Source organism: Gymnoscopelus microlampas (genome assembly GCF_963454915.1).
Source record: "Gymnoscopelus microlampas genome assembly, chromosome: 6".
Lineage (NCBI taxonomy): Eukaryota > Metazoa > Chordata > Actinopteri > Myctophiformes > Myctophidae > Gymnoscopelus > Gymnoscopelus microlampas.
This window is the reverse complement of record NC_139943.1, coordinates 46,971,453-47,115,631: the sequence shown is the minus strand read 5'-3', so window position 1 is coordinate 47,115,631 and position 144,179 is coordinate 46,971,453. Positions and strand designations below refer to the sequence as shown.

The 144,179-nt window shown below is 42.0% G+C and overlaps 1 protein-coding gene across 1 annotated transcript; it reads right to left on the bottom strand.

Annotated features, from left to right (window-relative positions):
• Positions 1–50,175: 50,175 nt before the first annotated feature.
• LOC311047020 (uncharacterized protein) lies at positions 50,176–131,565 on the bottom strand (the record flags this gene model as incomplete). The annotated part of the gene is made up of 4 exons (XM_084059603.1): positions 50,176–50,241; positions 89,850–89,952; positions 131,139–131,244; positions 131,471–131,565. The coding sequence occupies 4 exons, from the start codon at positions 131,563–131,565 to the stop codon at positions 50,210–50,212; spliced, it is 336 nt and encodes a 111-aa protein (XP_083915729.1). The 3' UTR covers positions 50,176–50,209.
• Between the last annotated feature and the right edge of the window lie 12,614 nt (positions 131,566–144,179).

Genomic DNA, 144,179 nt, shown 5'->3' with positions numbered 1-144,179 from the left:
TGTTGCCAGTTTTTTTTTTATAATAAATTTGCACCAAGAATTTTATTTGAAAATAGCAGTCTACAAGCTCACAACGAGTTGCATCACGAGTATAGCTTGTATAGCTTGTATATCTGCCATCTTCAAATAGCCGATGTATACAGTAGCCTAGGTAGGTTTAAAGTGCTCATGTGAGTCATGTGACCCATAATCGCTTCTATTGGGCTTGTTTTTCTAGACCTGCTTGCTTGTTTCTCTCACAGAATCTGGCAACCCTAGCCACAGCACGGGGGCGTGTATTAGCCAAGGCACCAAGTTGGCTTTACAGGATAGCAGTTTGTTGTTAGAGAACTCTGCTTGGAAACTATTAACTGCATGATGAATTTGTTTAATTTGTGAGTAAAATGGCAACAAACACGAAAAGAGATTTATTTTATGCATCGGGTGCTGCTTCGAGTCCTCGCAGACGCCAGCCTTCGACTCAGAGAAGAACAGAATTATTAGGTGGTCCTCTTAGCTGGTCGAGAGCAACGCTGCTCGGGATGATGCTTTGTCTACGCTGCTGCCTCTGCCTGCACCAAAGAGCAAATAATATCAACCTTGCGGTAAGTGAAATTATGTCTGACTATATAGGCCCTGTGTCTACTATCTAGAAAATTCTTTGTATGAGTTGCTTGTAGAAAAATAAGTGTAACTAATGTTCTGGTGGGCAACCGGAAGGCTCACCCCAAAACACGATCGCCACCATTTTAGGGGGAATACCAGGTAGAGATTTTATCGGATATGTGCCGGAGTGGGGGGAGGTAGGCCTGTGGATTGAGTTCCTGTCCTGGTGAAATGTTTTAACTGATAAAAAAAATTGCCCATGACTAAAAACTAACACGGTTCTTCTCTTCCAACAGGGTAAATTCTCCACATAATATTGATGTTGCAGCTCATCTTTTAGGAGAACTAAGCATTAGTTTCTGTAATGTTGATCCTGTTTTTATAAAAGGTAAGCGCACATGCATAATACACTCACAGTATTCACATAAGCTATTTGCATCTTAATAGAGTGGGCTAGACCTGCAGAAAACAGCAAACCTGTATTTCTTATTGTAGCCTACTTACAGGGCATTGTTTTGTCTTTTTGTATTCAAAGATCCCTGTGTTATAATTGAAAAGAAATAATTGTAATTCTTTTTTTCTTCTTCTGTTTTTCTTCAAGGCTTCAAGGACTGCCATTTTGGATCTTCAGCCCTCCAGCAGTCCAAAGTTCAGGAGATCATCTCCAAAACCTCATACCAAACGCTGCATTCTCCAGGACCCAATGCTTGAGGACACAGCGCAACTCCAAAGATGGACTTCCATTTTGGATCTTCAGCCCTCCAGCAGGAAGAAGTTCACAAGATCATCTCCAGGACCTTGTACCAAACGCTGTGTTCTCCAGGACCCAATGCTTGACGACAAAGAGCTTGAGGACTATGTTTTTAGTGCAAACATTTTAACTCAAATCTTTGCTTCTGGGTCCCTGGAACAAAATATATTTCTTTATTTTCTGTATTTCTTCCTGTGGATTATACCAGGGACACATGACTTGGATTTAGCTCTTCCTTGGACCCACCCGTGGATTACATGAGTAGCCTACAAGTGACTTTGTTTTCCTTTTCCCGCTATTTTTCTTTGCTCTTCCTCATGGCACTACTTGCTGACTATATGTCAGTCTATGTGGATTATGCGGTCGACACACACTGACATTTTGCACCGTAATCCTGTGTATAACGCACTGACTTTTGACTTTTTTTTCCCAAGCACCTTAACTAACGTCCATAAGTATATCATGCACAGTATACATTGCTGCTATGTTCATGCACATACCTTATCTCAGGTAGCCTACTAGTGTGAGTATATAGACACACATTTCACCCACTTTTTTTAATTAAACCTGTGATGTGACAATAAACCTGATTCTGATTCAGAATATTTGAATATATATATTTTTAGAGTGAACATTTTTAACTCAAATCTTTGCTTCTGGGGTCCCTGGAACAAAATACTTTTCTTTGAAACAGTTTACCTTATCTGTGTGCTCCTGTTCCATTGTTTTGTATAAATGTATTTTTCTTGATCAATAAACATAATTACATGAGTTCTGCCTATGTGTTTTTCTATATTGTTTGTGTGTGTGGATATATATATATATATATATATATATATATATATATATATATATATATATATATATATATATATATATATATATAAATAAATTAGTGCAGGTAGTGGGGGGGGACTATAAACCACCCCTCCCACTGGGGGTGGGGGGGGGGACAAGCCACAGCCCCTGGGAGGGGGGGGGGGGGGTATAAACTAGGGGGTTTATACAAGAATTAGCATGCAGAATGTGGGGTGGGTGGGTGGGGTTATAAGCCACAGCTTCCAATCAAATGTAGTTTTCTGCACATGCTCAGAAGTGGTTGGGGTGGAAGGGTGAGAGGGGTGGGAGGGGTGGGTGTGTGAGGTCCTTGCTGGCCAGACACCACAGGGGGTAAATGCAAATGAAGGTCTCAGAAATGGTACATACACCTGAATATGTGGGAGGTATGTGGGAGGTGGTACATTAATGAATGAGGGCAGCATACACACACATACTCCCTTAAGTATCAGGGGTATGCCTGAGGGATACCCTCCCAAAATCATTGCTTTTCACCCAGTGTAATGTATACAGTCACTACATCGGTGATGGCGACAGTGGTGAGTGACACAAGTACGTATCCATATAGAATCCCGTGTGCATCCCTGCGGTGCGGTTGGTGTGGATCTAAACATAGGATGATATAATCAATGCGGTTGGATGGCGGATGGATAATGAACGAGTACATGCGGATTCAGGTGCAAAAAAGCCCATCCGCACATCTCTAGTACATCTGCTACATATTATAAGATTACTAATAATTGTACTACCACCGTTACTACTACTACTCGCAATACTAGTTACTGCTATTAATAATAACAAGAAAAAAGGAAAACAATGTGGATGTTAACTCATTGAGTGCCAGAATTGCCAGAATTATTTCAGAATGATGTTGTCCCAGTGCCAGTTTTTTTTCAAAGTAAAAAAAAAGTGCTTAGGAAGCGAGATACAGCCTTTTTCATTTCTAAGTTAAACAAGGAGTGGATGGAGCTGCAAATCTTCAGATGATGATATCTTGGGTTCTGAACATGCTTTAAAAAAAAAAAAAAAAAAAAAAAATCTATTTTTTCAAAAACACGTCAAACACGCCATTGGCACGTTGAGCCATAGCGGTAAAAACACGTGAAACACGTTAATGGCACTCAATGAGTTAATATGAAAATGGTCTATTCATGCCCTTGCTTCTCTTGACGTCCTTCAGGAGCTTTAAAGTGGTAACGAGGGCTTTAAGCCAACTGATCTGGTATGATAACAAAAGCAGTGCTCATTCCCACCACTATCACGGTCGCTGGGAAAGAGTAGAAGGAGGACCATTTTCTAAAGCCCGAAAAACTGCAGAACCAAACATGTGTCTGACATCAGACTAACGACACTCTGAGACGGTGCAGCGACAATGCAAGATGCAGCTCCTCACCCTGCAGGTTCCTCACAGAAAGCCGTGTCAACTTCCCAACTCAAATCCCTAAAGGATGCACATGGGAAAAGGTACTTCAGCTGGAGGAGCACTCGGGGAAGGCATGGGAGGGAAAGGAGAGGTGGACGCGGGGGGGGGAGGTAGGGAGGATGGAAAAGCTCCTGCCTTGCCTGCACACCTCTCTCCGAAGGAAAAAGATAATTGTCTCCTCCTTACGTCGGAGCGATGGGTGTATTTCTGTGACCTATACCAGGTACTCCTCCTCTCTTCGCGGTGGCAGCCGGAGATGTCAAAGCGGTTTGCCATAATTACTTTTGCTGATAGAGGTGAGGGAGGACATTTGCATGGGACGAGACGAGCCTGGTAGTTGGGTCTCGCAGGCAGCGCGCCTGGCGCAGCTTTTTAATGTCACTGTAATCTCTAAAGGTTAGCTCTGGCAGAGCCACTGTATATCTCTGCAACACGCTGAATCAGTACTTTGAAAATAGGTTTGACATTGAGTTCGAAACACACACACGCACACGCACACACACACACACACACACACACACACACACACACACACACACACACACAAAAGCAACAACTCTGAAGAGAGATGTTGTGCGTCTCCATTCAATGGAGATGTTATTTTTTGCCGTGCTGTCTCTTTCTTTTCTCTGCAGCATGACTACAGACTATAGGGACCAGGTTGGGCAAACGCTCTCTCAATGCACATGCAATGTTATGTATGCCCCCCCTTTGGAAAACAGCTTGGGAAAAACAGAGAGGGAAACAATGAAGAGCCAATCTACGATGGCGGGGATAATATTATGATTATTTAACCCATTAAGACCCGGAACGCATCTGTGTCATTTTTTGATTTGAGCTAAAAATGCATTATTTTACACTTTGGCTATTCAAAAATAGCAGATATACAAGCTCATAGCGCGGCACCGAGTGCCGCGCTATGAGCTTGTAGATCTGCTATTTTAGAAAAATTGTGAAAATTTGTGCAAATATGCGAATATCTATTCTTTTGCTTCTGGGGGTCCCTGCAACCAAATATTTTTTTTGGACAAATAATTTGGGGGTCCTTGACAATTATGAAAAAGTTTGAGAACCACTGATATAGCAACATACGTTTTTTTAGAAAACTGTTGGGATTTAGAAGACATTTGTAGAATCGGCCACAGGTCTTAATGGGTTAAAAGGCTCTACCCAGAACAATGCACTGGGTTTTAATTTATTCATTTGTTTTCATTAGATTTGCAGTTGAGTCACTGCTTGTGGTGATAATAATGGGTTAAAACAGGCGCGCGCACACACACGCGGTCAGTGCAGAGGGAAATGTGCGATGTGGGGATGGACAGAGTGACTGTAGTAACCGCATTGTATTTTGGTCTCAGCGTCCACACACACAGTCATACAACCTGAAGTGTGCGTGTGTCTCATCCTGCCTCCCGTGCCCCGGGCGTGATTCTTGGAGATTGGAGCGTGCATTTATGGGACATTGAGCTGCGTACGTCCCTGAACCCACTTAGCAGTCGTACATATTGCAGAGGCATACAGGAGCCGAGGCAGCCTCTCCCTCTCTCCCTCTCTCCCTCTCTATCTCGTTTCCATTCCCTCCTATCTCCCACTCGAAAGAACACGATTCTGCTTCCCATAGTCAGTCTCCAAATCCCACATCTCCCACAGCATACGCGTCTGTTCATCACACTACTTCCCTCCATTCTGTGTTGTTTTTTTCCCCCTCGTCTCTGGGATTCTGGTGACATTTTTCAAAGTGCCAGATTCCTGCCTTGAGTCATCGTGTGCGTGTGCATGCGTGTGTGTGTGTGTGTTAGTGATGTGCCGTTCATGATCGATTCGTTCAAAATAACTAGTTAATTTGCCGCGAACGTGAACGAGCTCGTTCACTTTCTTAAACTGTTACGTTCACGCGCGACGTAAAAAAAAACGAAGCTCCCGCGATGTTTTTTTACACACATTGTTAAACATACATTAACCACTTTAGCCCTATTTTATATCCAGGCTATTTGAAAATAGCAGATCTACAAGCTCACAACGCGTCGCGGCGCGTTGTGAGCTTGTAGATCGGCTATTTTCAAATATGTTAGAACTTTTACTTTTGGTACTTTAAGTATATTTTGATGCCAATACTTTTGTACTTTTACTCGAGTAAAGTTTGGACGCTAGAAAATAGCGCTACTGAACTAGAGCGTGAACGAATCATATGAACGAATCATTGCCGTGAACGTGAACGAAATCGTTCGTTCACTGAAATGAACTTTTTTTCCCACCACTAGTGTGTGTGTGTGCGTGTGTGCGTGCGTGCGTGCGTGCACACATGCACAAGGCCAGGCACCCCAGCGGCTCGTCTACCTCAGAGAAAAGCCGCTGGCTTGGCATGGAGGAGGAGAGAGGGCAGAGGAGGCTCCTGGTAGATTGTGTGTGCTCCTCCTGCCAGGGCTGCTCTTTTGATCAGGGGCCAGGTGATGACAGATCTACATTAATCCTGTAGCCCACCACCTACCACCCCTCTCCCTCTCTCACACTACTACATCTGTGCAGCTCCTCGCCTCTTAGCTATCACCGGTTGGGTGGGTTTGTGGGTGTGTGAGTGTGTGAGTGTGTGTGAGTGTGAGTGTGAGTGTGAGTGTGAGTGAGTGTGTGTGTGTGTGTGTGTGTGTGTGTGTGTGTGTGTGTGTGTGTGTGTGTGTGTGTGTGTGCGCGCGTGTGTGTGTGTACACGTTGAGAAGGCTCCAGCATACTTTCAACATCTGTATAAAATCATTGCTAACGAGCTGCAGACACTCACAGTCATGGACTCAGACCTGAATTTCAACATCCACATTAAGACAATTACAAAGTCAGTAAACACCTTAAAGATGCAGTGCAATGACATTTTCGGTCATTTTATTTTGAAGGTTCAGTCTGAAACGTCGTCTCAACCGACTCTAAACCAATCAGAAGGTCCCATCCCTTCAGGCTATGGGATGTTGGACTCGCAATCACTTCAGCCGTGCACAACACGGCTAGTGTTTGTTTACAAGTGAGTGAGAGATGGCCAGTGAAGCACGTTTGCTACTACCTGGCTTATTTCTAACCTATAAGGTTTTCAGATACAATTTTTAGTGCGCAGATTAAGTTTAAAATGAGTAATACACCGTCTGGATGTCACCTTCAATGAGATTCAAAACGGAGTAGCTCTGTAATTAAAATCAGCTGTGTTTGAAGAACGTGCAGCTATGGGAATAAAACAGGTGCATGCAATCAAGATTCATTTATATTCATGAAGGCTGCGTTATGTCATCACGCAGCACGTTTTCTTTCAATTTTTTTGGCATCTATTGTTAGGTATGCCCACAAGATGACCACGGATATGCTCTAAACGTGTGAAAAACATATTTTTCATTTCACTACACCTTTAAGAATATATGTCTAGGATTAAATGACTTATGTCTCAGCAGGGTTTGGGAAAACCTGTCCATGCATTTATCTTCCGTTAGGCTGCCCTAGCGTATCTGAGGCGGGTTCAAAATCTCGGGAGAAAGAAATCTCGAGATCCCATTGGTTCACCGATCTGTCCGTCAGCCCCCGCCCCGCCCTATGCCCCTCCTCCTCCCCTAATGTGCAGCATTTGAGAGCTCTGACGTTACAACATTTGGAGCGACGCCCACTGCACTCTGGTTGGTCGGGGAAATTAAACACTTCCTATTCCATGAACGTCAACAGGCTGGTCCAAGCTCTTATTTTTTAGCAAAAATAAAAAAATAAAAGCCTGGAGATCGAGGCTAATCTTCCGTAGACTCGACTACTCTTACAGCGTCTTTACAGGCCTCCTAAAAATCGATCAGACAGCTGCAGTTGATTCAAAACTTTGCGGCTCAAGTCCATACTTATACTGTATCATGAAGGTGGCTCAAATCCCTCCAGTTCTAAGATATTTACACTGGCTATACCTCTCACCGAATTGATTTAAAAATACTGCTGCTCTATGAAGCACTGAATGGTTTAGAGCCTAAAATACATTCTGATGTATAGTGCTACATCATGAACCATCCAGACCTCTCAGGTCATCTGGGACAGGTTGGCTTTATGTCCAAACTAAATGTGGAGAAGCAGCGTTCAGTTTGTATGCACCACATATCTGAAACTCACAAACTGAAAAATGCAGGTCTGCTGCTAACACCTCTCAGCTCTTTTAAATCCAAGGTTTTTGTTTCTTGCTGCACTGTGATGTTATCGTCTTACTTTTCTGTTTTATTTAAACTCTTGAAGAGCTATCTTTAATTGTATTCAAATGTCCTTTCATAATGTGTCTTAATGCACTTAATGTTTTGTGTAAAGCACTTTGAATTGACTTGTTTTTGAAATAAAATAATAAATAAACAAATAAACGCTCCTGGCCTTGAATCTTGTGCAAGTCTTAGTATATTCAAAAGATATTTTGTTTGTTTTTTCTCCTTTTTTGCCATGATTAGAGCTCTCTTTTTAATTTAGAGTAGCCACTTGTTTTGTTTACTTCTTTTCTCTCCCAATTTAGCCGTTCAGCATTGTTATGCTGTGTGTGGCTCACGGGTACATTTGGGGCAAAAGTACTGCCTTATCCAATATAAACACAACCAGTCCCAGCTTACATGGATAGTGGCATCAGAATGTTTGTTGGAATCTGAATCTGATCTGTTCGCTTGGTTGCGCAATGGTGCCACATCCCAAAAATAGGAGATCGACAAGGTCTACATACACACATGCATTGTGAGCTTGTAGATCTGATATTTCCGGCACGCAACTAAATATAAATGATGGGGTAGGATAACCATGAGCATAATGCATTGTAAAATTCACCATTTTTTTCTTACAATAAGATTTGGATATTAGAACATTATATTAAGCATTTCCAAAAGGCTTTTATTGATCTTATACTGTAGATGTGCTCAGTTTAGGCCGTTTTCTGAGTGTTCCCTTAACTTTAGACTTTGTTTAGTCGGTTAAAACATCCTCATTAATGGAAATTATTCGCTGCGCACATCACTGTCCTGAACACCGCCAGTTGTGTTCGTATAGACGCTCGGCAACTCGGGTGAACCACGGTGGATTAAAAAAGAGATTAACTCTTCTTGAGACAAAGCTGCCAAGCAATAGCATTCTAAAGTTTAATGTGTCCTGCTGATACCGGTCCAAACTAATTAGCAAACAATGATGGCAGTGAAGACAAGGTTGATTCGTTTTTTTTTGCTGTTTTTTTTTTTTTGTTAAAAAGGAGACTCTTGTATCTTTCTGCTGGTGGATTCTTTGAAAGTGCTGAAAGTGCTCTTGCGGCTCCATCGTGTTTATATGAAGGCCATTCACTGGCCTGACAATGAAACGGCAAAACAATAAAATTGATGAATTCTTCTGACTGTGTGTTCGGACCAACAGCGTCCAAGATGCCAAATTAATTTGTGCCAGCCAACTTCTGCAAACAATCTGGAAGTGGCGTGGTATTTGCAGTATTAGTTAGCAGCATGTTGGGGGGGTAGACAATACGTGATCCGCTTGCATGCCTGGCACTGGACAGAATATCAGCCGTGGCCAACTGTTTCAAACCAACCAACCGACCACATATCCTAGCGGTCACAGAATGCAGTATGAGCAGACTTGTGCCAACCCGGCTTTCTAAAGTTGTTTGCAGAGCTGATGCGCCAGTAATTGTCCTCTATTAGACTAATTTTTCTGCCACGGAGCATTCCAAAAACATTTATCCCACTGATAACGGCTGATTAGTAGGGGGAAAAAGGTCTATCACAGCAGAGAGAGAGAGAGAGAGAACGACAGAGAGACAGAGTGGGAGGACAAAAAGAAAACAAGAGAGGGATGGGAGAGACAAAGACAGACGAGAGAGAGAGAGAGAGAGAGCGCGAGAGAGAGAGAGAGAGAGAGCGAGAGCGAGAGCGAGAGAGAGAGAGAGGGGGGGTTGTTACATAGGATGCATGTATACATCCCAGGTAATGGATGCAGCTGCTGGTGAACGAGGAGTGACATGCTATGATGGGGCCTCTCCTCCATTAGAGAAACACAACCAGCTGTTCATTCCAAGGGGAATCATCTACTTATTACCCCAAACCCTCCATATACAGCGCTGTCCAGTCCACCAGGCTGCTGATGGAGAGGTTTTGTGGAAAAAAACAACATATTTCCTGCCCAGGGGTCACCACCATGCTGGCTTGTGGTGGACATTTTTGTCAAAATTCTATTTTTGCCACGGACATGCAAAATTAGTGGACAAAAATATGACCAGAAACGCAGAGAACTAGCCCTGACTGACCATAGCAGGTCTGTAACTCTGAGAGTGTTCAAATGGAACCAAATGGACCCTTACGGGTCCATTTGGTTCCATTTGAACACTCTCAGAGTTAAGGAGGTCCTTGCAAATAAAACATTTGAGAACCACTAGCACTAGTGGACTCCTATGTACCATAGTCGTAGTAAATCCCTATTTTGAAGAAAACCTGAAGACTAATATTCAGTAATTAGGTCTTGTGATCAAAATAAGAACGTTATAATGTTATGTAAAAGAACAGAAAATCTTAAAATTTGCCACGGACAAGGACAAGTCTTTGCCACGGACACATTATGTCCATGTACGGACATATTGATGACCCCCCTGTTCCTGCCCCCCCAGTTTTCGCCACGTTCCTTCGCAGACAAGGCATCAGACGTTCCAGACATTGTGAAAGTCATTCAAGAAAAGAGACAGAGACAGAGACAGAGAGAGGGGGGGGGGGGGGCAAAACAGTGTGGAGAAAGGCGTCGGAGCAGCTGGCCATATTGTTTGTGTGTGTTTGTCATTAGATCTCGGGTAGTAGCCGTCCTTTGATTTGGCGAGGCAGTGCATTTTTTTGTCGCCCCGGCCTGTAAATTGGCAATCAGACTGTCACATTACCATTCAAATGGAGGCCGTAATGCTACTGTGAGAGGTTGCAGGAGACCCCCCCGTCCCCCATCCCCCTTCCCCTCCACACATACAACAAGGAGAAAGCTATTATGTTGCTCTCTTAACCCATTACATCCGGGAAGGCATACTGTGTCATTTTAGATTTTTTTTTAGCTTTAACCATTATTTTATACTTTGGGCTGTACAAAAATAGCAGATCTGCATTTTCTTTTTTTATCTTTGCAAATCTTTGAATATATGTGTTTTAAACACATATATTCAGCAACATTTTTAACTCAACTCTTTGCTTCTGGGGATTCTACAAATGTCTTCTAAATCCTAAGAGTTTTTTTTTTTAAACTTATGTTGCTATAATGTCAGTGGTTCTACAAACTTTTTTCATGTCAAGGACCCCCAAAAGTATATGTATTTGTCCACGGACCTCCCCCTCATCTCAAAATATTTTGTTCCAGGGACCCCCAGAAGCGAAGATTTTAGTTAAAAATGTATACACATATTCAAAGTTTTGCACACATTTTCACGATTTTCTCTCAAAAATAATTTCTCCCTAAAATGACACAGATGCGTTCCCACTTCCCGCTCTTAATGGATTAAAAGATCATCTACAGTACTCTTTGTACGACTGGAAGAAAATAGAGCACCCATCCCCACCACCACCATCTCCACTACCATCACCACCACCCGCCCACCCTGTTTCCAGCAGGCCCCAGTCGGTGCAATGACCGACCCCATTCCAATGCAACATCGATCTGGACATTTAATCAAGCTCCCTTTTACACCTGCGTGTCAGTCTCTCCTGGATGCTAAAGCGGGGCGAACGGGGAGAACAGTCTATCAGGATGCATCAGGAGGGCCGGGGATAGAGAGAGAGAGGGGCGAGAGTCTATCAGGATGCATGAGGAGGGCCGGGGATAGAGAGAGAGAGAGCGAGGGGGGCGAGAGTTTATCAGGATACATGAAGCTCTGGAAGAGATAGAGAGAGGGGGGTGACAGTGTATTAGACTGCATGGGGGAGAGAGAGAGAGAGAGAGAGAGAGAGAGATAGGGGTGACTGTGTATTAGACTGCATGGGGAGAGAGAGAGAGAGAGAGAGAGAGAGAGAGAGAGAGAGAGAGAGAGAGAGAGAGAGAGAGAGAGAGAGAGAGAGAGAAAGAGAAATAGAGAGAAAGAGAAAGAAAAAGAGAAAGAGAAAGAGAAAGAGAAAGAGAAAGAGAAAGAGATAGAGACAGAGAGAGAATGAGAAAGAGAAATAGAGAGAAAGAGAAAGAAAAAGAGAAAGCGAAAGAGATAGAGACAGAGAGAGAGACAGAGAGAGAGCAGGCAGGTGCAATTGGAGGAATAAACAAGGCGAGTCAAAATGCACACAGTGTGTAAGAGAGAGAAAGGAAGAGAGAATGATAGTACCTACTTGCCCGCCTTGAATAAGGACCCGTAACCTTCTGCACATAACTCAACCCCTGCGTTTCATAAGGCAATAAGGCTGTCGCCGAATTGGCACACGCGTTATCATCACATATATCACGTCGTGTCCCAGCCGTGTCAACTTTGATGCGCGCACGCATTTCTTTCAAATTAAACCAACACACAGGCGATGATTACAGGCCCTTCATAATTCAACAGTCAATCTTATTATGCAAATGCATGAGGGGGGAGTTTGTCGGATGCAATAAAATGATCCTTTGCCTGTGAGTTCCGCTGAAAACCGTCTCTCTCTCTGTCTGTGTGTGTGTGTGTGTGTGTGTGTGTGTGTGTGTGTGTGTGTGTGTGTGTGTGTGTGTGTGTGTGTGTGTGTGTGTGTGTGTGTGTGTGTGTGTGTGTGTGTGTGTGTGTGTGTGTGTGTGTGCGCGTGCATGCGTTGGTGTTGATTTTGACAGAAAAGTTTGATTCCGTTTTAGTCATAGGCTTTTGAATCAAATTCCATTTAGTTTTAGTCATACTTTAGTCATCTGAAATGTTTTACTGTTAGTCTAGTTTTAGTCGACTAAATATCATAAGATTATAGTCGATTAAATCTACAGTTAATTTAGTCGACTAAAAGGTATGTTGGCAGTGCCTTGATGGCGTCGTAATGGCCGATTTAACACTTGGTTGCGTGCTGAAATAGCCGATCTACAAGCTCACAACGCGTCGCAGCGCGACGCGTTGTGAGCTTGTAGATCTGCTATTTTCAGAACGCAACCAAACATCAAATGTCTTTTAGTTCTACTGGATCTCTTTTTCACTAGTCCCTCACTAACATTTTAGTCTAGTTTTTATTTGTTGAAGAAATTGTCAATATATTTAGTCTTAGTTTTAGTCATTGTAGTGTAGTTTTTATTTCGTTTTTATTTCGTTTTCATCAGTGAAAAAAGGAAGTCGACGAACATTTTTCGTCATAGTTTTAGTCGACAAAATCAACACTTCTGTCTGTCTGTCTGTCTGTCTGTCTGTCTGTCTGTCTGTCTGTCTGTCTGTCTGTCTGTCTGTCTGTCCGTCTGTCCGTCTGTCTGTCTGTGCGTGCGGCCCTGTGGACATACAGTATGTGCTAAAAATATGTACGCATGGATAAAAACCATTCACCCAATGTCATATGGTATAAGTTCTGGTTAGCTGGATGCATAACCTATCCCATTGCATCCAATGCATCAGAAACACTTACTGTAGAAAGGGCAGTAATAGCTGGTTGAATCAGTTAGATTGCACATATGGTGCTTGGCAGCATGTGAGAAACCTGATATAAAGTAGTTGTGACAGTGCTGGTGAAACAGCGGTCACTAGTTGACGAACCCTCATATTACCATGCTCAGTCTGGATGGCACATGGGTTATGCTGCGTTCTCACTGGCAGCAATAAGGCTAACAGGCTAATATACATTTTCAATGAAAGCCAGCGACATGAAGAGTATAAAGCAATCCAAGTTGAAGCAGCTTCAACTGCATTTACAAACACGGTTGCCAGATCTGCTTATAATTATAATTTCCCCGCAAGATTTAATTTGAAAATAGCCGATCTACAAGCTCACAACGTGTCGCGATGAGACGCGTTGTGAGCTTGTAGATCTGCTATTTTCAAATAGCTGACGTATATGTTAAAGTGCTCATGTGACCCATTGTCGCTTCTTTTGGGCTGGTTTTCCTAGACCTGGTTGCTTGTTTCTCTCGCAGAATCTGGCAACACTGACTACAAAGTGTGTTTTTTTTAACATTCCCACTCACATTCTGTCTTCACACAATTCCGGCTTTACAAATTATGTCCATGTTCTTTTTATCCTCAGGCTTTATATTTTCTTCTATAGTTTTATCGCTCATCGGACGCATGCTTGACATTAACGAGCATGTTGATCGACACTTGACACTTCAACAGTGACCCCGCGACAGATGTTCTGTGTCACTTTGTAGCACTGTGTCTTTTTAGCTGCCGGTGTGAACACAGCGTAGGGTTTGTCAATGTGAGCTAATTTTGAAGATTTTATGGGAGCAATTTATTCAAAAGCCTTTACACAAACATGAGAAATGTGACACACTTAGGTGATGTGTGTTGTACACTAAGCTATACTTGCTTTTGCATTTAATTGTTGCGTTATATCTCTTTCCTTCCATTACATTATTTTGTGCCCCTAAAAACATTTTTTGACCCGAACCTCTAACTTTGCAGTGTTCCACTTGTGATTTACATTTCACATTACATTCACATTTCTAATATGCATAATGATATTCACACCTACAGTACATTTACATTTAGCTGCTATTCTTTACAACAAATGTAGCAGCAGAATAACTTTGAATTGCTAGTCCACCAAAATTATAAGCAGCCGTACTGCACTGTTTGCTTATAATGCTACACTTGCAAGTACAGTATCTGTGAAAGGTCAGAGCTAAAACAATGACCCTGATTCTGGGATATCAGATACTGTAATTTTGTTAGTTTTGTTGTGGGGGGGGGGGGGGGGGTCTGGCTGATTTAACGTTTTTCCTGATTTGGAAAACGAAGCACACAGCCTTTCTCGCCATCCAGGAGAAGCAACAGCTGTTTGCATGAATCTTTAAAGAGAAATGGGCTCGATTCAATAAGCTGTTTGCGCCCATATTTTGAACGTACCGGCATTCACGGAAATTCCAACGTTAGGTGTCTGATTCATTCATCTATTTTTGTCTGTGATTTTTTTCGGTGAAAGTTTGCGTATATGTCATTACGTCATGCAAAATCAAATAAAATATGTATGTTGGCAACATTTGTCAACACACATAAAAAAGAAAGAAAACATATGTCAAACGATATGTACGATATGTATGCATATTATAGACATGATGCAAAATTGCAAATTCAACCGATTTTCTTTTCTTTTCAGTTGACGCATTTAGAGCTGAATTATTAGGCGTGTTTGACGTTTTTGCAAGTGTGGCCACAGTTTCGCCAACTCCATATCTCACGCTATTAATTTATAATATTGACCACATCATCACATGAAGCAGTCTTACCGTGACAGTATGGATGAAATCTCGATGTGTCCATTACTCCATTTCCAATTCTGATGTAGTGGAGAGTTCGTCCAAAGGACAGTTATTCCCCCCAGTAATCAATAACGCTCTGATAAGAAATGATCAGATATTCCAGCAGCATCATCATTTTACCTCGGCTAAGGTGAGTGAACATTGTTCAGTAGAAAGGGCTTATATAATATCCATTCCACATTCGATTAGCCTTTGGTCGTGAGGTTTAACTTTGTAAACAAACTTCTTATTTTCATTACATGTGAGAGTCGGCTGAGCCACTGGGGGCGACAGTGGCTCAGGGGTAGAGTGGCCGGGTAGAGTGAACTGGAAACCGCAAGGTTCACAGTTCGATCCCGGGCTGGGGCGCTCCCCCAGAGTTAGTGTCGAAGTGTCCTTGAGCAAGACGCTGAATTATGGCATTAATGGCAGCACTTTACTGTTCATTGTCCGTATTCCAGTGATTTACTGGGTTTATTGGGAAACTATCGTGAACAGACAATAATACTCTTAAAACAAGAGCTTAATTAACTCACTGAGTGCCAGAATTATTTCTGGCTATTTCTGGCCAGTGCGATTTCTTTTTTTTTTTTTTCAAAGTAAAAAAAACGTGCTTAGGAAGCGAGATACAGCATTTTTCAGTTATAAGTTAAACAAGGAGTGGATAGAGCTGCAAATCTTCAGATAATGATATCTTGGGTTCTGAAAATGTTTTCGCCAATTTTTTTTCTTTTTTTTACCAATTTTTCAAAAACATGTGAAACACGTGATTGGCACGTTGCACCATAGCGGTGCATAGCTCATTGAGTGGCATTCACGTGTGGCACTCAATGAGTTAAAACTACCCTGACATATAATGTATAATCTATCATCACAACACAATGCAAGTACAAAGTATACTAAATAAACTGAGTTCACCTTGCTTTGTGTTGCTGCACTCTTGCAGGTACACTTTGTAGAAACTAGCAAGCAAATGACATACGTCATGTTTTGAGTGACCGAAAATAGGGGATATACGTGGAAGGACATGTAACACAGACAGATCTCCAGCTGCAATCGAACCAAGGACTTTGCAATTATGTGGTCTACTCACTGTGACCACGTGACCAAAATAAAACATATTTTGGCAAATCATTATTTCTCAGGAGGGGAAATGCACTGGTGAAGAATTGAACTGTGCTGTGAATTCTCTTGACTAACGGCCAGAAAAGCTGTCAGAGCGACTCGAATGCAATAGTTACATTAATGTGCAAAGACTCAGCTTGAGCTGGTTATGGCCCCATATGGACAGGGAACCATCAATATGTCAGCGGGTTTACAATTGTTTTGCTTGTCAACGACCGCCTGCATCACAGACGTGTGAAAAGCAATAACACCACCATAATGCAACTACTGTATTTAGCTGTCAATATTTTCCTTCCTGATAAAGCCTGTGGGCAGCAGAGCTGACTGCACCCAGCCAGCTCAAACAGCTTTGTGGTTTCACGCTGACACAGTCTACGGGATGAAGCCGGAGACACAGAGACAGAAAGACAAACACTCACAGTTACGCTGTTGGGCAATGCAGTATACAGAGATGTCCAGTGTGATAAGATGTATTTCAATAAACAACATAAGGCCGGAGAGCAGTTGTAAGAAAAAAGTCCAGTCATTCTGTTGCAGGGTGATATAACGTTCTCCAGTCACAGTGCCAGACATTGTTAAAAAATATTCTAATTTGCAATGTATTATGCGGTTGACACGCACTGATATTTTGCACCTTAATCCCATGTATAACACACTGACTTTCTTTGTCTTTTATTGTGCTTTTCTTGTTTTTTTCTCTAAGCACCTTAACCAACGTCCATAAGTATATCATGCACAGTATACATTGCTGCTATGCTCAGGCACATTCGTCATATTTTTCTTAATCTCAGGTACTAGTGTAAATATGTAGATAACTTGTTTGGCTTTTTTGCTGTTCTCTTGTTTGATCTCCCTTCCCACTCCCCCCCCCCCCCCCCCCTCTTCCACCCCCTCTTCTTTTTATGGAAATAACGTTGTGATGGGAACGATGTACAAGAGCAAATTTCACCCACTTGTTTAGCTTGTAAACCTGTGATGTGACAATAAACCTCATTCTGATTCTGATGTATCTCAAGTAGCCAAATTCATCTGTCTGTCACTTTTGCTTCCATCTTAACCTTGACCCTGGCCACAACAACCCTTCAGAATGTAATGATTTATTTAAATGTGTGCATGCCATTTCATATTTTCTAAGAATTGTAGTGTAAGTGAATTGTTCAAATTTTGCACATAACGTGGACGAACACTGTGGAACTCAGGAGGCTTGAGACAATATTGAGACAATTACCATAGCATACCAACCGTTTGAGTCTTATCCGGCAACACTATTCAGTTTCACCCAGGAATCATAAAGATCCCAACTAGACAGTTGAGATTAAATTTCCATTCCTCATCAACGTCAATGGAGCAAAATTAGGAAAGACAAAAATAGCTCCTTCGTAAATTCTAATTAGCCATCATAGCCGCCGCAGCTATTACCATCTGATTATGTTCACCTTTTGTAATGTCACAGTACTGTGAGAGGCCTCGCTTCGTCAACGGCACAAAGTACCAGCAGTGGGAGGGGGTCCCTGATGAGAAATATGCAGCTTGAGCCTGAATTCAAGAAATAACATTCAACAAACTAGAAAAATGTGCTCCTCTGAGCACAAACCTCCGCCAGGCCAGGTAGGTTATGGTGGGCCAGCACTGTACAGTATGAATTTATTTTGCGGGAGTGGTAGCAAGAAAGCTTGACAGTGTAATGTAAATAAAATGTATTATTATTATCATTGGTACAGGTGGCCACAATACATACTATACTGTATACGTGTGACCGAACACAATAACTAAACTTATATGGTCATCAAATACCTTTACATTGGCCTAAAAGCGTGAGAAATCTCACTTCAAATTTTGGGGAAATCATTTCTGAATTGAATTGATACAGCTGATTTAGTTACCCAACAAAATAAATAATGGTGGATTTGCTCTACAAACATTTAATTAGTCATCAATCATAAAAAATATGAAATGATGTTCTTACAACTTGGATCCTATTGTTCAGTTTATATCAAAAATCTAATAAAAGACAGTTGAAAAATAAAGAGATGTGAAACAATATAAAAACATAAAACACGTCAGCTCTGATGTGGGGGTTAATTTTAACTTTTGAATTTGTGTTAAATTCATCCCCAGAAAATCCTTGACCAGTCTGAAACGTTAAAACATGAACAACTGCTCTCCCTATTGGTTTAAAACAAGAATAGTTAGAATATCAAATAACAAACGTGTTTGTCCTCACTAATCTCTCGCCAGACCCCTATCCCAGAATGCTTTGCATGTAATACCTGGAGGGTAGGGCTGGGCGATATGACTTCAAATCAATATCATGATTATTTCAAACTTTTCCCTCAATAACGATTAATTATTAGTAGGGTTGTCCGATATTGGCTTTTTTACCGATAACCGATATACCGATATTGTCCAACTCTTAATTACCGATACCAATATCAACCGATACCGATATATGCGGGGATTATTGTGATTAGGGTAAGCTCAAATTTCATATCACACACACCATATACAGTAAGAACTCCTGTAACTTATTTATAAAGCAAAAAAAAAAAAAAAAATTATGCTAATATCGGGAGGCCGATAATATCGGACATCCCTAATTATTAGAATGCTTTATTCTTCATGCAAAATCTAAAAATATGTATGCGCCCAATATTTGTCAACACAGTACAATATAGGCTACAAAAAGATGTCAATAGCAGATGTACAAGCTCATCACTCGGCTCTATTTAAATTTCACCATATATAGATGTGAGAGACGTCTATGACAAAAATATAGTAGGTTGAATTTCATACACACCTAGACATAACCTTTGTCTGTGACTTTTTTCTTTTGTACTTTGTCTTTGACCACGGGTCACAGACAAAATCAGAGAGAGAAGGATGAGGCTGGCAGGGCACTGTGTCAGGCACCCGGCACTCGTGGCAAGCAAACTGACACTGTGGGAGCCAACCCAGGGTATATCCAGTCCATATCTGGGCATATCTATGTGCCGACCACACCACAGACAGACCCGCAGACAATGCCCGTCTGCCATAACTTGAACTTTATCGTATAAAGAGACAAACGTAAAACAAACATTTTACCTTGTTGAAGTCAGAAGCTTTTGCAGGAGAGTGCCTGACGTTTGACATGGACGGGGTTCAGAGGCAGATCTTCTACAGTTGTACCTGAAGATACATACAGACACAGAGGCTTTTATCAGAAAAAAACTTTTTGCACATGAAGAATTTGACCTGGTGTTTGCTCGTGTCATATGTAAACCCAATGGGTCTCATTCACTAAGCTCGGGTCCGCACATATTTTGTACTTAAACAATAAGAGTCTGATTCATCAGTCTTTTTTTGTACGTGAATTTTGCAAACGTACACTCAGACTCACGTCTGCTCGGGAGCAGACTTACCTTTAATGAGATATACCTGTGATCCGCACACATCAAGACTCTGCACCCCCTTTCATGAACCTCATTTCAGAATTGACGTATGCAATACACAAAATGTATGACCAGGTTATACACAACATTTACGACAAGGTTAGTGAACGAGGCCTTATGAGATTATAACATTGGTAAAGATTCACACCAAATAAATCAACCTGAGTGGTTAGGGAGCGTACCACATGGTCTCTAATGCCTGACAGAGAGTCCCGGGTTCAATTCTCGGCCAACCAAACCATTTGCTGCATGTCACTCCCAATGTCACATTTATCATTGTTTCCCATCTCTTTAAATCTTTTTAAAAGTCCCCACAAATAACTAAGTCAGGAATATATATGACAGCGGCTCCCATATCTGTCCAAATTGACAAAGAAAATAACACAGTAGAAAGCATGCAGCCAAAATCGGCTGATTGACATGTGTTTTGCTGTCGATATAGCAGTGAACTGCACAGGCTTATGGAATAATCTCATGGTATTGACAGCATTTGCAGTTTTGTACTCTATGGGAGGAAACTGAGGACAAGATAAAAAAAAAGTAATGTCTAAGTTACAGGATTTCTTTTTTTATTATCAACCTAACTTGTGTGTGGACTTTACTTGACTGTGCTTGAACTGTCAAAAGGGGTTACAATTAACCCATTAAGACCTGAGGTGATTCTTAAAAATGTTTTGTAAATCCTAACAGTTTTTTTAAGAAAAAAAAAAGATTTTACAAAAATAGCAGATCTACAAGCTCGTAGCGCGGCACTCGGTGCCGCGCTATGAGCTTGTATATCTGCTATTTTTGAATAGCCTAAAGAAATCAAAAAATGACACAGATGCTTTCCTGGTCTTAATGGGTTAAATGTAAGCTATCTGACTAAAGTGCACAATGCACAGACTAACATAACCCTATAGTGCCATAGGCAATAACATCTTTCAACTTTCATTTTATGCCTGTGAGCCTTTTTGTGGTGAAATTATGTTTGATATCATGAACCAAGCTCATCTCGTACTGTCAACAAAGCGACACCTGGACAGCTAGTGCCAGTGTTACACTGTTGACCTGTAGACACATTTGTCACAACCCAGTGGCTGCTGTTTAAATTGTGAAGATTGATCCGATCCAGTGGCCGTTAAAATTCAGTTCAGCCAAGATACGTGAAACAATAAATGTTCGTGGAATTTCATGCAGCCTCTGCAGAAACTTTGTTAGGTCACCAATTCTGCCTTAACAGCAACCAACACAAACTTTCTTTCCTTTTCTTTCATTTAACTTTATTGTACAAGGCAGTAAGTCAAGATCAATGATCTCCCTGGCAACATTTAACCCATTAAGACCTGGAACTGTGTCATTTTTAGATTTGAGCTAAAAAGCATTATTTTACACTTTGGGCTATTCAAAAATAGCAGATATACAAGCTCATAGCGCGGCACCGAGTGCCGCGCTACAAGCTTGTAGATCTGCTATTTTTGAAAATTCGAGAAAATGTGTGCAAATCTTTGAATATATATATATTTTAAAGCAAACATTTTTAACTCAAATATTTGCTTCTGGGGGGTCCCTGGAACAAAATATTTTGATGGGGGTCCACGGCCAAACACATATCATTTTGGGGGTCCTTGACATGAAAAAGATTGAGCACCACTGATATAGAAACATACGTTTTTCAGAATACTGTTGAGATTTAGGAGACATGTAGAATCGGCTTCAGGTCTCAATGGGTTAAAATACAAACATACAAGGCACAAAAAAGACAAGAACATAAAAGGCAAATGATTGGGACTAGGCGGGGAATTCGAGGGTGGGATTGGCTTCCGGGGAGAGGTCGTCACGATAATGAAAATAATGAAAATAAAACAGATATAACACTACTTTAAAATTAAACATTGACATTCCCCCATCGCATCCTTTAGCATGCCTATAACTTGAGCTTTAAAATCAGATAAGGTAATAAAAGCCTGCCGTTTCAGACCGCAGGGCTAAAGTGCCTGGTCCACCACAATATGCCACAAGATGTTTGCATCAGATGCTATCAACCTGGGAGTAAGAGGCACACGGTCACTTTATAGCTTCTGACATGCCTGTGCATGCTTGTGCATATAATATTGTTTACATTAGACGTCACATTAAAATGTTATATTAGATGCCACGCAATAATATTGTTTACGTATTACGTTTACCTTCTTACACGTCGACAACCTAGGAGAAAGAACTCTTAAGGCACAGCACCGTTCCTCCCAGCTGCTGAAGATGTTGTGCGTGTACATAATTATACATTATACGTTGATTTATTTTATTCTCTTATTAGTATTAGTGTTTTTGCTCTATTTTTCCTTTGATTAATATTATTACCTACGCTGCTGCAATTGAAGGAAGCTGAACAAAAATACATTTTACTCTTATGCACCTGTATGCAAGATGTAACAATAAGATGTTTTGTTTCTGAAATAGAATCCCAACCTCACATTTAGTTTCTTAACTACACATTCAATGTGTGGTTAAAAGAAAAGCTGTCATCAAGTAAAAAAAAAAAAAAAAAAAAAAACCTAGGTATTTAAAAGTCGATAATTGGAATATCTTGCAATGTGGCAGGACTACACACTATTGTTTTGGACACGTTTTCTCTGGATTTAAAACAAGCTTTAGTTGCTGAATTTGGTATTGTGTTTCCTTAAAAGTATTTTGCCAATTTTTCACAGCCTTTGCCAAAGTAGAAGCACAACAGTTCTCTCTAACTTACGACAGCTTGGACTGAGTTAAATGTTCACAGACATTAAGACGCTTAATTTGAGGGTTTCGTGCTCTCTCTCTCTGTCACTTACTATATATGGTGGACGGATAGCTTGCACATGATCGGCTAGTTACGGTCAACAGACTCAAAGGACACATATCCCATAGCCTGGAGGGATGACTGTTCTGCATTTATTCATTCACAAAAATGATATACATACAGTAGTTGTCACTGACCAATTTGAAAAATATGAAAGTAACGTTTTTGCTAAGTTTTGCTCAGAAACAGGGGTGGGGTTTTCTTGGACCAATCACAGTGTCAGCCGACGGTCCCGTTCCCTCCGGGCTATGAGGGAGAGAGGGGAGCAATTCTAGCTGCACTTTTATGCGTTGCGCTGCTTATTTCTCACCTCCAAATGTTTTAAGATACATATTTCAATGTACCGTTCAAAAGTTTAAAACGAGAAATGCACCTCCTGGCCGTCATCTTGAGTTACAAACATAACGTAGCAGGCCAAGAGTTTCTCCCTAATTAAAATCAGCCAGTGCGAGTGGAGGAACGTGAGCTATGGGAATCAAACAGGTGAATGAAATCAAGATTCATTTATATTCATAAAGGTCCATCTATGTCAACACACAGTACGTTTGCGTTTACAGGAAGTAATTAAAATGAGACATTTATGGACTTTTGACATAAGAATACACAATTGTATTATTAAAAAAAAAAATGGGGATCTAATGATAGACAGTATATCATTTCACCACGTCTTCAAGGTCCTTGGACTACTGGCAGCATGCCAGTGAAATATGACACTAATTGGCAAAGTACTTTGCAAGATTAGCTGCAGACAGACAGACAGACAGACAGACAGACAGACAGACAGACAGACAGACAGACACCGTCAGCCTGCCTGGTGGAGATAAATAGAGAATAGATAAACTATATAACACATGCATTGTCTCTGTATGAAGATGACGCACGATGTGTATGGAACTGGAAAACTATTTAAAGGAATACATACTGCATACGGGTTAGGAGAGATTTTACAGTCTCTTCGGGGGTTTATATATGGACTGATATGTAATGCATCAGATTATCATCAGTGTGCATTTGTGTGTGTGTGTGTGTGTGTGTTCACGCATCAATGTATTGAACTGGGAGCAATCACACACATCAGTTACTGTATATCAGGGCGCTCACACACACACATGTTCCCGCTGATGTTTACTTACGAATACCCATCACACACGCTGCACTGATACTGCGTTTTAACCCATTAAGACCGGGGACGCATCTGCGTCTCATTTTAAGATTTCTTTGGGCTATTCAAAAATAGCAGATCTACAAGCTCGTAGCGCGGCACCGAGTGCCGCGCTACGAGCTTGTAGATCTGCTATTTTTGAAAAATCTTGAAAAAATATTTTCCAGATTTTTTTCCAAAAACTGTTGAGATTTAGATTTTTTTAAAGAATCGCCTCAGGTCTTAATGGGTTAATATGCTTCCAGAAGCTTGCGCAACACACATGCACACACAAGCATGCACTCACACACACACGCAAGCAAGCAAGCACACGCACGCACGCACGCACACGCACAGTAAACAAGTCACCAGCTTCAAACTCCCCAAGCAGCCATAGACTGGGGGGGCGAGCAGTCTTCCCTACCCAGTGGCTTACTTTAGAAGACACAATTCTCCAGAGCCCAAAGGAAATGCACTGCCTTTTGCAGCGAAGTACAGGAGCACTGACTACTGTGTCACAATCTCTCTCTCTCTCTCTCTCCCTCTCTCCCTCTCTCTCCCCCTCCCCCCTTCTGTCTCTGTGTTCAGAGAAACACTGACTTGACAGCGGTGGGTTAGGTTTGGGGGGGGGGGGGGGGGGGAGGGGGGGTTAGGCGCTCTCCCTCATACAGGCAGGGTAATTGGCAAGAGATGATGGACCATAAACATATATCAGAGAGGCGGCGAAGCGCCAAGCAGACAGCTAGCTAACTATGCTAACTCATGCACTTTTCTGGATGTGCGCGTCGCACGTGGTGTGCATGTGCACACAGTCCCACAGAAAGAGTGTGTGTGTGTGTATATATATATACTCTGTATGTATGTGTATGTATATATATATATATATATATATATATATATATATATATATATATACACACACATACAGTATATATAGTGTACTCACGCACGCACGCACACACACACACACACACACACACACACACACACACACACACACACACACACACACACACACACACACACACACACACACACACACACACACACACACACACACACACACACACACACACACACACACACACACACAGCCAGTTGCTGCATTCTATCCATTACAATTACACTGCCATGATACACTGAGGGCCAGTGTTGCCAGATTCTGTGAGAGAAAAAAGCAACCAGGTCTAGGAAAACCAGCCCAAAACAAGCGACTATGGGCCACATGCGCACTTTAACATATACTGTACATCAGCCATTTGAAAATAGCAGATCTACAAGCTCACAACGTGAGCTTGTAGATCGGCTATTTTCAAATAAAATCTCGCTGGGAAATTATAATAAGCAGATCTGGCAACCCTGCTGAGGACAGGCCTCCTCTCTTCACTTCCATGGTCACCTCCATCTAAGTTATGTGAAGTCCACAAGATGGTCACATATTTCGGCAGCCCCCATGTTGGAGGACAGAGGACGGAGGAAGCGGGGAGGCGGAAATTTGAATATTGGAATTTGGCTACTGTCTCTCTCTCTGATCATAGCTATCCAGGGGACAGGGGTGTGTCCATTCAAAATGCATCATTAGCATAACCCACTCTCCCTCTCTCTCTCTTTCTTTCTTTCTCTTTGTCTCTCTCCCTCTCCACAACTATCCAGCAGTGTGTGTGTGTGTGTGTGTGTGTGTCTGTGTGTGTGTGTGTGTGTGTGTGTGTGTGTGTGTGTGTGTGTGTGTGTGTGTGTGTGTGTGTGTGTGTGTGTGTGTGTGTGTGTGTGTGTGTGTGTGTGCGCGCGTTCAACTCTGAGAGTGTGCACAAATGCCCAAATGGGTCATTTACTAACACTCTCACACTCTCAGAGTCAAGATTTCACTGTGCATCCTGACCATAATGGATTAGATGTCCTCTCTCTCTCTCACCATTACCTCCGCCACACACCATGGTGGATAATAGGCTATCCGTGGCCGGTGCCGGGCGCTATCGCCATGGTGCAGGCTTTTTCCCTGCCATTACCATAACACTTATGTCATAATAAGGCAGGAGAGCCTTCTCTTCTCCAGGCACGAGGTCAGTCATGTCAGACGGTTGGCTCACACGCCGGTAATTGGGAGAAATAAGGCCAGGGCCAAGGAAAAATAGTGCCTGGGCGTGCACTCCTTCTCTCGCTCTCCCCTCTCTCTCTCTCTCCCCCCTCAGCTTTCTTTCTTCTCTGTTGGTTCTTCAGCTGCGCAAAAGCGACATTCCCCACGTTCTCTCTGTGCTTCAGAGTGGAGCTGTTTGAAGTGTAGTACGAGGCAAGGCGAGGGGGAAAAGATAATAAGAGATCCAGGGGAGCAGTGCGAGGCTTGCCAGTTAATTTGGCTCCTACAGTGCATCGCGGTGGTTTGCATCAGCTATAGCGATGTGGCGGCTTGTCTGCGGTACAATTGTTTATTCACTCGCTGCTCGGATAGGACCGCCTTTTCCGGTGCCAGCAGCCAGCGCCACACGAAGCGAAGAAGCTCACACATCGTTTAGCTAATCCTCCTCATCTCTCCCGGAATCTTCCGGAAAAGATTCCAGCCTGACAAGTCTCGCATGACCGGCCGCAATTTGTTATGTGTGCCGACATAAAGACCACCCTGCCTAGTGCCTACCCCCCCACCCACTTTCCTCTTTCACTCTTCCTTGCCACACTGGAACTTCAAGGAGGGGGTGAAGAGCAGAGTCGATTGGGGTGGGGGTGGATCCAGGCAATGGTCTCATTATTCAGAGAGACACTCGAGGCCACAGGAAATAGCACACTTCATTTTTCTTGTCAAACTCCGACTGGCTTAATGGCGTGTTCACAGACAAAGGGACGGCATGGCCGTGCCTTTGTCGTTGGGGGGGGGGGGGGGGGGGGTATCAACCGGGCGCTGTTCCCGACAGTTACTTTTTTTGTCTCACAGTATTCACAGTTTATGGTAGACCACCTGTGTTATTAAAGCATTGTCGCCTGGTGGCGGGCCGGATATACAACATGGTCGGTTCGGAAAACAAATATTTCTTTTGTTTCGTTTTTTTTGTTCCCCGAGCTGCAGACAGAATAATAAAATACGGAGTGGCTAGCTTTCAAAGTGGGGAAATGAAATATGGTCTCATTTAAACACCGGCTGTGGAGTGGGCACAGATGTTTCTATTGTTCTGCCTATTCCACCTCGTCCCTAAAAACCTTCTCTCATTATTGCCTTCATTACGGCGGTGCCATCGATATGCCGGGGCCAATGCCAAGATGAACCTGGATGTATCCTATACAAGTCATCATCCAAACAACAATTAATCATCCCCCCCGCTGCAATTACGCGACATACCTTCTCCATTGATTCACGAAAACCCAGCAAGGGGCCATTTCGCCTCATTTATCCAACAAGGAGGGCTTCCTATAACCCATTAAGACCTGGAACTGTGTCATTTTTAGATTTGGGCTAAAAAGCATTATTTTACACTTTGGCTATTCAAAAATAGCAGATATACAAGCTCATAGCGCGGCACCGAGTGCCGCGCTACGAGCTTGTAGATCTGCTATTTTTGAAAATTCGTGAAAATGTGTGCAAATCTTTGAATATATATATTTTCAAAGCGAACATTTTTAACTCAAATCTTTGTTTCTGGGGGGTCCCTGGAACAACATATTTTGATGGGGGTCCACGGCCAAATACATATAGTTTTGGGGGTCCTTGACATGAAAAAGATTGAGCACCACTGACATAGAAACATACGTTTTTCAGAAAACAGTTGAGATTTAGGAGACATGTAGAACCGGCTTCAGGTCTCAACGGGATAATGGAAATCTGGCTGGTCACGGGGGCACACATAACACCAAAACAATCTTCCTTCTCCTGCTCCCCGTACATCCCCTGGACTGGAGCTGCATTTTGATTCGGGGGGACATTGGGGAGGGGGGGGACGGGGGGGACGGGGACGACTCTCATGTAACAGGCCATGAGAGTGGCCCGCGGTGTCAGACGGCGCTCTTTTGTTCGACTCGTAATTGGAGTAATTTATTGTCCTAACAGGCACAGCAGCTGTGGTTTTTTACAGCGTAGCGCCAATTAAATCCAGATGCTGGAATGAAAAGATGGGATGGGGGGGGGGGGGGATTGGACGTGACTCGGTGGAACCAATCGCCGACGTTTGCTCAGATCTCCGGGAGATGTACTGTATGTGACAGGTCATAATGAGATATCTCCGCGTGTGTGGTTGTGTGCGTGAGATTTGTCCACACAATGCTTATTCTACTAATGATAACGAAGGGGGATTGGTGGAAACAGTTGCAACAAAATCTGGGAGCACAGAGTAGACACAACATATTCCTAATAATGTCTCGTAATTATCTGCCAAATTAAACTGATTGAACTGAAATTAAAGTAGACACCTGCCAGCAGCCGGTTGTCCAGGATTGTGTTTAGAATCCAAAACCACAAAACGGGGCTAGTGGAATCTGAAGGCACGTGTATCACGGTTAACCCTCTTCTGGTAGAGCCTGTGCTGTTGAAATAAGTTCCTTTTCAATATTTCAGTTGAAAAGGATCCGTTAATTATAATATCGAGGGGCACGGTGGCGCAGTCGGTAGCGCTGTCGCCTCACAGCTAGGTGAGAAAGTTCTAAACATTTCGAAAATCTTCCCAAAAATAAAAATAAAAACTATCGATTTTCTTTTTTTATTAGCATATCTACAAGCTTACAATGTGACAAGATGCGCTGTGAGCTTTTGGATAGGCTACTTTCATAAGTATATTTGAGATCACATCACAGTGTAGGATTCAATCCCAGGCTGTAGCAAACTGCCAGTGGGTGCAAGGCCCTCCTCGATGGTTACACATGAACGATTTAGCTCCGCAGCATAACGTCAAAGAGGATAGAACGTTCCTTTTTTTTTTTCCTCCATCCCGAACCCTCAAAATGTCTTTGACAAAGATCAGGTAACAACCTTTTGCGAGTAATATATGGGACAGAACTGAACCGGGAAACCAGGTCACTGTGAAAGATTCCTCCGGGGGTTAGGGCTCACCCCGACATACTGCGGTTGGCCCGCCTGCCTCCCCAGCCTGGGCTCTTTAGCCCATTAAGACCGGGGACGCATCTGTGTCATTTTTAGATTTCTTTGGCTATTCAAAAAAATAGCAGATCTACAAGCTCATAGCGCGGCACTCGGTGCCGCGCTATGAGCTTGTAGATCTGCTAATTTTTTTTTTATCGTGAAAGTGTGTGCAAATCTTTTTAATATATATATATATATATATATAGGTTTTTTTAAGCAAACATTTGTAACTCAAATATTTGCTTCTGGGGATTCTATGGCTTCTATTAAAAAAAAAAAAAGGTATGTTTCTATATCAGTGGTTCTTCTTTTTCATGTCAAGGACCCCCAAAATGATATGTATTTGGCCGCGGACCCCCATCTCAAAGTATGTTGTTCCAGGGACCCCCAGAAGCAAAGATTGGAGTTGCTTTAAAATATATATATTCAAAGATTTGCAAAACCTTTCACGATTTTTAAAAAAATAGCAGATCCACAAGCTTGTAGCGCGGCACTCGGTGCCGCGCTACAAGCTTGTAGATCTGCTATTTTTGAATATGGCCCAAAGAAAGACACAGATGCATTTCCCGGTCTTAAAGGGTTAGACGAGGAGCCCTGGGGACGGACAGCAAAATGTGACTAACGCTGAGGATGGAGGCGGAGACGAGGTCACCGCACAGCAGCTCAGCTCCGCTCGACGGTGCATCTGCCAACGACACAACCGCTGCATCTCTATTTGGCTTCAGAAAGGAAGGAAGAAGGAGGGAGGAGGGAGGGAGGGGAGGCAGGGAAGGAAGGAAGAAAGCGAAGTAGAAAGAAGCAAACGCAGAGACAACGGACGGAAGGAGGCAAGGAAGGAAGAACGAAAGAAAGAAAGAAAGAGAGAAAGAAAGAAAGAGAGAAAGAAGCAGCATGGGGGATAGTGTTCTGCTCATTCATCTTCCCTATGAAGTATTAATGAAGTGTTTGCCCACAATTCTATGTGGGCCATTTAGTTGGAATGGAAGGTGTTTGTTAACCCTTTATGAACGGGAACGTATCGGTGTGTCAAAAAATAGCAGATCTACAAGCTCATAGCGCGGATTTTACACAAATCTTTGCTTCTGGGGAATTCTACAAATGTCTTCTAAAACAGTTTTTTTTTTTAAATTATGTTGCTACAGTATAATCAGTGGGTTCTCAAACTTCTTCATGTCAAGGACCCCCAAAATGATATGTATTTGGCCGCGGACCCCCATAGAAAGACCCTCAAAGATTTGAGTAAAAATGTTTCGCTTTAAAAAAATATATATATGCAAAGATTTGCACACATTTTCACAAATGTTCTAAAATAGCAGATCTACAAGCTCATAGCGCGGCACTCTGTGCCTTAAAATGACACAGTATGCGTTCCCGGTCTTAATGGGTTAATGTACTGTGAGGAGGACCTGACAAATTGAACATCCTGACACCTCAGTCTTTTTGCCAGTTATTTTCCCATACTGTGGCACGCTACGCTGCATTTAAGTGCTACTTTCATTTTAATTCAGCACATGCCCATGTAGCGAAAGTAAACGTGTCACAATTGAAATACTAGTAGCTGGGAATACTAAAGAGAGAAGTGTGTGTGTGTGTATGCTTTTGGTTGAGTCGAGGCACAGGTGGGCAGAGAGCAATAGCTGTGCAAGACATAGAGGTAAGACATGCTGTAGTGAGTAGGGCTTAGAATAGGTCAGTCAAAACAATAGACCCCAAAAGGTCTCTATTTTGAATGTATTCCATAGATTAGTATGAAATGAAACTAAAACCTATATGAAATGAAAATAAAAATATATAGTTTTGACTTTTTGACTGTTTGGTCCTTTCTTTGGATTTTGAAACATGACATTTATTGTCGGTATGTGTATGCACTAGTTATGTGCCATTTGCCATTATTACTATCTGAAAAACATAAGTTGTATACAAAGCCAGTTAATGGCAACAGAGCGGTGCCAAACATACTGCAAAGAATAAAACAGTGTTGTGTAGCTGCATAGTTATCATCACCTTAAAATAACGTGTTTAAGGAAACTGATATTATTTGTATTATCCGTGTACATTTTAAAGAACTGTGCCAACCTCTAAGACACCACAGTATAAGCATTTATATTAGAAGGACAGTACAGTAGCTAGCCTGAGCAACATGCACTCTTTTCTGTTAGTTTGTTTACAAACACAGAATTTAGCATTACATCAATTATTTTCTCAATGCCAGTAACAGGCTCAGTTATCTTTGTGATTGGTGTGTAGTAGAGATAATACAGTACTGTACATGTAGCTGTATAGCTGCTACTGTGCTCATTCAGCATCTTGCACTGTTTTTAAAACTAATAATGAATTCCTTGCTAAGAGACAATCACCACCATCAGTGAGATGCCAAACTAATTATTAAAATGTGCTTTTGATCTATTGTCGGTTAAGGGTCAATATCATAGTGGAACATTAAATATGCTTTATCTAATGTAAATGGCCCTACAGTTACTCTAGAAAAGTACACAGCTTAAATTCATACAGTAACATAAATTGTAGTAGTCAGTTTAGCGTCACCCCTTGTAGTGCCGTTGTCACACAGCTGAAAAGGGAATGCTACATGGTCCTAATGCCTGAGGACATTCTGGAACGCAACAACACGCCGTCAGAAACGCTATTTATTAACTGTAAAATACATAAATAAATACATTTCTGGTCCCTGCATCATTCGATGCGAGTGTTTGGGGCCAACACGCACAAATATAAATAATGTTTCATGTATAGAGAAATTGTCCAAAAAAACACATTTATCTGGCATGGTTATTGTGAAAGGTACCAGTGAAAAAATAGCTTTTGTTTAATTGAAAAAGTTACTTAGTTTGACTAACCACCGCATCCCTATTCTTATCTGGGGTGAACATTCTGCAAAAAATAGCAGATTTACAAGCTCACAGCTCATCATGTTTGTGAGCTTGATTGTCTATTTTTGATGAAGAGATTTGGTGTTGACTGTTGAGGGATAATACTGTATAATGGATGTACAGTAGTATAGAGCCCTGGGGGTCCCTGGTCAGTGAAGTATATTTAGTGTTTAAGAAGTCAACTTTAAAGCCTAATTCTTAACCATTTATTAAAAGCAGCTCAAACAACCATTTGTTGTGGACGTACTGCAGCTCTACTGGGTTCCAGCCACCATGTGAGCCAAGGACACATGGGCCTTCAAAGTGTTCACAAAAGATGAAAGAGAGCCTATGCTGACAGCTTGACGTTTAAGCCATTCAATCCAGGAACGCATCTGCGTCCTTTTAGATTTCTTTGGCTATTCAAAAATAGCAGATATACAAGCTCATAGCGTGGCACCGAGTGAGCTTGTAGATCTGCTATTTTTGAAAAATCGTGAAAAGTTGTGCAAATCTTTGAGTATATATATATATATATATTTTTTTTTAAAGCGAACATTTGTAACTCAAATCTTTACTTCTGGGCGTTCCTGGAACAAAAAATATTTTACAAATATTCGCTTTAAAAAAGTATGGATATTCAAAGATTTGCAACAAAAAAAAATCACATTTAAAAAAAAATAGCAGATCTACAAGCTCATAGCGCGGCACTCGGTGCCGCGCTATGAGCTTGTATATCTGCTATTTTTTGAATAGCCAAAGAAATCTTAAAATGACACACAAATGCATTCCCGGTTTCAGAGGGTTAAGCATGGTCGAAATCTACCTGCGCACAAAGCCCGGCTACCAGGATCCTAAGCCCCTTCTCCAGATGAAGGAGATGGAAGTGGTTGGCATGCTCGTTCAGCTCTGTAGCTTCATTACACCGCTATAGCCTTCCCTCTCCATCATGTACTGAATCCCATTATCTGGCTCCCATCCTGAAAAAAAAAACAACAACTAAAGAACCTGTCTTTTTCGTACCCTTGACTAGCATGACTCACTCTTCTCAAAACCCCCCCTCTCTCCTGTCTGTCTTTCTCTCTTTCTTTTTGTTTCAGAAGAAGAAGCCGGGGACTTTATTTGAGAGTCGCCTGGTTATTGGACGATGGGGAACCAATGCGTTTTATGAGAACAAAGTTCTCCGACCCCATTAGCCGTCTTTGTTAACCCATTAAAACCTGAGGCGATTCTTAAAAATGTTTTCTAAATTCTAACAGTTTTTTGAAAAAAAAAATGAAAAAAAAGTCAAGATTTTTCAAAAATAGCAGATCTACAAGTTCATAGCGCGGCACTCGGTGCCGCGCTATGAGCTTGTATATCTGTTATTTTTGAATAGCCTAAAGAAATCTAAAAGTGACACAGATGCGTTCCCGGTCTTAATGGGTTAAATAAAACACACACCCCCCTCCCACCCCTGCTTGTGTTTCTACAGTACAAAGTGATTTCAGATTTAATTAGCTGAGGACCTTGCTTCGGGGAGACTCCTAAATCCATATTGATATTTCTGCAGAGTGGAGATAAAGACCTGATCCGGCTGATGATGACTTGGGAGGTGGGGAAAACGGGCAGAAAAACTAGCAATGAGACGATGATTTGCAACTTTCACCTGTTTCCTGTTTACTTTTCCCTCCCTTGAGGCTAATCGTTCTGCTGCAGAATGACACAGAGATTCATGCAGAGAGCGATCAATGCAGTAACGGCCAGGGCTCCCAGATTTAACCCATTCAAAAGCATCCGTGTCATTTTCGATTTTAGCTATAAATATGAGTGTGTCACGATTAAAAAACAAATCTTGACACTTTCAAATCTTAACACATTGCGTGCCAATCGCATGGTTCTACGCGAACCTAAATAATTGCACAGCGTGCCAGTCGCGTAGTTCTACGCGAAGTGGTCTTTTTTTTTTTTTTTTTGCAGTGACATTTCATTGTAGCACTCTCTCGCAGTGACACATTTCATTGTAGCACTCTCTCGCAGTGACACATTTCATTGTAGCACACCGGAAACGGAAATGAATGTCAATCGAAGATTTTCGTTCCCATCCGCCGCAGTTATATCCGGTGTTGTTTTTGTGGCCCCTAAGGGATTATAAACACAAAATACTACCCCCCCCCCCCATTTAAAACAGACAGACTTATACAGATTTATTAAATGCCAGCAGCAGCACTAAAAACTGTTTTGTGCCTGTGACAGTAAAAGGACAGCAGGGGGCGCAGTGAGGTTTAATGAGCAGCCTAATCTCCCTGCTCTTACGTGAAACAGGAAATGCTATTCAGATCAGTCTAGTCAAGATCCAGTAAAAGACTACTGAATGTAAACAGACAAGTATACTGATGTGTATTTCAACTGTGTTTCACAGGTAAGAGCTGCTATAAGGGCAAGATAGTATAAAAGAGTCATGTGCATAAATGGGGATCTGAAGGAAGTGGGCAGAGATGTGTATGAGTGTGTTGTTATGATGAGTGAGTTTGTTTAGCATTAGCACTTAGCAAGCTAACACTACAACACAGAGACAGCCACTGTGATTAAGTGAGGATGTGAAATGTCTATACTATCACCAACATAATCTGTGCAGTTTGCTAATACAGAGTTGGTGTGTTTTGGAGGATATAAGAATATCTGGAGTTTGAAAATATGAATGTTTATGTTACATTTGCATTTAAAGCTATGTTTGTTCCTGCTGTGTTTCTCAGCTAATGACTATAAGAAACAGGGGCAATTAGGCTGTTGGTTTATTGAATATTATTAAGTTGAATGATCATTGCACTGAGAAGGTGTTTATTGAAAATATGTTGTGCAATGTTATTTCTGTGTCAAGGGGCATTTGTACAGGGAAAGAGTATATTGCTGTGAGCAGCTATAAGGGATTGCATATGTACTGTTACTGTATTAGACGTGAAACAGGAAATGCTATTCAGATCAGTCTAGTCAAGATCCCGTAAAAGACTACTGAATGTAAACAGACAAGTATACTGATGTGTATTTCAACTGTGTTTCACAGATACCCCCCTACCCTGAAAACTAAATAAATGTGTTGCACCGGATTGAGGAACCTTCTTCTTTACATATGTGTAACATATTTTGGCGAACCAGCCCAAGACGAGACACCAGAGGTCTCATAAATAGCCGAGCCTTCATCAACCTTCTGTAAGATGGATAACAGCCAGCTCCTGCGTGATCGAGTGAGCGCAGCCCTGTGGCAGCTGAGGGAGGAGTTTCTCATGGATGTCTGCAGGCACATGAAATGTGATGGCCTGGACAGTGAAGACCCCCGCAGTAAGTCCAGAAGGGCACTCATCAAGATGGCAGAGAACGTGATGGACCAGATTGAGAAAGATGAAGAGGAGGATGTGATTTGTCAGTATTTAACTGATATACTCAAATATATGGAGAAAGAAAAAAAAGAATGCCTTCAGCCAGAAAAAGAGCAAACCCCAGAGGAGCCTGCTCCAACGAAAGGACGTGAGGAGAAATACTTCTGGCCAAACAAACCTCCCCAGAAGACCACAGCCTCTCCACTCAAGAGCCGACAAGAGCCAACATATACACTGCCCGAAGTAACATTGAGGAGGGAGTTTAAAATCTGTGGGCAAATTGGAGAAAGTGGACAGAAGGAGAAATTATCCTATCTCAGCTTAGTCCGCCAGATTGAGATGGGGATAGACAAAGGACACACAGAGACTGAGATTGTGGAAGCTGTGATCAGGGCTGTCAGTGCAGGCCTTCCCCTGAGAGACATGTTGGAGATAAAGCGTGGGCTGACCCTCACATCACTACTCACCATCCTGAAGGGTCACTACAAGGTTGACAGCTCCACTGACCTCTACCACCAGCTTATAAACATCTCTCAGGATCCTCGAGAGACCCCCCTGAACTTTATATTCCGGGCGATTGAGCTAAAGGAGAAGCTGTTGTGGAAAGCGGAAAATGAGGAAAATGATGAACAGTACAGCAGAATCACCATTCAGCGCAAGTTTCTCCGCTCAATTGAAACTGGGCTATTGATTGACTCTGTGAAATTCCATATCCTACCCCTTCTCAGAGATGTGAGCACAACGGATGAAGAACTAATACAGAGAGTAAATGAAGCTGCCAAGGTTGAAAATGAGAGGCAGGAGAAACGGAAACGGGTCAATGCTTTTAAGAATCCCAAAGTACAGGAGCTACAGTCTGAAATCCAGACAGACTCCACACCAGCTCCAAGCCCCCCTTCACCAAAGGAGTCCAGTGTAGCAGTGGCGGTCAAAACCGTGAAAGGAAAAGAGACTAAAACTGACAGCATTAATACACAGCAGCTCATGGATGAGCTTCGCACAGAAATGAAGCAGATGTTCCTCACAGTAATGGAGACAAGCCGCCGCCCTCCCGGACTGAGGCAGCGAGAGAAAGGCTGCCAAAAGTGCAGAGAAGAGGGGGTGGGTGAAGATTGTTCACACTGCTTCAAATGTGGGCAAGAGGGCCACCTATCGCGTGGATGTAGAGTACAGAGACCATCGTCGGGAAACGGCCAAGGACTACTGAGGCGGGACTACCGGTAGTTCAGAATAAGGCATCCCAAAGCAAACAGTTTTCAGCCAGCCCGACAACTCTGGCCATGACAGCGCCTAGAGAAATGGCAGCAGAGAACTCATCAGCGGTAAATGCAGTTCAGTATCTACCCCCCAAGCAACAGTCACGATTAGTGGGTCTTGTAGGAAACAGATGTATGGTGAACTGTTTTATGGACAACCATCCGTTTAAAGTATTGTGGGACACAGGGGCACAGTCCAGCCTAGTAAATGAGCCCTGGCGACAGATCCACCTACCCCACACAGTGATCCGCCCTATTTCAGAGCTCTTGGAGGGGGAGACCCTGACAGTCCTCGCTGCCAATGACACCCCCATTCCCTATATTGGCTGGATTGAGGTCAGCTTCCGGCTGGACAGCAATTCCCACATGACAAGCAACCTACAAGTGCCAATGCTTGTGTCAAGCGATCCTGCAGTGGCCAGTGAGCCCATCATAGGCTATAATGTCATCGAGGCCATCATCAACAGACATGAGGGGAAGACTAAAGATGAAAGAAAGCAGCTAACACACAAAGTGAGTAAAGCATTTGCCATAACAGCGAAAACTGCTCAGAATGTGGTGAAGCTCATGCAGAACCGTGTTCCAGACCCAGAGACTGGCGTGGTGCGCACAGGTGGAAAAGTGGTGTTCTTGCCAGCCAATCAAGTCACGACTGTCTACATCCGAGCACATGTGAGTTTACAAGCTAGAGGCCAAGACATGCATTTTTCACCTGACATACTTAACCCCACACCAGAGGGCGTGGTCCTCAATGATGTGCTGGTGCAGGTCCCGGAAAAGAAAGTACCGTATGTACCAATACCCATGACAAACACCACTAACCACATAATCTGCCTGGACCGTCACCAAGTTGTTGGACACTTAGAATCTGTCAAAACAGTGTACTCAGCAGCCATTCAGACCAAAGATCAGCAGCTGTCACCTGAACAGACAAATAGTACAAAGTCCAAGTCCAATGGGGCAACAGACATGTCACACCCTGCACCACAGTCCGGTAACAGGCAAGAGGAGAGACCAGTGACATGGGACCCCCCTGTGGAACTCAACCACCTTCCAGAGGGTCAGCAGAGAGCAGCAAAGACAATGTTGAGAGAGGAGTGTCAGGCCTTTGCATTCAACAGCGACGATGTAGGCTACATACCTTCCCTTCGGATGCACATCACCCTCAACGACACCAGTCCAGTACAAAAGACCTACATGTCGGTCCCAAAGCCTCTCCACAATGAAGTAAAAGAATACCTGCAGGATCTGCTGAACAAGGGGTGGATCACTCCATCACGGTCACCATATTCATCGCCTGTGGTATGCGTTCGAAAGAAAGATGGAAGCCTGCGCCTCTGTTGTGACTTCAGAGAACTAAACCGCAAGTCAGTGCCAGACCGGCATCCCATACCGAGGATCCAAGACATGCTGGATGCACTGGGGGGAAGTTCAATGTTTTCAGTGTTAGACCAGGGAAAGGCTTACCACCAGGGCTCCCTTGATGAAGCGAGCCGTCCACTGACAGCCTTCATCACGCCCTGGGGGCTCTATGAATGGGTCCGCATACCGTTTGGCCTGAGCTCCGCCCCTGCAGAATTCCAGCGAAGCATGGAACATTGCATGGCTGGCCTGAGAGACACGGTCTGCCTCCCGTACCTAGATGACAACCTAGTACACAGCAGCAGCTTTGAAGAACACCTGGAGCATGTCCGTTTAGTCCTCCAACGCTGCAAGGAGCATGGTGTTAAGTTAACTCCGAAGAAGTGTGAGCTGTTTAAACCCAGTGTGCGATTTCTGGGCAGGCGGGTGACCGGAGAAGGTTACACCATGGACCCCACGGAGATGGCGCCTGTGATGAATCTGAAGGGAAGAACAATTGCCACTGTCGGTGATCTACGCCAGGTGCTAGGGTTCCTATCTTACTATAGGCCTTATATCCCCAACTTCTCCCGCGTGGCCCTTCCACTGTACAGCCTACTAGCCATCCCAAACCCTGAAGAGCACACCCCTGACCCACAAGCAGAAAGACACAAGAAAACAGTGAAGAAAAATAAAGGTCATTTACCATCACGCTCACCCATACAGTGGACCAACTCTCACCAGGAAGTGTTGAACCAGCTGATTGATGCCCTCACAAAGCCCCCTATCCTTGGATATCCTGACTTCACTCAGCCCTTCGTGTTACATTGTGACGCATCCCAGGTTGGTTTGGGTGCTGTATTGTATCAGCGTCAGCAAGGGAAGATGAGAGTGATAGCGTATGGCTCCCGCACCCTGAGTCCATCCGAGAAGAGGTACCATCTGCATTCCGGGAAGTTGGAGTTTTTAGCGTTGAAGTGGGCCATTTGTGAACGCTTCCGTGACTACTTGTTCCATGCTTCATCGTTTGTTGTTTACACAGACAACAATCCATTGACATATGTGCTCACTACTGCGAAACTCAATGCAACGGGGCACAGATGGGTGGCGGAGTTAGCAGATTACAACTTCATCATACGCTATCGCCCTGGGAAAAACAACGCAGATGCTGATGGGCTGTCTCGGATGCCATTGGACATAGAGGACTACATAAGAAGCTGTACAGCAGAGGCAAGTCAAGAGGCAATCAGTGCGTCCATGGAAAGCGTGATGGTGGAAAGGAGCACCCCGTGTCAAGGCATTGGAGTGGTTCACATTGACGCCTTGAGCCTTGTGAAAGACTGTGATACTGGCCAGCCTCTCACCTCAGCACAAATACGCAAAGCTCAGGAAGAGGATGACATCATATCCAGAGTCCTTTGGTATAAGTCACAGAATAGGAGACCAAGTAGAACTGAGATGAGGACAGAACACCCTGCTGTAGCCACACTACTAAAACAATGGCTAAAGATCCAGGTAGATGAAGATGGTGTCCTGCGCCGCAGAACCTCTCACAGAGAACAGCTGGTGATTCCCAAAGCCTACTGCCCACTGGTTTTCAAAGAACTGCACCAAGACATGGGCCACCTAGGGGTGGAGAGAACACTTGACCTCATCCGAGAAAGGTTCTACTGGCCACAGATGCACAAAGAGGTAGAATATTTTGTTACCAGTGTGTGCGATTGTCTTAAAAGGAAGAAACCGAGTAAGCAGACCCGTGCACCTTTGAGACCTATCCATACCACCTATCCATTTGAGCTAGTCTCAATAGACTTTCTCCATTTGGACAAATGCAAGCATGGCTATGAGTACATCTTGGTGGTCATGGACCATTTTACGAGGTTTGCACAAGCCTACGCTACAAGAAACAAGTCAGCAAAAACGGTGGCAGAAAAGCTCTTCAACGACTTTGCACTTAAGTTTGGTTTTGCGAATCGTTTACATCACGACATGGGCAAGGAGTTTGAGAACAACCTGATGACCAGACTGAAGGACCTCTCAGGCGTTCAGGGCTCCCACACGACACCTTACCACCCACAGGGAAACGGGCAGGTTGAACGATTTAACCGTACCCTATTGTCAATGTTGCGGACCCTAGAAGACAAAGAGAAAGAAGATTGGAAAGAGTCCTTGGCTAAAGTTGTCCATGCATACAACTGTACAAAGAGTGAGGCAACTGGCTATACACCCTACTACCTCCTCTTTGGAAGGTCTCCTCGTCTTCCAATCGATCTTCTGTTCAATCTCACAGCTGATGAGGCCCAGGGCACCTACAAGGACTATGTGAGTCGATGGCAGAAGAGAATGCAAGAAGCATACCAGATAGCTGCCAGTACTGCAGACAAGGGGGCAGCTCGTGGAAAAGCTCACTATGACAAAAAGGTGCAGGGGAGAGACCTCGAGCCAGGCGACCGAGTCCTCATCCGTAACCTGACCCCAAGAGGTGGGCCTGGGAAAATCCGGTCGTATTGGGAAAGCCAGGTATACAGAGTGAAAGAAAGGAAAGGTGACAACAGCAGCCCAGTCTATCATGTCATCCCAGAAAATGGCAAAGGGAGGGACAGAGTGGTCCACAGAAACCTCTTGCTGCCGTGCGACCACCTACCCCTAGAGCAGCCACCAAGCAAGACTTCTCAGTCACAACGAGACCCCCAGAGCCCCACAAAGAGGAAGAGACCACAACGCAGAGGGCTACAGCGTCCAGAGCCCGACAGTGACTTCGATGACGACTACGATGAGGACTACGGTGCTACCTACAAGTGGCGTCTCAGATCCAGCAGCAGAAACCAGCCAAGTCAACAGTTGCTGAATCCTCAGGCAGAAGCTTTCCAGTCACACCAGGGTCCCCAGCACTTGCACCTTGAAGAGGAGGTGCCACTACAAAGCGAAGAGGATGTGCCACTACAGAGCGAAGAGGATGTGCCACTACAGCCTCAGAGACCTGAACCGGACCTGGCCAGTCATGTGGGTGGTGAGTTAGAAGCAGAACAGTCACAACCGATAAGACAACACCCACAAAGACAAAGGCACCGGCCGGTGGTACTAAGTTATGACACATTGGGTCAGCCTTCTTTAATCGCCAGACATTGTGACATTAGAGACACTCAGAATAGTGAATGGAAACCCTTATGGCGACCATGGATTGTTGAGGGACTGTGTTGACTTGAACATTCCAGGAAATGTCAGGAGACATTTAATTTTGTGGGGGAGAGTGTGGCCCCTAAGGGATTATAAACACAAAATACTACCCCCCCCCCCATTTAAAACAGACAGACTTATACAGATTTATTAAATGCCAGCAGCAGCACTAAAAACTGTTTTGTGCCTGTGACAGTAAAAGGACAGCAGGGGGCGCAGTGAGGTTTAATGAGCAGCCTAATCTCCCTGCTCTTACGTGAAACAGGAAATGCTATTCAGATCAGTCTAGTCAAGATCCAGTAAAAGACTACTGAATGTAAACAGACAAGTATACTGATGTGTATTTCAACTGTGTTTCACAGGTAAGAGCTGCTATAAGGGCAAGATAGTATAAAAGAGTCATGTGCATAAATGGGGATCTGAAGGAAGTGGGCAGAGATGTGTATGAGTGTGTTGTTATGATGAGTGAGTTTGTTTAGCATTAGCACTTAGCAAGCTAACACTACAACACAGAGACAGCCACTGTGATTAAGTGAGGATGTGAAATGTCTATACTATCACCAACATAATCTGTGCAGTTTGCTAATACAGAGTTGGTGTGTTTTGGAGGATATAAGAATATCTGGAGTTTGAAAATATGAATGTTTATGTTACATTTGCATTTAAAGCTATGTTTGTTCCTGCTGTGTTTCTCAGCTAATGACTATAAGAAACAGGGGCAATTAGGCTGTTGGTTTATTGAATATTATTAAGTTGAATGATCATTGCACTGAGAAGGTGTTTATTGAAAATATGTTGTGCAATGTTATTTCTGTGTCAAGGGGCATTTGTACAGGGAAAGAGTATATTGCTGTGAGCAGCTATAAGGGATTGCATATGTACTGTTACTGTATTAGACGTGAAACAGGAAATGCTATTCAGATCAGTCTAGTCAAGATCCCGTAAAAGACTACTGAATGTAAACAGACAAGTATACTGATGTGTATTTCAACTGTGTTTCACAGATACCCCCCTACCCTGAAAACTAAATAAATGTGTTGCACCGGATTGAGGAACCTTCTTCTTTACATATGTGTAACATTTTTCTCCGCGCTGAACGCTGTTTAATAGAAACTGCGACGACTGCAAAATGGACAATCGCCGATTGAAAATGTCTTCTCTGGGCCACTCACACAGCTACCCTGTGTGTCTACAAACAGTTTAACGCGCGATCATAAGGTATTTAGCGAGGTCTGTGGCGAGGTGAAAAAAACAAAAAAAATAAAATAAATCGCTGGCACTGGTGAGTACATTATGATATTAAACTCTGGCATGGAATGTGTTAAAGCAACTCAACTTTTTAACTCAAATCTTTGCTTCTGGGGGTCCCTGGAACAACATATTTTGAGAATACATATCATTTTTGGGTCCTTGCCATGAATGGTATCAAAATGTACTTAAAGTACCAAAAGTAAAAGTACTAAAATGTTTGAAAATAACAGATCTACAAGTTCACAACGCATCGCAACGCGACGCGTTGTGAACTTGTAGATCTGTTATTTTCAAATAGCCAAGGTAAAAATAGGGCTAAAGTGGTTAATGTACGTTTAATAATGTAATAATTCATATCTGCAAAGTAACTAGTAACTAAAGTTTTCAAATAATTGTAACGGAGTGAAAGTACAATATTTGCCTCTGAGATGTAGTGGAGTACGGACAATTGGAAATACTCCAGTACAGTAAAAGTACCTCAATATTGTACTTAAGTACTGTACTTGAGTAGATGTACTTAGTTACTTTACACCACTGCACTGATATAGCAACATTTTTCAGAAAACAGTTTTTGTAGAATCGGCCTCAGGTCTTAACTCATTGAGTGCCCAAATTATCATTATCTATTTCTGGCCATTATGATTTTTTTTTTTTTAAAGTAAAAAAAAAGTGCTTAGGAAGCAAGATACTGTACAGCCTTTTTAAGTTATAAGTTAAACAAGGAGTGGATGGAGCTGCAAATCTTCAGATAATGATATCTTGGGTTAAAAACAAAAACAAAAAAAAACACGTTAATGGCACGTTGCACCTTAGCGGTAAAACACGTGAAACACGTTAATGGCACTCAATGAGTTAATGGGTTAAAGAGGCCCCAACATTCAAGACACAGGGATTTCTGTGGAGTTTTTTTTACGTTTGAGAAATGTTCAAACTGCTAATCTACTGAAAGTGTTTTGGAGACCTGGTCAGAAACCATTTTTAAAAAGCACCATACAGAGATGCGGAGGGAATGGAAAAATAATTGGTCATCCTTAGAGCTGCAACTATCGATTGTCGTCTTTTTTGAGTAATCAAATAATCAAGAAGTGCGTCAAATAATGAATCAACACAAATTCGAATTGATGTCTTATAAATTACTAAATTGATTAGTCTGATTACAAACCAATTAAGTCCTATGTTATGCTTCGTACAATTGGTGTCGCACAAAAATTGTGCGACACCACTTTTATAAAAATCAATATTTTTTTCGATTAACTGTTTCACCCCTATAGTCATCCTCAACCTTTGTTCAAAGTAGCAGCTTTTATTGAGAGGTACATTTCTGGGGCTTGTCGGCCAGTGCTAGCCGATTTGAATCCCCATGTGGTGTACCAAGCATTTCCGTTCCATCTCAATTATAATTGCCCAATCTGCATTTCAAAATGCCGCCCTTGTTGTGGCAGAACTATGAGCACTAATCTAATAGCCTACTTTAATGCCCATGTTAACTCATTAAGACCGGGAATCTGTGTAATTCTTTGTTTTCTTTGGCTATTCAACGAGTAGCTTGTATATCTGCTATTTTTGGAAAAAAAACGTTAAAATGTGTGTAAATCTTTGAATATATGTATTTTTAAAGCGAACATTTGTAACTCAAATCTTTGCTTCTGGGGGATTCTCCAAATGTCTTCTAAATCCAGTTAAAAACAGTTTTGAAAATGTATTTGGCCGTGGACCCCCATTTCAAAATATTTGGTTCCAGCGACCCCCAGAAGTTGTAACAGAGCTAAAAATGTTCGCTTAAAAAAAAATATATATATTCAAAGATTTGCAAAAAAAAATCACTATCACTATCAAAAATAGCAGATCTACAAGCTCATAGCGCGGCACTCGGTGCCGCGCTATGAGCTTGTATATCTGCTATTTTTGAATAGCCAAAGAAATCAAAAAAATTACACAGATGCGTTCCCGGTCTTAAAGGGTTAAAGCAGAAGTGTTTTACAGCTCCAATCTTCAGTGGGTCTGATGAGATTCTTTTTCTGAAGGCCATGCTGTAGCATATGCCTAGACGCGTCAGGCTAAGTTCTGCTGGTGCGATGGACTGTAAACGCAGTCGATTTGAATTTCAAAAGAGGGCGAGCGCCGCGGTTTCCTTTCATCACGACTGCGATAAACACATGGTGCGCCGAGCGCCGCGCCGCAAAAAAAAGCCGTCCGCGGTGTGTGAGGGAACTTGGGGGTGATGATGCAGTGAGCCGGTGAAAAAATGTAAATGAGGGAGAGAGAGAGAGAGAGAGAGAGGGAGGATGGGGGGGGTATGGCGGTGTCAAGGCGGCTCATCAAACTCCCTGCACACATGAATATTTCACCACCGAAACACAGACAGCAGCCTTCCTTCCGCTCCTCCACTGCAAACCCCGGCTCAGAGACAGAGAGATAGGAAGAGACAGAGAGAGACAATGAAAGAGAGGGAGAAAGGGAGAGGGGGACAGACACAGGTGAAAATGTAGAGTAGACAGACAGACAGACAGACAGACAGACAGACAGACAGACAGACAGACAGACAGAAGTGAATGAGTGAAAAAGAAATAGCGTGAGAAGTGAAAAGAACGAGGGAGAGGAAGAGAAAGAGAAAAAAGAAAGAAACCAGTCAGATGAGCACCTGAAAGGTATAGAGAGAGAGAGACAGGGGGTTGTAGACACCCGGGGAGAGACAGGGATGAACGCCCCCCCCCCCTCCCCGACGGACAGCCGTCTCCAGGCTACGCTTCAACTAGCGGCCCCCAAATGTGTGCAGGCAGGGTTGACAGGAGGAGCTCTAGCGATCCTGTGCTGCTGACAGCGCTGCCTTCCAGTAGCAACACCGAGCTGTCTGAGAGAGCTCAGCGCCAGGTAACAACACCCATCACGCACGCACACACACACACACACACGCGCGCGCACACACACACGCACACACAGACACACACGCACAGTACACACATGCTGCTTAACCCTTTAAGACCGGGAACGCATCTGTGTAACCACTTTAACCGTTATTTTTTGCTTTGGCTATTCAAAAATAGCAGATCTACAAGCTCATAGCGCGGCACTCGGTGCCGCGCTATGAGCTTGATCTAGATCTGCTATTTATGCTAGATCTGGAACAAAATATTTTGAGATGGGTGGCCAAATACATATACATTTTGGGGGTCCTTGACATGAAACAGTGGGAGAACCACTGAGTAATAGCAACAAGTTTTTAAAAAAAAAACTGTTAGGATTTAGAAGACATTTTGTAGAATCCCCACAAGCAAAGATTTGAGTTAAAAATGTTGATTGAAAAAGCTTTGAAAAATATATATTCAAAGATTTGCACAAAATTTCACGAAAAAAATAAATAATTCATGCACACATTTTCACTGTTTTTCACTAATAGCAGATCTACAAGCTAGCTTGTATATCTGCTATTTTGAATAGCCAAAGTGTAAAATAATGCTTTTTATAGCTAAAAAAAAAAATTTGACACACCACACAGATGCGTTCCCGGTCTTAATGGGTTAATAAACACCAGTGCAGAAGGGTGCACGAACACACACACTGCTGCAACCACGCACAACGTGCACCAATGCACAGAAGGGTGCCATCGTGCATGAACGGGTCTCTGCAGACCTTTGTGTGACACGGCTGTATGTTCTCCAAATCATTTATCAGAAACTTTTACTGATTGTCCAGCCAACTGCAATTTACATGAAAGAACCAGAGAGAAATTGATGCTCTAATAATGGCCAGAATGGCTTTTAAAGGAAATAAGGTACAGCTCTCTCTCGCTCTCAGACGCATGCACACACACGCACACACACACACAGCATAGCGTGGATGAAAACGTGGTTGAGTTGGCATATTCACTGGGAGGGAGGTGACAGCCAAGGAATGATTGAAAATGTATCCCTGCTTCGTCCTCTTCCCCCGTTTTACAGTACAAACATCTCCCTAGCATCATCGCCTAAAGATGTATGATGTGTCCTTTGTTTTCGGAAGACATGTTAATTATCTAGATTCACAGCCCCCTGTTGTTGTCACTCATCCATCAACGTGATGTACTGTACTGTACAATCCTCAGTGTTCATTTAACTCTCTTTGCACACTGTCTGAGTTTAATGAACGCTGAGGAATTAGCTGTGCCCGTTCCGCTCAACCTGTTGGTGACCTCTAAGGTCTCTGCTCATGTCGCTGTGTGAGTCTGTACCCCAAAACAAACTCCAAGCAAAATCCCCAGTGTTAATTTAACTCTGAGGGACCCATCTTCCGCGGTGCCTTCTCCTATTAGGCATAAGGCTGCTCCCGTTGCCCTTAAACCATTGGTTCTCAAAGTGGGGGCCGGGGACCCCCAGGGGTACTTGAGGGGGTTCCAGGGGGTCCCCAGCTAAATGATGGATAGGAACCAAATGGACCCTTATGGGTCCATCTGAGAGTGGGTGAATTAGGGTCCCAGAGATACAAATGCCATTAAATGGGGGTCCGTAGCCTAATGCATGTCAAACTGTGGGCGTGGTGTTGTGGAGGCGTGTTTTATGGGCGTGGTGTTGTGGAGGCGTGTTTTATGGGCGTGGTGTTGTGGAGGCGTGTTTTATGGGCGTGGTGTTATGGAGGCGTGTTTTATGGGCGTGGTGTTGTGGAGGCGTGTTTTATGGGCGTGGTGTTGTGGAGGCGTGTTTTATGGGCGTGGTGTTGCGCTATCCGCAAACATGCTATCGACAAGAGCACACCTCGGCAGGCACTGTGACACGTTGAGAGCTTGTAGATCAGATATTTTCGGAGCAGCTCTAGCAGATAGGAAATGCAGATATAGGAACAATCCGTGCGCACGTGTATTTTGGAGAGCTTTGGAAAATCTCTTCATGGATCTGATAAATATTCAAGCCAACAGTGATGCTACAGTAAAGATATTACTGGACATTTTGCAGACACAACATTTAAAAGTCTTCCTCACACCTAACTCTAAACAAATATCTGTGATGAAAATGTTCCTGTAATAAGCAGACGTGAGTGTGTCAATTCTTTATGTCAATCTTGTTGATATAAGTGTTAAGTCTATTCAAAGACAATGATTTGTGCTGCACGGTGGCGTTCGCTCCAAACCCCACCACTTCAGTTTCATCCCATATTAAAATTGGCTTAAAGGAGAATTCCGGTCATTTTAAGTGTTATGTTTGATGTGTGTCAAATCACTTACCAACGTAGAAATGAAAATCGCGTTACTCCACTGATCCCCCTATCAACCCCCACCGTTGGCATTATAGGAGGATATAGGATAGCCCAAATTCGCCTATTTTAACCAATGCAAAGTCTGTTTTTTTGCTTCTAGTACTCATTGTTGAGTCCCATGATAATGTAACAGGCGCTAAAACTCCCGACAAGCTAACGGCTAATAACAGAACGAGCTAATGCTGGTTGCTGGTTTCTCTCCCGACCTGGCAACCTGGGGCTGCCATGCAGAGAGATAAGCAGCCCCAGCGTTAGCTCGTTTGTTATTAGCCGTTAGCTTGTCGGGAGTTTTAGCGCCTGTTACATTATCATGGGACTCAACAATGAGTACTAGAAGCAAAAAAACAGACTTTGCATTGGTTAAAATAGGCGAATTTGGGCTATCCTATATCCTCCTATAATGCCAACGGTGGGGGTTGATAGGGGGATCAGTGGAGTAACGCGATTTTCATTTCTACGTTGGTAAGTGATTTGACACACATCAAACATAACACTTAAAATGACCGGAATTCTCCTTTAAGGGAGAACCGGCCGGCCGGCCAGGAAGGTGGGCAGGCAGACGACGTTGTCACGCTCATGTCGCTATAGGGGCAGCAGTGGCTCAGGGGGGGGGAAGAGTTAGCCTGATTATCAGACTGAAGCTGCGTGGAGCTTCAGTCTGACATTGGCTCCAGTGTAGGCGATTACAAGGGGGAGGTGATTAGAATTTCCCTAAACCAATCACAAAGGATCCCCATCACACCTCTGACTCTCATTGGAGGGTACTTTTTGTACCGAATAAATCCTAGGCTCACACCAGACCAAGAGGGGCAGTCCACTCAGAGAGTGAGCGGGGTCCATGGTCTGGAACCAGGCTAGGGAAGAGTGGCTGGTAGAGCGGCCGGATGGGAACCGTGAGGTTCCCAGTGCGATCCCGGACTCCCCCAGAATTAGTGTGGAAGTGTACTTGAGCAAAACGCTGAACCCCTGATTTCTCCCAATGACCAGGTTGGTGCCTTGCATGGTTTCCTCTGTCATCGATGTGTGAATGTTTGTGTGAATGGGTGAATGTAATGCACAGTCTATGTAAAGCGCTATATAAATGCACCATTTACTATGACTATGCCATAACCATATAAGGAGTTCCCAGTGTGTTGTGTAACCTCAATATGTCATCATGGCATCAGGGGCAAACAAATCAGTCAGCTCCATATATGGGCACGAAAGGGGGCATGCCCATATATGGGCATATACTGATGACAACAGGGATCTCCATTTATGGGCATTAAAGGGACATGGACTGACAGATAAAGAGATCTCCATATATGGGCATATCAGTCAGATATGCAGAGCGACATAGGTGTGAGAACTCTAGATGTGACGCGTAGCGTCCCGAACCTCTAGTTAAATAAAGAACGGGTTGCTATAATATAAAGTTCTCTATAACCAGCAATGTGTGGGTGATAATTCTGTGAATCAAATATCATTTAATTCCAAGGCAATCAAATGCTACAGCTCGGAATGTAAATGTGGGACTAGCTCTCTTCCTTGGGCAGAGAGGGAGAGAGTGTTGGATCACACTGGGGACGACGCATCCATGCTCTTAAAGGCAATGGCACCTGGCACTCTGATTGGTTTTATTAATGTAACGTCCAAACCACACCTATATGCATAACGCATCTCTCTGAGAAAATAGGGCCCTGAGAGTGTAAGAAATGGGCCTGTATAGGTCCCATACAGGTCCATTACTTAACATTCTCAGATTTACATTAACAATAATGTGTCCCCCCCAAAAGAATAAGCAATATGTACTTTGCAAGAGAGAGAGGTAAACTAGAACAGAGTGTCTCAGTTCATAACTCGTCACTTAAAGAAAAGCACTTTGAAGCCAAACTCAACGCGTCGGCCCCCAGGATCTACAGTATGGCTGCCTCTCTGCTGTAAATGTGATGGAATGGAGAGCCTCACACCACAGTACAACGGGTAATTTCCAGCTTCAAACAGAGCCCCTTGGAATCCAATTTTCCCCTTGGGGGAATTTTATTAATTCAGTATTAAAGCAATATAATAGACCATAACCCCCCCCACACATACACCCCCACACACCCGACAGTGCTTTTTTTCTCTCACATTTCAGACGTTAGAGAGCCTCCCAAAGATGACACACTGTGGTTTGAAATGAGCACACACACACACACACACACACACACACAACTTTACAGGCCAACACCATCTTAGGAGGAAGTGTGCAGTCATTCTTTTTTTAAGGGTTGTATGCTTTGAACCTGGAAGTACTGTGTAATCGAACCGCGATCGAACCCGTGACCTTTCAGTTAAAGGACTCTCTCTCCCTCTCTCTCTCTCCCCCACCCCCCCCCCAACGTTAGCGCTTTACAATATAGATGGTTTCATCTTGGTTGTTCCATGTTAACCCTTTAAGACCGGGAACGCATCTGTGTGTCATTTTTTGATTTACAAGCTCATAGCGCAGGCACCGAGTGCCGCGCTATGAGCTTGTAGATGCTATTTTTAGAATAATCATGAATATTTGTGCAAATCTTCGAATATATATTCTAACTAAAATCTTTGCTTCTGGGGGTCCCTGGAACAAAATATTGGGGGGGGGGGGGGTTCCGCGGACAAATAGATATCATTTTGGGGGTCCTTGACATGAAAAATGTTTGAGAACCATTAATATATGGCAACATAAGTAAAACAAAATATTTTAAAAAAATTGTTATGATTTAGAAGACATTTGTAGAATCCCCAGAAGAAAAGATTTGAATAAAAAATGTTCGCTTTGAAAAATATATATATATATATTCAAAGATTTGCGCACAATTTCACAATTTTTCTAAAAAAAATAGCAGATCTACAAGCTCATAGCGCGGCACTCGGTGCCGTGCTATGAGCTTGTAGGTCTGCTATTTTTGAATAGCCCAAAGAAATCTTAAAATGACACACACAGATGCGTTCCCGGTCTTAACAGGTTAAGAGCCATGCTGTGATTTAAAGATGGCCACATCGCTCTGATCGATACATGAAGGAAGGTGGAAAAACACACTGTGGCATCAAATGAGCTGAGGTTTAAAGGGGAGCCTGGCGTGTGGGAGGGGTGTGTGTGTGTGTGTGTGTGTGTGTGTGTGTGTGGTGCTGAGGACGGTAAATCTACCCCCAGAGGCACTTACTTCCATGGCTTATCCTATGGTCCATTATCGGCGGGTGAGCTCACACATCAAGACTGGCAGGGGTCTTCCAGGCTAAAAAAAAAATAAAGACAATGCAGGAGCCCGTTAAATCACAGTTTGAGAGTCCCACACACACACACACACACACACAGCCACACAGGTACAGTACACAAACACACACAGACAGTTAAATTGGACAGCACAGGGTCTGTGAAAAGTTTAGGACCTGATGGGGAAAGGGAGAAACGAAAGCATGAGAGAGAGAAGCAGGAGGAGAGACGAAGGAGAGAGGCAGAGAGTGAGAGAGAGAGAGGGAGGGAGGGAGGACATTGATTTTCCCTCCTACCGAAGTGCCAGTTCATCATTCTGTGAGACACACTCTATCGATCCCCCGCCTTTAGTTTGTTTGTAATTTTGGGGGCCTCAAAGCCGCTCGCTAAGATAGATCCTCCTATGTGCCACTCGGCACCGCCAGATGAAGAATGGAGGGGGATCAAAGGATGTGTGTGAGATGACCTCATTTTGCGCGGGCGCTCCTCACTCGGTTGGTTTTTGTGGCCTTGTTTAACCCGTTAAGACCCGGGGAAAGCATCTATGTGTCATTTTTTTGTATTTCTTTGGCTATTCAAAAATAGCAGATATACAAGCTCATAGTGCGGCACCAAGTGCCGCGCTATGAGCTTGTAGATCAGCTATTTATTTATCTTTTATCTTGAAAATGTTTATATTTGAATATTTATTTTTTATTTTTTCAAGCAAACATTTGAAACTCAAATCTTTGCTTCTGGGGGTCCCTGGAACAACATATTTTCAGATGGGGGGTCCGCGGCTAAATACAATTTGGGGGTCCTTGACATGGAAATGTTTGAGCACCACTGATATTAAAGCAACATACGTTTAAAAAAAAAACTACAAATGTTTGCCTTAAAAAATATATCTTCAAACATTTGCACAAATATTCAAGATTTTTCAAAAATAGCAGATCTACAAGCTTGTGAGTGCTGCGCTACAAGCAACTAAAATACATGTTAAAAGCCAGAACACAATAAAATGATCTTAACAGTCATGCTTTCAATAAACCAAAAATCTTTTTTTTTAAAAACCATTGCGAGGCTATAGCAATATTTCATATAGCTACGAGAGTTTGTCTATCTGCTATTTTTAAATAGCCAAAGTCATCTTAAAATGACACAGATGCGTTCCCGGTCTTAATGGGTTAAAGAGGGGACTTCAACAGCGTGTGGGGGACATGGGGTGGGGGTGTGGGCGGGCGTCACATCACAGGGGCGTGTTTGTGGCAACAAGAAAGTAAACATTCACAACGAGCCAAATGTTTGTTAATGCTTGGCTAAAGTTTGTTGTCTACTTTACCTCGTCTCTTTCCACTACAGTTACAGTATCAGCTGGAGGCGTTTATTTTTATTTGAAAAGCAAAACCAAGGTAGTCGGAGAAACCGTTAAAGTGGTCATAGAAAAAAAGAGCTGGGACTGGAGGCAACAGCTACTCGGGTCTATTGATGAAAACATATTTGTTTCCTGCCATGATGTCAAGAAGACTAACCCAAGTTTAATATACATTTGCATCGATTGGTAAGAGATGGCATAAATACTATACAAGGGTTTACCTGGTTCATTATTAAAATACAGTGAAAATAAATAAATACAAACTTGCTTCACACTAAAAACCGAGCATCGTAGAAACGCTAGAAGAAAGCCTTCATTTATATTAAGCGGAACAGACGGCGGATTGTGCAGTGGATCCCACAGGGTCCACTGATGCGGACAATGTTCTTCTAAGTTTTGCCGAGGGGCCTACGGAACACATATATATATGAGCGGGAGATGATATAACACATCTTCCTGCAAACACGCTCCAACAGGGAGAGCCCCATCCATTCCAACTGCAAACTCTGCTGCTTCCTTCACACAGAGCAGCTGGAACGCTCTCAGTCTCAGAAGGCACGCCGCCCACGTACTGTACAACCTTACCTTAACGCCCCCATGTCTTCCATATAAAGCCCCCCCCCTCCCCCCCCACCATCCACATTATACCCCTTCCCTCCCGCGTTCATATCTGGAGAAAAGGAGCGCTAGAGGCCTGCATTGTTGACTAGACAATACTCGGATTGTTGGATACCAAGACAATAAACCAAGGTCAACACACTGTATGCCAGAGTGAGCAGTCCATGGATTCCAGAACACACACACATACACACATACACACACACACACACACACACACACACACACACACACACACACACACACACACACACACACACACGCACACGCACACACGCACCAAGCTTTTGAAAATCTACTTCGGTCAAAAACATTTTTCTGTGGATATTCCTTTAAGTTGTTGACGAGTCTTTAACCCATTCAATCCGGGGACGCATCTCTGTCATTTTCTTTGGGCTGTTCAAAAATAGCAGATCTACAAGTCCATAGCACGGCACCCGAGCGCCGCGCTATGAACTTGTAGATCTGCTATTTTTGAAAAATCGTTAAAATCGTTTGAAAAACATTTGTAACTCAAATCTTTGCTTCTGGGGGGTCACTGGAACAACATATTTTGCAAACGTTTGCTTAAAAATATATAATATTAAAAGATTTGCACACATTTTCATTCAAAGATTGCAGATCTACAAGCTCATAGCGCGGCACTCGGTGCCGCGCTATGAGCTTGTAGATCTTGCTATTTTTTGAATAGCCCAAAGAAATCTAAAAATGACACAGATTCTTTCCCGGGCTAAACGAGTTAAAAGCTTTCCTCAGCATTTGCTGTGGATGTACACAGTATTATCACCAACAACAGAGTTTAGCTCACGTCCTGTCACTACTGTATGTGTGGCCATATCACCCACAGCCCTCTCTCTCTGCTGCTCTTATTTTTCTATTTGCATATATTATACTCGGTATCTAACGCATGGCTGTTCTAATACACTGCCGGCCAGTCACCATCCTTCTCTTACAGCTGACAACAACACTGTTCTCCATATACTGCCAGAGGCACAGAGTAATAGAATGCTGCATTTTTATGTAGATGGGTGCTCAGTAAAACCCTCGGCGTTCATTTCTCTCAAAGTGTAAACATTTGGCCAAATGGGCCCATGAGGGTCCTTTTTACAGTCTCAGACTTAAGTGAACACTGATATATATATTTAGAGATGTGGAGATGAATGGATTCTAAGATGCATCGCGATGCAGATGTGTATGATTCTGCATCAATTTGCGGTACAGAATCTATTATAGCCTGCTTTACGTTTATTGTTGATTTTTCCAATTCCTTCCGAAGCCATCGCATTGGTCTACATACTTCAACCGGCGTCCGAACTTGCTCAGACAGGGTAGGAAATAACTACAAAATGACATTATTCAGAACTTCATGCAATGCTTCTCAGAAGACATTTTGGACATTCTTGCACTTCCGAGATGTTCTGACTAGCCGAAGAAAGTTTGGACAAAAAAAGCATGTGTGAATCGTCAAGACTGCAACTTCTAATATAATAATTAGAAGTCTAATAATACTTCTAAAATACCGCCTCCCCCATGACAGCCGGGGCGCCTAATGGAGGGGAAGGGAAAAGGTTGGAATAACGTGTTCCTTCCACGCGCTACGTCCTACCGGGGAAAACTCCCCCCTGTCAGGTGACAAGAAGGTCAGTTGGCTCTCATGCACTGAAGGAAGCATGAGCTCGACCCTGGCCTCCCCAGGCTGTGGTGGACTGGTGTAGGGCTGGTGTAGGGCTGGTGTAGGGCTGGTGTAGCGCCCAAGATCACTTAGGAAATTGGCACCGGATGAAAAAAAAGACGGTTACGAAAATCGCGGGACAAAAATTTAGATTAAAAAAAAGACTGCAACTTCTACATGAGTACAGAATGTGTGTACTTTGGGCAATCTCTGAAAACCGACAAAAGCATGACACCACAGTTACTAAAGTACGGATAAACATCATTGTCATATTCTTTCATAAGCCGCCTACGGATTCTACAATCATGCGGCTGCCCACGTTGAAGTGGGGAAACAGCTGTACGATGTGAACCTAATGAGGATTCCTCTCCGGTGCTCCCTTGCAGGGAAGTAAGTGATTGACAGCCTCCGGACCGCAGGTGGAGGTCATCGAAAGTGAGACGAGTCGGGCTTGTTTTGCGAGCGCCACGCCTCTAACCAGATGTTCGCGCCATACTCGCTGCCTACGGGAGGTCTAGAAGGGGCTGCCTACATCTTCCCTCGCCGCTCTCTCCAGGTTCTCTTAAAATGACGTTTTTGTCTAATGGCCGTGCTCATTAGCGCGCATCTGAAAAACACACTCCGGTCATTACCAGACACATTTGCAGGCAGGGCTTCGTGCCGAAACCGCTCGTTTGAGTCATCCGTCACAGCCAGCCCCCCGTTCCTTGGCAGTTTGGCGTGGCAAATGACGCGAACGCACAAATCTTCTAATTATCTGTGACTATCTTTATCTGCTTACACTTGCCAGCCACCGTGTTTTGACAAGGCTTGCTTTATCGGCGTAGCAAGAAACCCTCTCTGAAAGAACATCCATCATGTCGAGACTGCCGAGGCCACTTGAGGGAGACCACATACACTAGTATGCAGCGATGTGCTAAGGATTGCACTTCACTTTTACCTTGGCGAAGGGGCCTCCGGTGCACGGGGCGAAGTAGGAGAGAGAGAGTCGATGATAGGAGGGGTTTGTGCTGAGAGACGGTGGTGATGGAGACAATAGCACTCAGTTCTCATTCATTATTTACTTTGTACCACTGTCAGGACAAATGTTATGGGGAAAACTTTGCTACGCCACGAGAGGCTTTGTCCAAAGAAACCCCCTACAGATGCTGGGAGATCTAAAGTTCATTTAAAAACAAAACCCCAGAGCTCCGTTTCCGTTTGCTGCTTGAAAAGCCTATTTGAGATGTAACGGGGAGCAGAGCTCACTGTCTAAATGTGAAATAAACAACTGCTTTTGAATCGGAGCAGTACACTTTTCTCTTTTTTTTTCTTTTTTTGAGATTGTGAATATTCCTTTAACCCTCTAAGACCGGGAACGCATCTGTGTCATTTTAAGATTTATTTTGGCTATACAAAAAAATAGCAGATATACAAGCTCATAGCGTGGCACCGAGTGCCGCGCTATGAGCTTGTAGATCTGCTATTTTTATCGTGAAAATGTGTGCAAATCTTTGAATATATATATTTTTCAAAGCAAACATTTGTAACTCAAATCTTTGTTTCTGGGGATTCTACAAATGTCTTCTAAATCCTAACAGTTTTTTGAAAAGAACTTAACTAAGAACTAACTTTTTCATGTCAAGGACCCCCAAAATGATATGAATTTTGGCCGCGGACCCCCATCTCAAAAATATTTTGTTCCAGGGACCCCCCAGAAGTTGTGATAGAGTTAAAAATGTTCGCTATTGAAAACTAGATATTCAAAGATTTGCACACATTTTCACGATTTTTAAAAAAAATAGCAGATATACAAGCTTGTAGCGCGGCACTCGGTGCCGCGCTACAAGCTTGTATATCTGCTATTTTTGAATAGCCAAAGAAATCTTAAAATGACACACAGATAAGTTCCCGGTCTTAATGGATTAAAAGAAGAGTGGTGTGTGTGTGTGTGTGGGTGTGCAACAGCCCGTCCAAGTAAGAAATAGAGTGTGTGTGGGTGGGGGAGCACGCTGGCTATCCTTTGTCAACTGCTCAGTGCCATTTAATGGCCTGTAAACCCCTTTGCTGGAAAAAGAACAGGCAATTAGCATACTGAGTGGATTACAAGATTGCTCTGACTCCTGGATTAATGTGTGCACTTAATCTTCTCATTGCTAAGCGATTCTTGGATATAGCTATTCAAGGGGAACATTTTTTTTTCTTCTTCCCCCTCCATAAACCCAGGCTGAACATGGAAAAGGGATTTCTTTCACGATGGTGCCAACAAAACACAGCTATACGTGTGTACTGTGCTTTTTAGTTGTTATTTTTTCCCCCCGAGGCAGAGCTTTCCAAGTGCTGTTGTTGTTGCCGACCGTTTCTTCAATAGAGGGGTGCTTTCTGTGCAGCATTTTGCCGGGGCCAAGCTCGGTTGATTAAGTGTCATTAATGCCTCTATGTACTGTAGGCTTGGAAATTAACCATATTAACCCCTTGGCGTCTCACATTTTGTTTTATAATGCAATTTGAATGGGTCATGGGTGTCCTGGTCGACTTGGAAGGATTAAACCAGGTGTCCTAATTTTGGGAAAAAAAGATTAAGAAGATTTATTTTTTTCCATAAATAACATAAATAGCTGATCTACAGGCTTACAACACACAGCTTGTAGATCAGCTCTTTTCACTATTTGCACTCGGAACAATGTACATTAGGGCTTAACCCATTGAGGCCTGAGGGTTCCGATTCTACAAATGTCTTCTAAATCCTAACAGTTTTCTGAAAAACGCAAGTTTCTATATCAGTGGTGCTCAATCTTTTTCATGTCAAGGACCCCCAAAATGATATGAATTTGGCCGCCGACACCCATCTGAAAATATGTTGTTCCAGGGACCCCCCAGAAGCAAAGATTTGAGTTAAAAATGTTTGCTTTGAAAGAAAATATATATTCAAAGATTTACACAAATGTTCTCGATTTCTCAAAAATAGCAAAAGTGTAAAATAATGCTTTTTTTGCTCAAATCAAAAAGTGACACAGATGCGTTCCAGGTCTTAATGGGCTTAAGTGGACTAAAGCCAACTACGCCACCTACTTCACCGTCATCTTGACCGCCCCCCCAATCCTCAGTATACTCCATGATACACCCGGGCGTCAACCCTCACCCCTATACATGCAGGAGGAACCTGAGCTCCATCTGTAATAATCTGTGGCATCGCGGCTGAACCGCTGTACGGGGGGGACCTTCTGATACGATCTTTAATCCATGGCTCCCCCCGCCGCCTCACCCCTGAATGAATCTTTCACCTAGAGAGAGTGTCAGCCCAGAAATGAAAAGAGCTGATAACTTTGTGGAAGCTATCGCTCAGCGCAGAGGTGTACTCTCTCAACCTGGCAACCTCGCCTTGGAGTGCGCACACACATTTAATGTTCACGCACACACGCACGCACACACGCACACACACACGCACAGGAAGGAAAACATCCCCGTAAATTGTCTCTTTAGAAATGTTGTCGGTGAAAACTCTGACACTAGACTTCTAATATCGTGCAGTTGGCGCCCATAAACCAATGAGCTGTCTAGTTTGCAGGCAATTTGGCGGAAAAGTTCAGGAAGGCTCGTTTACCTGGCTGCATTTTGTGAGGAAAATGGGCCTCCAAAGCAATAACAGAACGCATCGCTCCATTCCTCTAAATATCAGCCGAGATTACCATCTCCACACAGCCAGCGCTTTCACTCCGAAGGCATTCAAGATGCAATCCTTCTTCTTCTTCTTCTTACAACCGCCCTCCTGCCTTAACCCTTTAAGACCGGGAACGCATCTGTGTGTCATTTTTAAGAATTGCTTTGGGCTATTCAAAAATAGCAGATCGACAAGCTCATAGCGCGGCACCGAGTGCCGCGCTATGAGCTTGTAGATCTGCTATTTTTGAAAAATCGTGAAAATCCGTTACAACTTCTGGGGGGGCCCTGGAACAAAATATTTTGAAATGGGGGTCCGTGGCCAAAATTCATATCATTTTGGGGGTCCTTGACATGAAAAGGTTTGAGAACCACTGATTATAGCAAGATTTTTTTTGTTTAGAAGACATTTGTAGAATCCCCCAGAATCAAAGATTTGAATGAAAAATGTTCGCTTTAAAAAACAATATATTCAAAGATTTGCACACATTTTCACCATTTTTCAAAAATAGCCCAAAGATGCATTCCCGGTCTCAAAGGGTTAAAAAAAAAGACGATAAGTTGCTGATTCACTGTGTTGTGTCAAAGAGAGAGAGAGAGAACAGATGGTGGAGCCATACCTCCCCTGCCCACTGCCATGTGAATTCACTGGTCCAGCAAGTCCACCCCGGTGGTGGTGCCGCCCTGCTGGCCACGTTGTGCCTTCACACTGTTAGTCCAAGGCTTTTCTCCTGATTTTGGTGGCTAACAGATGTGGAGACAGAGGGGAAGAGTCTGTGTGTGCGTGTGTGTGTGTGTGTGTGTGTGTGTGTGTGTGTGTGTGTGCGCGCGAGGGTGTTAAGAGCAAGAGAGAGGGAGAGAAAGAGAGCCTAGTTCCCTGGACGCATTAAGAATGCGTTTTCTCCTTAGAAATCAATAATGTCTCAGTGCTGTGAGGATCGCCTGAAATGCCATCACTTTCAATTCATTCATTCATTGTTCCCAATGAACAGACTCTCTCTCTCTCTCCATCTCACGCACGCACACACGCACGCACACACGCACGCACACACGCACGCACGGCTAATCCAGTACATAGCCCAAGTACACAGTAAAATCCTCAGTGTTAATTTATCCATAAGTAACTGTGTCACAGTCTGTGTCTCTGTGTGGGCGTAGGCTTGTGCCTCCCAGCTGCCAGCTAATTGGCACACCTGTCTCTATGGTCACCTCATGTCCCTCAGTTGCACCAAATTCGGATGCGTATCAATGCTTTGAATGGGACATTATCACGTTTTATCAGACCATTGAATGGGCCAAGTATAGGCGACATACTTACTGACCTACCCACGATTTATCAGACCATTCATTGTGTGTTATCAGGACATACTGATCTACCGACGGAGATGACTTATATAAAGTTAAAGACGGGGTGACGTGATTTTCAGCGATTTTTCCCCCCCTAAAACATAATCATCAGGTATTATGGTTATACTAGGAGGAAGATTTTTTTCAAAAAAAGTGTACAGAAATTGTTAAAATTATGTTTTTATGTGGACACGCCTCCAGTTCATTAAGTATACCTGGTTCTCACCTTAGCACCTCCTCCACCACCTTAGCACCACCCACCTGTCCTAGTCCCTCCTCCTCCTCATGCCCACACCTGTTGTGTTATGATAATGAGGGGGAGGGTATATTTTTGTCACTAAAGGGCTGTTTTTCTATTGGCACGTTTGACCCTCAAGGTTTCAGCCTCCAGGTAGAAACTCAAAATAGTCAGAGAACCACTGATATAGAAACATACGTTTTTTCAGAAAACTGTTTCTGTTGCTTCTGAACCCAGCTCACCTGTTCCACTGCCTGCTCGTTACCCGCCTGCCCGCTGTCTGCCCTGACTGGTAACCTCAGCCTCACACACTGGCCTCGTTTCCACAACACCTCCCCCGTTCTCCCATTCACTTACAGTATTGTGACTAAAATAACCTTGGGCTGTTTGGCTCGGCTTTTGGGTTCACCAATTTGCAAATGGTGACACTCTATGAGTGTACATGTGGAACCAAATGGACACTTACAGGTCCATTTGGTTCCATTTATACACTGTCAAGAGTTAAATTAATGCTTTTACTGTGTACTGTACTTGTTAAGATGTTCTTAACAAGAGGTTTTCAACAGCGATGCTTCCCTGCAAACAAGTGGACAAAGTCTGTGATGACACTCTGGCTCAGAATCATGGCCGTGTACGTGCGTGTATATATTGTTCACATTGGGCCTCAACCTCAATGTCGACGTCGGCGGTGCTGTGCAATATTTGTCTCCGCCAGGCCGAAGGCATGGTGAGAGAGTAGGTTTTACCCTCCGTCCGTGTGTGTGTCCGTGTGTCCGTGTGGCCGTCCGTCCGTCCGTCCTGTCCGTGTGTTACCACCTAATCTCCGGCACCGTTGGCCCGGTCGCTGCGAAACTGTGCACACACACTCCCTGGATGCCAATTCAGAACCTCTGCCTCACATTTTTCACATGGGCCTGTTATAGCGCCACCAGGAGGCCGATTTGTGCAAAACCCATTTTTTCACATTACTCCTACAGTTTTTAACCAAAGGTCATGCAAATCGGTACACAGTATCTCTATAGTCATGTGATCAACCCTGATCTGTCCGATTTCCCTTATTCCATCCTCATTGGTTAAGGTTGCCATCCAAAGTTTGCAGGATTGGTCCGTTTTGAACAAACTGCCTCAAACCATGAACGCAGTTTGCGATTTCCGTGAAATTTCACACGCACATTCCCACTAGGCCGAGTAAGAAATGCCACCCTTTTCACATTGGCCTGTTATAGCGCCACCAGCAGGTCTAATTTAGCAAAACACATTTTTGGAGCAAAATGCCTCAAATCATGAATGCAGTGTCCGATTGAAGAATAAATGGCACCCTTTTCACATTGGCCTATTATAGCGCCACCAGGAGGCCACAATAACGTACCTGACCTGGCGGAGACCTGTGCTCCGAGGAGCACTTTCTCTAGTTTGCCATGCGCCTACTGAAGGTGTGAAAGTGATCTTATCACACAAGGGGACATGCATGTGCCCATACACACCCCATTTAAAGCACAGATGTACTACAACGTGCATACACTAGCAAACACACTGACACACACTTCTGTAACTCTTCCAACTGTGAGAAAAGCACACACTCAGGCGGTGAAAAATATTTTCACCTTCACCACGCACACCCACTCATCCCTCCCTCCCTCCTCTGGTGAGTATACCACATAGTGTGTAGGTGCTTCTTGGAACACTACCAGCCAGGCTCAATCTGCTGCATAGAATAATATCAGCATGCATAACCCCCCCCGCCACGCATGTACGCACACACACACACATCTAGTGCACAGCAGCGGCTAAATATGCTTCATTCTTTGGCCTTAATTATCATTAGCCACAGACTAGAAAGCATGTCAGCTTTGCGTGTTACAAACAGCTGACACCCCCCTCCACACGCACACACACAAAATCATCCACATCCTTACACACACACACACACACACACACACACACACACACACACACACACACACACACACACACACACACACACACACACACACACACACACACACACACACACACACACACACACACACACGAAATCATCCACATCCTTTTGACTCTAAGGAGTTGGGTGGAGGACATGAAGGCTCCTTGTGCATAGCTACATCCCCACTCCCCCCTACTGAGGGGTAAGCAGTCGGAAGAATTACCAACTGCAACCCTATAAGCCCTCGGGAGTGGATGGGGTTCGTTGCCAGATGTGGTTTTCCTAGACAAGGCTGTAGCAATATTTCTGCCTTGCCTTGTCTGTTAAAGAGAACGAGGAACTTGCACTGGTTCCTCCGGATGAGCCGTCGCCAAAGTTTATCCACACTTACAAAGTTAGTGGAAGAGTCAACGGTCAAGGACTCTTCTATAAACATGTGTATATCTAGGTATGTTCAACATGTTTTGCTTGTCTTTCTTGTTCCTTTATGTTTGGCCTCGTGCAGATTAGATTCTGCACAAAGCCAGCTTAATTGGGTCATTGTATTGACATCTGCATGTGATGTGATGTGCTGACGCACAGAGTTTACATGTGTATATGCGAGAGAGAGAGAGTGCATGTATGCTGGCTTGCAATCAGTTAGCCTCAAGCAGCATGCACGTACAGTGGGGATACACTGTGTGTGTGAGTGGGTGTGTGGGTGTGTGTGTGTGTGGGTGGGTGGGTGGGTGGGTGTGTGTGTCGCAATGGAATCACTTCTGCTGAGCGTAACAATAAAACATAGCTCAATGTGAAGCCCTCACTCAGCAACTTTAGTGCTGGCGCCGCGAACAAAGGGGTCAGAGCTTACAGTAATTTTCATTTTACCCCACATCAGTATATGATGCCTCACCACAGGCAATGAGAACCTGTCCAGAGTTATAAAAGTGATCTGTTTTGCACAGAGCCTCGCAAATGCACTCTGTTGCACATTAGACACCTTACGACCTCTCCGCTCCCCCCCCCCCCCCCCCCCCCCCCTGCCCACCACAATATGAGCGGGGAAGTGCGAGGCCTTTTAACCCATTAAGGCACCCTGAGGTTCCGATTCTGCAAAATGTCTTCTAAATCCTAACGGTTTTCTGAAAAACGTATGTTTCTATATCAGTGGTGCTCAAACTTTTTCATGTCAAGGACCCCCAAAATGATATGTATTTGGCCGCCGACCCCCATCTCAAAATGTTTTGTTCCAGGGACCCCCAGAAGCAAAGAATATAGTTAAAAATGTTCGCTTTAAAACAATATATATTCCAAGATTTGCACACATTTTCACGATTTTTCAAAAATAGCAGATCTACAAGCTCATAGCGCGGCACTCGGTGCCGCGCTATGAGCTTGTATATCTGCTATTTTTGAATAGCCAAAGTGTAAAATAATGCTTTTTTAGCTGAAATCAAAAAGTGACACAGATGCGTTCCAGTTCTTAATGGGTTAACAGCTCTCTTCCGTATTCCCGCTCGAATACCACTGAAGTCAGCTCTGGTTTATTACAGCTAATGCGCCATCTGTTTCCCAGGGCGAGTCCTCATTAAATATGGAGGAGATAAATAACATATCTCACGTCTGCATGCGGGGCCGAACCAAAACGTGACCGGCCAGGAACTCGCTGGCTGCTGTAGTAGCGGTGGTGGGCCGGGGTGGAAGCTCCACAGAAATGGGAGAGATGGTGTGAGCAGCACCCACTGATGAGTACAAAATAAATACAATTAAGCCATTAAGACCGGGAACGCATCTGTGTCACTTTTTGATTTGAGCTAAAAAAGCATTATTTTACACTTTGGGCTATTCAAAAATAGCAGATATACAAGCTCGTAGCGCGGCACCGAGTGCCGCACTACGAGCTTGTAGATCTGCTATTTTTGAAAAATCGTGAAAATGTGTGCAAATCTTTGAATATATTGTTTTAAAGCGAACATTTTTAACTCTATTCTTTGCTTCTGGGGGGACCCTGGAACAAAATATTTTGAGATGGGGGTCCGCAGCCAAATACATATCATTTTGGGGGTCCTTGATATGAAAAAGATTGAGAACCACTGATCTAGAAACATACGTTTTTTTCAGAATACTGTTGGGATTTAGAAGACATTAAATGTCTACAAATTTTGTAGAATCGGCTTCCGGTCTTAATGGGTTAAATTAAAAAGGCAGATGGGCGATGGTTGGCGCTCTGTAAAGGATTGTGGCATCAACCGGTCTTGACAAAAAAATAAGTTGTGTTGCATTAAAAACAGCTGGCAGGTGTACAGTGGCACAGTCGGTAGTGCTGTCGCCTCACAGCTAGAAGGTCCTGGGTTTGTTTCCCGCCGGGGACGCTGTGGGCGCTGGGGGGAGTGTGTTCTCTCCTCCACGTCATCAGTGCCCATACCCTATAGGTGGGGTTGGTGAAAGGGCCTTTCTGTGTGGAGTTTGCATGTTCTCCCCGTGTTCCCTAGGGTAGGTACCCTCACAAAAACATGCAGTAATCCTACTCTCCATACTACCTCCCCCTGGTCAGCTGGGGCGCCTGATGGAGGGGAAGGGAACTGGTTGGAATAACGTGTTCCTTCCACGCGCTACGTCCTACCGGGGAAACTCCCCCCTGTCAGGTGATAAGAAGCGGCCAGCTCACTCCTCATGCATTGAAGGAAGCATGAGTTCAGTTCGGGGCTCTCCCCAGGCTGGCAGAGAGAGAGTAACACCCAGGATTACTGGCATGCATTGGGTGAAAAGATGTTACAAAAAACATGAAAAAATAAATTAAAAAACTGCTGGCGGAGAGAGGGGGCCTGACTGATGTTACCAAGTAAGACCTGATCAGTCAAGGCATGAGTGCCACCTACCACCTCCGATCAATACTTTGTCCGTGGCAGTTTTATGAGCTTGAAGGACAAACAGCATCGACTAAATCGTCCACACTCTTGCCGGCTCTTTCGAATGATGAAATCAAATCCCTGCGGTGATGGGAATAATATAACAATGCATTTGGGGTTTAGGTTTTTAAAACAGCTACAGGGAATGACATGAGTAGGGGAAGGTTTAGTCAATAATAGGCTTTGACTGTATGGTGTTTCATCATAAAATGGTCCGTGTACCATCTGGGAATTACTGAAGATCACAAGTTCAGGGAGCCTCGTGGCTCGAGGGTTCTGCTGAGAGAAAATATATTTACCACCTTTATGAACTCGGGCAGTAATTTGCCATAATCTCTTTTGTTTACCTATTTCCCCAGTCAATTAATTCTAGATTGCTGCTGCTGCAATTACAAGGACATATGTGCATGGGTGTGCGAGTGAACGAGAATGTGATAACACAATAAATAGATACTCCCCCGATGCCTGTTAATTTGAGAGAGAGGCGCTCAGGAAATCTGTTACGAACGCTTTTATACGAGTGCCTACTTGCCATCTAGCGCTCCGTATCGAGATGCGAAGATGAGTGGCGAGACTTCCTTTGCCCTCGTTTAATTTTACAAATAAGCAAACAGCTGTGGCAAATTGCAAAAGCTCATCCACATCTCAGCAGAACGCTGAAGTGTAAATATTGCGTAGGCCTATATTTAAAAATGAGCTGTGCTGGAAAATGTCAATATTCTTTGTAAAAGTTCTGTTTTGTCATATAAACACAATTCCCGCCATGGACGCATAAAGCCGTTCTATTAAATAGCGCACTTGCCCGCCAAGACGCATAAATGCGTTCTAAATTAGGCACGCTGTTTTAGGCACCGTCACACAGCTCTGGGATGATCCATCGTCACTCAGAGAAGAAGTATGTGGATGTGACATCATTCCAAAAAACGTCACTTCCATCCGCCCTGACTATGGGATTTTCAGAAAAACAGCTGTAACTCAGTTGCTGTTTTTTTGCATCGAAAACCACCGTTTTCAGCGGGCCAAAGCCCCCAAATGGCGGATCGTGGTTGGAATGTTGTGGTTCCTCTGAATACACAGATCCCTCCGCTTACCCACGGGGACAATTTTTTTAACGTTTTTTTGGAACACAATGTCGCTTCCACAGCGTTTCAAACATCATCGGATGAAGGTAATTACGCTGGCAAGGGGATAACAAACGCTTTAAGACCTGAAGCCGATTCTACATGTCTCCTAAATCCCAACAGTTTTCTGAAAAACGTATGTTTCTATATCAGTGGTTCTCAAACTTTTTCATGTCAAGGACCCCCAAAATCATATGTATTTGGCCGCGGACCCCCATCAAAATATTTTGTTCCAGGGACCCCCCAGAAGCAAAGATTTGAGTTAAAACTATTCGCTTTAAAAATATATATATATTCAAAGATTTGCACACATTTTCACGATTTAAAAAAAATAGCAGATCTAAAAGCTCGTAGCGCGGCACTCGGTGCCGCGCTATGAGCTTGTAGATCTGCTATTTTTGAATAGCCCAAAGTGTAAAATAATGCTTTTTAGCTCAAATCTAAAAATGAGACAGTTCCAGGTCTCAATGGGTTAATATGGGTGATGTGTTAACAAGACAAATAAACAACATTTCTGTTTTGAATTCCAACGTATCATACTGTAGCTATATCAAGTCTCTCGGGTGTACAGAGAGCATCAGGGTCTTGGACGGATCTACGTTTTGCGAGAGCAAGGAGAAACCAATTCCACTTTACTGGTGGAGAAAGCTGTCGGGTTAAATTGGCTCAGGCTTGTCACTCTGGAAGCGTACGCGCGCGGTGCATATAGGCAGGCCCTCGCAAACACAACGGTGACATCTGTTTCCCCCCGGCTCACCAAAAGGTTACAACATGACCGAGACATCTTCGTTTGTCCAATCACTCAAAGTCATCAGAGGTCCTACGGGGGGAACAAATGACTGTATCCCTGTAGCTGAGAAACTGTCAACAACCACGTCACATCAATGTGCCGCGGGGGCCCAGACAGAGGCCCTCTAGCCCATTAAGACCGGCAACGCATCTGTGTCATTTTAGATTTGAGCTATTATATTATTTTATACTTTGGCTATTTTTGAAAAATCTTGAAAATGTGTGCAAATCTTTGAATATCAATTTTTTTTTAAAGCGAACATTTTTAACTGTCAAATGTCTCAACAAATGTCTTAATTTTTCGGAAAAACTTCCGTTGCTATATCAGTGGTTCTCAAACTTTTTCCATGTCAAGGACCCCCAAAATTATATGTATTTGGCTGCGGACCCCCCATCTCAAAATATGCTGTTTCAGGGACCCCCCGCAGATGCAAAGATTTGAGTTAAAAATGTTCGCTTTAAAAAAGTATATATTCAATGATTTCCACATATTTTCATGATTTAAAAAAAAAATAGCAGATCTACAAGCTCATAGCGCGGCACTCGGTGCCGCGCTATGAGCTTGTAGATCTGCTATTTTTGAATAGCCCCAAAGAAATCTTAAAATGACACACTTCCCGGTCTTAATGGGCTAGGGGAGGAAGCTACACATGACATTGCGAGACAGGAATATCTGTAAAAGGTGCGTGACAAGAGAGTGATGGCTGTAGTCGAGAGATTAGAACAGGCAGCTTGTGATGGTGAAGATTGCCATGTTCTACTCCACAGACCAGTAATGGATGTTTGCGGCTGGGAGTGAAAAGTGGTGAGTTGTTGCGAGTAAGTAATGCAGCTCTCTCCCCCATAATCACTGCTCAACGCAAGACAATTGGAACCACAAAACTGCTCTAGCCCATTAAGACCTGGAACGCATCTGTGTCATTTTCAGATTTGAGCTAAAAAAGCCATATTTTACATTTTTGGCTATTCAAAAATAGCAGATATACAAGCTCATAGCGCGGCACCGAGTGCCGCGCTATGAGCTTGTAGATCTGCTATTTTTGAAAAGTCGTGAAAATGTATGCAAATCTTTGAATATATATATTCTTAAAGTGAACATTTTTAACTAAAATCTTTGCTTCTGCGGGTCCCTGGAACAAAATATTTTTAGATGGGGGTCCACGGCCAAATACATATAATTTTGGGGGTCCTTGACATGAAAAGGATTGAGCACCACTGATATAGAAACATACGTTTTTCAGAATACTGTTGGGATTGAGGAGACATGTAGAATCGGCTTCGGGTCTTAATGGGCTAGTGGAGCTGCTCTGTGGCCAATAATGACTACGGCTATGGTAGTATAGCTCCTGTGTAGTGTAGGTGTGTGTGTGTGTGTGTGTGTGTGTGTGTGTGTGTGTGTGTGTGTGTGTGTGTGTGTGTGTGTGTGTGTGTGTGTGTGTGTGTGTGTGTGTGTAAAAGCTTGTAGATCTGCCATTTTTTCAATAAAAATCCTCCTATAATTTGACAATGCTCTGTGGTCATGGTGTCATGGTGAGGCCTAAAGGGTATGGACTAGTATATATAATTAGAGTAAAAGTGGTTAAGTGTGTCTGGGTTATTATATAAATATTAGGCTGCACCAACGCTCCTGTTTTCGGGTATAGAGGGGCGGGTGTATAGAGGCGCGGAGAGATTGCGCCTGATCCCATTGGTTCACCGATCTGTCCGTCAACCCCCGCCCCGTTAACACAACATTATGAGCGACGCCCACTGCGCTCTGGTTGGTTGGGGAAATGAAACACTTCCCATACCGGGTACACCGACGCGCTCCTCAAGGCTTTTATTTTTTAGCAAAACTAAACAATAAAAGCCTGGAGTTCGAGGCTATATAAATATTGAACCAATGAAAAGTATTAACAAGTAAACTTAATAATAAATACCACTAGGTTCTTTTTTTTCCATTTCCTGAAAAGCAACCGTTTTGGACATACAAGGCTTCCACCCAAGCCCCCAGAACCACGGTAGAACAGTGAAAAAGTGGCCAAGCCTGGTGGTCAAACCTGAGAATGCACTTAAAATGCTTCTGCGCGTGCATCTCCCGTTTGTGCGCAGGCTCACGACGCGTCACGACCCATGGAACCAATGGAATGGACCCATGGAACCAATATGGAACCAATATGTCTTACTTCCGGGTGCTTCCGCCCTCTAGTTATATTATACCTCTATGCTTCCACCCAACAACTATGATAATGTCTGTCTATCCCCTCAAAAATAGACCAATCACAGCTCACAGCTTCATAACATCACAAATACAAGCACCTCCAGCCATGAAATGCCCCCCGCCCCCCCCAAAAAAAGCTAACTTATCACAAGTATTAAAATTTGGTTATAGTTGAAGAAATATATAATTTTAACCCATTAAGACCTGGAACGCATCTGTGTCACACTTAAAATTTCTTTGGCTATTCAAAAATAGCAGATATACAAGCAACATGCAATCAAGCAGCCAGCTTGTATGTAGCCTGTATGTCATTGCAAGTGGACCCTGTGATTTGTGCAGTTTTTCATTCACAACCTGTACAACATGACATACTATTGATGGTTCAAGTCTGGACAGAGAAGCCACACTTTTTATTAGACTTTACACCTTGTTTTATTATCAATAATTTGATTCGATACGCTTTGATTCATGACACGTTTTAATCTTCTAAGGAAATTAATATAGCTCCAGCAATAAAAATGTGTCATAACATTATCACTGTGAATGTAACATGATCGTGCCAGCAGGGGCTCAAGATGATCTCATATCTGTTGGTCCCTGAATCCAATTGAAATGTTGCTAATTTTGCAATATAACACTAATGATCAAATAATCAATTTCTGAAGAATCTATTACGGTATTGTACTGTATCGTGAGGAAGCTTGTGATTTACACCACTAAAACTCTCTGTATGCACCCCTTCATTAGTCTTTAACTTCCCCCTGGGCCTGCAAGGGAAATCACTGAACCCCATGAAGACCTGAGGCCCATTCTACAAAATGTCTTCTAAATCCTAACAGTGTCAATCTCAAGGACCCCCAAAATGATATGTATTTTGCCGTATTTTGAGAGATCTTCAGTAGCTGCTCTGTTGATTAAAAATGTATATTCCGAAAAACAGCATCCTCATTGACTTAATGTATATTATACTCCATTTGGATATGGATCAGAAACTTCAAATAGTAAAAATCTACAGGAAGTTGACATTTTGCCCCAGTAGTTGACAAATATCTGAACAGAAGCAAAATAATGCAGAAGCATGCAACCAGCAGGGACCACTAGACTCAGCATTTGGACTGTGTGTGTTTTTTTAGTGTGTGACATCTTGTTCCGTCACTCAGAGAGCCCAGCTCAGGACACCTCCACAAAGAACATCATTGCCTGCTGCCGCTGCTGAGCAACTTTCCCCCAAACTTTCCTCACTTTCCACTCTGTGAAGCGTGAGGCAATTGTCTATACTTTTACTTCTACTCCACTACATCTCAAGAGGCAAATATTGTACTTTTTACTCCACTGCAATTATTTGAAAACTTGAGTTACTTTGGAGATATAAAACATACATTAACAAAACATACATTATAAAACATACATTAACAACTTTAGGCCTATTTTATACCTAGGCTATTTGAAAATAGCCGATCTACAAGCTCACAACGCGTCGCATGTTAGCTTGTAGATCGGCTATTTTCAAACATTTTAGTACTTTTACTTTTGGTACTTTAAGTACATTTTGATGCCAATACTTTTGTACTTTTACTCAAGTACATTTTGAATTCCAGACTTTTACTTGTAACGGAGTACTTCGGCATTGCAGTATCGATACTTTTACTTAAACATTGAAGTACTTTTTCCACCCCTGACAAAGAAGCATACTGTACAAGTCGTGGGGGCTTCACAGAGAAGCAGGAAAGGCTGCTGAAGTCAGCTCCTGGCATGATGAGACAAAGCTGACAACTCGTTATACATCGGGCCTTTCACTGCCCCTGCACTGTCACTATCCCTCTATTCTCCCTTGTCTTTTCTCCCTCCACCTCCCTGTTCCCTGCCACACCCGATGGACCCACACACACACACACACACACACACACACACACACACACACACACACACACACACACACACACACACACACACACACACACACACACACACACACACACACACACACACACTTTAATTTCTCCGGGTTACAGTGCATGGAATACTGTAGTTTGTAACCCATGGCTTGACACCAGTGGTTCTCAACCAGTGGTCCGGGGACCACCAGTGGTCCTTAGGTGGGATACCAGGGGGTCCCCAGCAAAAATTTGTTAATAAAGCGTCACAGAAATTTCAACCCCTTTATCAATATTTCATACTTTGGCTATTCAAAAATAGCAGATCTACAAGCTCATAGTGCGGCACCGAGTGCCGCACTATGAGCTTGTATATCTGCTATTTTTGAAAAATCTTGAAAATGTGTGCAAACAAAAAAATATATAAATATTTAAAAGGCGAACATTTTTAACACAAATCTTTGCTTCTGGGGGTCCCTGGCACAACATATTTTCAGGTGGGGGTCCGCGGCCACATACATATCAATGTGGGGGTCCTTGGCACGACAAAGTTTGAGAACTACTGGCTTACACGATAGGCCTAATGCCTTATGCTAAGAATCACCTACATTTAATGACAAAGGCAATGATTTCTTTAGTTTTGTAAGGCCGAAACTATTGATTATTTTCTTAGCAATAAATCTATTGATTAGTACTGTATTAGACCGGTGGCAACAACCTACTCGGGAAGTTGGGAGCGATGCCAGTTGGGAAAAGCGTACCCCTCCCAATTTGAAATACCTGTTGTACTCATTGTACCTGCTGTCAAGCGTACCAGTCTGTTTGTGTCCCTTCTATGCCCATATATGGAGTTGCGTGTCAGCCATGCCCAAATATGGAGTCCTGGCCAGTCTATGACATCAGTACTATTTATTTTTCTTTTTTTAAGACAAATGACTTGGAAAAAAGTGTACCATCCTTCATTAAAAGGACATTTCTGACAGGAAAAGCAAACATTGGCATAGTACTGCACGTTGTGCAGATCGGTTATTTACATTATCGTTTTTAAACAACTTCAGTATACAATTAAATATGGCCTATTTTGGCCGTAGTACAATTTTATTTATTGTTACCAGTCATTGTAAGGCAGACAGAAATGTATTATTTATGTTCCAAATGTCAATAACACAATTAACTCATATACTGCCTAGAACGACTAAAACGACTTCTGTCCATAAGCCATGCCTGCCAAGAACGACTAAAACGACTTTTTAAAAAAAAATAAAAAATTAAAAATATTTTTTTTTTTTTTTTTTTTTTTTTTAGATTTTTTTTTTTTTTTTTGACCCAAAGACCAAGGAGATATGATTTTTCGAAGATATAGACTCCCATCCACTTCCTTGTTAACTTAAAACTTAAAAATTCTGTATCTCGGCTCCTGAGTACTTTTTTTTTTCAATGAAAAATCTTGGCGGTGTTCAAACAGGCCAGAAATAATTCTGGCAGTGAATGAGTTAAGCGCAGTTATTTGAATAGCAAATAATGGTCAAGTACAGGTTCATGATCGTGACAGCCCTGCTGATGACGTGCACTGCTATTGATGCACAGAGTACGCCATTAATGCATGTTTGTCACTATCCCCCGATTTAGACCCGACCTTCAAAAAGCACTGTGTTACCGTGACGACCCCCGCCAGCCCTCGCGCGTCTCCAGAGTTTGATGACCCTAATTACGCCGCCAGCTTGCCCTCACCTCCCTCCCCAAAATGTAAAAAAAAGAAAAAAACATCTCATTGGAAGCCTGCCACAACATTGGCGACCCCTGTATGCAACCTGATCCCAATGGAAAGCAATTTAACGCTTGGCTGCACAAAGAACCAAATGTATTCAGTGCAAGAAATCCCCTCAGATAAATGAGTGATCAAGCAGACCCCCCCGAAAGACTCTCATCTGACGCCTGATGATGATGATGAGGCATGTGTCGTGTGCCGCTTTAAAGGTGACATGGAGCTACGACATGGCGGGGAGCCATTGAATCTGTCACTGAGCTAGGGGTGCAGAATATCCTGTGGTGCGGGGGAGACTGCTGGGAGACGGAGAGAAACAGCATGCAGGCCTCCTTCAGTTGTGTTCCGGTGGTCTTGAAAAGCACGGGGGTATTTAACAAGAGACCGAGAGCCAAATAAAGCACCGCATGCGCCACACAGTGAAGTTATAGCATGCTGCACTTCACCACCTCTACTTTGGTTTTCTTTAATCCATTAAAACCGGGAAAGCATCGGTGTCATTATATACTGTACTTTGGCTATTCAAAAATAGCAGATTATGCAAGCTCTTTGAGCATCTTTTTGAAGTTTCACTGACTACATTGCCAGGTATTAATTAATTAATTAATTAATTAATTAATTAATCTGCCACTGCCAGCGGTTTTACCTTATTTTTAGTGTTTTTGACAATCCACAGAAAAAGAAAATTCAACCCGGATGTACACAAAAGATGTCTCGAGTCGCTCATCTTTCCACCAAAAAAAAACGCGTTCTGTAGTTATCGGCAGTTTGAATATAGCTGGTTTTCACCAAAAACGCAATCTGGGAAAAGAAATCAGAGATAAAAGTATTTTTATAAATCTGATAACATTGCAGTGGACGGGGTGAAAATGTTTTAGATGACGTCATTTCCTGGTGGATCCAATTCTCTCCAAGTAAAGGCATCATTCATAGGTTGGCGAAGAGCGCCCTCTAGCGTAATCACTAAAAACACCATGACGACGTAATATTACGTCTTTGGCAGTGAAGCGTTGGCTTTGAGATGGTGATATCACGTCCTTGGCAGTCAGTGTGTGTTAACATTGATAAAGCTGCAGGAGTTCACCAGGGAATTGGGCAAGTAAACAAATAAATAAATACATGAATAAATAAAGTAAAACATGTGGTAGCTGTCGTTTCGTTCTGTATGGAACGGAGAGAAGAAAACCTGACTGAGCTGAGCTCCAGCTAGGACCACGATGACCTCCTGATTGAAACAATGTCCTGGGGAGTCGAGGCCATTAAATACAGCAACCGCGCTGGCGAAGGGAGTGAGCCTCAGTCAAGGCGTTGAGAATCCATCTCCTTAGATTAGCCCACAGCTAACGGGCCGCCGACTGCTGCCTGCCACGGCGGAGTGATGTCTGCGATGGCTGGAAGCGTCCTCGGCGGTGTAATCCCATTTGCCCTCCAAAGAGTGGCGTTGCGCCTGCCTGCATACAAAGCCCCCCCACTTCGCTTTTTATACCCCGAGACACAGAGGGATGTGTGTGACACACACACACACACACGCACGCACACACACTTTTAGATTTCTTTGGCTATTCAAAAATAGCAGATCTACAAGCTCATAGCGCGGCACCGAGTGCCGCGCTATGAGCTTGTATATCTGCTATTTTTAGAAAAGAATCGTGAAAATGTGTGCAAATCTTTGAATACTATACATTGTTAACTAAAATCTTTGATTCTGGAGGGGTCCCTGGCTGGAACAACATATTTTGAGATGGGGGTCCGCGGCCAAATACATATAATTTCGGGGTTCCTTGACATGAAAAAAGTTTGAGAAACACTGATTATAGCAACATAGGTTTTTTCAAAAAACTGTTTATTTAGAAGACATTTGTAGAATCCCCAGAAGCAAAGATTTGAGTTAAAAATGTTGCCTTTAAAAATATATATATTCAAAGACTTTCACGATTTTTCAAAAAGAAATAGCAGATCTACAAGCTCATAGCGCGGCACTCGGTGCCGCGCTATGAGCTTGTATATCTGCTATTTTTTAACACATTGGGTGCCAGGTTTTTTTAAAAACAGAGTACACTGAGTGCCAGGATTTTTAACCATTTTTTAGGAGGCGAGATACAGGCTTTTGAAGTCATAAGTTAACCAGAAAGTGGATTGGAGTCAAAATCTTCAGAAAATGATATCTCCTAGTGCTTAGAACAGGGGTCGGCAATAGGCGGCCCGCGGGCCGAAATTGGCCCCCCAGAAATAATATCTGGCCCGTGAGATAATTTTGAAAAAAAAAAAAATATATATATATTTTTTGATTTTTTTTGGGGGGGGAGGGATTTTATTTTTATACAGTATCAGACCGATATCTATTATATCCAAATACAGAAAGATACAGTATGAATGATTTACTGAAAAGTGTTATAAAAAAAGTATTAAAAATTAATGTTAAAATAATTATAAATACTTATTTCATAGAACCTGAACCCACTTTTGAAATCATGCACTCATAAACGCGCATGCATTTTAAAGGATTTATAACATTTTATAGCTATTAGAGGAAAATGAAGAAGAAAAAAAAATCACCAGAAAAATCGCCTGTGCTGATATTTAAACCGGAAAAAATGTTGATTTATATTGGTCAAACAGAACCGAATTAGACCCAAATTAGACCCGAATTAGACCGAGTTAGACCCGAAAAATTTTGCGCCCGCGCGCTTTGTGCACGCACATGCACGCGCGCTGCGCGCGCGTGCATGTTCGCGGGGAGGCCCGGCCCGCGATGGAATGTCTGGGAGTGATATTGGCCCTAGGCTTATCTCAATTGCCTACCCCTGGCTTAGAAGGTAAAAAAAAAAAAAAAATTGAATTTTTTTTTTCTTTTTTCAAAAAACGTATATATACGGTTTTGGCACTCCGTGTAAGTATTGCAAAAACCGTATATATACGGTTTTGGCACCCAATGTGTTAATAGCCAAAAGAAATTAAAAATGACACGTGCATGACAGGTGCGTTCCCGGTCTGAATGGGTTAAATAAACAACAGGCACACAGAGACACACAGAGACACACACGGATAGTATTTTCACCATTGAATTGGACATGGACAGGAAATAGGGGAAGGAAGATCCGAACCAACAATTACGTAGCAAAGCCATTTTCTTTTCGTGTGCTGAAGTGATCTCTGACCAATCGTTTTGCGGCTGTTGGCTTGAAACAAGATCGAGACACTTTTCAGTTTTCACAGTGTTAGCTATATAGTTTCTTATCTTTTCTTACCCAGTAAAGGACCAATATCATGACATTTCTCTTTTTTTTTGTTGTCATTTTTGGGTTCAGTGATGTCCCTTCAATCTATTTTTGTTCTGGGCATTTCTAAAAATGTGCACTGAAATGGACCGTTTGATTTACTATGTGTTTCATAGTATTGTATCGTCTTATTACCACTTTTTTATACATTCTTATTTATTGTTATGCCTTTTTATTCCTTCTATTTGGTGTTATTTGAGGTTTACTTTATCTTTTTATTTTTACTTTGACTGTATCACTTCCTGTAATATTTATTTTGTTTTTGTAAATCACATTGTAACAAAAAGCACTATAGAAATGTTTAGAAAAGTTTATTATTATTATTATTAATATTATTATCTTACTTTCACGTGGATATAGGCTCTATGCACAGCAGCCATTTTGGAGAAAAACTCTTCTTACTTCCTTCACAGGTGTTACCAATGATACTAATGAAGGCTCTGTTCCATTCTGGTCAAACAGAGTCAGGGTGCTGATATTGTGCATGTTGGCTTACTAGAAATACTAGTCAACTAGTGGGTCTCAAAGTGTGGTCCATTTGGTTCCTTGAGAGGGTGTAACTCTGAGAGTTATGGGGGTCCTTGAAATTAAAACGTTTGAGAACCACTGTGCTGCACTAAATGGAACAGAGCCTTCATTAGTGTCATTGGTAACACCTGTGAAGGAAGCAAGGAAGGGGCCCAATTTCTGTCCAATATGGCTGCTGTGCATAGAGCCTATTGTGTCAGTACTCAGACTACACGTGTCTGTATTTGTTGTTGTCGCATGTTCAGGACTCAGGGTTTTTGTCTGTAAGTGCCCAGAGTAGTTACCCTCTTTCCGGGGCTATGCTTTGTTGCGTTCCTGTGAAACGTGGTAGAATTCAATTACATGGAGGCTGGGGCCCCTGACAAGGGCTCACTCTTGTTTCAATCACCTCACAGCTGGACGCTGGGCAAACATGGAAGTGGCGCTCCAGTCACCTCGCTGTGGGCCACCAGAGGGCAATGAGCCATACAGTGGCACACAAAAGGTTGGTACGCAGTGGCACAGAAAGACCTGCTGCCGCCAAACATCTTGGCGGTCAAAGAATAAATACATGGGCCTGTAGAAGGACTTGATCTCTGGTCCTCTAAATAGACCCAAGGTGAATGGAGACTGACTGCGCCTGCTGTAGTTGATGGCAGGGGTGGGAAGTAAATAAGTACATGTACTCAAGTACTGTACTTAAGGAAAATGTTGAAGTATCTTTGCCAGACCCAGAGGGTCGGCCTACATGAGGCTTTGTCTGTCCCTCTTTTGTCCCTCTTTCCCTCTGAGGCTTTGTCTGTCCCTCTTTCGTCCCTCTTTTGTCCCTCTTTTCCTCTTTTCCTCTGCACACACGTCATGCGAAGTCCGGCCATTCAGATTTCAACCACTAGGGGTCTGGCAGTCCCAGGTCTCCTGCTTCTAGTTTTACTTCTACTTACATCTCAGAGACAAACATTGTACTTTTTACTCCATTACAATTATTTGACAATTTTAGTTACTAGTTGCTATTTGAACACATTTTATGCATTTGAAAACATTTACTTTTATACTTTTACGCAAGCACATTTTCAATACGAAACTTTTACTTGTAACAGAGTATTTCTAAAGTGCGGTAATGATACTTTTACTTAAGTAAAACATGTGAGTACTTGGTTGATGGCACACACAGTGACTTCAGAACGCATAGGCGCTTAGGGCTTATCCAGAGCAACATAACAATGTATCATTTGACACAGTAAGTAGATTGGCGAGTTGCTCATGGACACCTCTGCTGTTACAGGGATGAAAACCCAATGGCTTTTTGGTGATGCGACTCTTATATCACTGTAAATGCAAGGCCACTGTGCCAAGACTGTTAACCCATTAAGACCTGGAATTTTTGTCATTTTTAGATTTTAGCTAAAAAAGCATTATTTACACTTTGGGCTATTCAAAAATAGCAGATATACAAGCTCATAGCGCGGCACCGAGTGCCGCGCTATGAGCTTGTATATCTGCTATTTTTGAAGAATCTTGAAAATGTGTGCAAATCTTTGAATATATATATTTTTAAAGCGAACATTTTTAACTCAAATCTTTGTTTCTGGGGGGTCCCTGGAACAAAATATTTTGATGGGGGTCCGCGGCCAAATACATATAATTTTGGGGGTCCTTGACATGAAAAAGATTGAGCACCACTGATATAGAAACATACGTTTTTCAGAAAACTGTTGAGATTTAGGAGACATGTAGAATCGGCTTCAGGTCTCAATGGGTTAAGAGAATTTCCACTGAAGTCAGTGGGGTCTGTAAAAAGACAGCCCAAGGTGAAGTGGAGTAACTGTACATGATGTAGCTGATGGCTCGTGGAGTTCAATCTCATTTTAGGCACTTATCCAGAGACTTGTTTCAATGATTGAGCAGGTAGCAGTCCAATGACTTGGCTCACATGGCTTTTACAGTAGATGTTGTGCCCGGGGATCAATGCTGTGACCTTTCATTTATGTGAATGTCTCTCTAATGACTAATGACTGTGCCACTCTGAAAAAGTCATGAACTATAATCAATGAGAATCTAACTTTTTAGACTGTGTGTGCGTGTTTGGCATTCTTTACATCATTAAAACATTGACCTAATTCATTTTAAGTGTTTATTGTTCGGTAAGGAAAACGTGTGCAAACACGATTTTCATTAACTCTTAACTAACTTAACAATTAAACATACTAGTCCCTACCCGGTGTCGGTGAAGTGTGCAGGCGAAAGTAGTTGCAAACGTGGGGTTATGCCGCGTCCCGTCACGTCCCCATTCCGCCCCCCCCCCCCCCCCCGGGTCCCGTCGTGAAGACACACACACAGACACACAAACACACACACACACACACACACACACACACACACACACACACACACACACACACACACACACACACACACTGTCTTTGTGTGCTTTGGCAGACGCGCAGTTCGATCATTCGTCCCATGCCTCGCGGGGCCATCCCACAGCTGGCCAGCCGTAACCATGGCAACATTCTTTGACATAAAAACGCTAATAAAGAGCTGCCAGTTGGGGAAAGCGAAAAACGGGCTTCGCTGCAATTGCTCCAGCCAGTGAGGAGAACCGGGCACATTTTGGTCTCACCGCAAAGAGGTTTGTAGAATTATAGGTGGATAAATGTTTGCAGCAACACTGTGAGAAAAGAAATAATGAAGCATACTTCTCTTGACCATTTAAAACATACTGTATATACTTTGTTGTATATGTCGAATAGCGAAAGTAGACGATCTGCAAGCTCACAATGCGTCACGATGCGTTGTGAACTTGTACATGTCACCACACGTTGAGCTTGTAGATCAGCTACCTTTGTAGCTGAATATTTTGACATGCCCAGAATAGGGGGATTGCTAGGGATCATGTGGTTAGAAGATATTCCATCCCAAGCGGTTATTTCTCTTATTAACCCTTTAAGACCGGGAACACATCTCTGTCATTGTAAGATTTCTTTGGCTATTCAAAAATAGCAGATATACAAGCTCATAGCGCGGCACGAGTGCCGCGCTATGAGCTTGTATATCTGCTATTTTTATTTTTATCGTGAAAATGTGTGCAAATCTTACAACTTCTGGGGGTCCCTGAAACAAAATATTTTGAGATGGGGGTCCACGCACGGCCATATCATTTTTGAGAACATAGCAATAGTGATAGTATAGCAAATATGTTTTTTCAAAAAACTTTTAGGATTTAGAAGACATTTGTAGAATCCCCAGAAGCAAAGATTTGAGTTAAAACTGTTCGCTTTAAAAGCACAACTATTAAGATTTGCAAAAATAATTCACGTTTTTAAAAACAATAGCAGATATACAAGCTCATAGCGCGGCACTCGGTGCCGCGCTATGAGCTTGTATATCTGCTATTTTTGAATAGCCAAAGAAATAAAAAAATTACACAGATGCGTTCCCGGTCTTAAAGGGTTAAGAGTTCCAAACACTATAAACTTCCCATCATGGAGCTGTGTGCCTGTCACCGCGGTGCCCCCGTCTCTGTGACAGGGGGGCCCCCGCCAGCATCCAGCACAGATGAAGAGACTCCTATAAAACAAACACCATCCATCATCGTGATTGTCACGCTTTTTCATTGGGTTCATAATTTCCCTGTGAAAATGGCCATGGTCCACGGCGGTGGAAACCGTTTAAGGCATTAAGACCGGGAACGAATCTGTGTCATTTTTGGATTTCTTTAGCTATTCAAAAATAGCAGATATACAAGCTCATAGCGCGGCACAGAGTGCCGCGCTATGAGCTTGTAGATCTTCTATTTTTGAAAAAAAAACGTTAAAATGTGTGTAAATCTTTGAATGTATATATTTTTAAACCGAAAATGTGTAACTCAAATCTTTGCTTCTGGGGATTCTCCAAATGTCTTCTAAATCCTAACAGTTTTTTTTTTATGTATTTGGCCAAGGACCCCTATCTCAAAGTATTTTGTTCCAGGGACCCCCAGAAGTTGTAACAGAGTTAAAAATGTTTGCTTTAAAAAAAAAAAAGTGGAAACATTTTCACTATTTTTCAAAAATAGCAGATCTACAAGCTCATAGTGCGGCACTCAGTGCAGTGCTATGAGCTTGTAGATCTACCATTTTTGAATAACCAAAGAAATCAATCAATGACACAGATGCGTTCCCGCTCTTAAAGGGTTAAGGCAGTAATCAGCCATGTTATGACTCCACCTTGATAATTAATGGGTGACGGAGCGGATTGGAGGAATATGTAGGGTGTAGGGTGGTTGTGGGGGGGGGGGGGGCTTATTTGTCAAGTGCCCCGTGTATTTTGCCCCCCAGTCCTCTCGACGGCGCAATATATATTTCCGTATTCCTCCGGGGCTCTGGGTTGTCGTGGAGTGATTGAGCGCCGGCTTGTCCTAGGGGAGGCCACATCATTTAACTTCTATTCTCCTGAGTTCCCTCTGGGAACTCACATTTTTATGTGTCCTGTCTGCCTCATATAGTATATGGGCTTTCATTTCCAACCATAATTCAGATTTATTGGAAAAACTGTGTAGGATGTTGTGATGAAAACACAAACACGATTCCACACACGAGTTGCAGGACGTTAACTTGTGACTGTAGTATATATGGCAAGGAATTACAGTGGGTGTAAGTGTTAAATCTCTATATTCTGATATAATAATAATTGCTATAGTGTTTGTTCAGTAACAATGGTCTCCCCATCTCTTTAATAAACGGAAAAATACATTTTCAGGCCAGGACACCAATTTGATCCAATCAGGAGAGAGAAAACAATTATTAGGTTCAATTGTATAGTGTTCCAGTTCCAAATTCAGGTCCTGCATTGTGTGCCCTGTCTGTGGGAATAGCACATACCGTATTTTAATTGGTTCCCGCAAATCTAGCACTCATATTGAAGGAGATTCCCACACAGATTTAGAGCAATGTTATCCTACTATCCTACTACACATTTTACAAACCTCTGTCGGTCAGTCAGTCAGTCTGTCTAATCTGCATTATTATCACTCAATGAGTTGAGCAATTGATCTGAACTTGCACATGGGCATTGACCATTAGCATATGCAGACAGTGACATAGTCCGTTTTTTTTTTCACTTTTCCCACATTGAAGCCGTTTATTAACGCTTTAGTCATCTCTGTGTAACTCTACGCAGCAGAGTTTCAGCGTTACCACACATGTGCGGCAACGGACTGCGGCCTCTGTTGCCACGGTTACGGTCTGCGTCCGCGCAGGCAATGGGATCATCATAGCCGTTTCGGTGTTACTGCAGACACGTACTGCTGGCCCGGCGGTAAAGTTATACAGGACTTTGATTGGAGCTGTGTCCACAGAAGGCGTTATGGGCGGTGGAGCACTGGAGGAGCACTGGATATCATGTCCATAGCGTGCACACTGACCGTTTATTCACAAGCGCAACCTCGATTGAACGTTGCGTTATTAACACAAATAGCGTAGCTGAAACAATGTAAACATGGACTTCTCTCATCAGGTAAATGACCGGATTGTTAGACACAGTCATGCTCAAATGAGCAGCCTGTTTACAAAACTTAATCATACATACTGTACACATAAGGATCCTTAACCCATTAAGACCTGGAACTGTGTAATTTTTAGGTTTGAGCTAAAAAGCATTATTTTACACTTTGGGCTATTCAAAAATAGCAGATATACAAGCTCGTAGCGCGGCACTCGGTGCCGCGCTACGAGCTTGTAGATCTGCTATTTTTGAAAATTCGTGAAAATGTGTGCAAATCTTTGAATATATATATTTTTAAAGCAAACATTTTTAACTCAAATCTTTGCTTCTGGGGGGTCCCTGGAAAAAAAATATTTTGATTGGGGTCCGCGGCCAAATACATATAATTTCGGGGGTCCTTGACATGAAAGAGATTGAGCACCACTGATATAGAAACATACGTTTTTCAGAAAACTGTTGGGATTTAGGAGACATGTAGAATCAGCTTCAGGTCTCAATGGGTAAAGGGTCCGTGACAACCTACCTCACGAAAATGATTTTATTTTATAATGTGCCCCTCTGTTATGACTGCCTCTGCATTGGGAATATGCAATCAGAGGTCAGAGGATTCAAATCAGGTAACACTTTGGTCTATTCACAATTAATGACGGTTGTTAACAAGCCATCAACGCACTGTGAGTGTGAAAAATTGACAACGTGAGTAAAATGTGTCCGTTTCATTTCAAAGGAGCGTCAGAGAGAGAGAGAGAACGTGTAGTTTTGTTTGTCAGTGAATAAATGCTGTGTCCTTCACCAGTACTTCTCTTGCAAAGCTTACCAATTGTGTTTGTGATATCTATGGGCTCTGCTCTCTACAATGTCACAGAGTTAACAAGCTAATGAAATGAGCTAACCTGGCCTAAAGATGGACTGACTTAAAGTAGACCACTAATTCTAGACAGAGCTAATGTGACACCAAGTCATAACCCCTGTCTCATCAAAGTCTCAACGATATTACTCATACGAATATCAATTACAGTATCTCCATTATGCAACTAAAAAGTGAAACGTTATATACATTGTTGGTTAATAATGGATAAATTGTTCATTGTTACTTCAACATTGAAGACCACATTTGAATTACATTGTAGGTGGTTGGTAATGAATAAGGTATTGAAAATATAAGAAGGGGTCTTTGGGGCCAAAAAGGTTAGGGACTACTGCTGTACAGCACTGCCAGGATTGCCAGAATTATTTCAGAATTCATTCTGAAAAGTGCCAGAGTTTTTTTTCACAGAAAACAAAAAGTGCTTAGGAAGCGAGATACAGCCTTTTTCAGTTCTAAGTTAAACAAGGAGTGGATGGAACTGCACATCTTCAGATAATGATATCTTGATGGTTGATGGATAATGATATGTTTTTGTTTTTTTTTAAACACGTCATTGGCACCCAGCGCCATAGCGGTAAAAACATGTGAAACACGTTAATGGCACTCAATGAGTTAACCCAAGGTCTGCAAATATTCTGAGAGCACACATCCCCAGGTATACAGACTAGTTAATATTATCTGCCAACATGAATGTGGGTCCTTCCTGGACCAATGATGACAATAAAAACATTGTTAATCCTCCAGATTCTGAAGCTTGATTCATACTTCGGCACAACAGAGCATAAATTAGGTTTCAGGCAGATGAAAACTAAACTGAACTAACTTCCAGATCTTAACCATTAAGACCTGGAACGCATCTGTGTCACTTTTTCATTTGAGCTAAAAAGCATTATTTTACACTTTGGCTATTCAAAAATAGCAGATATACAAGCTCATAGCGCGTGCCGCGCTATGAGCTTGTATATCTGCTATTTTTGAAAAATCGTGAAAATATGTGCAAATCTTTGAATATATATTATTTTAAAGCGAACATTTTTAACTCTTTGCTTCTGGGGGTCCCTGGAATAAAATATTTTGAGATGGGGGTCCGCGGCCAAATACATATCGTTTTGGGGGTCCTTGACATGAAAAGGTTTGAAAACCACTGATTTTTCAGAAAACCGTTAGGATTTAGAAGACATTTTGCATAATCGGAACCTCGGGGCCTCAATGGGTTAAGACAAATGACAACAACGTGACTAAGGTGAAGCAGCAGCCAAAATACAAGTTTTACCCTAACTTTTTATTTGATTTAAATAGCATCAAGTGGGAAGACATGAAGCGGAGAGGAGGAGACGGCACAGCAATGTTTATAGTTAATAAAACTGCCAAGTGAGCAAAGACCGTTGTCATGTGAGCAGTTTGATTATTATTCTTTTGCTCCTAAAATTAATGTTCTGGAGCATTATCCAGTGCACTGACTCTATTACCATTTGTGTTTGAACACAGTTGTTACAAAGTAGAAAGACATGAAGCAGAGAAGACAGAGTATAAGAACAGAGCATGGAGACGAGAGACAAGAGGGTGCACGCCCATCAGAATAAAGACTAAAGGACAGAGCAGAAGGAGAAAGAGATAGACAACTACAGCATAGACAGAATCCCTTAAATTGGAGTGACAACATGTAATCTGAGGTAAGAATAAGACTGAGATCCACAATGGGACAGTACAGGCTAAATAGTCTGACTCTAATGTCATTCGAGAGTGACGTCCTCCGCAAATTGGATTTTACTGACCTGATTAAGGACTTTTCTGCCAAGAAATCCAGAAAACACAACATCTAAAATGTAAGCATCATACAGAATACAGTTCATATTTCACAGATGTCATGTTCATCATGTATTGTAGACTGTTTCTGTATATTGCCTTTGTATGGGATATTATAGCTTGTGATGGTTTGTGTGTTGTGTCCTGTATGCAAACAGAAAAAAAAGAATATACTGGATCACTACTTGTTAGGGTTGAACACACAGCTTGCTTAAGCTTATACTGTATGGTGGATCACTAATTATTGTGTATGTAACGCAGCTTGCTTTTGCATCTGGATCACTAACTGTTATTGTGTTCTTGATAATAAGAAGCATAAATAAAGCTTTCACGTTGCACAGTGCATACTCTTTCTTTATTGCTCATCTCTGTTACAGTGATTTTTTTTTATCAGAGCACATTGTGAAAAAAAGGTATTTTGCTGTAAAACACCAAGTGGCTGGCTGCATTCAGCACCATGGACAGCGACTCTATGTGTCTGTCTCCGACGAGCCATTCCAGCATTTCGGGTGGAAAACGGAACGCTGAATGGAGAGTCGCGAATCGCGCGATGCGAAACAAAAGAAGAGTAGACCCTTCCCTTCACAGCTAATAGAGAATTTTTTATTTTAAGAATCGGTTCAGAATTGAATGAGTATGTATGTATGGCTATAGTTAAATGTAAAGCTCTTTCTGCTATAAATATGCATAGTTAAATGTGAAGCTCTTTCTGCTATAAATATGCATCCATATACTACTCCACTTTGGACCGAAATAACCGAATTAAACCCGAAATTAAAATAAAAATAACCCGAATAACCCGAAAATTTTTGCAAGCGCGCCAGTGGGGCCTCGAAAATTACTCTAGCCCACGGGCCTCAACTCCTATAAATCCGGCACTGATAAGGCATAAGACGTCATCAGAAAATGCTGCAATTTAACACTTCAAGTCAAGATTGCATTCAGTTTTATGAGGCAATTTTGTATTTGATCTAGCACTGGACCATATACTGCATTTAACCTTGTATTCCAGATTTGATCTAGCAATAGACCATGCGCCACATTTAACCATGTATTTCTAGCTTTGATCTACTGGACCATGTACTGCATTTAACCTTGTATTTCTAGCTTTGATCTACTGTAGCACTGTACCACATACTGCATTTAACCTTGTATTTCCAGCTTTGATCTAGCAATGGACCACGTACTGCATTTAGCCATGTATTAAGGATAAGGATAATTCCTTTTAACAGGTCAGTTCATGAAAGTCCTTGCGGTCTTGTTTCCAATGAGAACCTGTGAGCAATTAGGGGTTAAGAGTCTTGCTCAGGGACAAATTTCATTTCATCGACACATATGCTGGCCTGGCCTGGCCTCGAACCCGGGGCAACCAGGGCCTCTGGCTCCCTCGGCGGGCTCACTAACCACTCAGCTGTGGCCGCCCAGCCACTCATCAACAGGCAGGAAAAAAAGGGGATTTGATCACCATATTTTCCTATGTTTTAGACCCTTATCCCTCACAGCAATAAGCGGACCCTCTGCGATAGAGCTTTCAGCGTAGCAGCCCCTGTCCTCTGGAACTCTCTCCCCATACCATGGAGATTCGCCAGACGCCAACATTGGACTCTTTCAAGTCCGCACTGAAGAGACACTTGTTTACTCAGGCTTTTGGCAAATAGTTTGTTTACTTTTTTTTTGTGTTGTAAAGCGTCCTTGGGTTTTTGAAAGGCGCTATATACATTCTAGTTATTATTATTATCAAGTGACACTGATAATGAGAGTGTGGTAAGTATTTAACCCATTGAGACCTGAAGCCGATTCTACATGTCTCCTAAATCCGAACAGTTTTCTGAAAAACGTATGTTTCTGTATCAGTGGTGCTCAAACTTTTTCATGTCAAGGACCCCCAAAATTATATGTATTTGGCCGCGGACCCCCATCAAAATATTTTGTTCCAGGGACCCCCAGAAGCAAAGATTTGAGTTAAAAATGTTCGCTTTAAAAATATATATATTCAAAGATGTGCACACATTTTCACAAGTTTTCAAAAATAGCAGATCTACAAGCTCATAGCGCGGCACTCGGTGCCGCGCTATGAGCTTGTATATCTGCTATTTTTGAATAGCCCAAAGTGTAAAATAATGCTTTTTAGCTCAAATCTAAAAATGACACAGTTCCAGGTCTTAATGGGTTAAAGATCGTCTTCCTCAAAGAGAGCCTGAGAAGACATTCTGTACTGTTGGTGGATACACTGGCTGTTGCAAGGATCAATCCTGTGACTGTTGGGTTTGGTGACAATCTCACTGATGTTCAACCAAAAATAAATTCCGAGCGAGGTTATGTTGCATCCTCATTGGGTTATGTAACTGACGAGTCACTAGCAGCTGACCAATTTGGTGGTCTATTTATTCCATTGTTGTTCTTCTTGCTGTCACATACCATTGCAGTTGTTGGAATGTGTTTTTTTTGCTGTCGTGCTGCTGCCAGGCTGCTCTGCCTGTCGATAAGACAAGCTTTACCGGATAATTGTTGTCACCTCTAACGAATTCTGTGTACCAGGAGGATTCTGACTTCCTGCTCCACAGCAGTTCATGTCTCATGGGTTAGCATGCACCAAATAGTCTCATGTGGTCAGAGTTAGACCTGTCACAATTATTACATAATAGTCTAATCGCAATTATTTTATACACTGTATAGTCGCAATTTGTTTTTGCATAATCGTCATAATCAGATCCATGCAAAAATATATTTTCAAAAAATGACAAAAATAGTGTAAATAGCAGATCTATAAGCTCAAAACGCGTCGCGATGCGACGCGTTTTGAGCTTATAGATCGGCTATTTCCACTATTAATGTTTATGTTTAAGTATAAAGTAATTAAATATGTGCTATTTGTCATATCTGACCTGTGCAACTTTTGTTTACGAAAGCTAAAAGCCAAACAGAAATGTCATTTTTATTCATAATGTTCCATTCATTTTCAACGACAGAAACACAACGAATCGCAATTATTTGAGTGATAATTAATCGTCAACTTAAATTTGCAATCGTGACAGCCCTAGTTATAGTCTTATGTCATCAATTATGCGTGTCCGAATTACAGGTTTTGTCCGAAAAAAAGACAGAGAATTAAGCCTCTGATTTGCGGTAATGGAAGTCTGTGGTTGGTCAAAGATGTGATCCAGGGTTGGTCACTTCATACTGTGCAAGGTCCTGCATTTATTTTTGTCTTAGGGCCGGTGGTCTAAGTTCATAGGACGTAGGTCTTAGGTTGCAGTTGCGCAACAAGACGTTAGATAAGTAATCATCTGGCTACTGCGAGACTAACATGCACACAGGTTTGTCTACAATGTGCTCTGGGCTGAGCCATGAAGAAACCTTTGCATTGTGCAGTATTTAGACTAGGGCTGTCACGGTTTAGATATTTTATGTGACGATTAATTGTCACACAAACAAATTGTGATTGATTTTTGACGTTGAACACCGGAGCATATGAATAAAAAAATTACATTTCTGTTTGTTTTTTAGGCTTTGAAGTTACACAGGGCAGATATGACAAATTACCTAAATATACAAAGAAATTCAAGATTCAGGATTGCTTTATTTGTCATTTGTCGTTTATTTTCTAGTAGGGAGATTGGAGTTCAAAAGTCTGACTGCCTGGGGAAAGAAACTGTTTCACATCCTTTCCATCCTGGCACTGATGCTCCTGTATCGTTTGAAACTATATGAAAATTGTTCATCATTGAAACGATTATGACGATGACGATTATGCAAAATAATAGCGATTATCTCAAATAATTGCAATTAGAAAATATAATAATTGTGACAGGCCTAATTTAGACCATAACTGTCACAACAGGCAACAGAGATCACGGCCCAAATGGGAATAAGACGAAAACTGCGCCAAGATTTCCAAACATGCCAAATTCTATTTCCTAACACATTGCTGTCCACAGCACAATGTCTAGCGCCAATGAAGACGAGAATTGGAGTGAAGCCTCTCATTGAATTGTGGCGTGTGGTCAATAGCAGCACAATTGCAAAATCCCTGTTGGATTTAAATAAGCAATTCTATGATGCGAGGTCAATAGCGGGTGCTTCGTGTCTGAGTTTTAAAGTCACATGTCACCTGCTGTCTGTTCTGCTTTGCTGCTATTCCTCAATTGTGACATAATTGACCTGCAAAATCTGAATTCAGCGAATCTGAATCATAAGTGTGGTTTTAGTCCAGCCTGCCTAGTAGCCTACTGTCCTCCTGCGTTGCTCCTTGCACGCACGCACGCACGCACACACACACACACACACACACACACACACACACACACACACACACACACACACACACACACACACACACACACACACACACACACACACACACACACACACACACACACACACACACACACACACACACACACACACACACACACACACACACACACACACACACACACACACACCTGAGATATTCTTCAATTCCTTTGTAATGGTATATATTACAAAGGATACCAGAGCAGCTACAATGAAGGATACAGAGAGCCAAGCCATCATCTTCTGATAGGCTACTCATATCACAGCTCAACATGTACACAACACGTCACAAAATGACATCATTCATCAATTCATTGCAATGAGCGAGTTGCTACTATCTTGTGGTCTGCCCGCCGTCGATCCAGTTTTCCAGAACCGCCGGTCCAACCAATATGTCCATATACATGTATGGGCATTCTAATATATGGGCATATACAGTATTGATGACGTCGGGGATCTCCATATATGGGCATAAAAGGGACAAGGACTGACAGACAGAAACGACGTGGATATAATACTGTGTGAGCACAGTGGCTGTCAATGAAATGGAGAAAGAGTTTTGGAGCAAAGTGATGGAAGAACAGGCATGTAACTATGGCCTCATGAAACCGTTAACATGACAGTAACAAAAAGAAAGCCAAGTATGTACTGTACAGTAGGCTACATAAACAACCGTTCATACATTTGTTCAGGCTTTAGTTGAATGAGGCTGTGATGCATTCATTACCCAACACATTGCTCAGCCTAGTTGGTTACTTCATACACTGTGACTGTAATATTACAACACAAGATGTGGTGTAGCCTGTAGATTTATTGATAGCTCGTAGATCACTCATCCGTCCCGTCTACTTTCTGTTCTTTTTGGCAAGCGACAAACCTCTGCAGGGAGTGGATAAATGATGCTTTAGGAAACTATGGATAATCACAGGAACAGTACAATCTATGGTATGTTTAAGTGGTTGAAAGCAGCGCCGTGTTAGAAGTGTAGCGATCAGTTGGGTAGTGCACATGCGACATGCACGTATCTGCACATGCCCGTGGCGTGTATTACATTATGGCAGATTCATTTACATCTAGCCGGAGAAATAGAATCTTGTCGGCCATGTTGGCTCGTACAGCTATCCTTTTGTTAGCTAAGTGAGCGGGAAGGGTTGAAGGGTTGGAACATGCCTTGAAGGTATGGGGGTGCCATGCTTTTGGTTGCCTTGTAGGTCAACATCTGTGTTTTGTACTTGGTGCGGGCAGCAGCCGAGAGCCAATGAAAGGAGCGGAAAAGAGGGGAGACGAGGAAATGAAAGGAACGAGAGACCTCCGCAATGTGTCCGCTGAAGGAGCGCTGACCCACCCAGGCTTTTGGCAGTTGGGACTTGGAACAGAAACCACTAGGGAGTTGTCTATGGCTGTGTTGATTTTGACAGCACATTTTGATTTAGTTTTAGTCATAGTCTTTTGAATACAATTCCATTTAATTTTAGTCAAATGAAATGTTTTAGTTTTAGTCTAGTTTTAGTCGACTAAATATCATAAGATTATAGTCAACTAAAGCTACAGTTGATTTAGTCGACTATGTATTTTGGCGGTGCCTTGATGGCGTCGTAACGGCTGATTTTACACTTGGTTGCATGCTGAAAATAGCAGATCTACAAGCTCACAACGCGTCGCGCTGCGACGCGTTGTGAGCTTGTAGATCTGCTATTTTCAGAGCACAACACCCGAGCGCAATCAAACATAAAATGACGTGTCTTTTAGTTCCACTGGATCTCTTCTCCACTAGTCCCCTCACTAACATTTTAGTCTAGTTTTTAATTGTTGACGAAATTGTGACTACATTTAATCTTAGTTTTTAGTCATCGCAGCTTAGTTTTTATTTAGTTTTCGTCAGTGAAAAAAAGGTAGTCGACGAACATTTTTCGTCATAGTTTTAGTCGACGAAATGCTCTATGGAAACAGTGAGTTCCTGCTTACCTGGGAAGAAGAGAAGCTCAGTCTCATCTACGTTGAGCTTGAGGTGGAGGGAAGACATCCACTGTGAGATGTCAGCCACACATGCAGCGATGCACTCTTCAACCTGAGTGGCAGAGGGGGAGGGAGGAAGAAAAAACTGTTGAGTGTCATCAGTGTGTATAACCGTGATAGGAGAGCTTGTGAGCCAAGAGATTTGGTGTTGAGGGAGAAAAGGAGCGGGCCATGTACTGTACAGACCCCCATGGGGGACCCCGATCAGGAGGGTATACGGTCTACGGGGGGATAAAATAAAACCTTTCCAAGAAAACTGGTACGTTTCTGACTAGGCAGGTGGGAGGAGAACGACTGTCCCAGTGCTGTCCCAGTGATGCCAAGGTCAGCCAGGGTGTCATTATGCGTAATGAGCAATCTGAATGAATTGACTTTTATTCTAGCCCATCTGCAAAACGTCTTCTAAAAAGGGTTTTCTGAAAAACGTATGTTTCTATACAAGTAAGACGCGCGAACGCTGGAAGCGAACGCAGCTCGAAAATATTGTGTACTGTATTTACGGACTTATTTGCGCGCCTCCTTCCGCAATCAGTGGATTTCAAACTTTTCCATGTCAAGGACCCCCAAAATGATATGTATTTGGCCGCGGACCCCCATCTCAAAATATTTAGTTCCAGGGACCCCCAGAAGCAAAGATTTGAGTTAATGTTTGCTTTAAAAGACTAAATATATATTCAAAGATTTGCACACATTTTTCAAAAATAGCAGATATACAACCGCGCTTTTTAGCTCAAATGAAAAAGTGACACAGATACGTTTCAGGTCTTAATGGGCTAGAGTAGCCAAATTTTTTTTTTTACACCAATTTAGTCGTTATGCTAATTCATCCTCCATACACATGTCTGTGTTGCCACTCCTATCGTACACACACTGCTGGCTCACCTGCCACTGCGGAGCTCTCTCCATGAGGATGTAGCACCTCTATCCAACTCGATAGTTGTTCAACAACCCCCGCTGTCTCCCTCCCTGCACTGCTTCCCTCCCCTGAATACAGCCACGGAACGCGGTTCATAACACTATATACACTGCGGTGGATTCGAACCGGTAGACTCTGCAGTATAGTACTTATGTACTTTACCCCCTGCGACAAGCCAGTAGTTTCTTGGAAACGAGCCAGTAGTTTCTAAGACTTATGAAATCGAATAAACTCTAAATGTGTTTTTTTTTACGAAAGCCGCAGCCTGGCGCTTCTATTCTTTGGTTAGGTTAATATAGAAACAGCGAGACCGTTCCATTTATCCCTATTCAGTGGAAACGCTGCTCAAAATTCCTATGCTATGTTATTCCAGTGGCCTACGACGTTCAATCAATATTTGTGAACACACAACACAGGCTAGTACTCGTGTCCCTGGGCTCCCTAACCAGAGAACTAATATGTGATGTCATCAAAAGGCACAGCCTGAATCTGCTCCGCCGAACGTGGATCGAAACGACAGCCTTTTATGGATGCAGAGCCTTTGTTTGAGATTTTACTCCCAAATGAGCAGCATTTTATTTTTCAATATAGCAGCAGCGCTGAAGGTTATATACAAGGAAAATTGTATCCGTATTTCCAGAAAAGTCTCCCGGGGTGCTCTAAGGGAGGCGTTTCATACTGCAAACCCCTGCAAGTTCCAGGGCTTTAGCTAGTGGTTGCAAGATACCTCATAATTATTGCTACGCTACAATAGAGCACCCATACCAAGTGCTGAGTGAAGTTGAAGTGGTAAAGTTGAGACCACATTTCTCAAAACACACATGGGGCTTGTTGTCTACACTCCTAAACTATATGAAATTGTGGAAATGTGCACTACCTCCGCCACTTTGGCTTGTCACTGTGACTGCGAGACTCAGAATTGCTTGTTTAGCTCAGCCTGTTGCTTCAAAATGAAGTAGTAATACCTGGGAGTTGTGGAGGATGAGTTTCATTTTGTTTTCCACTATCCACTGTAAAATGATATGAGAAATTATTTATTTGAAAGAAATCCAGGATAAGAATGAGAGTGTCTTGTAAGCCTGTGCGGGCTGGGCATCTTGTGGTGCAGGACACTATAATAAAAAATCTATCTACTAGTACATTGAATGTCACATCAAAGCATCAGGGACAACACTGCCCTCAAACAACCCAACACTATCTAGTGGGACAGCCATGAATGCTGACCCGATTCTGCACATGTGTTCTAAAATTCATCTGCAGCCTATAATTGAAATGATTGAATTGATTACAATGGATTAGAAGTATGCTTATAAAACATTATAGACATGGGGCCCTATCTGGTGCGCAATGCTATGCCTTGGCACTACCCGCTATCCGTTAATTACGCACAAACTAAACGCTATCGTACGGCGGCGCTACCCCGCACAACATTATGCCGACTATCTTTTATGTGCTGTGCAATGCCATTCGCTCCAAAACACACACTTCAATTTGATTAATCCATTGCACAGGAAATAAAGAACGGATTGCAATAACATATCGTTCACTATAATCAGTAACATGTGGGTGATACTTAAGTGTAACAAATATGTTTTTGTTCAAAGGCAATCAAAGGCTAGAGCTTATTTAACGTAGGGATGTGTCCGACGTTAAATGTGGTAACCGGAACGTTCGCCCCAAAACACACTCGCCACCATTGTCTTTATTTATTTTCGTTAAGGTTAGGAATACCTTTAGGGTTAGGTATAGTTTTACTGAGGTTAAGTTTAGGAATAAGGTTAGGTTTAGGTATAGTTTTACTGAGGTTAAGTTTAGGAATAAGGTTAGGTTTAGGTATAGTTTTACTGAGGTTAAGTTTAGGAATAAGGTTAGGTTTAGGTATAGTTTTACTGAGGTTAAGTTTAGGAATAAGGTTAGGTTTAGGTATAGTTTTACTGAGGTTAAGTTTAGGAATAAGGTTAGGTTTAGGCATAGTTTTACTGAGGTTAGGTTTAGGAATAAGGTTAGGTTTAGGTATACTGTAGTTTCACTGAGGTTAAGTTTAGGAATAAGGTTTTAGGTATAGTTTTACTGAGGTTAGGTTTAGGAATAAGGTTAGGTTTAGGTATAGTTTCACTGAGGTTAAGTTTAGGAATACCGGGTGGCGATTGTTCCGAGGTCACCGAATTTGACCCGGGGCGAAAGTGTTTGGGTAATTCTGTGTATCAAGTATTATTTTATTCCAAGGCAATCAATGTCGGACTGCCTCTTCCATGGGCAGAGAGAGGGTACGATAGCACTGGGCATGAGGCATAGCGCAGCCGGATCTTAGGCAATGGCACCTGCCACACTGATTGGTTTTATTAAAGGAGACACACCATGAATTTCACTTTTTTTTATTTTTTTGGTATTTTTTGGGCTCCTCAGTGTCTCTTGTACCCCAAAAAATATTTTTTCTAAACATTCAGTCATTCATTCTCATTTCAGAGATTTTAAGAATGGGCGTGTCTGAACAGGCCATCTCAGAATGGCAAGTTTGCTTACATCACGAAACTTTCTGCCCATGTATTTTGACAGACAGAATTGCTCAGTACCGCAGTACAGCACCCCTCTGCCCAACAGGACGTTTTGGTATTGCAGCTGAAAGTGCTTTATAAGCCTGAGAGAATTGACTTGGGATGAGTATATCTGAGTGTTGATTTAGGCTCAAACCTTTTGAAAATGGTTTGAGGGACATACACCATATGATATTAAATATCAAATATTTGTTTTAAATTCATGGTGTGTCTCCTTTAATGTAAGGGGTAGCCCAGGTGTTTTAGGGATAAGGCTGGTGGCGGAAGATTGCAACTCGGCCACGGGAACGCCCCTTGCCCCCAATGCTAAATCCCCGAATCGTGGGTAGCGCGACTCGGGCGCAAAATAGGGCCAATGGGATGCATAGTAACTGTCACCACTTAGTGTAATAATTATAACTCCCTTCAGCACTTCCATTTACACTAGCCTTATTCATGCGTAACAGTCTGTGCCTTCATGAAAACCTTCCTTACACAATGTAAATAGGTACAGTATTTCACTGCACTGGTAGATAGATATTATATTGCTACTGTGCACCATTTTGACTTTGAATAACGTCAACATAACTTTTTTATATTAACCCATTAAGACCTGGAACTGTGTCATTTTTAGATTTGAGCTAAAAAGCATTATTTTACACTTTGGGCTATTCAAAAATCGTGAAAATGTGTGCAAATCTTTGAATATATATATTTTTAAAGCGAACATTTTTAACTCAAATCTTTGCTTCTGGGGGTCTCTGGAACAAAATATTTTGATGGGGGTCCGTGGCCAAAAACATACCATTTTGGGGGTCCTTGACATGAAAAAGATTGAGCACCACTGATATAGAAACATACGTTTTTCAGAAAACTGTTGAGATTTAGGAGACGTGTAGAAGCGGCTTCAGGTCTCAATGGGTTAATAGTGGATGCAATTGAATTTCGGATACAATAACTGTCATTACAATACCATGGCTGTTTGTACAGTGTCATGGACAGACTATATGGAATACACTCCATCTCCCTCTCCTTCCCCCCCAGCCATCTCCCTTTCCTCCTCTCTCTCTCTCTCTCTGTCCATTCATCTATCAGCGTTTTGGCACAGGCCACTGGATATCAGGTCTGGGCGCAGGCTAATCTCGCGTCCCACAGGCTCAGCAGGGCTCCAGCAATCTGAGGGCAACACATTACCCCAGACATACTGTGGGCTGGCACAGGCAGCCTGAATGCCATGTCCACAGAGAAAGAGGGAGGGAGAGAGAGAGAGAGAGAGAGAGGGGGAGAGCCTCTCTACTGGCACCGGGCCTGTCCTTTCTGCATGGGTCTCAGTCAGTGGTGGGAAAAGTACTCACATTGTTTACTTAAAGTATCAATACTGCATAATGTAGAAATACTCTGTTACAAGTAAAAGTCCGGAATAAAAAAGAATTACTTGGGGAAAAATTCCAAAAGTATTGGTATCAAAATGTACTTAAAGTACCAAAAGTAGAAAGTACTCATTCTGCAGAATTAAGTTTTCAGATGTATAAATATCTTTTGGGAAAAAAAATAGCAGATCTACATTGCGACGCGTTGTGAACTTGTAGATCGGCTATTTTCAAATAGCCAAAGTATACACAGTATGGGGCTGCGGTGGTTAATGTATGTTTTGTAATAATAATCAAAACCTACAAAGTAACTAGTCTAAAGTTTTCAAACGATTGTAGTGAAGTAAAAGTATAATATTTGCCTCTGAGATAAAAGTACTGAAAATTGGAAATACTCCAGTAAAGTGAAAATACCTCAAGTAAAGTAAAGTAAAAAATACCATATATATATTATGTTATATTTACTACCTCAGTAAATGTACTTAGTTACTTTACACCACTGGTCTCAGTGTCTGCGAGATGACTTCCAACTTGGAATGCTGTCCGTTCACGTGCCTTGTTCCTGTCCAAGACCACGCTCCCTATGGATGGACTGAGCGAGCGTTCTGGCAGGATGGGCTGGGTGAAGAAGAGCTTTGTTTAACCCATTAAAACCCGGAAAGCATCTACTGTATGTCCCGTTTAGATTTTAAGCCATTAAGACCTGAGGCGATTCTTTAAAAAAATCTACAGTTTTTTGGAAAAAAATCCTAAAAAAAAGTTTTCAAGATTTTTCAAAAATAGCAGATCTACAAGCTCATAGCGCGGCACTCGGTGCCGCGCTATGAGCTTGTAGATCTGCTATTTTTGAATAGCCAAAGACATCTAAAGTGACACAGATGCGTTCCGGGTATCAATGGGTTAAGCCAACGGTATGTACCGTATATAGCAACATAAGTTTTTTTCTGAAAACTATAGGATTTAGAACAGTGCTTTAGAACAGTGGTTCTCAAAAATCGCCGATATACAAGCTTGCACGCGTGTATATCGGCGACACGAAGTGACGGGCTGCAAGCTTCTTTATCGGCGATTTTTGAACATTTTTGAATAAGTTTACATTTTTTTAACACAAAACTTCTCTTCTGGGGGTCCCTGTTAGAAAACATTTTAAGATGAGGGGGGGTGTGCGGCTAAATACATATCAATGTGGGGGCCTTGGCATGAAAAAGTTTGAGAACGATTTATTTTGAAGTTTGTAGAATCGGCCTCAGGTCTTCATGGGTTAAGAACTTGCTTCCTGCTGTTATATATACTAGACCATACCCGGTGAAGTGTGCAGGCGAAAGTAGTTGCAATCGGGGTTATTGCATGTCCTGTCGCGTGAGCAGTGTGCTTCCCCAACTCGTTTCACTCAACTCGCCTGTCTCTCCCCGCACCCGCCCCGCCCCTCGCTACTGAGACCGGGGGTAAAAAGTCCGCGCTGTAGACACACACAGGCGCGACGCGACGCATGCGCAGTTTGATCAAGAGTCCGCCGTTGTTTGACACATAAACGCTAATAAGAAGCTGAGATTTGATGAAAGTGAAAAACGGGCTTCACAGTTAAGTTGAGATGGTAATGGTCAATGGCTGTGTGTAAAATCAGAGCAATTGCTCCAGCCACTGAGGAGAACCGGGTAGCTTCACTCACTCACCACTACAGACAGACTGACCCTTACTAGAATTATAGTAGGATAGTAGGATATTTTTTTTTCTTTATTTTTTTTTTGTGAGGTGACACCTGCTCTTATGAAATGATTGATAGCTCAACATTTAAGCTCTTTCTGGAGGAGAGCGAGCCCTTGGATCATAAAATAAAAACATGTTTTGTAATATTGAAGGATGAACATGAGCAAATATTTTTTGGGGGTTAATTCCTTTATCCAAACTACATGTACTGTATAAACATAATTATTCTAACTAAATTCTTCACCTTGGGAATTAAACTCTCTTTTGGAGAGCATTACAAACTGAATGTTTATTATAAAAAAGGCAGACACCTACTCTATGAAATGGTTGACAGCACAATATTTAAAATACTTTAGAGGAGGGAAAGTCCTTCATTAATTAAATAACTATTTGACAAGATGGTTATTTCAGCAATTACGTGCATGCGTGCGTGTGTGTGTGTGTGTGTGTGTGTGTGTGTGTGTGTGTGTGTGTGTGTGTGTGTGTGTGTGTGTGTGTGTGTGTGTGTGTGTGTGTGTGTGTGTGTGTGTGTGTGTGTGTTTTTGGAATACAATATACACACACACACAGTCTGGCTCACTGACACTGTAGAATCTGCATCCACGTTTCTTTTGGATAGTGTAAGGGAGTCTCTCTGCGGACGAATCATATATAAATAGCCTCTCTGCAAAAATATGTGCAGTACAGTAAGTACAATATTTCCCCCCTGAGTTGATGGCAAAGATAGCTTTATTCCGGTTCTCACTGCAACTACTGAGGAGTCTCAGATACAGCTTTCAGTTTGGACGTGTCTTTTGCTCTAAAAACGCAGACATGTAAACGCATGAAAGTTTGATGAAGGAGGTCATGAAATATGAACACGTTAATAAAGTGGATGTTAATAAATAAGTTGCCTATATGGAGATTATGGACCCTGCCTGCAAGCTCTCCTGAGAGCAGTGTGTGTGTGTGTGTGTGTGTGTGTGTGTGTGTGTGTGTGTGTGTGTGTGTGTGTGTGTGTGTGTGTGTGTGTGTGTGTGTGTGTGTGTGTGTGTGTGTGTGTGTGTGTGTGTGTGTGTGTGTGTGTTTGTGTGTGTGTGTGTGTGTGTGTGTGTCTGCCCATGAAAGGAAGCAACCTTTAATCTGTGCAAATTCCACAGATGCATTTGTAGCACATTTGCACAGGTCCATTACCCTAAAAGAGATTTTTCTTTCGTTCATTAACATTTCATTTTCAATAGAGTTTGCACTGTTGAATAAAAGAAGCATGGGCCCAATGGGCCTACATGAAAGATGTACAATACAGAAGTATCATCACTGCGTTCATTGAGTTTAACTGTAGTTACCTAATTTATTTCTCATTTCCCGTACAGAGGGAAAAGAATGAGAAATAAATGATTGATTGACTTTTAAGACCTTTTTAATACCAAAAAAGAAAAAGACCATTACTGCGTCAAAAGTAATCAACAAACTATACTATAAAAACTTGTCAAACATTGGCCAAATTGTCAAATAATATAAGAAAGTGGCAAAAATTCTGAAAGCTCACGTTGCGAGGCGTTGTTTGTCTGACTAAATTCTCAAACTAAATTGAATGCGGGGGGGGGGGGGGGGGGGGGTCCCTACTTCAAATATGATTATTTTGGGGGTCACAGTCTGAAAAGGTTGAGAACCACTGCTCTATACTATGGCTGATACAGTATCTCTTTTTGGAATAAAACAAATAATTATTTTTCAAATAAAATGGGCATATGGTGCATTCAATGCATGCTCTATCCATGGTAGAAGTTTCAGTCTGAAACGGCCTCTGCACAATTCAGAAAGTTCCATCCCTTCAGCTACAGTATATGGCACGGTGGGATCTCACTCACTTGGTGGGCAGTGTTATTGTTTGTAGGGTTGCCAAGGCTTGCCAAGGGAGAGAGACACGGCCACTGTGCAGAATGTTTGTTACCAAGTTGCTTATTTCTAAACTAAAATGTTTTCAGATACATATTTCAGTGTGCTGATTGAGTTTTCAATGAGTAATACACCGTCTGGATGTCATCTTGAAATGAGATTCAAAACGGAGCAGCTCTGTAATCAAAATCAGCTGTGTTTGGAGGAACGGGCAGCTATGGGAATCACACAGGTGAACAAAATCAAGATTCATTTATATTCATGAAAGTGTAATTAGATTAGTAATTAAGATTGGCTTTTTAGGGACTTTTGATGTAAAAATACACAAAAATGGATGACCACGGAAATGCTCTAAAAGTGTGAAAAACATATTTTTTTTCACTAGACCTTCATTGAGACCTGGAACGCATCTGTGACACTTTAGAATTCTTTGGCTATTCAAAAATAGCAGATATACAAGCTCATGAGCTTGTAGATCTGCTATTTTAGAAAAATCTTGAAACATTTTTTTTTTTTTTTTTTTTTCAAAAAACTGTTAGGATTTTTTTTTTAATTAAGAATTGCCTCAGGTCTTAATGGGTTTAACATTGCCTCTCAGAAAGCGATTTACACTGAAATCCAGCGGGAAGTCAACACCTGCCACTTACTGAATTGGCCGTGGCGGTTACGTGTAAGCCTGATTACTGGCAGCTGGCAGGTAGCCAATCATCAGTCTCAAATCTAATTGGCTAGTAAAAATGACAGAAATGGCTCATGGATCTTGGGATTTATTTAAATCACCACCGTGTGAACTGTAGGTAAATAAAAGAAAAAATCCTGCCCTGGCCTGTACTGAATCTCCGATCTGTGTCAGGGACATCATCAAGGATGGTTGAATAGGTTCAGATGGACATTTTTATCTTGGCTATGCTCAAAGGAATGGGAGGATGACCGGGTCAGGGTGAGTCCGAGGCGGGCTCACACTGGGGTGACCTTGTCTCTGTGGGTGGTTCTAAATGCCCATGTCCAACTCTCCATAACTGTGTCACAGAAACTGGCAAGCTGGAAAGCTGACCATCGTCATACAACTTACTATGAGTATTACAAAACAAGTTAAAGTGATAGTTCACGGTCACCTCCAAAATGACTTTATTTCTATCGATTAGTCACCCCATGGAGACTTGAATTCATGGACATTCATGACAGAAATGGTCTTTGTGTCTCCTACCGGAACCACTGCCGGTCATCAAATTATTGGCTTAGGAAAGTGACAAAAACAAAAAGTCTCCATGAGGTGACTAATCGATAGAAAGTCATTTTGGGGGTGAACTATCCCTTTAACATATAACCTAAGACCACGCATAGTGTGGAGCAAGCATTACGTAAATCTGCGTTTCTCAACCAGTAAGTTTGGGACATAAAGTGTGTATGTACTGTGTTCTGACAGGGCCACAGCCATACAGCAGAATACCGTCTGATTGATTGTCCCCGACTTCAGGCACAATAGAAAAGGGCTTCAGGCCCCTATTGTGAAACCACTTCACCGCATGACAAATTTGAGATGGAAACGTCAGGAAGCAGAAGCGCGGTGTCTTTTATTCTGTACAAGTGCAATAATAACTTTGAGTAATTTGTCTGTGCTTTGTGCGGTTCAGGTTAGGGAGTATGATTTATGGTTATGTTAGTCTGCTAATTATTTCATTACACCAGTAATAATTTGCTTTGCCACACTCACTCACTTGGAAATTATTCTCTCATTACAATTAGAAGAATTTCGCTCATTTCAATGCTACCACTTCAACGGCAATTAAAATCGAACAGTCTGCTGCTATAGTCAGACTTCAAAAACAAGACGCAGCGTGAGAGAGGGGATAGAGAGAGAGAGAGAGACAGAAAAGGGAGGGAGGACAAAAGGAGAGAGGGGGAGGGCGAGAGGATATTCTACAGGACAATATGCATCAACCCCCTCTACTGAGTGGAGAGATTCTATACAGACTTCGGTCCAACGAATAGGATGTTTGTGTTGCTTTTCTGAGGGTGACAAGACTGAGGGGGAACTTTAAAGAGGCTGGGAGAGCTAATGAGCCTTATTTTAAGAACACGACGCACGCATGAATATTTAACAGCTTGTCTCCTTGATGAACCACCAAAATAAAAACGTGTGATTGAATTTAATGGCTTGTGTGAAATACCGCGCGTGTGCGTGTGTGTTTGTGTGTGTGTGTGCGCGTGTGTGTGTTGTACATAACTCTGCTATTGCCCTCGCCAGAACGCTTCCCGACCGTAACTTGGTTCAGCTCCTATGGCTGCTATTAAACAAACTAAACTTCATATTGTGATATTTGTCACTATTTATTTGACAGAAGTTTAGAGCGTGGGTTATTTTTAGCTGATATTATGCATAGCAAAGTTTGGCCTAAGTGTGCCTGCTCACCATGCAATCTCACACTTTTCATCCTGATTCGCCTCTTTCTGAGCTGATATGGGATAAGCTATATAACTATATATACATTTTGCGGGCTGACAAAAGCAGATAATGAAATGTTTTTATCTATTGTATGCTTAACATATACATAACATAAACAAACACAACATTTTGTATCGTCTTTTTTTTTTTTTCTTGTTTTCATTGTTTCACTATTGTCAATGTCAGGTCATTAATCGACAATCGACAAAAGACTTCCTAAAGCATTGGTTCTCAAAGTGGGGTCCGGGGACCCCTTCATGGGGTCCTTGGGGGGGACCCCATGAATAGCGTCACAATCATTTTAACCACTTTAACCATATTTTATACTTTGGCCATAGATCTGCTATTTTAGAAAACTCTTGAAAATGTGTGCAAATCTTTGAATACATATAATATTTTTTAACACAACATACATATTTTAACTCAACTCTTTGGTCCCTGGCACAAAATATTTATGAGATGGTTGGTCCGCAGGCAAATACGTAACATTTTGGGGGTCCTTGACATAAAAAAAGTTTGAGAATCACGGTCCTAAACACATAGAAGAAAGGACGAGTTTCAAGGTAGTTGGAAGGAGCTCTCCTCCTGCAAGGTGCTCAGTCCTATGCACTTCCTATGTTGCTAGGCAACAGCAAGGGCACATTTCTTTTCAGGAAAACTAGTTGACGTTCCAAAATAAATAAGGTAGGCGGAATACACCATGAACCTCTTCAGCGGGGTTAAGGCACAAGGCGATAACATTTAACCAACACCAAGTGCTACAACACAAAAGGCCAAAGACCTATTTCAGTAAGACAGACCCCCCCTTTGATGTCTCAGGGCACAAACAAAGGTTTTGAACAGGCCCGCAAATGCCACAAACATGACCAAAGCAAGAATGAATAGTATACCTGCCTAAGATTAATCAGTGATAACCATCTGGCTGCTTCACACGTGCTAAAGGATATTCCGTAGTGGCTTCAGAGGAAGGTTGAGCTATGTTTATGATGGCGTTTTGGAGAGATCTCTCAACCTCTTTATTCAAACACGAAAGAAAACACGAACAAACACCCTTAGAACAGATCAAAAGGCTACCAAACATCAGTAACTAGGCCTCTTTATCAAAGAAAGGCTTGTTTTATCTCATTAAAGCAGGCGCTGGAGAAACTACCGGGTTCCGAAGGGAAATGAAACAGTTTTGCCCGTATTTGCTTTGTTATTTAGCAAGCAACAGCTCAAATTAATTACTCTGGTTTCTTTCACTCTATTCATTATTCTTCTCCGTAAACACATTAGTCAAATGGAATGTCTCACCAGCACACCTGGCTTTTCTTATCTGGCTCTAACCGTAGACGGCGGACGACGGAGGGGGAGGTTCCACCTTCCAAACATGCCGCGGTGCACAGTATTAACCCTTTAAGACCGGGAACGCATCTCTGTCATTGTCAAGAATTCTTTGGCTGTTCAAAAATAGCAGATATACAAGCTCATAGCTGCTATTTTTTGAAAAATCGTGAAAATGTGTGCAAATATGTATTTTTTAAATCGAACATTTTTGACTCTTACAACTTCTGGGGGTCCCTGGGTCCACGGCTATATCATTTTTGAGAACCACTGATATTATAGCAAATATGTTTTTTCAAAATACATATTTTCAAAATTTCAAAAAACAAAGAAAGGATTTAGAAGACATTTGCAGAATCCCCCCAGCAGCAAAGATTTGAGTTACAAATGTTCGCTTTAAAAATACATATATCCAAAGATTTGCACACATTTTTCACGATTTAAAAAAAAATAACAGATCTACAAGCTCATAGTGCAGCACTCGGTGCCGCGCTATGAGCTTGTAGATCTGCTATTTTTGAACAGCCAAAAAAAATCTTAAAATTACACAGATGCGTTCCCGGTCTTAGAGGGTTAACCCATTAAGACGTATGTATGTATATCAGTGGTGCTCGAACCTTTTCATGTCAAGGACCCCCAAAATTATTAAATGTATTTGGCTGCGGACCCCCGTCTCAAAACGTTTTGTTCCAGGGACCCCCAGAAACAAAGATTTGAGTTAAAAAGGTTCGCTTTAAAAAATATATAAATTCAAAGATTTGCAAAAACGTGTGACGCGCTATGAGCTTGTAGATCTGCTATTTTTAAATAACCAAAGTATAAAATTATGCTTTTTTTTAGCTAAAAACCTAAAAACGACACGGACGCCTTCTCGGTTTTAAGGGGTTAAAAGAAAGCCAGTGCCATTTATGGGATATGGAGGTACCTGCCGCCTTCCTCTACCGATAGCTGCCTCCCAGGAAGCCGTAATGTATGAGATTTGTCAGTGTCAATTTCGCGGCTAATCTTTCTGGCCCACCTCGGCGCTCGCCTCTGCCGCCCATTCATCCTGCTGCTTTCTGTCTCTCCCCACTCGCACTGTTTCTACCGTTAAGAGACAAAAGGCAAAGGGAAGCCACGCGGGTTGGAAATAGAATTGGCGGTATGGGCCTATGCAGCTTGGTGTGACCCTGAGCAGAGAGACAGCACAGTTGATATACTGGAATAAAACTAGCCCCGACTCAACTTTATTTGCGTTGGGGTGTGTGTGTGTGTGTGTGTGTGTGTGTGTGTGTGTGTGTGTGTGTGTGTGTGTGTGTGTGTGTGTAAGCTATGAGGAGTCTACACTCTTTGCAAAACCAAAAAAAAAATGTGCACAGTAAAGGTTGTTACACACCGGGGCGATTTTTTCGAGCGAATAATGCGTTTTTTTTTAAAACCTTATAAAGTCAATGGCTCCGTACATGGAGTGAAAAAGCGAAAAAGCGAAGCGAAAAAGCGTCTTTTAATTATTCGGAACAAGTCCGAATTTTGCGTATATTCGCTATATTCGCCGGTGTGTAAGGACCTTTAGTGCCTGTCAATCATCGCCTCTGCTCCGCACCCCCCAAAGGAAAGGATAGGGGAGGGGAGGGGCGAGGAGGAGAGTGGGCGGGATTAATCGGCTGTGACCTCACTGCCCAAGGGCCAAACTCAGATTACTTTTCAGCCTAATTATTCAGAAAACCCCAGACCACAGAAAATCCACTGAATGTTCAAAGTTCAGAAAGTTCAGATTTTTTGGGTGTAATTGAGGTCATAAAACCCCCCAAACACATTTTTTTTTTAAATTAATGTCATAGAACCTTTAATCAATCCATCCCATGCTAGTTGTTAATAACACTAGATATGGGTGCGTCTGGTGGCGCAGCCAGTTATGGCAGCTAGTGACCACATTCAAAATAGTTATAATCCGTCTTCCCTCTCTCTGTCCTCAGTTACATATCACTCTCTAAATAAAGCAAAAAACTGCCAAAGCAATTCACAAAAAAAGACATTTATACAGCATATATAATGCTAGATGTGCTGAATAATAAGCACCCCACAAAATGCTTACCATAAGCCTATAGGGTAAAGCAAAACGCCACGCTCACAAACATTGTGTCCTTAGAATGGTACTCCGAGCACATAGGCAGGAGAAGCAGTGTTGCCAGATTCTGTGAGAGAAACAAGCAACCAGGTCTAGGAAAACCAGCCCATAAGGAGCGACTATGGGCCACGCGAGCACTTCAACATATACATCAGCTATTTGAAAATAGCAGATCTACAAGCTCACAACGCGTCGCATCGCTTGTAGATCGGCTATTTTCAAATAAAATCTTGCGGGGAAATTGTTATAGGCAGATCTGGCAACCCTGAGGAGAAGCGTGATATATATTCCCATAGGAGATCAGGGTATTCCCAGACTTCCAGCATAGAGGACAGAGATTTGTCGGCTTAGGTTGACTTTACCAGGTCTCTAACCATAATAACAGCTGGGATATATCACTCAGACCTGGTGCGTGCTGCTGGCCAACAGGACTTGAAAGTGCTATATCCCTAAGGGCCATATTTACTAAATGGTTCTAGTGGCGCTGATCTACCCTTTTGCCCATGGGAACCAGGTTTTTTTTGCATCTCTACTTTCCTTTTCTCCCTTCCTCTCCCAAAATAGTCAGCCAATTCCTCCAGTTCCTATTGTACTGTAAGTCCTTTGTGTCACTGCTGACCCCTACTGGCTACTGGTTGGTTCATTAGGGAGGGTGTAGACAAGCGACGTTTTGTTTGTATATATACTGTATATAAATTCCTTGTATAAATGCATGGAATCTCAGCGTGTCTGTTTGCGTGTCTGCCTGCCGCCTGCAAGGTTAAAGGAGTAGTTCACCCAAAAAAATTACTTATTTTCTATCCATTAGTCACCCCATGAAGCCTTGAATTCATGGAGATTTTTTTGTTTTTCTCGCATTCCTAAGCCAATAATTTGATGACCGGTAGACTCAAAGAGTCTCCATTGAGTCTCCTACCGGTAGGAGACTCAATGGAGACTCTTTGAGTCTACCGGAGACATTAGTTTAGACATTAATCGGGGTGTGGACCACTGAAGAGTCCGAGGACCCGAGGCAGCGATGTGGTTGCAGGGTGGGAAGTCGGTGGTATCAGAGGGTGACCGGAAATATCTATAAATCCACAAATATCTGTATCTGTCCGTCTGTCTGTATCCCTTTTATGATGATTTTTTCCCCCATTATATCCCCAAGTTTAACCCATTAAGACCTGGAACTGTGTCATTTTTTGATTTGAGCTAAAAAGCATTATTTTGCACTTTGGGCTATTCAAAAATAGCACATATACAAGCTCATAGCAGGCACCGAGTGCCGCGCTACGAGCTTGTAGATCTGCTATTTTTGAAAAATCGTGAAAATGTGTGAAAACTGAAAATCTTTGAATATATATATTTTTAAAGTGAACATTTTTCACATATTTTGATGGGGGTCCGCGGGCAAACACATATCATTTTAGGGGTCCTTGACATGAAAAAGATTGAGCACCACTGATATAGAAACATACGTTTTTCAGAATACTGTTGAGATTTAGGAGACATGTAGAATCGGCTTCAGGTCTCGATGGGTTAAGATCACACTGAAAACGTTGGAATGTTGGCGCAGCAACACTCCGCTACATTGTGCCAATGAGCAAACTATAAAAAGAGACAGACATTTCCCTACGTACAGAGTGTCTAGCTCACAAGGCACATACTGAGCATAAAAGAGAAAGGGTTGTTTGACTGAAAAAAAAGAAGAAGAAAAAAGCACCAGAGCAATTATTTGCACTCGCCCAAATGCTCCCAATTATATTTCAAGGTCGCACAGATTAAATTACAGGAGCATGTATGACCAAAACGGTCAGTGTCGAGCCATGACCTTGGGCTATGGGACCTAAACTCTACGCTGAACTAGAGATGGGATCAAAAGGTACAGTATCATTGTTATGAGCCTACTCTGACAAGCTTCCTATAATGAAGAAGCTTGTGTGTCGCAATGCGATGGGTTATGAGCCGCTATTTTTGCCGTCTATCTATAAATGCACGGAATGTGTGTGTGTGTGTGTGTGTGTGTGTGTGTGTGTGTGTGTGTGTGTGTGTGTGTGTGTGTGTGTTTCTCCAGCACAGAACCACCCGACCGATCGCCGAGGACACAAGTAAGTGCACTCACTGCCAAGTGGGAAGTCGGTCAGATTGGCAATTGTCCAGACAATACTGCACAAATCTCTGTATCTGTCTGTCTGTCTGTCTGTCTGTCTCCCTTTCAGTGTTCATTTTGTCGACTAAAACTATGACGATAAATGTACGTTGACTACCTTTTCTCAAACGAAAACTTCTCGACGAAAACTAAATAAAAACTATGCTATGATGACAAAAACTATCCCACTGAGCCATAGTCGTCTATTAGACCTCCGTCTAAAACGGGGTTATAATTGGTCTACTGGTGAATTTCTTTTAGCGATTAGCTGTTTTTTAAGCGTCTATTTATAGACGTCTATATTATAGACGTCATTTCAACGTCTATAATATAAACGGTCTATAAATAGACGTTTAAAAAACAGCTAATCAACGTCTAGGCTAAGCCTAGACCGCTAAAAAACTTTCACCAGTAGACCAATTATAACCCCGTTTTAGCCTACCCCTTAGACGTATTTTAGACGTCTAATAGCCCGAAAAATGCTCAGTGGGATGACTAGATATATCAACAGTTTCATCAACATATAAAAACTACACAAAATGTTACGGAGGGACTAGTGGAGAGGGAGGGACTAGTGGAGAGGGAGGGACTAGTGGAGAGGGAGGGACTAGTGGAGAGGGAGGGACTAGTGGAGAGGGAGGGACTAGTGGAGAGGGAGGGACTAGTGGAGAGGGAGGGACTAGCGGAGAGGGAGGGACTAGTGGAGAGGGAGGGACTAGTGGAGAGGGAGGGACTAGTGGAGAGGGAGGGACTAGTGGAGAGGGAGGGACTAGTGGAGAGGGAGGGACTAGTGGAGAGGGAGGGACTAGTGGAGAGGGAGGGACTAGTGAATGACCCAGAGTTGCTTATCTTAGTTTGTAAATTAAAAGATTGATTGACACACTGAATGAGTGTAAAGTTTAACTGTCCTTTGAAACAAATATACGTGTAAAATATATATGTACTAAGAATGAGAATCATTCAAAAACAATGCCTTATACACTTTAACTAAACCCATTACATTTAGTTGACTAAATCAACTGTAGTTTTAGTTGAATACAATCTTACATTTCTTCTAAAATGAGACAAAAACATTTCAGATGACTAAAATATGACTAAAACTAAATGTAATTTTATTCAAAAGACTATGAGTAAATACTTCTTTTGGTACTTTAAGTACATTTTGATACCAATACTTTTGTACTTTACTCAAGTAAATTTTGAATTCCGGACTTTTACTTGTAACAGAGTAATTCTACATTGCAGTATTGATACTTTTACGTGAAACATTTTTCCACCACTGCTTTTTCCACCACTGCTGGCAACGGGTACAAACGGGTACTGCATAACTGGAGCATAAAACTAGGCATCTGCCTTTGAAGTCTTTGAAGATTTAGACTTTTTTAAATGCCTACAGTATAAGCCCCAAAAAAAGTGTGACAAACCCAAAATGGGGATGCCAGGTGTGAAGTGGATATAAGTGTAAAAGTTAATATTAAGGGATATATAGTCCATCCCACATTACGTGTCAGCTGCTCTTCCTTTTTTACATTGATATTCACTCCATTTTTCTCTAGGCTTGAATGTCAAATGTCATGCAGTACATTGCAGTACAACCACTCAGCTTGATTGTTTAAAGCTGCACTGAAATGAGGCTTTGATGGCCATTATTCTAGAACACAGGCTTATGCAGTATAATGTTATAATAAAATGTAACCCTTCAACGTGATCCCATTAGTTTCGAATACACTATGGTCCATATCACTTTTTCATCTGGGATATAGGATACTCTTCAAAAAAATGTGTTGTGTCCAAAGGAAAAAAACAACATTCACATTAAGGATGTATGGACTTAACTTTCCACCAAGCCTAATACATACTCTGTCTATAACATTACGCCTATGGATGCCCTGTGGGGAGAGATTACCTTGTTGAGTGATATCGTAAAGTTTAAACCACGGACTAGATGAACACCTGATGTTGCGTTCAAATTCAAAGTGCAAAGGAACGTTTCACTTCTTAACCCTTTTAGACCGGGAACGCATCCGTGTCATTTTTAGATTTCTCTGGCTATTCAAAAATAGCAGATATACAAGCTCATAGCGAGCGCGGCACCGAGTGCCGCGCTATGAGCTTGTAGATCTGCTATTTTTGAAAAAAATAAAATCTGAAAATGTGTGGAAATCTTTTAATATATATATTTTTGTATTCAGATCTTTGCTTTTGGGGGAAAAAAAATTCATGAAACTTCTTCATGTCAAGAGCCCCCAAAACGATATGTAATTGAGCGCCGACCCCCATCCCAAAAGATTTTGTTCCAGGGACCCCCCCCCCCCATAAGCAAAGCTTTGAGTAAAAAAATGTGCTTTAAAAAATAATATTTAATATTCATTCAGATTTTATAAGATTTGCTAAAATGTTCAAGATTTTTCAAAAATAGCAGATCTACAAGCTCATAGCGCGGCACTCGGTGCCGCGCTATGAGCTTGTAGATCTGCTATTTTTGAATAGCCCAAAGAAATCTAAAAATGACACATGATAATGTTCCCGGTTTGAATGGGTCGAACACACAGGATGAAGGAGGGTTCGATCAAAAACCACACCTAAAATGTAGTAGCTATACTTATCGTAGTCGCTGAGTAATCTACAGTAGATATAATGTACTGAGTTAATCACACAACCCTTTCAATGAATGAAAGACCACGACACTGTATATCGTCTCTGTCGGGTGGAAACCTTGCATGTCCTAAACCGTTTCTAGTTTCCATGGATCCAATGTAGTTATTATTTAGTCAAACCCTCTTGTTAATATGTTTTTTAAATAACACTCTATGTCCCCATTATGACAAAGGGATATGATCTAAAAGTGTGCAAACATATTATTCATTTCAGCTGGTCTTTAAGTTGGCTGGGGCTCAGGAGCTTTAAAATCCGTAAGGATTTTGAAATGAGGTTGCATCATGCACAAAACACAACATAGTTACAGTATATGCTAAATTTCAATTAAATTAATGTAATAAACTTACATGATCCAGGCTTATTTTGCCTATTTATGCGCGCTTATGTGTGCTTAGAGAGAAACATGGACAGAGAGAGAGAGAGAGTACTGTTGTTAATATCTGATTCATTTTCATTCAACTTTTGGCAGTAGTGTACCTGCTACTAATGATGACAGTGGACCATTTATTTTTTTTGTGCCATGTTCCCTGGTGCTAAATAAGCAAATTAGCCTAGTATACATCACTCAAGTTTCATTTACACACTTGTATACAGTGACAACAGTTAACATTTAAGTAGGCCTACTTCCATTTCAAAATGTCAAATTCAAGCAGCCTGATTAGGCCCTGCAAAATGTTCGTCCCATAATCACTTAACCCATTAAGACCAGGAAAGCATCTGCGTCATTTTCTTTTTTTTTCTATTCAAAAATAGCAGATATACTGTACAAGCTCATAGCGCAGCACCGAGTGCAGTAGTGAGTAATATCATTGTATATTCCAATCTATTGACAAAATAAAAATCATCCATCCATCCATAATTTATAATCAAAACATTTAGAATAGAAGTCTATGAAGACTTTGCTAACTGTTGTCTAGATGAACTCTCCAAAATAGCAGCACAGGAGGCCAATAGTATGATGTTGTCATTAATTCAATACTTTGTTGAAAAAACTAACTGAACTGCACTTCACTAACACGACTGCTATAGGCTCTATGCACAGCAGCCATATTGTGAAGACATTCACAGGTGTTACCAATGATACTAATGAAGGCTGTGTTCCATTCTGGTCAAACAGAGTCAGGGTGCTGATATTGTGCATGTCGACTCACTGGAAACACTGCTACACCAGTGGGACTAAAATGTGGGTCCTTAAGGGGGTTCCAAATGGCCCCTTACGGGTGTGTAACTCTGAGAGTGTACAAATGTAACCAAATGGACCCGTAAGGGTCCATTTGGTTACATTTGTACACTCTCAGAGTTATGAGGGTCATGGAAATTGAAAAATCTGAGAACCACTGTGCTACACGAAATGGAACAGAGCCTTCATTAGTATCATTGCTAACACCTGTTAAGGAAGTGAAAATATGGCTGCTGTGAATAGAGCCTATTGTGCACATCGATATTTCCGGTCTGGTGGTGGTCAAGTGGTCAAGCCACACTGGAAACAACTATATCTGACATGTATGTCTCACAATATGTATACAAAACTACAGCCAGTAAAGCGTTTGAAGATGTATTTTGGACTACGTAAATACATTTCTCATAAATATTCTAAACCACACATATACAGTATGTGGGTGCCTAAAATGAATACCCTGTTATATTAGGGTATCAAAAATAGAGCCTATTTGTAAAATATACTGTACTGCATATTCATTTGCTGATAAGGAGGACACTGAAACAAGCTCACCAATTGATTCTAAGTCATCCCGGACAAGAGCATCCGCCAAAAGCCAAAATGTAAATGTAAGTATCTGTAGCCGTAATAACAGAAGAGGTGCTCTAGACATAAAACCGCCCCAAGGACAAGCCAAATGTGTTATTTACAACTCCAGGCCATATTAAAATGATGAACTTCCGAGTGTTGACAGCAATTAGAGTGCACATTTTATATTGTATCGTGCTGTACTTCACTTTCAGTCCCTGTTGTTGTGCAGATCATTTTCCAACACAACAGCAGTTTGCGGTGGGGCATTAACAAAACAAACTACCAGGGGAACTTTAAATACACAGGCCAGCTACACTGTTATTTGCCAGTGCTGGAATAATGCTTACAAAATAGCTACCGCCTCAATTTCCTGCTTCAGCAGCTGAATGAAAAGGGAGGCTGGTTTTGTTGAGTCAACGCCAAGACAATGTAACAATAAGAGAAGACCGCAATAATAAACCACAAATAGGCCTAACATCTGACCCTGGAGAGTTGATGAGGCTGTTTGTATTCAGCGTCCACCAATAAAAAAAAAAAGCCATCATAACAATGATGCTGTACCATATTGGCTCTCTCTTCATGACTGTGACCTATTTACATCCATAATGTGCAACAATAGACGTACACTATGGATCGAGCGATGCTAGCACAGTGTTTTTCATGAGGAGCTTAAATTAACATTTGGTTTTGTAAATGTCAACTTCTTCGCCTTTCATTCAAGTGTTTTTTCCCCCTCATTGAACAGCAACACAAAATGCAGCATTTTCTAGGGAGGATTTTTTTGAACGGGAGATATTTAAGCCATTAAGACCGGGAACTCATCCCAGTGAGCCATAGTCATAGGCTATTAGACCTCCGTCTAAAACCGGGTTATAATTGGTCTAACAGTGAAAGTTTTTTAGCGGTCTAGGCTTAGCCTAGACGTTGATTAGCTGTTTTTTAATCGTCTATTTATAGACCGTCTATATTATAGACGTCATTTCAACGGCTATAATATAGACTGTCCATAAATAGACGCTTAAAAAACTGCTAATCAACGTCTAGGCTAAGCCTAGACCTCTATAAAACTTTCACTGTTAGATCAATTATAACCCCGTTTTAGACTAGCCCTTAGACGCATGTATTTGGCTATTCAAAAATAGCAGATATACAAGCTCATAGCGCGGCACCGAGTGCCGCGCTATGAGCTTGTAGATCTGCATTTTTTTGAAAAATCGTTTTTAAAGCAAACAATTTTAATTCAAATCTTTGCTTCTGGGGGGATTCTGCAAATGTCTTCTAAATCCTAGTTTAAACTTTTTTTTTTGCAATAATCAGGACCCCCAAAATTATATGAATTTTGGCCGCGGACCCGATCTCAAAATATTTTGTTCCAGGGACCCCCCAGAAGTTGTAACAGAGTTAAAAATGTGCACTACAGAAAAAAAAGATATTCAAAGATTTGCACACATTTCCAACATTTTCTCAAAAAATAGCAGATCTACAAGCTCAAAGCGCGGCACTCGGTGCCGCGCTATGAGCTTGTATATCTGCTATTTTTTTGAATAGCCGAATACATCTTGAAATGACACACGGATGCGTTTCCCGGTCTAAATGGGTTAAGCAACACTGCTCAGTTAAGTGCTAGCATCGAAGAAAGTTTTTCATGGTAATAATTGTGTTTATTGTCGATGTGATCTAAATCAGTACGGCATCAAAGCAGAAGAAGAAGTTTGTAGTCACACTGCAATAGAACCGTCAGCACAGCATGTGCCACACTTTGTGATGAATTCCTGCTCCATCCCTAAAATGAGAGGAAAGTGTTACCAGTGTAGTGGTAAACACAAGTACAAATCCCAACTGTTCCAGCAGACGTACTGTACTGTAGAAAAACTTCTGATCTTCAGTCATTTTCCATTCCACAAACGGCATTTGCATTTTGTTTGATTTTCCGGAAGGCAGACCCAGTGCCTCTTTGTGCTAACTATACAGACACAAATAAATTAACCCATTAAGACCGGGAAAGCATCTGTGTCATTTTTAGAGCGCGCTATTTTTGAGAAAATGTGTGCAAATCTTTGAACATATATATTTTTACAGTGAACATTTTTAACTCAAATCTTTGCTTCTGGGGGATTCTACAAATGTCTTCTACAGTTTTTTTGAAAAAAAAAACATATGTTGCTATAATATCGGAGGTTCTCAAACTTTTTTCATGTCAAGGACCCCAAAATGATATGTATTTGACCCCCCATCTCAAAATATTTTGTTCCAGGGACCCCCATGAAGCAAAGATTTGAGTTACAAATGTTCGGTTTAAAAAATATATATATGTTGAAAGATTTGCACACATTTTCACATTTTTTCCAAAATAGCAGATCTACAAGCTCATAGCGCGGCACTCGGTGCCGCGCTATGAGCTTGTATATCTTCTATTTTTAACAGCCCAAAGAAATCAAAAAATGGCACAGATGCGTTCCCGGTCTTAAAGGGTTAAGATCACTTTCTTTTCTTTTTGCTCAGCACGCAGCACCAGACAAAGATTATTTACCTCCCTAGTCGAGCCGTCTGAACTCTGAACAAAAAAAATATGGATGCAAGTGATTCATTGCCATTCCTGCCACCCACTGGCTTGATAGTGAAGAGTACGGTGTGCACCTTGCCTTATAGATGTTGCTGTGAAATGTTCGGCGTCTCTAACATCTAATAAGGAATTTGCCTAGCCTGCATTGCTGCGCTGAGGCTGAATGAATTATCGTAATGTAATGCATGCCCATAGCTATAACCCTCATGCAACTGTAACACCTTTGCATAAAATAGATTTTTTTTCACATTAGGCTCAGGAACCCCTTTAGGGAGACTATCACAAAACTAGTCAAAGCGAACTAGATCAAAAATCTGCCAAACGGAAATGAAACAATTCAGAGTATGACATTATCACGTGTATTTATCCGCACACACTGTAGAGGTTCTAACTTCTTTAGTGACAAAATAAAAAAGTCATAAAAGCAGGACTGATTGATTATGATAACCCGAGATCAACAGTGTTAACCCATTAAGACCGGGAACGCATCTGTGTGTCATTTTTAGAGTTTCTTTGGCTATTCAAAAATAGCAGATCTACAAGCTCATAGCGCGGCACTCGGTGCCGCGCTATGAGCTTGTATATCTGCTATTTTTGAAAAAACGTGAAAATTCTTGGCAAAATCTTGGATTATATATTTTTTTAAGCGAACATTTGTAAAATATTTAGTTCCGGGAACCCCCAGAAGCAAAGACTTGAATAGAAATGTCCGCCAAAAAAAAAGGGAAAAAAATCATATATTTGCACAACTTTTCACGATTTAAAAATAGCAGATCTACAAGCTCTGCTATGAGCTTGCATATCTGCTATTTTTGAATAGCCAAAGAAATCTAAAAATGACACACAGATGCGTTCCCCAGTCTTAAAGAGTTAAGACGGCTGGAGGTCAGAATGAATCAGGGCTGCATAACTTTAAAACGCTAAAGGTATTGCATAATTAACACTACCAACTCCATCTCCCAGAAGTAGAAGGCTAAAAAGGCTATAGCTGGTCCAAGTGTCTTACATTACAGCCGCAAGTGAAAAAGACAGCGCCTTTAAGAAAAACCAAGAGTGCAGCGGGTCTGCGGCGAGCAAGATGAGCACTGACCCGATCTGACCCAGTTCTCTCTGATTTATGGTTTATGGTCCCACGGCAGACACAGCTTTGTTCTGGGGGGTCATAAATCTCCGACACCTCAGAGCCGATCAGCTGCCCCTCCGATCCCTGGCAGCAGCCCCGCCACCCCCTCCTTTTCGCTTTCGGCCGCATCCACAGGCTGTATCGGAGCTCTCGCCGCACAAAGAAGCAGAGAAAACCAAGCCGATTCGTGGAACAAAGGCAGTAAATCACCATGAGCGAAACAATAATACGAAACAGAGATGGGGTGGGCGCCGGGCGGGATACGCAATTCATCGCAGTCAGTAAAGCGCTCAAAGAGGACATCCTACCATGATTTACCTGTTTGCTGAGCTTGGCTGCGATTGTGATGGCTCTGTTTAACCCATTGATACCTGGAACGCATCTGTGTCACTTTAGATGTCTTTGGCTATTCAAAAATAGCAGATATACAAGCTCATAGCGCGGCACCGAGTGCCGCGCTAAGAGCTTGTAGATCTGCTATTTTTGAAAAATCATGAAAATTATTTTTTTATATATTTTTTCTGATTTTTTTTTAGGATTTAGATTTTTTTAGACGCGGCCTCAGGTCTTAATGGGTTAAACAGTTGGATGAAGTGTTCACTATTCAAATATACATACACCTTGTAGGGAGGGATTACCACTCCACTCTTGCAATTAGGGTAGAGTGAGCAATATCAGCACTGGAATGTGAACAATGATGCAAACTTTAAACCGATACTGTTAGCCATTCCCAAAAGGGGAACTGCTGTCACTGCTGGAGCCAATTATGAAATATTGACTGACGTTAATTGGCATGTGCATGAATAACACAAGACATCTCCCCACTGACGAGAGCTGAGAAAGTTGTATCATCAGAAAGGCATACAGTACGGGGGCACACTGTAGCCTCGCTCAGCAGGTTAACTGCTGCAGCTTGGACAGGCTACGCTGTTCGTCTGAAATGAGTCATTTCCTCCGGACCAGACGTTTTGACAGGTCCTGCAAGGCAGGTGACAACTCACTGCCGGTGACAATACAGATCAGAGTGACAGGGAGGAGAAAAGCAAAAGACAAGGACTGTGAAATGCCAAACGAAGGAGTTTTATTGGGGAAGGGGGAAAATCCAGAAACAAGCATTGTGAGACAAGAGGCAGGGAAAAAAAAGACAACAGAGAGAGAGTCAGCGAGGGGACTCCCTCTTGTACGTATATAACACACTTGGAATGGCATGTCAAGACCCAAGAAACAGAAGGGGCTACAAAAAAAAAAGAGGGCAGAGGGTAGAGAAATGGGGATCTGCTCACAGCGTTATTATAAAGAAGCCGACACTCACCTGCCTAAAGCGTGTCAACGCATCTCGCCGCTCTCACTGCCGTCACCGAGGGAGCTGTGCCGAAGCCACCCTGTGCACGCTACGAGCCTAAATGATCTCCATGACTCATGCGGGAGCAGATAATTGGCTCTCAGAAAAGTGGTGTAAACACTCATCGTAACGACAATCACCACCCCGGCAATGTTTTTCCCCCTCCTCTTTTCGCTCTCCCTTTCCCTCTCTCTCTCTCTCTCTCTCTCGCATCTATATGCTCTCTCTCATCAATAGCCCACGCCTCCCCTCTGCACACTGCCTCTCCTCCAAACAACCAAAACTCTCCTTGCCAAGGTGTCACTAACGGCTTCTGTGTTCCCCGCTTCCTTATTGGCTCTCTGTACCCTACCCTCCTCCGTTCATTAAATTTGATGTCTTAAAGAAACAACGCACCCCTCCCCACCCCAGCCAAACTTGACTCTCCCGATCCCCCTGTTGGGTCACAAATTGTATCATGACAACACATGTTGGGCTAAACTAATTAGTTAGGTGTCTCACCAGCGGGGATGGCATTCGACAATTCATGAGCTCAATTTAGGGAGGTGGCAGCAGATGTGTACCTGAGGAAAACAAGAGCTTCCGGGGAAGGAGCTGAATTGGATTATCTGAGAGAGACCCCGTCGACATCATTTGCATGAACGAAGGTGGCCCAGGATTTAAGCTAATGGTCATTAGCGCCTGTTAGAATAATTAAAATTCCACTGTTTCCAAGTTCCCTGCGCAGGCCAGGCATTAACATTTCTGCTAAGACAATACTGCTCTCCTGCTATGTGACTACAGCTGTGTTTCAAGAACGGTGACGTTCTGACCTGGAGGTAAAACAAAGACCAGGCCTTAGGGAACTCAGGCAGACAAGGGCGCTGAATCAAATGTGACCGAACACAGGAGCTAGTGGGATCATTGAATGCAATTTAAATAAAATAATAATAGTGTATATCTCTAATCTTACTAGTATCTGGCGTTTCATGCAGAGGTGTAACAGCATTTCTAATGGCTTTTATTTGGAGGTTTGGTCTGTGCGTTTCCATAATTGTGTTTGTGTGATCGTCGATATTAGTCACCAGCAGAGAGGGGGGGGGGGCCTGGTTGGAGGGCCTACATGTGGTGCTGCAATGACAAGTGAATTTCCCTCAGGAAAACCTACAGCTTATTAAAGTATGCGTTTCTGAAAACTGAAGTTCTGAGAATGCTTTGGCATGGCTTTTCACACTTGGCATGGCTTTTCACACTCGCAGCTAATATTCAACTAAGAAAGAATAATGTGTGCTTAAATGAATACATTTATGCTCAGCCTCGTCAGGACAAATTACTGAAGAAAATGAAAGGTTCATGATTGTTAACCGTTTAAAAATGTGTTAGTACCAATGTAATATTACAAGGAGCTGCCTTCCTGACACTTTTATTTTTGTTTACCATTCAGTTACTCATCAAAATAGTAAACTAATGGTGAATGCATTCTACACAACAGTAGGTGGCCAATGACTTCGGCCAGTTTCACTTTCAAAACCTTTGCATCGTGCATGTCACACAAACAGAATGCGATGCGTTTTGTTGATATAACAAGTTTGTTCATATAGAGTCCTATCCACAAATCCACCATTTAACTTCCACAATCCACATTATCAAAACCATTGGTGTCATGTGCTAGATTCGAGCCAACATCATCTCAGGTCAAGCGCCCATGCAGCAGGTGTGGACGGAAAATGGCCAAAGTCACTGGCCACCTGCTGTATGCGTAACATTTTTTTTAAAACACTTGGGCGCAACAGTTAATCGAACTATCTATCGAGTTTGTAGATCTGCTATTTGTTTTGCGCGACACAGTGTTGTTTAATAGTCTTTGAGAGAAGTTGACCTGATTTTCTGTTATTTTTATTGTATTGTGTTTTTATTGTGATATGGATCTCCCTTGGGTCTGAAATAAAGATTGAATTGAATTGTTATGTTATTGTGAAAAGATTTACAGTGAAAGATTATATAAAAAATAACTTTTGTTTAATTGAAAAAGTTACAGAGTATGTCAACCAGCTGTAAATAGCCACATGCTAAAATGCAATTACAATCAACTTACAGCAAGGAGTACAAGAGTCAGAGTCATTAGCCCCATAACATATGCCCATGATCCCAGAATGAGTATTATATATAGTAAGATAAGGGTGCCAGAACAGGGAAATAAGAGGACAAACGCCCAAAAGAGACACTGAACAATTGTTTCCCCATCTCTTCTGAATGTGACTGTAATGATGAATCAGGTGTTCCAGCAGTAATTTACAGATCTCTACACCGTTTGGGCACCTGCGTCATCTCAAATCCCCATGATAAATTAGCTACGACAACGCGGCTTCAGTCGCAGGTGCATCAACTGTGCTATTTGAATTTCCTCCCGCCAGCCCCCAAGGGTGCCTTGTACAAATGCTGACTTTCGGAGTTTGCCGCTGTTGTCACTTTGAGTTTTCACCGAGCCGTATTTACAACTGTGTCGGTGTAAATATAAGGATTACAGTCTGTATTATGTTGTAGCTGTTTATCCGTTAGACTGGGGAGAGTTTTGTCGTGAGGGGCACACAAGCACTTATTTGTGAAGGTTTTGTTGCTCTCTAGTGTGTCTGTTTTGTTTGCGTTTTAAAAGGAGAGTGCATATGTAGCCCTATTTCCCCAGTATTTTAATACATTTTAATTTACTAAGACAGACAGGGAAGCTGAAAGGAAGACCACAATATAGTTCTTAACAACATCGCTGGGCTCATTCTTTGATATTTGTTTTGGTGGGACAATGTGACGTTACTACATAGACCTTGGTGAAATAGCCTTTCAAATAAATTGTCACAGATTGGTTAGGAGGTACTGTAGATGGTTGAGGTTGGCCAATTGCCATAAAACAAAAGTTTACAATTTAGCATACTTTTTTTATAACTTAACTTAGGCTACACTACTACTACTTCAAAAGGTTTACACGCACACACACACACCACTGTGTGGGCAATGCATAGACCACCTCAGAATGTTTGAAACAAACATGTTGAGCGGTATTTCTGGGTAGAATGTCAATAGATCTTTTCACAATATTAAATAAAGTTTCCGGAACATTAGCTATGTCTAGTATGTCAGCCTGTGGATATTTAGAACAAAATAATACATTTCTAATACTCAATAACAATATCATAAGTTACCTGTTCTTCTAGAAATAAGGAAAATGAATACTTCTCCAATGCAACACTGCAGGCGTTATCCCCACAGAGTTATTATAATACCCAGAGTGGGAACTGGAAATCCCAGCCCATTTATTTCAATGAAGTTGCTCACCCAGTGCACACTTCCTTCCGGGTATAGATGATGACGTAGTTGTGGCAATGATCTCATGCGCAGTCGGTATTTATTTTGTGGTCACTGAATGCGCATTAGTATCCTTTATGCATCTATGTCACAAACTACTTCAAGCCTGTCTCGAGCCCATTGGTCGAGCCATGAGCTGCTGCGTTCCAACTGGATTAAACTAGCAGTACTTCATCTTCTTCTTCCTCTTTTCCTTACGACTGTTCCCTTCAGGGGTCGCCACAGCGAATCATCTGCCTCCATCTCATCCTGTCCTCCGCCTCCTCTTCTCTCACACCGCCTAACTTCATGTCCTCTTTCACTACATCCATAAATCTCCTCTTTGGTCTTCCTCTAGGCCTCCTGCCTGGCAGTTCCAACCTCAGCATCCTTCTGCCAATATACTCACTATCCCCCATCTGTACATGTCCAAACCATCTCAGTCTGGCCTCACTGGCTTTATCTCCAAAATATCTGACATGGGCTGTCCCTCTGATGTACTCGTTCCCGATCCTATCCATCTTTGTTACTCCCAGAGAGAACCTCAACATTTTAGTCTCTGCTACCTCCAGCTCTGCTTCCTGTCTTTTCCTCAGTGCGACTGTTTCTAAACCATACAACATAGCTGGTCTCTTCATATGGTTTATATTTCAAGAATTATAAAACATATTATAATAAATGTCAATGTGTGGAGGTAGTTCCTTGGCCTACAGTCAGCATGCAAGACACACACAGACTCACAGACAGACCCTCTTCTAGGGGGCTTTGCCTCCTAACAGAGCCATGCTGCACTACTTTTAACGGGTACCGTATTGCTTCAATTTAATTCTGCTTTTAATGTAAGTAAAATGCTATGGAGGAAAAATCGTGCATGGGAAAAAAAAGATTGGAGAAAAGTTTGATCAACAAACCAACAACTTTCCCCACCTTCAGGTCCACATCTGTCTTGCCAACTTTAATGACCTCTCCCTCTGTGATCAAAGCTCTGTGGCGCTGTCACAAACAGTTGGCGTCACGTGAAGAAGGCCTGGCAAGACGCCGTGGATACCACCAGCCCCCTCCCACGTCCCGTTCTCCTAACAGAGTCTTCCCTTTGTTCTTGGTTCCCCTGTCATTGATGCATATTTCATGAGGTATTTCGGTGTCTTTTTCCCCTTTGATTCGCGACTCCTTCCTTTTCCACTGCCTAGGAATCCATTACCTCCCATTATTATCTCCACAATGGCCAGCACACACAGCAAGCGAAATTACCCTTCAGTGCATGCCATCGTAACAGCCATCACCTATTTGATCTCTGGTTTATTTAAGCCATAATAGCTGGCCCTAATCGGAATTTTGATGATGATGATGACGTTGCAAACTGTTCGCCCATGCAAACATATATCACTTTTTAAAGCATTGTGTACACCGATATATTGCATACTGCTCATACAGTTTGTTAACTTGGGGGTAACTACCTGTCAAGCCTTCCTAAGAAATGTAATGTACAAATTCGATTAGAAGAGTCAACTACATTATTACAACTATCATTTTTGTCGTTTGTGTGATATGTGATATGGACCTGGAGTCTGCAATAGAGATTGAATTGAATTGATGGCCACTGCACCAAGTGTCTGTCTGTAATGGTTCACAAATGTCAACAAAATATACTAGACAACAAAATGTACTAGAGGTGTAACGATTACATATTTGTATCGAACCATTCACTTCGAGGTATTCGATTACGCTGTTTTTTTTATTCATTTACTTCAAACGATGCGCGCTGCTCTCACCAAGGCCGCCCAAACAATCCTCCCAAATAGATAACATATGTTAGCAGCTGAGGCTCTTCCAAGTCCAATAATGCAAAATCTATTCTCTGGTATTTCTAACTTTATGTAAAATGTACCGAAGTGTGAGACCTCCGTATCAAATCGAACCGAACTCTGAAGTTTACGAACCGTTGTACCCCTCGTATGTGCGTGACAAACTTTAACTGTAATGAACATCAACACCGTTACGTTTGATGGAATTACCAGTGTTTGTTGTTTCCGCCAGGCCGTTAGGCATGGCGAGAGAGTATGTTTTACCCCCTGTCCGTCCGTCCGTCCGTCCGTCCGTCCGTCCGTCCGTGTGTCCATCTGTCTGTGAGCAGCTAATCTCCGGCACCGTTGGCCCGGTCGCTGCGAAACTGTGCACACACACACTTCCCTGGATGCCAATTCGGAACCTCTGCCCCAATGTTTTTACATGGGCCTGTTATAGCGCAAATAACGAATAGCTACGAATAAATGTCACCCTTTTCACATTGGCCTATTATAGTGCCACCAGGAGGCCACAATAACGTACCTGACCTGGCGGAGACCTGAGCTCCGAGGAGCACTTTTTCGAGTTTTTTCTGTTTAAGGAAGTATAGAAGAGCTGTACTCTATAAATTATTTTGCTTTCCCATAAGGTTTGCCTTTCGTAGATTCAACTCATTCAGGTATTGGTAGAACGTGCCTTGCCCTGCAGGGGTAATTAGTCTTAGTTACAGTAACTGCTTCAGTTGGAGAGAACACTTTGTTTGGGAAGCTCCAACATTTGAGCACATAATACCGTACACGTGCCACGACAATAGCTTGTTTTCAATCTTTCCAGGGTTTTTCTTTTTTTTGGGGGACAGTTTTTAGTTTACCCTCTTACATGTTCTGCTCCGTTAAGGTTTCCTCATTAATATGAATACCTACAGCATGCCGAGCTGTTTCCATGATTAATTGTGAATACATTTCAATATGAGTGGATCCACTTCAGCAGGAGACATCACACTAACTGTTGGAATCAGTGCTGTAGACTGGAGAGTGCCTGGGTTTTCATTTATTCATGGGTTGTGTCCTCAGCCAGGACTGCACCAATGCCAGAACCACACCTCTTACTAGTTCAGCAGATATATTACATTCAGTTTTGTTTGGGGGGGGACTGAGGATGATTTTCAATTGTCAATGAATCATGTATATTGAGATATTGAGATCACTGGCACTGGCTGGGGGGGTGTGCATTTTTGAGTTTTTCTTTGTTATGCGACATCATTGTACTATACATACATTAAGCTTTAGCTAGTCTCGTGAGCCAGACTGTTGTCTCCCACAATTTTCACAGGAAAAATATCTCAGTTAGAACTTAAGTGCAAACATGCTGCACTATTTGAAGAGGATAAACAGCAGAGGATAAACAGCAGATAAGAGGTGGAGAACAGACATGTTGTCAAACTGGGAACTGTATCCAACAACCCTAGCCCAAATTGCCGATCTACAAGCTCAGGCTGAGAGACAAACCTTACCAAACATCACCTGAGGGGGGGGGGACATTGCTGTTCATCCGTGCAATCACCAATGCACAATGCCATCGGCCATCGAAAACCCTAATGTAAGAATTTGGCATTTGTCCAGCTACTGTATGAATTAATGACTTAACTGTGAAAGAAATAAGCTACAGTATCATGATTCATGGCAAAAGGTGCTAGTCTACTGGCTGCTCTGTGACAGTCTACCCCCAAAAAGCCCCCTTAACTGCAAATGTACTCAGTGCTGGGAATGAGTTAAGTGCACTGTTCTGCCAAGGTTCTGACTGTTCGTCCAGTAAAACATATAACTTTACAATCCAAACACAGCTGGAAAATAATCTTTGGCCTCGCCCCAGGCACATTGAGGAAACATAATTAAAAAGAGCAAGACAATCCAATTTGCACCGCGACAGGATGCGGGATAACCCCACGTTCGCCTGCACACTTAACCGGGTATGGACTAGTTTTTCTTCAAATACATTGGATTTTTGGCCAATATCCAATTAATTGTACGGTCAAATCGACCATTACCGATACCAATATTCCAGTAGGGGTTACCTTACACCTGTAACATGCAGACTTCTAAAAAAAATAGTGCATTCTTATTACCTGTTTTATTAGGCCTACTGATGCACATATAAGTTCAAACAATGTAAATGTAGTATTTTTACTCAGAACATTTCTAACTTACATTGAATCTGCAGCTTTCATCATCACAAAATGTCTAAACATATTAAATCTGGTTGGGGGTTCGTCCCTGCAACATACTAACGTCATGTCCAGAGGGTGTACTTGAACATCAAGCTGCACACGAGTGCGTGTGTGTGTGTGTGTGTGTGTGTGTGTGTGTGTGTGTGTGTGTGTGTGTGTGTGTGTGTGTGTGTGTGTGTGTGTGTGTGTGTGTGTGTGTGTGTCATCTTGAATGGCTGTTATGCATACAAAGTACATAGCACGCCATGATAGAATAGTGGAACTCATAGCAAATTTACATATCAAAATATCATGCATCCTCAGTGGGAATGTACAAACATTCCATCCATGTTTCATCTCTGTGATAATAACCCAGACATCTTTACATCTTTGCCAGCTAATACACCAGATGCTGTTGTGGGTGATGAAGAGTCCAGAGAAGTGTCGGTTAGAGGTTTCTGAATTCTTCTTTTCCACTGTATGAATGGGAATCATGTCCTTGGCTATAGACCCCTCATCAGATCACATCACACTGAAGGCATTTGCGCATAGGCAGGTTGCAAAAGAACTAACTGCTCAAAAGTGGAAAAGAAGTCACAGCACTAAGGTAAGAATCTGTGTGTGTACAGTTACCAGTATTCACACAGTCACACCATGTCCTAGAATTTTTTGAAAGCGAAAATTAACTGATATCTTTGCTTCTGGGGGTCCCTGGCACAAAACATTTTCTGATGGGGGTCCGCAGCTGAATGTATATCAATTTAGGGGTCCATGGCATGAAAAAGGTTGAAAACCACTGGCCTAGAAGACCATTTGATTCTGACTGAATATGAGGTGTCCATTAATTCAAATGACAGTACAACTTGGACTGTAAAAGCAAATTAGCATTCAGGCTCAGAAATCATGGTCTGGGGGGGTTTTATAGTGTGATTTCAAGCACATTCTGAATCTACAAGATTATCAGCCTAATGGTGCTGATATGCCACTTCAATTTCTAGTAAATTAATCTATGATCTTCCAAGTATTGCCTGCTCTAATATCATTGGACAAACTGCCATGACCAGCAATTGCGTTTCAGCTGAGATATTACATTCAAAAAGCCTGCAATTTAAAAAGTTATGCAACTCCCTCCACTTTCCTACAGTACAGTGACAAAAACCTGGTACACACACACACACACACACACACACACACACACACACACACACACACACACACACACACACACACACACACACACACACACACACACACACACACACACACACACACACACACACACACACACACACACACACAATTTTGGCCGGATGATACTGTATGTCCATCTAGGTGCTACATACTGTATTATGCACCAGGTTATATGAGGATATGAAACTGTCTTTGTTGCCTGGGACTCCCCTTCTCCCCATCTATAGACTTGAAATTCAAGGCTTGCATCACGATGTTCACTGAACCAGCTAAGCACTTGACGGCCCATACAGCCACATCAGAGCATCGCAGAGTCTGTGAAGATGAAGTCTGGATTCATGTCTTGGGTTTTGGAAGTCTTACTGCTTCTATTCTGGGCATGGGCACTTAACACGCTGTAGAAAATCTTGCTGAACACTTGCGCACAGTACATAGTCTATTAATTTATAGAGCCAGTCAGTCAGCCAGCCAGCGACATAAAGGCCTTTTGCCTCTACAATAACTGAATATAGACCAGCAGCCACTGTCCAGAATAGACATGGTCTGACAGACATTCAGCCAGACCAATAAGTCTCAACTAGCCACAACAGAATGTCTCCAAAGTGGTATGAGAGTTATGCACTACAAAACTTTATTTTGAAAAGACTTAAAGACAAAAGTTGAACACTCCCTCACATTAGAAGACTTTAAAAAAACGATTTTTCAAAGACTTCAAATCTCACATCTAAAGACAAATTGTAACAGACTATACGATTTTGCAAAGACAGGAACAATATTCCTTTTGAAATTATTTCAAACATATTTCTGGATGGAAATAAAAACAAACAGTTGAAGCAGAAAATGGAGCAACAGAGCATTTGTGCAAAAGAGAATATTTCACTTATGTACATTAGCTATTGTTTTACAAAAACACAATTACACAATAAAAGCAATTAAGGGTGTGATTCTTGCTAAATGCATTCATTTCATCTTTGTATAAAACTACAACACATAGGAGTACCAATACACACAATTCAACCTGCATTTGAAATGCTGTATTGCAGTGAGAACAGTGCTATATACGGTCAAAGCACATTGATTCCACGTAATTACTTTTCAAATCTTTTGAAAACGCACACAGAACAAAATGTACAAGAAATAACACTGTCAGCCGCAATGTGCATGTGTCATTTTTTTGTCAAATCTTTTGAAAGGTATTAGATCAAATAATGGAAATACTGCATTTCATTAGCTTATATGCTATTAATTAATAGTATATATTATTTATCTGCTGTTCCATTGTTCTGATGGGATACTGTACACAGGATGAAGCCTATGTCTTCTGTGTATTTCTCTGCGAAATGTTGAAGGCGTGCGTGCGTGCGTGCGTGCATGCGTGTTGAATATGGCAGTGGTTCTCAAACTTTTTCATGTCAAGGACCCCCAAATTGATATGTATTATTTGACCAAAGGCCCCCCATTTAAAAAGGTTTTGTGCCAGGGACCCCCAGAAGAGAAGATTTAATTTAAATTCTCCAAACATTTTAAGATTTTCCAAAAATGTAAACAAAAAATAGGATGTACAGTATACAAGCTTGCATCACGGCACGAAGTGACACGCTGTGAGCTTGTAAATCTGCTATTTTAGAATGGCCAACATATAGATGGATAAAGTGGTTAAAATGATTGTGATGCTGTATTGACTCATTTTGCTGGGGACCCCTGGTATCCCCACAAGGACCCCTGGAGGCCCCCGGACCCCACTTTGAGAACCAGTGATATATGGAATACAGTAAATGTAATATAATGGAATATTGGAATGGAATGGAATAACTCTAGAGCTGAGGGCTCCCTGTGCTATTCAGTTTATTGTACACATGAATTGAACTTGTGGACGTCTCTACTATGTCTACATAGTAAACACACATACAGTACACACACTGTAGTCCTAAGAGAGAAGGGGAGAGATGAAGCACTGCACTGCACTCCAGCAGCTATATTGCAGTGTTATGTTTGAATGGGAAACACAAATTACACCTTTATGAGTGTTTCCTGCCGGCCTAAAAAAAAAGGTATGCCACCTTCTGGAACTCCGGGACTACATCTATGCACAGAGCCTCTAATACTGTTCAGTCAGCCAGACAGATAGTTTCCCTCCCTAGCAGCTCGACGGGAGATAGCCACTGTCCAGAGTACATGTTTTATTAATTCAGTGAGTAAGTCAGTCAGCCATGCACAGCATCAAGGCACATCTCCACAGAGACTGAACACAGACAAGAGGGAAGAGAGAGCCATTGACCAGGATACGGCCTAAAATATCCAGTCAGTCAATCAATCCAAACATGAATGGTTCTCACATCAACAGCACATAGAGAAGATGGGAGCATGTGCAATAGATTCATTTATTAAATCAAGCTATAAGTCAGTCAGCCAGACAGACAGTTTGCTTCCACTGTGGCTGAACATAGAACATAGACAAGAAGTGAAAGATCCACTGCCACACTGCTACAAAAACACACAGAGAATGCACGCCAAGACAGCCGCTCCTATTATTCCATATGTAAATTGTAAACTGTCACACCAATGGCAATGGGTCTTGTAGCTAGCCATTTTTATGAGGTGGGTTGTATGAGGATACTTATTTTATGTTTTAATATTCTCCGAGTAGGCTTGTGGATGTCTGTCTCTGTTGCTTTCTGTGTGATGGCCTCATGATGGGCTATAGGTGTGCTTGGCTGATTGAATGAACAGATGATTGAGTGTATAGGTTGTTAAATTAAAGGAGGCTGATTGGTTACAGCGGAGTTTAAAAAGCCAGCTTTATGCAACTTGGGCAGGCTTTCCTCTCTCCACCCCCATACATACTGCCAGCGAACATGTTGCTCTCTGTTCCATGTAATATTGAGTCATTGATTTAACAGCTGGGCTTGGTAGGTGGGTAGAATTTGACCACGTTTTTCTCCTGTTTTTACTTTTAAGAAGTTACTGTAGGTTTTGTCTTTGGTTTATTTCATTTTCTTGGGTCATGTTAGGTGTTTTATGTTTAGTTTATTTTGTTTATTGTGTTGCAGCCGGCCCACCCTGAAGTCATATCTGTTAAATAAACTCTTGTTTATTTAAACTCTTGCTGTATATCTTTGTTGCTGGTGTTTTTTCGGCGCTGGGAAGAGTTTAGTCCTTATTCACTGATGTTGTTGTGCCTCGGTTTCCCTAGGCTGGGGCCGTAACACTAACTTGTGTCTATAACAGGAGAAGAAAGTTATCATTGAGGTAAAGAAAATCTGGAGCTATGGCGTACAGCTCTGTGATTCCTGTTATTAACCCTATTAAGACCGGGAACGCATCTCTGTCATTGTAAGATTTCTTTGGCTATTCAAAAATAGCAGATCAACAAGCTCATACCGTGTGCCGCGCAATGAGCTTGTAGATCTGCTATTTTTGAAAAATGGTGAAAATGTGTGCAAATCTTTCAATATATATATTTTTAAAGCGAACATTTTTGACTCCCTTACAACTTCTGGGGGTCCCTGGAACAAAATATTTTGAGGGTCCACGGCCATATCATTTTTGAGAGCCACTGATAATAGCAAATATGTTTTTTCAAAAAATTGTTAGGATTTAGAAGACATTTGTAGAATCCTCAGAAGCAAAGATTTGAGTTACAAATGTTCACTTTAAAAATACTGTACGTATATCCAAAGATTTGCACACATTTTTCACGATTGAGTGCCGCGCTATGAGCTTGTATATCTGCTATTTTTGAATAGCCAAAGAAATATTAAAATGACACAGATGCGTTCCACGTCTCAATGGGTTAAGATGAGCAAGAAAAGATACTGCCTGGTGAGCCATAGCCGTGGAGACTGGCTCACCAGATGAAGGATCAAGTAGTGGTGGGAAGTGTTAACTCTGCAAGCAGAAGCTTGATAAAATTATTATTACAGAATTATATTTAGGTCCTATTGCCGCACAGCACCACGGCGCTCCCTTATGGTGCCGGGGGAGTCACATGGCGTGTCACAGCGGCTGTTCGGTTTGGCCTCCGGTCAGCCAATCAAGTCAGTCAATCAAGCAGTCAGTCCTTTACATAAGCAAGAGGGAAATCAGCCATTCAGACACGTCATCTTTGCCTCCACACAAACTGAAAGACGAGAGGGAAGAGAGCCACTTTCTAAAGTACACATTCTGGTCATTTTACCAGTCATTTGGTCAGTCGGACAATAAGGAAGGACAGACAGACAGTGAGCAAGCCACGGCATTGAACCTTCAAGTTCTCTCCACAAACACGATTCACTTTACTGTATTCTAAGGATGTAAATAAATTATATGAAATTTCGCAGTACCATAAGGTATCGACCAAGACTAAAACTAATTAATTAAATGCAATTTCCCAAAAAATAAAAATAAAATAAAGCATTCTATGTTGAACAAAAATAGTGCTTTATTGAAGTGAAAAGTTTGCATGCTGTACTTTACTTAAGGGACAGTGCAAGTTAATGAACAATTCAATACGATTGAACATGATCTCATGTAAACATGCTGGATTTAGCTAAAAAGTCATTTCCAATCCGTAGTCCCACATATACTGTAGAAACATAACAACAACATGCCAAGAACAGAATTCAACATGCATATTGTAGTGGCATGTGCCCGGTGCATATTTGCATTAATTTGCACAACATAAATTTACACCATGTGCACAGTTATTACAGAGAAAGGCTTATGCTTAAGAACCGTGGTTGCTTTATACTACTGTATACCTTAAGAACCGTGGTTGCTTTATACTACTGTATACCTTATACCATTATATACCTTGGTGAATAGATTGGACACAATCTATTCACTCACTCCCTCAATCTGTCAAATCAGTAAGTGGATGAAAAATACTCGGTGTCACCGAAGCAGTCATTTGTCAATGATTAGAGCTCACATCACCTGTGTCACAGCCAAGCTTGGCGCCAGTACGCTAGATTGCAGCTGCCTAGATATTCATAGCCCAGTGACCTACACCCCCAAAGATAATCAACATGGTGAGACAGACACTGGGGAAATATACAATGAAGAAGTGTTCAAACATTTATTTGTGGCGTTTGTCTAACCTTTCACAGGAAGATCATGTGTAGTCTGCACATTGTACGGCAGGGTTAGTGACTTCTAAAGTCACAGGTGTGAGGTGTCTATAGCTAGAACACGGTTGAATATTATTATAAATTATTATTATTATTATATTATTATAAATAAGTATGTATTTACACTTTATTTTTATTGCTTTTCATTTCATATTAAGTATGCCTGAAGACTTCTCTGAGGATATATGGTACTGTAGATGGGAATTGGTGACATTATCTCACCCAAATAGCAGATTTATTACATGTTTAAAGACATTTTTTGATTCCATTACTCAGTGTAAGATTAATTAACGTTTTCCTTGTTACTCACCCAAATTGCTAATTTATTCAATTGTTTTAAGAAAAATAAGATCGCATTAATCAATGTATGATTAATTAACTTATTTTTTTAATATGATTTTTTTTTGCAGCCTATGTAGAATGTGAGCGCTGCCAGTGATTTGGTGACAAAAATGAAGCTGGTGAGAAATTTCACTCCACCAAGAGGATTAAAGCTTTTGGAGTTTAAGTTCTGCTTGAAATCACAGGGTCAATGAAAGCACTCCAATCCCCTTTTGAACAAGAATAATTTGAGTTAATTTACCAAAGTTAATGGGGACAAAAAGCAAGTCTCTTTTCCATTAACAACTCAGGTATATTCAAGGGCATGAATGAAAAGCTTTTTTTTCCATTATTTCTGATTAACATTCCATTTGAATGAAACGGTAGGACTATTTTCTATCAGACACGCTTTCGAGCTACTGCCAGTCAAGATGAATATCATAATGTCAAACATAAAATATTTCTCTATTCAGTCCATCAGTTATACATACATACATGAACGGCAATTAAGAGACAATTAAGCATGTTAGAGAACGTTCTTGGAACATGGCAGGGGGAACACAGGGGAGAGAGATACCCCTTAGTGACCCCTAATGAGAAGTCAGTCTCCTTCCAACACAAGCTAGAGCCACTGCAAGCATAATGAGCTGCTGCTGTATTCTTCAGCTGGATGAGACGGATCACTTGCTGGTGAATCCTACTGCCATATCCTAAACGTATTCGTAATGGACTATATTTTTATTTTTATTTAGCCATTATATTATCAGATAAGGTAATCAAGGACAAGTTGAAATTTACAATAAGGACAAAAATGTCAGGCCTACTGTTTATGTTAAATTTAATGGTTTATGTTTTGTTATTGCTGTGCCTACTCTCTTTTGGTACTAGGCTGGCTACATCAGTGTCTTAATATTTCTTAAGTAGTTTCTTAAGTATTTTATGGGCTCAAGTAACTGAGCTGACTTGAGTCCAGTTAATCTGTAGCAGGAGCACCAGTGCAATAGAGGAGAATGAGCTTGCATTCCTATATATTCTGCTGTGTGTGTCATAGGGTGATTTGAGTCATGTTCTTTATATACATCTAATAGGCCTGCCCTAGTAGGGTAGAAGGCGACAGATGAAACAGCTATAGTCTCATTGATTGGTGCTATATGGACATAAAAGCCTACTGTAGCCTACAATGTCGAACCCCTTTTGTCCAACTATGAGAGACAAGTTATTATTACGTAGCCTATGTGCGGTCTCTGACAAACCTGCCAGCCAGCCCAGAACTAATCAAATAGCATAGTTACTGGTCTATAGCTTAACAAGATTGCATTGCAGTTGTCTGTCCACGTGGTCCGTCTTACCTGTCAGTCCTCATTCAACACGTATTGCCTGTTTTAACGACACAGCACTGATGACCACTGTCAGACAGTTCTGCTTAACAGTGTATGAGTTCAGCTGTAGTAATTAGCTACTCACCTCAATTACTGCGTTGATGTAAAACAGCTGTAGAGGAAACTTCTTCTCAGGTACAGTCGACCTCTCCTCCCGTTCTGTTCCGTTGGCAACAACGGCACCGCTGGTCCTGGATAGCGACGACGCCGACACACTTCACCCGACAACAAAAGCCATGGCTTTCAGCGAGCTTTGCTGACAACTCGACCGTCGTTGATGTCCTCTTTCTCCTCTGTTGTCTCTTCTCTCCCGTTCTCAAACTTTGACAGTTGTACTTGTATTACTAAGACATTTTCACGGCGAATTTCTAAAGACAAGGTCCTCCTCCCCCGACTGTTGCAGCGCTGCTGCTGTGCTCCTCGCTCTGTCTTCTCCTCTCCTCTCCTCCTCGCTCTCCTCTCCTCTGAGAGCTCGAGCTGGCAGCAGAAGGCGGCGCGAGGCGTGACGCCATGCCAGCCAGGTCCCTCTGCCTGGATTCACCTGTGTTACTGTTGGGGGCTCCGTCCAAAGAAAGGCTGAGTCTTAATTCAGTGCCTTCAAGTTCAAACCCACGGACCTTCGAGTTATCTTTTTAATTGCATATATTTATAATAATCTTTTATTTATTAATTGCGCAGGTGACATGAATAAAAAATAAATTACCTTAAAAATAACTATAGACCTCAATATATTGACTAATGCAGAAGGTTGGCTGTAGACAAGATGTAGACGATTTGGCAGTATTTTCATTCTCTGAATCCTTGAGTAACAACGTCATTAATTTAGATCTCCATTTGAATCTCACATTGAGCAAAACTTTAAGTAAAACAATGTGAAACTCAACTTTCTGTCAGAATTCTGTAGTTGGCTTAACTATTGACTTTTTTAACAGTGGTTATTTAGTCAGTTTGTATCAATCCACCTTTGCTGGGTCAAGTGAAAAAATATTTAATTACGTTTATGGCTTAAATGTGGTAATAAGGGTTCACTATTTATATTCATTTCCTTATTTCTGATTAATAATATTAATGTTTTTTTTTCCTAATTGCCCTACTTCATACAAGAGTGTCTCACAAAAGTAGTGGAAATAGCAGATCTACAGGCTCACATCGCGACACGTTTTGAGCTTGTAGATCTGCTAATCTGACACTTCTTTTCATAATAAGGGTAAAAAGAAAAGTTTTGGTCATAGAAGGTTGACACCCAAGAGCGATGATTTATTTTGTTACTGGTCTGGTTTCTCCAGCCATGGGGACACAGAGCACTAATAGACAGTTTTCATTCAGTTGTCTTATCCGAGAATAACGTAGATAGGATAAGACACTAGATGAATGTAATGTACCACCAAAATGGAAAACTTATTAGCCTTATTAGTCCTATGGGTCATGGAGTTGTAGTATCCTGATCAGTGAATGAAGCAATGTAGACACAGCCACACAGTATAAATCCTGAGTGTCTCACTAAAGGATCTCAACTCTCACTAAATTGCTGCAGCTGACCAATCAGTGCAAAAAAATCCCCCAGACAACCAGACAGACAGACAGACAGACAGACAGACAGACAGACACATAGACGCCTTCAGGGCTCTTTTTTATTCTCTTATCTGTTCTCCAGAAATTGGAGATAATTATACATTTTATTAGAGGCATCATCTTACATTTGTGTGGGCTGTTATTGGTACTAATAATACTTGTACGTTATGGTTTATCCTGTAAAATCTGAAACTTGTATGCCATGTAGTATTAAATATAGCTCTGTGGGGAAAGAAAGCTATGGCCTAAAAGCTCATTTAAAATATATCAGGGTTCAAATTATTCACTGTGGCATGCAGGGCTTCTTAGGAATTCTAATCAAACGTGTTACAACCAAATAATAATGAAGGAGATTACTAGGAGACTAGCCATGGAAAGCGTTAGGAAATACTGTAGAGAATAGACATACCGACAGATGGAGGAGACTATAAACAGGACTATAACTATGGAGTTATAGAAAATAATGTAGAAAATAACGTATCTTTATATGTTCAAAGACACAATTAGATGTGAAACAGGCATGCGTGCGTGCGTGTGTGCAGTTGGCAAATGTATAGTTCATGCTGCTACTAAGCTGTTATTTAACCATACATATGTGATTTATACCTGCTGCTGTTTTCATCTGCTGGGTATGTTTCCTTGCTATTCATCTACTGCTCTTTTTTTTAACTAGCACCTTGTATATTGTGTATTAGATTTTCATTCTCTATTCTAAATATTGCAAATGTTGGGAGCTTGTATGAAACATAATTTCACCTACTCTTTTACATCTGTAATCGTGTGATGCGACAATAAAGTTGTGTGTGTGTGTGTGTGTGTGTGTGTGTGTGCGTGTGTGTGTGTGTGTGTGTGTGTGTGTGTGTGTGTGTGTGTGTGTGTGTGTGTGTGTGTGTGTGTGTGTGTGTGTGTGTGTGTGTGTGTGTGTGTGTGTGTGTGTGTGTGTGTGTGTGTGTGTGTGTGTGCAAGCTCATATATCAACGTGCACATTTTAGTCTGCTACATGAGTGCTACGCTGCATTCATTTTCCTCTGGTTTTACACACAGCCTGTTTTGTCAGAGCGTGGTTACGTGCCGTCATTTTCACAGGTCAAAGACAGCTCAGGGGCTGGACAGGGCTTAAGATAAGCCAGACTGACAATTAGCTGTGTGACACATCTTGACACATCAGACCTCCAAACAACGACTGATGAATCATGGGAGCATGTCCAGAAATAGCTGCCACTGCCTGCCGCAACAAAGCAAGGCAGCATCCAATGCTTGCGTCAACTCAATATAAACACCCTCCCCAGACAGTGCTGTATCCTCAGGTTACCTACGTCCTGTGTATACTGCAGGTGCCAAAATATTATATTATGCTGTCCATTGACATTTTACATTTTAGGTATTTAACTGATGTTCTTGTCCAGAACAATAATGTAGTACAAACTGTAGTACAACTGAACATCAGTACCATGAGCTACTGATGTTCAACAACCTTACAAGTAACCTACGGTAATAGTGGCCAGATCGTGTTATGCTGGGCAATCAAGCAATTGTGGCAGCATGGGTATACATCAGGGATAATAACAATACAAAATAAGACTTGTATAGCTATTGTTGCACAGAGCATGTTGAGTTCATTCATTTTGAATGCATCTATAGACTAATCTAGTCTGTCGTCTGCATGGCGCCGTCCTTTTACACTTCATTTGTCCACACACCATTTGAGTTTGTGTACAGAGAGAGAGAGAGAGTGTTTTTATTTCTATAAACACTTTCCATTTTGGGAGAAATCATCACCAGAAGTTCATCGATCAAAATGTCTAGAAAGTATAGTCTGTAAAAGTGCCAGATTGTTGACAATCAAGGTCTTAAATGACCTGCAGTCATTTCAACCGTGTCATTTGCTTTCATTCTGTGCCATTAATCATTTTGTTAGAGATGGTGTCACGTTTTGAGTGGCACATATCTGATTTTGAAATGACACATTTCTTATGTATCGTCTGCTGTCTATAGTATATATTGCATATCGTCTTTCTGCACTGTGCGTGAGGTCCTGTTGTCCTTGTACCATTTTGTCTGAGCATCTGCTATGAAACCCTGTAAGCTGTCAAAATGTCTGTGAATCGATGTCACCCAGACAATGTCCTGTTTATTATACAGTCTTGCAGACGGTGACTGATTGTGCACAATGCCGTCTGTGTATCACACTGCATAGACAAACAGCAGATAAAATGACCATCTCTTGTGTAGGTAGCAATTAAATTCTAAACAAGATAAAGATAAGACAAGAGATAACTGCAGCTAGAATGAAACACATGATACTGTAGGTACAGGAACACAGATAAATAAATAAAAATAACTAAAATAAAACACTGGCTCTAGATACAGTATCCACACTGGATCTTCAGTGAACATATACAGTACAGTCTATCAAGAAATAAAGATGTACGGTGAATATATTAATGTCATCTATTACTATACATATATTATAATAAATAAATGCCAGTGGGACGAGTTAGTCAATGACTTCAAATTTCTTGGTGCCTTGACTGTCTCGACGGAACAGGATGATGGTCCGGAGGGAACTTGCTCGGAATGCCTATGGGATGAGGAAGGCGTGGAAATCTGAGATGGGAGACGACCTCAAGAGGTGGCTGTTCGCGGCTACAGTGGAATCAGTACTGCTAGGGCCGAGACATGGATGCTCACGTGACATCACAGCAGGAAAAGGCCCTGGACCTCTACGGAAGCCTTCTGAGCATTTTCTTTTTTAATAAATCAGTGCCATTGAACACCCTTTACGTCTGTGTGTGGGTTTTGAAAAGTATTAAAAGGCGCTTCTGACTAAACCTCCTAACTCCATTGGATCCTCAAACTGTCGGTCAAACCACCTAGCTGTTTTTTCCATCATTGATTAGAAGGACGAAGTCAGACGGGAAAAAAAACTCTCCACTTGAGCTGTATTTGGATAAAGTGATGATAATATGAGGACACATTCAAGTATCCGACATTGTATAAAGTCACCATACCAACTTTGATGAGGCAGTAGTGTGTTGTTCTAAAAACATGTTTTTTTTTCTTCCATTTGCTGCCCGACAGCAAAGATATACTTGATGTGGCCGTGCAGCCTTCACATCCGCTGATCCGAGCAGCTGATCAGAGCACTACAGCTACACCATATTATTTTATATATATATATATATATATATATATATATATATATATATATATATATATATATATATATACAGTATATAGTTTATTATCGCAATAACAGGCAGAAATGCATTTATGAAAACATGTTCAAAGGAATATCCCCTGGGCAGCAATCACTATATGAGCCGTGCACAGTGCTTAGGCTGATGGGGGAAAAAACAAGGGCAACTGCCTCGATAAATTAGGATTCTTATTTGTTTAGTGCCTGTATTCAAATCAGCATATTAGAGAGGAGCCCTCTGTGAGATCAAAAGGCAACATGCTATGTTTTCCCCATGTTTATGAAAGGTTTTGGATCATCAGCGAGTATTCATTTACTCCCCAGGCAAAGGTTTGTAGCTATCACAAGACTGGAGCACCCATCAACAGACAGACAGACAGACAGACAGACAGACAGACAGACATATTGTATTGAAATGTAGATATTTTCAAAAACAATGCAAAGATTTTCCAGCAATTCTCAACAAATATCAATACTAGTGAGAATAGCAAATCTACAAGCTCACAACGCATCGCAATGTGATGTGTTGTGAGTTTGTAGATCAGCTATGTTCACTATTTGAAATAGATAGTCAAAAGTACAATATCTGTCTTTGAATGGAGTAAAGTCAACTGTTAAGTATCCCAAAAGAAAAATACTCAAGTAAAGCACAGATACTCATGTACTTAGTTATTGCCCACCACTGGGCCTCATTCACATCATCAGCTTTATACTTCCTCAGAGACATGTGAACTGTATTGATCACAACTTTTAACTTTACTAACGGAGGCAAGAAAAATGCACTGGATGGATCTCAGTCTTGTTCTGAACACTTACAGAGATGAACGGCTTGAGACAGTTGGCTTCACGCCTGAACAATTTATTGATACCTCCTTTGACAAAAGACACATTGGAGGGAGGTGACCCATCCAGGCACCGCAGCTGTGTGCCCGTTTGAAGTGCGGCTCGACATCACCACCACTTCGCTGGAATTTGAATCCTGTCATTTTTCTTGATTCCCCAGGCAAGTGAAGGGTTGTCCAATCAGCACATTTGTTTGCACCTGGCGAATGTGGCGACGATGCAATCACAATGGTGAATTAATTGCCTCCTCTGATCTAGTTGACGTAACGGTGTGCCTCGGTGAACCTGACCTAGTATGAAGCGAGCAGCTGATCGTACAGATGCAGATAGAGGGTCAGCTTGTTCCTCTGGATCTTAACGAATCAGGAATAAGCTGTACATGAATTTGTCTCAGCGACATTGGTGCAGAGACTGCTAATCTGTCCTGAGTCTGAAAAAAATGGATTGCAGTGGGGAAAGTGTTTCACTAAAGGTGCGAAAATATAATGGTCACACTAATTGGAATTTGGAATGAATCCCTCTGGACTGCGAGCAAGTTTGGCATATCAGAATAACTTTATCTGCAAAGCCAAGTTTGTGAAGAAATTTGTCTTGGCACATTGAAAACTGACAGATTGACAAATAGGATCTCAAATGCACTGGACTGGACGACTTCGTAAAAATTGCCAGGAAAACACATAGGCCTACAGTAGAAATTAACATCCACGGCTCTGAGTTGTTCATGAAACACACTGGATTGTACATACTTTAAATACTTATTACTGTATGTATATTCAGTATCCTATATCCTGTAAGAATGATATGAAAAAGGTCACAGTACCACTCTCTCTCATTGAGAGACTCAACTTCATTCCTAACACCATTCACTGAACATACGATTCTATCCCATTAATACAATATTATTGTTCAGCCAAAGCTTGAATGTGACTGCCCCCACTTGTACTACAGCTTCAAATTGATTTTGCTGAACCCAGTCATTATTGAAGCACTGAAGAGGAAAGTGGCCCTACCGGTAATTAAAAAGTAATTTCTTAAAGGAATCTTGGGCTTCATTAATATCTATAAGGAAAGTGGGATTGTCATCAGCCAAACAGAAAGAGGCAGGCCAGCTTACACCACACTGCTGAAAGGTTTAACAGAAAATCGAGGTCTCGCAAAAGGGGAGCAGAGACCCTTTTTCTTATCAGCCATACAATGAACGTTATCTAGGAACTAGCGGGAACATTAGACTCACATTGTGATGTCTTCTGGGAAGCAAGAAGCAACAGAGAACCCTGTCACCCCCCCACCCCACCACCACCACCACCACCACCCTCACCCCGCTTTTAAGATTTTCCCAGGCTTTTCCTCGAGCGGAATGTGAAGAAATCTTGTGAAGGGGTTAAGCCATTGTTAATTCCACAATACTTAATCGTTCTCCCTAAAATAACAGGGAAGCATCCATCCTGGAACCGTATCCAATAGAAAGATTAACTGGATTAGTAGAGGATGAGGCAGTCTAACAGAGATTGCTGTGGGTCTGAATTAGTCTATGTGGGAAAACTACAGCCCGCTGGCACTTCCTCGGACGAGGAGGATGCTTTGTTAAAAATGCAAATCTACGCTTATGTTAAACACAAACTTAGGCAATGTCACTTAGAATGACAAGCAGGTTGTTGCTGTTGTTGTTGTTTTTTTCTTTTTACATCCCGGAGATAAGCCCACTTGTGAATGTAGTATTTTGAGGTGACTTGTGCAAAACACATATTTCACATTGGCCTACAACCCTATGGATACCACGCTTCAGCAAAAGGCAGCAGCAGGTTTCTCGATGTTCTTTCAGCTCAGTCCCCAAATTTGACAGGGTAGAGGGAGTCAAAATAATAGATTCCATAGGGAGACAACTGCATTTCTTTGAAGCACACTGTAAATCTTTGGCTTGGGGAAAGCCACTGAGGGCTTGTTATGGTGGCTTCTTATGAATAAGTATGGATGTCCTGCAGCCTCTAATAACCTCACTAACTCAGCCTCTTGCCTTCCCCTGCTGTCAGTCTGGCCATCCCCGCACGAGAGGCAACACAAAAGAGACCATACCCAGGGGCACCCATGAATAGGAATGTTTATAACAGTGTGGGACGATTTGTCACTCCTTAGCACAACCTGTGTCCTGCAGGAAGCCAAATAATGATTTTAACTGCCCGTCCAAAAGATTGATCTCCCTAATCCTCCCCAGCCCTTCTCCCCAGTGAAAGGTGCCAACTAATTTACGACAGCGCCCTGACGATGGGCAGGCTTTCCCTGTGAATGAATGATCTGGCCTCCAGCAAAAAAAGAGGTAATTTCCCCTTAATGTAGTGCCGTAAACATTTATCATCGCGCCGAGCTGACAGCGCACCTACAGAGCGAGTATGTTGCATGCTCTGGCTTTAATCTCTCGGAAGAGTTTTACTTCTGATTAACAACATCAGCCCTACAATCACCACCAGCATTGCTTGGTTAATTTCACAACCACGTGCGGCAGTAAATGTTGGTTTGGGAGGCACCCTAAAAGAATATGAGTCCCTTAAACAGCACAGGGGGAGAACTTTGAAATTAGTATTATTTGACGCCACTGGGGAAACAGGAAGATATTAAAATAGGTGTTTGTCGCGAAGACACTCTGGAAAGGCGAAGACGAGCAGCGAGAAGAAAGCATCGAATCATGCTCTCGGCTTTGAGGCTATCAAATTACATAATGTAATTATGTCGACAATGCAGGCCATGTTGACACTTTGAGACATGTAATATTCTGGTGGCTGGTGGAGGCGAAGGCTGTTCATTAAGCGCGGGGATAAATAATGCAGAATCACATTAACTCGCTCACACTGAGAGAGATGCACTCGCGCATGAATATATAATACTGCAAAATGTAGGAATTACTTTAAAGTTTGGAGTGCAACAGAGAAGGGCAACTAACATTCTGAGAGAAGGCACAGGCAAAATAAGAGAGAGAGAGGGGGGGTGCTAGAGAAGACAGGGGCTCATTTATGCCCTAAGCAGTTGAATATGCCTATTTTCATTAATGGATGTAGAGCAACTGTTGCTGTGAAAACCAGCACAGTTGCGTCGCATTGCACAATAGCACAGTCCCACCTTCACAGCTATTATGGAATCATTGCTATATCGACTATATCGATTTCTTAAAAATGCCTATGTAGGCTTAATGATGTGATGGTGAAGCTAAGATTTCATCAAAACGCACAGTGAAGGAGGAGGAGACTGGATCCTCTGGTGGGTCTTAAGAGCAAAGCATATTAAATCCAGCCATCACAAGATCAATATAAGCTGAAAGTGTTTATGCTTGTCCGCTACGGTGACACGGCTGCCGGCGCACATTTGCATTATGTCGTCTTGGACAATGGGCTGCCGGTGTTAAAGTTCACTCAGAGAGATTGGGGTGGATCAACCTTTGTTCTGTCAGTAATCATCCCGCAAATGAGCAATCTCAGCATGCAGTGTCTGGCCTGAAGGGAATGTGGAGGCTTGACTTTATTTCCACAAGCCCTTATTGTCCTTTTAGCCGTGCTAGTGGCAGGCCTCTAGGATGGCAATGTACAGTAGGACCGTCCGTTTAACACTTCGGTCCCAAACAAGAAATTATGAAAACTACTAGATGGATTAACATGGAATGTGCACCTTCATGCTCCACGGAGGATGAACCCTATATAATAGGGTAAACTATGGCATTTCCTCTAGTGCCACCCATAGGCCAAACTTTCCACTAGCATACAAGAAAGAATATAATGGGAAGATTTCCATGAAAATCATCAGAGTATTGTGTATGGGTATGTCTGTCCTTACCTCAAGAACCGTTCACTAGATTGAATTAACAGTTGCCGGGTGTATTGCTGCTCAAATTGTGTTAAATCTGTGGATATTGGGCTTATAAAACAACAGCAGCATCTCAAGCTACAGTATATGTCCCAGCTGCAGCCACAGGCAGATCAATCACAACATTGGCAGTATAGGTACCGACACGATTAGCTACATGAGCCCAAATAACATTCTAGGTGGAACTCCTGGCTAACTGTATAATATTAATGTATAATTGGGACTCTTTTACGGAATCAAAAACTGGATGGCTTTTGTCACTGCTGAAGGTGGCTCAGTCTGCCAACAGAAAAGAATGACAATGGGAAATTAATATTGAGACAAGATACTGTATAATCCTCATAATGGATTTTCCAATTGTAATTTGAGAGGAATCCTTGGGGATTCTGAATAAGATTCAGAATATAGCAACTCGGCGGTTTGCCATTTGAAACAAAAAGTATAATGGTCAGTTATACCCATTCAGCTGTGAATGGGTGCCTGGGAAAGAGAAGGTCCCAGGTTTGATTCCTGGCAATGTGTCGAGGTGTCCCTGAGAAAGACACTTGCCCCCTAACGGCTCCCCTTGTGTGCTCAAGTCTGACCACTTGGGCAGCAACCAGCTGGATGAAGCTGCAAATGGAATTTCCCCCGCGGGATCAAATAGGTCTAATTCGTAAGTTGATAAATTACACGGCACGTGTTGGTACAGGGGACAATAGGATCTCGTGGACAAAGCATGAGAGAATGTGTTTGAAATCATCCATTAGGGGCGCAATCAGTTCCAATCATAATGCATGGGCCTGGTGCAGATTTGGTCATAAATAAATAAGCATCAGTTAAACTAAGTGGATACATAAATGCATGAAATCTCTGCATAATTTGTGCTTTCGAATCTGTAGTTCACGTATCTCGTTAACCGTCCGACCTATCAACTTCAAACCTGCGCATCGCAGAGTGCAGTGCTCAGTGGTGACTGAGTCGGTCGTATAGGCGGTTGTCCAGAACCGCCGATCCGACCAATATATATATGGACATGCCCATATATGGGCATATATACTGATGACATCAGGGATCTCCATATATGGGCATAAAAGGTTCACAGATAGAGAGACGGTACAACGGGAACTGTGCCAATGGGTACAAGGGGTACAGTGGGTATTGCATAATGGGGTGGGTCTGTATTGTTCCTGACTTGCATGGTGCCCCAGTAGTCCGGTGTATAATTAAGCTGTTGAAATTGTTTTGGAAATTGAACAGTAGAGGGCAGAAAAAGGGCATGGTCAAGCACTTTGTGTGCCCTAAGCATAATTGCTTTGTTGTCGTCCCCACCACGACTACATTTAATATCTTTCACCACATAATGGATTTATTTTAAGGAACGCAATGCAATATTTAATATTCTTTACATAAAACAAGTAAGCAGCCTAATGTGCTGAAAATGGCAACATACAGTAAACAGCCCATTAATATGCAATATTAAACATTTATAAGTTACCTTGGAAAATCCCAGCCAGACTACAAAATTGCATGAACTGTGCAGATGTTTTAACTTTTACTTTTTAAAAACTTGTGCAGTCTCTCTCTCTCTCTCTCTCTCTCTCTCTCTCTCTCTCTCTCTCTCTCTCTCTCTCTCTCTCTCTCTCTCTCTCTCTCTCTCTCTCTCTGCTTTCTAAACAGGGTTGCCAGATCTGCTTATTATAATTTCCCCGCAAGATTTTATTTGAAAATAGCCGATCTACAAGCTCACAACCTTGTGAGCTTGTAGATCGGCTATTTTCAAATAGCTGATGTACATGTTAAAGTACTCATGTGGCCCATAGTCGCTTCTTTTGGGCTGGTTTTCCTAGACCTGGTTGCTTGTTTCTCTCACATAATCTGGCAACACTGTTTCTAAACCCAGAGAAAGTTGTTATGCACCACTTATCTGGAACCAACTCCCAGAAAACTTCAGGTCAGTACAACTCTCTGTTCTTTTAACAATCAAAGCTGAATAATAATGTGTGTGGTTTTCTTTTATCTTTTGGATTTTATTTTAACGTATTATCTTTTTTAATTGTATTAAAATGTCCTTTTATAATGTGTTTCTTTTGCTCTTAATACTGTGTTAATGTCTTAATGCTTAATATTTTGTGAAAATCACTTTGAATTGCCTTGATGTTGAGATGTGCTAAATACACTTGCCTTAATCGCCCAATTAGCACTACTGACTGTCTGTTTGGGTCTGATGAAATGTTAATCCTTAAGATTATCATAAAGAAAAATACAATTATAATTAGATACTTTGTATCCCTGTCTTTGTGTTCTATGCAAGCAGGGTCCACCATTCCCAGAAAATGTGAAATGTGAAAAGCAAAATGATGCTTGGTCACACAGAAAATAAACCATGTTGAATTCGGAAGGGAAGGTTTGTTGGCTAACAACTAGGCTAATGGTAGCTACACCCCTGAACAGTGATTTTCATCTTGATTTCATCTTGAGGACAAAAACCTACTGTATCTGTCTGAACCAGGAGCACGTTGAATGTACAGTAGTGCAGTAAAAGTGTACAATTGAAAGTTGCGATGAATGTAAAAGTAAAAAAGGATCCTACAAAAAAAATGACTTACTGGAACAAAGTACTTGTACTTTGTTACTTTACACCACAAGTACTTGGGCAGTTTTAAGTAATGTGATACCTACAACACTCCAGTCCCCAGCCAACAGCAGAAATAGAACTGGAAAAGTGCGCTCCTCTGAGCCTACCCAGGGCTGTGTCAGTCTTGGAGTGCAGCCGCCAGGATACGAGGAAGCTGCGGGCGAAATAGAATTAGTTTCAACTGGTCGTGTTTGTGGTGGACTATCGGCAGACGTGAAAGCGGTTAGAGGTGCTCTCTAGGGAATTTGGTTATGTTGGATATTGCGTTCATGATATATGCCGTTTTTTCTATTTAAAAATATTGGCCTGCTGCCCACGCACACTTTGGAAGCCAACTTTAGGCAATCAGAATGGAATCTGAAAAACCTGACTGGTCACAAGATTCCAGAGACAATGTGAATTACATGCACATATACATAGATACACATATGTAGTACATTACAGTATACAGTATACAGTATACTGTATGCACATTAGTGCAAGTAACATTTTGTGAGTCAAAACTACAAGGGGGTATACTGTATGTCTATGATGCAAATGATGGAGCTCTACAGTATGAATAATTTCATTTGATTTAATGTGTAATATCTATTGATACATATCTATTAAACGCTGTCTGTTCTCTCCATCTTTTCCCCACCACTCACTTGGAACTTCCAGATGAACTATCTGATGCCAGTGCTATAGTCACATTTGATCATGGTTCCTTGAGACAGCTCCTTCGGTTTGCTGCCAGTACTCTATTCCTATCAGTTAGCCACAGTAATGCACTGTCTGCAACTAAACATTGTAAATTAAATGAAGTAATTAACGTAATTGCCAGAAATCTATGTTACCATTAAGTTGCCACTCCATAAGAGTAATCATCCGCCTTTTTTATCCACTTAATTGATTGGCATGATGCATCACAAACACAGAAACTCACTTATCTTATCTTTCAATGGACAGTCTCCGTCTCATCACTTTCAGTGTTGGTAAACAACACGCCATCAAAACACTTCCCTACTGTTCAAACGAATCGCTTTACCAAGGCTGTCTGCCTTGCT